Source organism: Pithys albifrons, chromosome 15 (assembly GCF_047495875.1).
Source record: "Pithys albifrons albifrons isolate INPA30051 chromosome 15, PitAlb_v1, whole genome shotgun sequence".
Taxonomy (NCBI): Eukaryota; Metazoa; Chordata; class Aves; order Passeriformes; family Thamnophilidae; genus Pithys; species Pithys albifrons.
In genome coordinates this window covers 7,922,735-8,064,888 of record NC_092472.1, presented here as the reverse complement: position 1 = coordinate 8,064,888, position 142,154 = coordinate 7,922,735, and the positions used below count along the sequence as shown (strand labels likewise).

Below are 142,154 nucleotides of genomic sequence, written 5' to 3'. Positions count from 1 at the left end.
GCTCCGTGAATAATTACCCCTATTTGACTTTATCATAAGCCTTTGGCCACACACACATGCTCTGAGGAGATAGAGATCTGTTAATTAATGCTTGTTATTGCTGCCTCAGGCCGTGTTAATTTTGCCTAATCTCCAGCAGTTGGTTTCCCAGTGAAATTATCTCTATGGAATACTCATACCCCCACACCCAGGGCCTCCCAGAGACACCCAAGCACCAGATAGATTTTTTGCTGTTACCTAAGGGTCACTAAGAGTGAGTTTGGGCCTTTTTAGGGCAGGATCCTTCATTTTCCCACAGCCCCACTGCCCAGTACATGCAGGCTCTGTGCCAGTCACACATCCACGGTTTGGCTTGTTGGGTTCCATCCCAGCCTTTCCTTCCTTGTCTCTGCTCCCCTCATGCAGTGATGAGGCACAGCAACATATGGGATCACATGTTCCCCCTTTACAATCTCATCCTGTCATCCAGCTGCCCAGTCCTGAGCCAGGTTCTCACCCATGGCTGCAGCTCATCACCCCAGTCATCCCCCACCTCGTCACACACAGCCCACAGCGCTGGGTCAGTTCTCCAGGCCAGGTCCTGGCTGCCACCCAAGTTCTGTGCATCCCCTGGCACTTGAGTGGGTGACACACAAAAAGTGAAGAGCCCCTTGAAGACAGTGACAGTCATGACCACCTGTTAAATCTGCTGAGGAGGGATTGAATCCTAAGGCTTGGCCATGAAAAGCATCTTTAGAAGTTCATGGATATTTTCAGGGAAAAAATGTGAATATTAATACTAAGCAATGAGATAAACAGCCATGCTACATTTAAAAGATGCTCTATTTATTCTAAGGATTTTTTAATTATAAAATCAATGAAGTGTTAATGATTTTAAGCATTACTTCAGCTCACTGGGAGTTCCAAAACAACTTTTTTTAGTCTATGGCATAAATTCATAAGCTGCTCAGTTTGACCAATTTGTCAAGACAATTTCCATTAGTAAACATGAATATTTAATGAAAGGGAAAACTGGCATGAATAACTTCACTTAAGCGACTAATGACTTACTGGAAAACAAGTAGGATACATTAATATGCCACTTCTTTAGGTACTTGCAGAGCACAACCTCCCAAGTATTCAGTAAACTCCTTATTTTACCTTGTCTTTGTTTATCCATGTATCTTTATTTGTCTATGTGTCTGCCATTGGAGATAAATGTCAGCAAATCTGCTCAAAAGTAAACACCACTTTTGATTTAAACCAGCCACTGCTGCTTGTTTCTATGTGGCTTTCACAAAAGGACATGAAAGTCCTTTCAGCCCCTTCATTGCTAAATTAGTCAGTTTGTTTGTCTGTTTAAAGGCAGCTACAAAGACCTGATCACCTCATAGCATTTTATTAGTGCACATGAAGGAGAGAAAACCAGTGCAAGGCTCTGAAAACCAACTCATGATCCAGGAGTTGTTCTAAAAGATCTTAAACTACAGCAGGCTACCAGGAGCAGCTGGCAGACACCAGGCTCTGCTCTCCAGCCATTCTTTGGTGTGACATTCCCCTATGGGAACAACATCAAATCAGTCTAAGTATACCTCAGGACACTTTAGAAAAAAATACCAGCAGAATCAACAATGCTGGGACTGAAGCAGGAATAGCAAAGACCCCCTTGTTCAAGGAGACAAGCAGGGAATGGTGTCAGACTTGCTGCATGTGTTGCTGGTTACTGTCAGCCATGAGCTCAACTGAGACATCACCGATGATTTTCTGCCTTTCCCACTTACTCTTTCTGCTGTTACTGGACCCCAGGTGGCCCATACGTCTGTGCCCTGACCTCCTAACGCTGCGGCACATCCCGCTCTCCTGCAGTCTGCAGACTCCCAGTCCACATTTCTAAGCAGGGGAGGTTTGCTCTCACCCTAAGTGTCAGAGCCGGTACCAAAGCTTCTGGCTCTGCGTGACTCTGCCTCTCCTCAGGAAGCTCTGTGGGTTTGGTTTCAGGCGTTTTGGTCTCAGATTTGCCGTGCAGGCAGCGTGTGCCCTGAGCACACCAAGCCCATCCATATGCATGGCATCTATAAAAAGTTGTATTTCCAATGAACACAATTACATCCATTTGAGAAGAAAGTCAGAATTCCTCTGGCAGCAGCTCTTTTCCCAACTGACCTCCATCCACCACAAATCTCTTTTGACAAGCGCTCACAAATCCTAAAGTTAAAAGCTGTTTCCTTTAGTCACTATCCCTGTAAAATACACTGACTCTCATAATTACATGCTCAGTTTTTTTCCAAAGGCTCTACCCATGCATGTAGGCAATAACTCAAGCTCAGAGGCAAGGGACCATGTAATAGAGCAAGAGCAGTGCAGCCGGGTGGAAAACAAGCCACCCCAGTGCCCACGGGGCCGGGGGACTCTGGTGGGACCAGGCACCAGCACCCCAGGGACACCTCCCACATACACCAGCTGAGCTTTGCTGCTGAGGAGCTGTTTGCTGTCACTGGTGCTGCAGACCCACAGCTCTGAGACTGCCAGCCAGCACGGTCACACACAGCTCGTGTCCTCATGGGGACTGCTGACCAGACTGAGGACCCAGGAACCCAAAATCCTGCCAGCTGCATCTGTGATATGCAGTACAAAGCATCTCCCTCCTGTAGATGTGGCTCCAGAGGCAGAAGGGCACTGCTGATGCTCCCCAAGGGTCAGAGACACCCAGGACTCAGCACAGCTTTATGCTGGTGCACACTGAGCTAAGGCAGCACTTCATGGAGGAGACTGTGCCCAGTGGTGGCCATTTGAGATTAAATATTGGCATAAAGGCTCACAAAATGAAGGGATTCCCAGTCCCACACCTGATTTCACTGGGCTCTTCCACAGTGCTCTCAGCAGCAAAATCAGTTAGGACCGGGAGCAGCCAGTGGAGCAAGAGCCCCAGAGTGCCTATAGTACACCAGAAAAATCATCAAAACACAACATTGTCTCGATTCTCCTTTCAAAATACAGAAAGAGAAAAACCATCCCCGATAACACCTCCTTCATAGAAAGATGATTACAAAAAAGACAGAAAAAAGGGAAAAAATAAAAAGGAAAAAGTGCATCCTCAGCAAACTAAGCCTGCATCCTGCATCCCAGTTCTGACTTTGCAGTAAAGTATCTTCCCTGTAGTATACCACAAAGAATTCATATAGTCAGGTCACTGATTTCATAATAGGATGTTGTTCTAGTTTAAAAAAAAACCCAAAAAGCAACCTGATAGGGACAATACACTTCAGTCAGGAGTGGTGTATAGAGGCAGCACAAAGAGCAGTGAGTGGAGTGAAAGCAGGGCTTGGGGCAGCATCCAGGAGCAAGCAGAACAACAGAGCAGCTTATGTGACTTGAAAACTATATTTATAGTTCCTGAAAACACAAAATGGGGGAAGAGAGCACATGGGACCACATAACCCTGAGCTGAGATGAGCCTCTTCCACAGTGAGGGATGGAGACAACCGGAGCTGCTACTTCCAATTTTATTTTTTTCTTTCCTCCCTAAGAAAATGCTCATTCTCTTGGGAACCAGGCAGGGAAAGACTTTAGGCTGGAGACCTGATAAATTGTCCTGGTTTTCTGCAAGACCTTGACAGCCTCACTCAGTGCTGGTGTAAGTTGGCACACGTGGCTGGACACCAATGAATCTGTGTGCCCAGAGCCAGCACTGCCTGTGCTGTGGCTCCTGCAGGACTCATTTGCAGCCATGATATTACAACATGTCTTTCCTGGCCCTGCTCCCTGCAAAAGCCCCAGGGACAACTGAGCTGGTGGAAAGGCAGCAGCTGCTGTCAGAGCATCAGCAGTTTGGATGCAGTTGCCTCCCTGCACCTCCCCAGCGAGCCCTTCGTATCAATCCGATTTGCAGTCAGTTTCTGCAGAATGAGTTCAGATTCCCCAGGCTTCAGAATGCAGAGTGAGCAACTGAGCTAATTCACTAAACCACCCAGTGACCCCTTCAGTCTCTGCAGGAACCACAACCTATGGCAGTGAGGACTGAGCAGACCTTGCTCTGCTTATTAACATTGATTATAAAGAGGTACCTTACCTACAGACTCAGACTGATAAGCAATTGCAGGGTGCTCAGCAGCTACTGTGAAACCAAGGAGTCTGAAAACAGAATTAAAGGAAATAAGGATGCAGATGGTGAAGGACTAAAGAGCCTTGGGAAGAGGAGAAAGAAAGAGAAAAGATCAGCAGGATACAGACCAGATTTACAGTTTCAGAATTCCATACCTAACTCTGCCCAAAATTTTTTCCATTATTTATCCAACTCTATCATCATGCCTTCCTCCAAGTCCATTCCCCTAAAATCAACAGGAATAGCTACATCCTTCAACTTTTTAAAGAGTTCCCTGCACTTCTCTGAGTCACAGCCAAAATTCTGTCTGGAGCAGTTATTTTGGGTATGACTTTATCACCAGGGAATGAAGAAATTAAAAAATAACTTTTCTGGTCAAAGAGTTTATTGTCACATTTCTTACATTTCATTCTGAATTTCATTTTTTCAGTACATTCCTTTTCTGGAGCAAACATTAACAGAGATGATATAAGCAGTGTGCTTGGATAGCAGCTTTCCAGTACAGAGACTTTATTTGGAAGTGTATAAAACCCTAAGAACTAATAAAATATTCTTGACTCCCAAGGCAAAGCATGTGCAAGATAAGAAGGGTCAACCCCTGAATGGATCATAAACACACACACCACACGTCAAGTTTCTCCAAATTCCCTCCCCCCACCATATTTCAATGCAAAATAAGATAAAATACAAAAATAGCTTTGGGCATACTTGAAAGTTTAATCTCAGAGTGGAAGAGCTGGGAGTGCTGCTCGGATCAGCAGCACTTGCTCCTCCACAGCCAGTGGTGCCTTATCATGGTGTTGAGATCCACCATCCCAAGGATGGAGAAGGGGGGGGACAGGGACAAGCCTCGTGGGGTGCAAAGCAAGACTAGAAAAACTGTATCACCAGAAAACAGATGCTGGAAATCCTAATGCCACTTCATCACAGCAACAAGCAGATCCAACCCCAAAGCAGTGTGGGGAGGATGTGCATTCGGACCCCAGGATAGGCGAGAAAATATACTGGAATTCATTGCACATAAAGAAATTGAATTCATTGCCCATATATATATGATAAATGGTATTCATTGCACACATATATGCACACAAACACTTCAATTTAATGTGCACAAGTAAAGCTTTCCTTTCCATTAATTTGCACGATAAACATATTCACTAATTATATGCTGTGCTTACACTAATCACCTGCCTGAAGCCATCAGATTTTATGTAGGGTTCCTGTCAGATCTCATAAAGCAAATAGGGCTGGATCAGATGCTTGGATGAAAATCTCCCTACGCTACACCCTGGTGCTAAAATCATGTACTCGGCTGCAATTCTTCCTTCTAAATGGGCAGAAAAGTAGCTAATTCTCAGCTGAGTCTGCCTCCCACCCTGCCTGCTTGCTGGCTTCACAGATCCCACAATCAGCCTACTGGGGTTTTCCTCCTTTGCCTGTGAGACAGTTTTGCTGTCTACCAAAATTGTAGTTCCCTGCTGGGTTCATCCTTCCTACCTGCATTCCTGTCCCAAGGTGCTTTCTCATTCAGGAACAGCCATGACCCAGGAGCAGATGCACAACTCTGTGCCTTTTATGTACATTGGAGAGAATTACTACAAAATTCTCCCCTGTGAGGGTGATGAGGCCCTGGCACAGGCTGCCCAGAGAAGCTGTGGCTGCCCCATCCCTGGAAGTGTCCAAGGCCAGGTTAGGCAGGGCTGGTAGCAACCTGATCTATTAGAAGGTATCCATGCCCAAGGCAACGGGGCATAACAAGTTTGAATTTCCCTTCCAACCCAAACCATTCTGGGATTCCATAATTCAAGAAGATGATGAGGAATTCAGCCTATTGAGGAGTTTCTATTCAATTGTAGACAGAACAGAGAATGGAAACCAAAAGAAAGAGATAAAAGGCAACCACCAAACTTGACAAAATTTATAGTCTCCATCCCACTACTTGATTTTAGCACACTCAGAGGAGACCTGTGGTACCTTGAACTTCCACACCAAGGGCAGCACTGCATGACCAGCCCCACATTCACCCATACACCAGCAGGGAACATGGAGACAGGCTCTTGGAGTCCAAACACCCTCCTCCCACTGCCATTCTCCCCAGATGCCCTGAAGCAATCATTTATTTCAAGATGATTAACTTCCTGCCACAGCAGCAGCCCCACACAATCCTGAATGCTCTCCACAAATGTTCCTTTATTAATGAAATTAAGCATCAGAGACACAGGCTGTCAGGATGAATTGATACTGTGAGCTCTTCTTTAGCCTGAGCAATCACGTGCAAACCCAGAACGAGGTTTGTAAGGGGGTCACTAAAGAGCTTGGCTACTTTTCAGTTCCCAGGCTCTGCTCCAATGAGGTCAAAACTAGTATCCCATTAAAGTAATTGGAAGTGTTGAACCATTTCATGATGAATTCATTTCATACTTAAATATATATAAAACAACCAGACTGGAATGACCGCTAGACATACATCAATTAAAAAAAAAAGGGGGGGGGGGGGGAGAGAGGGGAAGAAAAAAAAACAAAACGAGGCAAAATTACTCTGAAAACATATGGAATAAAATTGTTTTTCTTATTGACTATTACCTACAGTGATGGCTAAAGCAGCCTCACACACCTCAAAATTTAACATGGAACAGTCTTGGAAAGGATTGCAGACACAGCAATTACAGGTTCAGTTTCACTGGTCTGGAAATGTTTGGTTTCCTCTGACCCATCCAACCTTATCTGTGCCCTGCTGTTCCCTCTCCTTAAGAAAGGAAGAAAAAATACTGTATTTTTAAAACTTTGTTTCTAAAACTTTCTCTCCTGATTAAAACAGTTTCTTTCTGAGCACCTTTTACTTTGGGGAGAGGAATAACATTCGTATTTCATTTCTCATGAAAAATAGATCAAAGTAGAGAAGCAAAATACATGTCTTTTAGAGTTTTTAAAAGGGGCTTTAACAAATGGACTGTAAAACTCCACAGCTGGCTGCAGAATCAGCATCTTGGGGTGGAATTTAGTTTTCAATGCTGCCCACCTGTGATGATCAGCTCAGCAGTAGCCAAAGTAGTTATCTTGGATTTCATTGCAATTCATTTGTCACTGGACCACAGAGGAAAACAGGCACTCATATCCAGGCAATAAATTCATGTTCTCAGTTCATTATGAATCCCTCTGTCTAATCCAAACCACTCAGCTCAAAATCTACCTGACATAAACACTTTGTGGCCTATCGTTACTGTTCTTTCCTGGACAAGGAAGATTTCTTGTACTTTCAATATTTTAGAAAGCAGCATACATGGATTTTTACAAACGTGGTACTTCCACGGAGCTGCTGTCATGCAGCTCCATTAACAGCCATGGAGAGAAGGTGGACTGCTGGAGCTGGGGCAAAAGGAATGACAGGGACATGTTTCAGCTGAGCCATATGGAAGGGAGGTGTGCACACAGGACCACACTATTCCCTGAGGACACTGTCACCTAAAGTCTCCTGCTTATGGAAAAGGAGACACACAGCTCTGGTGGGGAGGAACAGCCAGTGCCACTCCAAAGACAGCACCACTGTCCTCCTCCACTCTGGAGAGGGTCCTCTCCCTCTGAAGCCATGCAGGGAACCTCAGCCCTGACCCAAGGGGAACTGCAGCAGGGTGGGGAAACACCTGGGGACAGGGACTGACACTCCCTTATCCCACCCGGGGAGTGTCCAGAATGGAAGAATCTGGGACCCAGCAGCAGTAGGCTGCTAGTGCTTCCTATACTCAAACTCTTAAAATCCAGCCTGAACAGTAAAAGGCAGTGCTTAAAAATGGTTTAACAGACATAGAGAACAGATTTGACAGGACAAAGATCCTCAAAGTCATGCAAATGTCACTCTCTCTGGTGTAAAACCTGACAGGAAAACACAGTGTCAGTATAAACCTCTAGTATAACCTGGCACAGCTCAGGTAGAACTGAAATCCCATCCCTGCCCAGGCAGTGGCTGTGTTTGCTCTCTGAAGGTGACATTCACAAGTTGTGAATGACCAGCAAAACAGAGGCTGAGTGCACAGAGCCATTTTAGTGACTTCTGCAGCCCCTACTCTGCTCCCAAACAAAAAAAAAATCACAAACAAACCACAGGCACAGGTTGGCACGGTGGCTCCAGAGGATCACCTGTTCACTGGTGCCCTGAGAGTTTCCCCTGTGGGGAGTGAGTGCACCCAGGACACAGAGAGCCGGGGCACCAGTGCCAGGATTTAGTCTTCCTTCCCCAAACCTGCAATGGCTGGACTTCTACCAAAAACTCTGCTTTTGGAGGACTTTCAAAGAGCGTTAATTTCAATTTTTCCCATTGAATGTGGCATTCTCTCCTCCCCTTCTCAAAAGCAAGACATTAATTGAAGCAGGATTGATTTCCCATCCATACATCAGCTCCTGTTTGATCTGGAAGCTTAATAAACTCTTTCTGGCACACAATGAAATATTGCCAGTTAAATTCAGATGAGAGTTTGCAAGCAGTGTCTTTCTTAATCACAGTCAAAATGCTTACATAGGAGAGTACTGGAGTCAGCATGTGATTCCAGTGTTAGTGGAGCGTCCATGGAATTGAAGCAGAAGAGGCTGTCGGGATTGTGAGTTTGTCAGCCCACTCATCCATCAGTGTTCTCATACCAGAGTGGAAACACTGTCACTACATGGAGTTCCCGAGAAAGGTGATGTTCTGCATCCAGCCAGCTGCCTCTCATGATGAGGCACCTTTTTTCATCTGAGATTCCCTGGTTTTCCCTGTTTCCATCAAGGACCAGTAGCAGCAGATCGCAGAGGCCAGTGCTGAAGTGCTGCACTCCCTCACCACAGGCTCCCATGTTACTTCTGCCACTACCCAAAACCCTGATGGTTGATCAGTGCAGTTAATCATTATGGATTTGTTACAAAATAAAAAAGAATTCAAGGTTTGTACCTCATTATAATGCTCAGATTTTCCTCATCTGTGTTGTAACCAGAAGGCAACTAATGGAGAAAGAAATCCCCACCAGGGAAGTGCCAGAAACACAACACACTATGTGTGTGCTGTTGCCAAAGAGAGGCTAAGAAATAGAAAATTCCAATACAAGTTATATTTATAATTCATTTTCAGTGGAGAAAAAATAATAAATCTCTAACCTATAGTTGAGCTCTAAATGTTTTTTGAAAGCAAGCACAAAAGAAACAGGAGCTGAAGCTTGATTTTTAGTTTGAAAATACTTGAGGGAACAATTTTCCTACTGCAGCTTCAGGTGCGTTGTTTTGCCATTAGTCCAGGAACTTTTTTTTTTTAACACTTGTGATTGTTCAGCAAATTACAGTGTTTGCAGTTGCCATCTGAGGCACCGGTTGTGCTGATTCTGGTTCACTGAACACAGAATTCCTTTCATACCTCTCAGAGACCTGATCTGGAGCTGCTGAACAGCATGAGGGAAAGGCTCTCAGCACACCACCAGATTCCCAAACCTCCCAGCTCTGAGGCCCACAGAACCCCTATAAAGAGATGCTGTTCCCATAGTAAGTCATGACAGTCAGCCAAAACACCAGGAGGTGAATGGGGGGTTCAGGCCCCTGAGTGAACGGTAATGCTCAGTTTGTTCTCCTGGGCAAGTTCCCACATGGTGATGTGTCTCCATTCAAGCAGCCTCATTTGTCTTTATCAATGTACCAGTTCCCTTATTTATGAGTCCCTTCCCTCTTCCACATTAAAGACAGGCTCTGGAGCCTTTCCTACTTATCATCAGGGAAGTTTTTGAAGCTTCACAGAGGATATGTAAGATGAATATTATGATCTCACCTTTTTATACTTGCTGAATATTTAAAGGGTTTTAGCTCCCTTAAAATAAATCCTTTCCAAGTGGAAGGACAGAGGGCTACTGTTTCCATAACAACCACTCCTCAGAAAACCTTCTTTTGGTAAATACAGCAGAATTAACTGCATAGTTTTAATATTTAATCATATTCTGTTAGACATGTATGAAAAAAGGTAAACTTTAGTTCACCTTACCTCTCTCCCACCTGCCTCATTGAACAAAATCCAGCTCCTTTAAGAGAGTAACAGAGGAGCCCCTGCGAGCTCATTCATTGCGCTGCTGAGCAGTTGATGGGCACCCCTGGAAATGAAATAAGATTGAAAATTGCTGATGCATCTTCCATCACCGCAATTTCCACAAGGTTAGAACAAGTCACATTGGATAAAATCTTGGGAGTGCCAAGGCAATAGTCTGGGTAATAAACAGGAAAAGGCATCCTCTGTTCTGTATTAGGTAAGGAGAAACTTCAATGAGGATCCTAACAGAAATCCTAAAATCAAAATGTGATTTTCCTGATTAGTATATGGAGGAGAGAGGCAACTCAAGAAGTCTCCCACCCTGTACAACCAGTCCAACAGGTGAGAAAAACATGCCCTATCCCTGGAAGTGTTCAAGGCCAAGTTGGACAGGGCTTGGAGCAACCTGGTCTAGTGGAAGGTGTCCCTGACCATGGGAGGGGGTGGAAAGAGATGATCTCTAAGGTCCCTTCCAGCCCAAATCATCCTGGGATTCTACGATCAGTAGGATGTTCCTCTGTCTTTGTACATACACTCCCACACACAGTGCACTGAACAGCTCACTGACAGAAATGTCAACTTATCAGAAAATCATTCCCTACAGATCAGCCATGGTGACCAACGCCCAGTGCCCATGTGCATCCACACGCACTGAGACCCACAGAGAGCTCTGCTTCCCCATCCAGAAATGGAACAACATCTGACCAGCTTATCAGATCAGAACAGCTCAAATCTCCAATTAAATTCCCATGTATGAATGAACTATGAAATTGGAATTCACAGGTTGGAAGTTTACACAAAAAACTCAGTAAACAGTTTCTGCCAACTCCAGTTGGGAAAAAAAATCCACTTAAAATGGATGTGAAGCTGCTTTTTTTCCATGCTTTAAACTATCTAACATAGCCCTTGCCCATTTCTGCCCAGTTTTAATAAGAGCAGCTCAGCGGACACTGCAGTATATGAAGCAGGTAGGTTATATTTACCATATGCAAATACATTTATTCAGGCTTTTAATAAAATTCACTGCAATCCTATTGTGACTGTTTTTCTACTACAAAAAAGCTTTGGGTTTAGCCTCAGAAGAGATAAAAAGCATCTCCCTCCTTGCCAACTTGAGTACTGCATAGTGACCCAAGAATAAAGAATATTATAATTCATCTATTTTTTAACTTCTCAGAATAATAAACTTGAAGATCTGACTTGCAACCTCAACTAAAAAGCTTCTTTGAAGCTCTTGATAAAGTAAATATTCTATAAAGGCAATGGCAATGGCTCAGTACCACTTACACAACATAAGACACAGTTCAGGTTGTGCCACAACATCGCTGAACATTATCCCAACACTCCACTCAAGTGTGGGCTGTGTGTTGTAACCTACACCCATAACCCTTTCTGCAGCATTATGGCAGGAAAAGGGAGCAGAGAACAGAAACTGAGGCACCAACACCCACAGGAAGGCACATACTAAAGCAATTGTACTCTCTGAAGAGCTGTAGAAATATTGTTCTGGAAAACATTGATCAACCATAAAACAGGATCAAAGGATATGCCTATTGTGTGGAAAGCAGCCAAAAGGAAGAATAAAATGCACTGCAAGAGCAGGTTCCTTCATGCTCTGTTTGGAGCACATCACTGATGTCTGACTGTGTCCTAGGACAGGACCAGTGTGTCTTAGGATGTCCTGTAAGACCCCAGTGGGAGGATCTGCCCTTCCCTAACAGTACTGTGTGGAACAGCTCACATGGCTGAAGGAATGTTTTCATTGAGGGAAATATTGCCAGGAGGTCTTTCCTGCATATCAACAGGTTTCCATACTGCTTGGAGGGCAGCTCTGCCATGGGCAAGCAGCAAAGTGCACAGGCAGGATTTTGGCACCCAGGACACAGGCCCCTGGGCATCACCAGCTGCATCCCCTGAGAGGCATCTCAGCAGCTAATTAAGCCATCAACTTCCCAGCATTTGAATGAGCTCATGCATCTCCATATGCTATTTAGACAGATCATTACTATCACTAATTCAGGGCCAAAAAGCTGAAATTAAGATCTATCCATCCCTCTGGAAACACCTAAGCAATCTGGTTCCCTTGAAAACATGGGCAGGTTGTCCCAAGGCCATCAAGCTTCAGGAACTTCCTATGCCCCCTGAGTAGCAAATGTCCCACTGGCCACCTCCTACCATGCCCATCCCTTGCCCTTTCCTGCTTCCCATGGGAGAAGTGCTCAGCACCAGGCAGGGAGCAGACATTTGACCCTGTGTAGGTCTGCCCATGGCAGTGGACAGCAGTCCCACTCCTGTGGTGGCACCTGGATCTGCTGGACATCAGGCAGCTGAATGTGATGCTGCCAGGTGGGTGTCCTACACTCCAAGTGTTGGCCCATATTAAGACTTTGGGAATCTGATTAAATGTACAGACACAGAAAATTAATACTGCTTTAATGCCACAATGTAAAGTCACTTGCATTGTTTGCTTTTTAAAAAATGTGTTCTTTCCCAATCCTTATTTGGCCTATTTCCAGAGACTTCTGTCATAAAATTCATTGCAAATAATTTGACAATTTTCTGTATGCCACAGTCTTTAAAAGAGATGCAATGTCTTTGGTTTAGAAAATCATTAAATGCTATTGGGCACAACTGCAGGCTAATGAAAACAGAGACCAGTTGCCTATCAATAACTTCCAGTTATATTAAATGTAAACAGGAAAATGCTTAAACTAAGCTCAAAATCATTATTACATTAGTGTGGCATAGAAAGCATAAAACAATACAGATGCCATCATGCTTCACTGAGCAGTTGAGGTCATGCTAATGGCAACAGTTCCTTTCATAGCAATCATGGAATACTTGAAACAGAACGATCTGGTGAGAAGAGAAATTGTACCTTATGGATGTGGGAAACTGCATGCTCCGTCTGTTTTTTCCCTTTTTCTCCTTTATGTGAGGATTTTTCAGACTTCTGTTCACTTGACTGACAAGTCCAGCTTCACTTTAAGTTTCTTATTAGTCACAAACCTCCTTGGGGAGGCCTGAAATCCTTCCGTAATGACCAGTGTGTGTGCACCCGAAAGCAGGGATGGGCTTGCCTTAAGAAAGGCTCAGGGCTAAAATGAGCTCAAGTAGTACATGACTCTGAAATCCTCCTCTGCTTTACAAGCACAGACTTAAAAGAGTTCAGCAAGTTCAGACTTAACACTCTCACTGCTCACAACAGGCATGTTCACCACAATCACCTCCTTGGAACATAAGTGAGTATTGCACATAAACCCCACCAAAATAGGGCATTTATCCTGGTGTCTAGACTTGTGCTCTCAGCTAATTTGGCTGGCTAAGGCATAAATGTAACAGTAAGTGACAGTTGTTCCGTGACATATGTTTTAAATATGTTCAGGATGTAATTTCCAGATCTCCTTTTCCAAACAAATGAAGAGAACACAAGGCAGCAAGGTTGGAAGACTTGATGCAATGGCAAATACAGCCATTCTCTGAGAACTGCAAGATGCCTCTCATGAAAATGTCCAAATACAGGGTTGTTTTTCAGAAAATAGCCCCTATCATTTGTCTTTTATTTTCTGTTTTTCATTATAACTATTCATTTGACTGAAAACAGAGAACAGACTTGAGCCTTGGGATTCAGAATCAAGAAATCAACGTACTGTGATTATTTAACACATATTTAAGTGCATGTGAGAGCCAAATGAAGACATACAGTGCAAAAAGATGCAGAAACTGGGCCAGGTTAGATCTAACCTGGAAGGTTGGTACCCAAGAGGTGAAGATGGATTTTCATTTTGTTTTCTGAGCAATCCATTGCTACTATTTCAGAAAATATGAAGGAGTAAAGATCTCTCTAGACAGTGAGTGTGGAAAGCAAAATGATGCCACAAGCAAAGATACGGTTTCAGATAAGGAACCAGCACAAGATGAAGATTTCATAAAAAAAAATTATCAGTGACTCATCAAATGTGAACAAAGCCAAGGCTCTACAGCCCTTGCCCTTGGTGTAAGAGGGGGAGTTTGCTCTAGTTGACACATGCAGCGATTCCCTCACTGGATCTTAACCTGCACAAACTCAGATTTATGAGTTCTGTTTAATAGGAAGATTGTTTACCTGCATTGCACACAAAAGAATAAAAGCTGTCTAGAGTGGAACAGGAAGATGACAGGTAGTTCAGGGATTTCCAGATTTGCCACATAGTGTTGGGAAGAGAAGACAAATGAAGCAGTGACAGGTGTGTGCCATGGGGACAAAGGGTTCCTGTCAGTCTGACACCTGAGAAACATGGAGGAGTTGGGAATGATGCAGAATAGACAACAGAGGGGGTGGGGGAAAGTAGGGGCAAGAATGTAAGAAGCTATTTTAATTTTGCTATCTCTCATGTAGATCAATTTAAGGTCTGAGATAGAGTAAGAAGATACCACCAAATACAGAGCTAGCACCAAAGGAACTCACTCTCTATACTTTAACAGGCCGTAAGAATTGGTTTTCTCCACAATTAATTGCTTTGTGCTGTGCTCATTTTTATGACCCTTTTGGGAGTAAAAATGTTGAGAAGAATGAAGGTGTCTTTGACCTTCATCTTCTTAGAAGGATGGAGATGGCCCAGCTGCCTATTTCCTAATTTCCATGGCTTTGCACTGCTCATTTGGGAAACATGAAAAATATGGTTGAGTCAATTCCTCTGAGTTATTCTGGAGGAGTCAGGCTCTTGGTAAGATGGAAGGTGATTGAAATTCTATGGCTCTACTTTTTAAGTTATTGAAAACAGAAAACTGCCAGCTGCATGGGACTGAAAACAGCACAGTCTTTTTGCAGAATACATCAAAGCCCAGTAGTTTCCTGCTGTTATTTATTGTGCTTTTTTAACCCTTCATATTACCACAGGAGACAGTTCCCCAGTCAGAGCTCCCATGAGCACACAGTCACAAAGCCATCCCACAGAGCCACCCCACCCCTCTCACCTCACCCATGTTACTTCACCTTGGTGTTCCTCAAAATCAAAACTACAGGGAGGAAACTATGAAAGTTTGGGGCATTCCAGCCCTGCAGATGTTACCACAATTGCCAGGCTGCCTTGGCAACCCAACACAAGAAAGCAAGATGCCACTGTTGGAAATAACTCCAGTTCCATCTATCCCACTGTTTTTCATAGCTGACAGGCAGGAGACAGACTCATTGCTGTCTCCCTTCAAGCTCAGCAGTTCGTCAGCTCCCAGCAAGCTGCTCAAGTAGCCATGCAGCTGGAAAACCAGAGGGATGTTTTCAGATACAAGAACTCTCCAACCCTCTTAAATACTACTGCCAATTATGACTACCACCAAAAGCTCTGCAGAGATTTTATATACCCCAAACTTCAGCAAACATCAGGTAGAATTGGTGGAAGATGACCTGGTGCTGATAAATTCCAACCTCTCCCAGTTTTACAATTAAATGTTGTCAAGGCAAATAACCCACAACCAAGTTTCATTCCTTTCCCTGTATTTAAAGAAAACCAACTGCCCTGTCCATGTTGCCAGTGAGCAGATAAAGCCATTAAAGATGAACCAACATAAGAAAGCTCATTGACCAAAAGACACAGCTTGGCCAATTGGCTCTTGGAATTCAGACAAGCTTTTAAACATACTTTGCTCTGAAGTAATCCTCCCAAAAAACTCATGGTAGACAACTACTGCAAACAGCTTTTTGATATCGTCCTGTTATGTCATGCACACATTCCATCTGGAGCTCCCTGGAATCCCATGTGGGCTCTTGCTTCTGGTTCAAATAAACCTGAATCTGATCTTGAAAACTGCAGGCAGAAGCAAAACATAACATGACCAGTGACAGCTGAAATTAAATAAATACTACAGAAGCAGCAGACAGACATGCATCATGGAGAGGAAGGAAAGGTCTTCTCTGAGCATGGGATGGAAGCTGTAGCACTCCCCAAGTGAAGTCAGCTATTGACTGTACACATTTGCAATTACAAGTACCAGTGATGTTACAGTGGTGGAAGTAAAAAAACCCTATTTACTCAATTGTTGGGCTGCCCAAACCTCATTCAAACAAACACAAGCTGAGGTTAAAGCACCAGGAACCAAGCTTAGGCAGTCTGGATATTTAAAATTCCTGGATTGGGGTAAGCACGTGTTTGAACGTGATTTTCAGAGCTGAGTCTGCTGTGATTCATTAGCCATAACCACGAAGAGACAACAACGTGAAAATAACCTATTAGTGGTGCTTTTCTGAGAGGTGGAGGTGCTGCATTCTGTAAGTCAGCAGTTCTCAGAGACTGTAGGATCCTGTTTACTACCGCTCTGCTCTGAGCTCCCGCCTCACTGCTCTGACTCATAAATAATCATTTAGCCTTGGGAACAGCAACTTTGGCTGCAGCAGGATGGATTTATGGAGAAAGCAACCAGGCACCCATCACTGTGTGAGCATTGGCATGAGCTCAGCACTGTGAGAAGGCACTGGGGTCCCTGGAAAAGCAGTAGGACAGCGTCTCACATCCCCTGGGGTGCAGCATCCCAGCCTCCTGCAGCATTCCCAACCACCCAGTGCCCAAGCATAAGGAAACACTCACCCACCCACCCAGCTGCCTGAGGGAAAACATTCCCAGAGAGTTTACACCAAGCCTCTTTTGCACTGGAAAGTGGTACTGTATTAAGACCACGTTTAACTAACCCATTGACAACATGTCATTAAATGCTGTCAGAAGTGTCAAAACAGACATCCCATAGTTTTCAATTTCCATGTTTGTTGTTATTTTTAATGCAACAGATTCGGCACAGAAAACATTTGGATTGATCTTAGATGTTCAAAATTTCATTTAAATTCAGCACTTAAATTTCATGCAAAAATAGCAGGTTTCTGACCCTGTTTGAGACCCTTTTTGAGAGTATATGTGAGCTAGGAGTACCCAGAATCAGAACTCTCAGTAAAACCCTTTCTTGCTCAGTGCCTCCTGCTCTCCCCACAAATCCCTGCCCTGTGGAGAACTCAGCCTGCCCTTAGCCTGCCAACAGACCCTCTTAGTGTAGCTGAGATCTGAAGGCAGGGATTATTCCCCACATTTAAAACCAACCAGGACCTGCACAGTTAGATTTTGAACAACCATAAAGCCAAGAATTATAAAAAAAACCCCAAACACAGATCTACATACAGCCACCAGCTCTCCCAGTCCTGCACTCTGAGCTATGCAGGTAAGAGTGCTTTGGTCACAGAGAAGCCATGCAGGTTTACATCAAGCTTATTCTGTAAACAAGATTAACGGCTTCTTTAGCTGTAGCTCAGCATTTAAAAAAAAAAAAAATCCAAGTTTTACTTGGAGAACAATTTCCAGAACTGCGCTCTTCCAGCCCGCCTTAAATTAAAGGGTTTTTTTTAACAAGAGCCTGCTTGCACGATTAAAAGACTATTTGAAATATAAACCTACCTTCCTTCCACAGCACAAAAGTTGGGCAAAAAGAAATGATATTCTATTCTTTCCCAGTAATTGCACAAGGGCTCAATATTAACCTGGTCAATGAAATTCAATCAGCTGAAAAGCACAGGTAACACTGAGCAGACCAGGCTGTTCCTTCTTGGGAACGTTTTCCTGAAAGTGAAACAAAGGTGCATTTATCCTGTGTACATTCCTGGCTTACTAAAGCCCTCTCCAGAATTACAAGATAATGGAATTGTGAACTGTCTCTTCTGAAATAACCCCAGCTCACTGTCCTGCCTCACACAGGTGCCCTGGCAGGGTCAGCTGTGAGTACCCGGCATTAACAAGGAGTTTTATGGAAGGAAGATGGAAAAAGGATAACAGAAGAATTGCTGTTGAATTTATTATCCTCTCAGCCCTCAATTACAGTGATATTGAAAAGCAGAACAATCAACCAATCAATCATAGAATTATTCAGGTTGTAAAAGCCCTCTAAGACCATCAAGCTCAACCATTCCCTCAGTGCTGCCAAGGCCACCACTGAACCACATTCTCAGGTGCCACATCCACATGTCTATTAAAAGCCAGCCTGGTACCAAAAGGTACCAACACAGTGACAGCCCCTACTGCAGGGGCCAAACCAAATTGTTGGGATCCCATGGCTGAGGAACGCAGTGCAAAGTTGCTGGTTTTCCTGGGGCCTCAGTTTATCTTTCATTGCTCACATGTAGAGAGCAGAAGAGACACCCAGCCCTGCAAATCCTGTGCCCTGCATGGAGACACATTCAGATGTTCTACGTGAAGGTGGAGGCCAAAGGATGGAGGGAATGGGGGGAGAACCCAAAGACATCAAAATGAAGCTCATTAACACAGGGCACACAGCAATAGGGTTAGAGATTTGAGAAACTATTCCTTTTATAGTGAAAAAGAAGGAAAAGCCATAGGTTTTGCTTTGCAGAACCTCTGGTTTGTGGGATCTGTGTGGCTCAAGGACACTCCAGGCTTCTCCCTCTTGCAGAATAAAGCCTGAAAACACATGCCAGACATGACTCAAACAGGGTTCAAGGAGGTGAGATTTGCGACCTGGGAGCAGGCAATGTCAGCAGAGCATCTTCTCCACAGCAGGAGTCTCCCAGAGAGGAGCAGGGCTTGGAGGCACCTTCAGGACATCACAGACCATGCTGCCTTAATCACATACCAGGGGCACTGCTGTGCCTGCACTGGTGCTGTCTGAATTTATTCTCATGAGAAAACTCAGTGACAAACAGCTTATCAGGAAAAGTGCACATTTTATTTTTTTTAACTGAAGGAAAGAATACACTTGCTAAGGGAATGGCTGCATTTCCCTTCTCATGGGCAGCACAAACCACCACTGATGTGTGACCTGTTTCTGGGAGCCCACAAAGGGATAGATCTATGCACCCAGGGTGCAGGGAGGTTTGCTGTTGTTCCCAGGCTGTGGGGCAGGGCAAGGATAAGCCATTTCATCCTGGTTTGCTTTTAAGGTGCAATTCACCACCAATTTAACAGCTCAGAGATCAGCTCTCAGAAGGATAATTATAGCTATGGGTTCCATGTTTATGGGTTTGCCAGCTGGTGTCAAACATCATCCTGGGAGGCAGCAGATGCAAAGCTGGGCTTAGCCTTTCTCAAATCCTCACTTTGTTCACCTTTAGTTTATCTACAGCTCCAGCAAAACTAAAATCCTGGACAACGCAGCAGAAGTGGTATTTTGGTGAGACCTGAAAGAGGCATTTCTAAACCACCCAGGGAGCCAGCACTAGGAGTGTCACAGACCTGTGCTGCTCCTGTACTGGGTTTCTCAAGTGAAAAAAGGATGCACAAGTGGCCACCATTGCCACCAAACCAGCCCCAGCCACATCCCTGACATACTGGGAGATGACCAGCTGGTACATGGAGCATTTCTCCCACAGAAGTGGAGCAGCAGAGTCCTTATGTCAGACCCAGCTGCACATGCTCTCTGCCTGAGCTGCCTCCCAGCCAGGACACACCTGCAGGCACAGAGAGCCCAAGCTGAGGCCATCGCAGCTCCCCACACACCCACCTGGGAGCACTGGCAGCTCCCATGCCCTGGCCATCGCTGTCTTATCCAGGCCCAGGATCTGAGAATGGCACAGACTGAGGAGCTGCACATGGTGCTGGCAAGGTGGGGAGAGCATCAAGCCTCATGTAAATACTTCATGGATTTTTTCTTCCCTCCAGATGGTGCAATTCAGAAAAATTGTTTTTAAATGATGCCCTGCAGAAACAGCGAGCAGCACAGCTAATCATGGGCATATTTCAGGTGAGCACTGACCTCCTTCCCTCCCCAGTCAGCTGAGGCATCCACAGCCCTGCAAGCACTTTGTACAAATCACCTGAAGCCTGTGAACTTGAGCAGACGGTCTCTAATTGGAACTGCAGCCCTGCAACCTCCTCCCACTGCTCGTTTATGTTTCCAGCAGGACTCAAAGATGGCTACAAAAAACAACTCTGATTCATTGCCATGTTCAGTAAAATTCGTTTCCTTCCTTCCAAAGCCAAATAACCACATGCACTCAGGAAAAATTAATGTGACTGATGAGCCCAACTTATTTCAGCTTTAAAGCAGTCACAGAGAGTGCAGCAGCCAACAAGGAAAACCAAGCTTGCAGGCAATGGCCAGCTCAAGAGGGATGGATGGATGCAGGGACAGACACCCAGTGCAGAGCAGAGCCTGTAAGGCTCAGCCACAGCATCCCCACACCTCAAGGGTCACTGGCACTGAGGTGCCTATCAGTGACTTCAATGAGCCGTTACGTAAAAGTTTGCATTTTATTACCAGGAGATGGTTTAAAACCAGGAGTTGGAAAACCTGGGCAGGCTCCATGGAGCCAAGGCTGCTCTGAGCTCCCCAGGGGACACCAAGCTCCAGCTGCAAACTCACTCCCCACTGTTCACTGTTCCCGTATGGACAGGCAGGAACTGACAGGCCAGCCTTGGAAAAATTAAGACTTAACTTTTTGGCAATTTTCCCAGTACTTTAAAAAAAAAACCCTGTAAAATAGGTCACTGCACAATATAGAACACTGGAGGAAACAAATTTACACTGTGGGTGAAAATGGGCTCAGGGTCATCTTAAAACTTGAAGTCCAGCTGTGGGCTGCTGGTGTGACCAAAATGCCCTCCCTGCTCTTAGAGTATCCCACCACCACAGCACCAAATGGCTTTAAGGCCCCTTGAAGATAACTTCATCCTCACACCATTCCTTCCCCTTCTCCAGGATGGGGATGGAGCACAGCCCTTCCACTCTCAGGTCTGTGACCACCATACTCACAATCCCTAGCAATGACAAGGAAACCTGCTCATCCCCTTCCCCATGGAAAGGCCGAGAGCAGAGGCTTCTTACCTGTGCTGGTGATGGCTGCCTGGAACCCCCAAGTTAGGAGCCTCCTGGCAGGGCAGGACCAGGCCCAGCCAGGAGCAGAGGGCACCTGTTCCCTTTCACAGGATTGCCACTCCCTATGCAGAGGATTAAATAAAGATGGTGAGCAAGCACAGGGAGTTACTGATGGCTCTGGCAGAGGCACCTGGGAGCATCAGCCCAAGCACACTCACCTGCCCAGCACCAAGAATTTCCCTTGGGTTTGTACCAGGAGGGAACAGCACAAAAGCCTCCCCTCTTTCACCTCACTTCTGGACATGACAGTAGGTAACCCCTAAACCAGCACATTCTGTGGTAAACAGCTGCTGTTTTCTGCACCTTCTTCAACTACACAAACACATCCAAGTCCTCTGTAAATGAGGTTCCTTACCAATCCTTTGATTTTCTGTGCATAAATATTTGCAGAAGCTCTTTATCTTCTTCCTCAGAGCTGTATCTCTCTCCCCAAATGCCCAGCCAGCCTGTTTTTTCACCATTAGAAAATGCTGTAGGCTTAAAAGTAATACCCGACAAGGTGTAACCAGGGGAGAACCATTGCTGGCACAGGATGCACCTGGCAGTGCCTCATCCCAGGCCCTCCATGCTTTGCCTGTCAGGGAAGAGAATGTTTCACCTGATAATTCCTCCCATATGCCTGGGAATCTGTTTTTCATTTTGTCATGGATCACAACCGGCACCATCCCTCCAGCTGCCCAGGCTGTCTGGAATCCACCAGTGCACCCAGACCCACTATGAAGTATCCCTGCCTCCAAAGCAGGGGAATGGAGTTGTCTTTTCTGTTCTCTTCAATTTTTGAAGCAAACAGTTCATTCTGCTGCTCTGCCAGTCACCCTGGGCTGTCTGGTCCATCTCCCAGTGACCTGGGAAGGGCTGTGAAGGTGGCAGCAGGTTGCTGCAGCCCAGGGCATTCATCAGCACAGCACGTCACACCTCACCCGGACGGACACGGATCACCCTCTGCTTGAGGTTAAAAGCTTTTCCATTAGCAGCTTCATTGGATGCATTTTTGTAAAAAGATAAAGCACCATGAGAAAATAAAGCCTTGTCATTTTCCTCTGCAAATAATTCAGAGCTGTAATGAGAAGAAATCAATCAAGGCAGTGCACTTGGGTTGCAAGGTCTTTCCCATAGTGTCAATGGAAAACACGTATAAATCCCTGGCACTTTCACAGCCTCAGCATCATCTGCACAAGGCCAAAGGGACCCAAGCAGCACCTCTGCTGGTGCTTAAAATAAATAAGAACCAAAAGAAAAAGAAGAGAAAAATAGGTGTGAAGGAATTCTACAGAGAAATTGGAGGATGTGCCACCAAAACAGAAAGTTTGTGCTCAGAGAGAGAGCCCGTCCATACACAGCAAGCACAGAGCCCCCACTGCCCGGCACAGCTCTGGGCACCAAGGACCTGGGAAGAGACTGGGAATGAGGGCTGATTCCAGGGCTGAGAAAGCCCTTGTGGGGACAGAACCCTGCGAGCATGAGGGCAGCTTGGCTATCGAGTAGGGGGCAAGGGACTGCCATGACCATGTGCTCTTCAGCCCTTGAGCTCGTGAGTAGCTGCTTCTTAACTAAGGAACTGCTGCCCCAGGGAGGAAGAGAAGAAGGGGGCAGGAATGCTGCACAGACTCCTGGCCCTCCAAAGCTGACAGCCCAGCACGTTCCTTCGTGCCTCCCCCCCAGCCCCCACTGTGCACTGAAAGTCACCCCACATTCCTGGAAATCCAGCTGTGTCTTCGGGTCCATAAGCCCTTTCTCAAACCTCTGTCTGTAGCAGCAGCACAGGGACAGACCTCCAGGTGAGGACGGCAACACCTGCCTCCCAGGGTACCTGGCTGAGGCAGCAAGCACGGGGCTGACCCTCAGTGGGAAACTGCCTCTGCCTTTGAAGAAGAAAGCATTTGCTTCCTGCACAAAGCAAAGCCAGCTCCTGACATTTGGAACAATTTCTATTTCACACGAATGGTGTCTGGCAGTTAAAAAAAACCAAAAAAAACCAGTGAAATGTACTGTGTGTTGCCCCAAAGCCAGGGTGGGTGACCTGAGATAGCAGCAATGTCCCTTCAAATGTCACAAATGTTCTCACCACTTTCTGTTTACAAGGCAACAGCAAATGTGGGAGTTTTCCAGTGCTCAGCTCTGAAACTATCCTGCCTCCTGATGGCAACTCCCTTCTCCCAGCCCTGTCTAATGATCATGGGAGCAAATGAAATTATTTTCCCTTTGGAAGAATGGAATCTTGGCTATTCTTTATTTCCTTTGAAAATACAATGTGACTATTTTCAGAAGGCAAACACTGTCATAGCATGATAGAATGGTTGGAAGGGATCTTAAAGACTGTCTAGTTCCAACCCCAATACTGTCCACCCTGCATTCAGCACCTTTGAAACCTGAGTTCTAAAGAGTGCAGAAGATCCCTGCTGGGCTGCCAGGCCCCTTTGGTTCTTCAGTCAGTACAAACAAGAGCTCAATGTCATCAGATGGATTTAGAATATCCTGGCTTAATTGGCCTCTTGCCTGTGACCACTTCTTGCCCACAGTGTCAGCTGGTTCAGGCTCTGGGCCAAACCAGGTTCCAGTTGGGTGTTCAGGTAAGCAGCTTATTCACTGGGAATAAAAACAAAACAAAGCTTCAGTCACATTCAGCAAAAATATTTGACTGTGTAAACAACCACGAGGCAAAAGAAATAGCAAATGCTCTTCAAAGTTTCTTTTAAAAACCCAGGAGGGTGACTGCAGGCACCTGCCTGCAGGGTGTCCTGGGCTGAGGGGAGATGCCAGTTTGGAGTCAGACCCTCCTGTGCTCCCCAGCCAGGGGCCAAATACCCCAGGCTCCCTGTCCCAAGGGCCAGTACTCCTGACTGCAAAAGGAACTGGAACCACAGCATTCCCCAAGGTCCCAGCATCACTTCAAATCCAGCAACTGATAAATATATATTCCAAATTCTGCCACTCCTACTGCAATTGTTTGTCCCATTAGTAAGACAGACAGGAAACAATTTACAAAACAACAAATAAATACAGCAAAAAATCACACAGAGCTGAAAGCTGGGACAAAGGAGTTTAAATTATGGGTTTAGATCACTGCACAGCTACCCTGAACTGAATTAATTGGTGTCCTCAGAGTTGTCAGCTGTTGCCAGGGTGGGAACGAGCAGCAGGGCTGGGGAGGGCAAACTTCCAGCTATGCTTTACTGGGAACAGCATAACTGCAGTATGGACCAAGCCAGCTTCAGCCCTGGGAAAACATTATTATGTCCCACCCCAACACAGACACATCGACTGCTCGTCCCACACTGGTTCCTCTCTCCTACTCTGGATTTACTCCCTGCTTCTCTCCTACTCAGTCCCACATGTGAACCAGCCATGCTTCTCACAGGGTGATTTTGTGTCACACTTTTGCTTTTGCACCTTCTGTTTGCCTCTGATCCCATTTCCCAGAGCTCCCCCTCCATGTCTCACCCCATCCTGGAGCTCCACCAAAGCAGCTTGTTAAATTCTGACATTGGCTTTGTTGCAGTTAAATATCTACAGCAGAAACCTGTTCCTGGGAAAACTATTTTCCTCAGAGCCAACTGTTCTGTTTCCTGCTCCAGTAACACATGTGCCATTTGCCACAGTTCTGGGCAAGAAGAGCTGCACATGTCGCAGTAAGGAGGTTTTTTCCAGCTTTTGTGCCGATTCCCTCATATTTAAGACATCTGTGTGGATCCACAGTAAAAAGAGGAGGGAGGAAGACCAACAGCTGCTGAAGAAGGCAAGTCTGAGGGCAAAGGCAGCACAGGATCCAGAGAGTTCTGGTCTGCTTATTTTCTGTGCCTGAAAATGTTTGCCTTTACTTGGTGTGTCACTATGCAGCAGGAAGGAATGCATGGATGCACAGAATAAAAACCAAAGGCAAGTTATACCTGAAAGAAGTTAGGTGGGTGAAGTTAACTGCTCACTGGGATCTTTGGCATGTTGCATATGGTGACACCACATACAGTCCTCAGGGAACACATCCATCACACCTCTGTGTCCCCATCATTCCTCCTGCCCAGCCACCAGGAGCTCCTCAGCCCTCTGAGTCATGGACTGCTCCCAAGGGAAACAGGGACAACCTGAAGCAGTGGGATGGCTTCAGCTCCAGCACAGCTAGAAGACTTTCCCCAGAGCAGTACCTGGAGGAGCAGGTTGGAGCTGCTCTCCCACAGGGCTGTGGCTGTGAGCTAAGGCAGTTCCATCACCCTGCCCACACTTCGGGGCCTCACACTGAATGCCACACTTGCAGGAGAAACCTCCACCTCCTGTTCCTGGCACTGAGCAGGATGCAAATGGGCAACTCAGGCTAGATTTGACTGAACTTGGATTATTCATAAACTTCTATTTTGAGGCTGGGGGAGGACACAAATGCTTCCTACCCTTAATTCCAAAACCCAGAGTGATGTGAGACTAAAAATGCCAGTCCTAAAATTGTACATAGCAGTTCAAATACAAGCAATTTGATAATTTCCTCAGGCACACAAAGCAACAACCCAATAAAAATAAATATGCTAATGACTGTGTTTAGTCTTGGCCATTACATTTCATAAATATTTACTGCTCAGTATTCAGAGTCCAAATTCGCAAGGAGCGGCTACCAACCAAAACAAGAGAGATGAAGGAAAGTGTTTTGTTCTGCTGTGCCAATACAAAATAGACTCATTTCCTACAGACCCTGTCAGGCTCCATGGGTGAGTGTTCCCCATGGAGGGAGAGCATAGCCAGGGAAGTGAGGGTCTGGGATGCACAACCCTGAGGGACTGGTACCTGGCCACAGCCCATGGCTGGGCTGTACAGCACCACTCCCACACCTGTACAGCAGCATGTTCCTTTCCCTTCAGAACAGGAGAGCCGATACCATTCAACACTAAATAAGCAGCACCAGGTGTAGCACAAGGAAGAGTCCCCAGAGAGTTTACATCACATCTGAGAAAACAAAACAAAACACAACCACACAGAAAAGCACAAATCTTATCATTGTGTTTTAAAGTATTGGGTTCAAATCTCCCCAACAAGCAAACATGAACATCAAAAGAGCTGTTTGTACAGTGTGGGATCACCCCAGTTCAGTGCAGGTGACAAAGATTGTTTGTGTTGATCTGAAGGTTAAAAGAAAAGTGTGAAATAAAACTATCCCAATCCTGTGTGAGGAATTGAAGGCGCAGAAGCACACAAGACACTTTACTTGCACCTGATCCCTTCCCTTCCAGATTTCTTCTATTCAGCAGTACTAAGAGAGAAATACCTTCTGAAAGATTTCAAATATATGGAAAACTTGTACCAAGGCAAGTATTTACAGCTGAAAATAATCATGCTGGCGGGCAGGGTGCAATAACCAAATATTCCCAGCACAGTGACGCGGACTGGAGCAGGGAGGGACTGGAGCAGGGAGGGACTGGAGCAGGGAGGGACTGGAGCAGGGAGGGACTGGAGCAGGGAGGGACTGGAGCAGTAACACTCATCTGCAGCAGCTCTGGAGAAGTAAACCACTCCCTATGGAACGGAACAGCACATGGGGTGTGCTTGCACCTCCCTCGATGAGACACAAAGCAACCGGGTGACTTGGCAAGGGCTTGAGTCCTCATGGCAACCAGGGCTATTTTGGTTCTGCTGCTCTGTGTTCCCTTACCCAGTTCTCAGTCTCTAGGGATTACAGCACCAATGCACAGGAAGGTGCTGTTCTCCATCCTGCCCTTGTTCCTCCATGATTTTCAACATCAACACTCCCTTAATCAGTATGATCCCTTCATCTTTTGTAAAAGATATCCAGTCTGAGGTCTTATCTTCTTCCAGCTGGGTATATTAAACTCTCTTTTCTCAATAAAACAGTACCAGTGAAGTTCAGCCACAGAATTCTGAAGGCAATGAAGACATACAGAACCAAGGAAACTCAAGGCAAACACATTTTCTCCTGCAAAAGCAGAGAAAATAGGTTTTACAGGTTTATTAGAAGGCAATCAATAGCCATTTACTCTTGTTCTGGAGCTAATTTAGGAGTTGACCAAATCTTCCCTCCACAGATAACCCCTGAAGATACTACTTTTCAATGAAAATCCTTAAACACAACCACTATCTTATTTTAACCTCATGTATGTTCTTTGGAAGCCATTGGGTATGCAAGAACAAACATTCCCAGGAACACCCCTGGGATTTCATCTGTAATGAGGGAAAGAAATATTGAAATGAAGTGAAAATGCCATCAAGGGACCACAAGGGAGACTTTTTCTTCTCCAGGACTGATTTGTGGAGGAAGGAGGAACTACCAACAAATGAATTGTTAATTATGGCAAAACATAGGTTGAATCTGAGGGTTTTGTTTGCTGGAGGGTGGGACACAGGGCTCAGTCTTTGTCCTGCATTCTGCTCACGTCAGGCTGCAGAGACCCCCACAGCCAGACACTTCTCTGTGCTGAAAGCAATTTGAATTTTATGTTCAGTACAAAGCAAGAGAGAAGCAGCTTCCTACTTGGTGAAAAGTAAAAAGTACTCACTTTAGATTAAAAATTCCACACCATCCATCCCTCTCCCCCTTTTCAGCTCTGTCTGTGTGCTGAAACTGTGATTTGCCAACCCTACCCCTAATGTTTGTTTGGATCTTGTGGGCTGGAGCAAAGTTGGAGCTCAGCTGAAACCTGTGTGGGGCCAAGGCCGACCTTCATGTGCTCTGTGTTTGTCAAGATAAAAGAAAAGGGTTTTACTTGCTGTGAAAGGAGGTAAAAAAAGACAACTTAGCAAAGCAAATTCTTTTTCACATCTCTAAAAAAGCAGACAAGATATTTTATATGTATGAAAACCAGTTCCTTCTCCATGCCTGTACTCTGCAGAAGGCAAGAAGCAGTACCTCAATCAATCAGTCTAAACTGGACATGCCCCCATATACGGGAGGAAGCACTAATTGACATCAGTGAATCCTCAGAGGTTTGCCAAGGGAGTTACTTATGGAATCAATCATGTTCGTGGTGTGACAACAGCTTTCTCCTGTATTTCTCCTCACAGCACTGCAGACTTTCAGGCAAAATGATGTTGAGGATGAAAAGGGGAGCAAGAGGACTCCATTAAATGAATAAAATAGGAAAGGGCAAGTAAAGTCATTACCCGGTATCTTTTCAGCAAGGAATGACTAAATCAAAGCCTAATCAATATATTTCTTTCAACTAAAGTTCAAACACTTAAATCTCAGCCCCAGGAGACCAGGCTTAAAGGAGCTAAATTTACACTGCTCAGAGGGCAATGATGCACTTGCAATGCAGAGCAAACATCCCCTGCCCATTAAACTCTGCACCTCCACAGCTGCATCTAAAAGCTTCCCTGATGGACAAGCCATGGAACAGTTTTATTATGGTCGAGGCACTCATCTCCTGCAAGAGCCATCCTGCCATGCATGTCCACACACAGCCCTTGCCACTGTGACACCCCACAGCAACAGAGCCCAGCACATCCCCAGTGCAGGAATGGCTGTGGAGGACCACTACAGTGAAGGCCACTTTGTCACTGAAGCCCCCAAGGACACATTGTCCCAGCAGCAAGGTGGCAGGATCATGAGGGAACCTGAAATGGCAGCCTCAGCAACTTCCATCACCACAGTCTTCTCTGGGCAGCCTATTGTACCTGGAATATCTGCCAGGAGCCAGAGCCGGTGGCAAGAACAGAGAGCACGTACCACATCTGTAATGCATCCCACACCCTCCCCAAACCCTATGGATTTTCAATAAGGTGTTAAGGGCTGCACAGGACAAGCACCCACAGACGGTGTGACCGCGACGAAGGCAACGCATGTGCAATGCGCCCTCATCACCACATCCAGCACAACAGCAGGGCTGTGTTAGTCAGGCCACCAGAATGCTTTATGCTGCCTCTGAAAAGAGCACCTAATACCTTTCCTTCTTCTTGTAACCATGACAGAGCACTGTTGCATTCAATATTTGTTATTTGAACTCGGTGTTTAACAAACACCACATCCTGCAGTCAATTGCCACCTCTTGATGTATTGAAGTCAAGCAAAAGGAAACTAAGTGAAAGTGGCAGAAATGTTGCAGCACTTAAGAGGGAAGGGATAAACCATCAATCAACATAGCCAAAGTTTCTTCCTACAAAATACTTCTGTATTGTGTGGCCTTACCTTGGCTCATAACTGCCCTCATAACTTGTCACTGTCCTGCTCTGATAGGGAGCTCATTACTTGGGCACATACAAGCTAATTCAGCCATTTTTTAATCAAGTTTTAAAACCTCCCCCACACAACACTGAGTTTCAGGGCCACCACTTCTCCTTCTGGTCTGGAAGCTTCAGCCAGACTTTGCCTGCAGACCCCAGAGCCTCCTTTTCCCTCTCAGAAGGAAGCTGGGCTCTTACTAGTAAATTCAGACTGGTCTGTGCTGGTAGCTGGGATCTACTGGCATATTCTCTCAGAGTTGTGAATTATTCAGGAGAAAAGCTGTATTGGCAATAACGTGGGTGCACATCATTCATTAATACCTTTTCTGAACAGGTAATAAAGAAATAATCACAAATGCTGTAATGTCCACTCAAATGCACTATGACTTCTACAAACAAAAGCAAGGCAGCAGAACTTTCTCTCACATATTTGTGTTCAGAGTTGGAATAAAGTAAGAGAAATGCAACAAATATGATGAGTCATGAAATAGCCCCGGCATCATGTTAGGCTATAAAAAAACCCCACCCTAATCACAGAAAAGGTTTATATCTCAGATTCAAAAACAATTATTAAAAAAATCAGTGCTTTTGGTGTCCTGAAAGAGTTTTATGGAACATAACTTTTCCCTCTTATTCTATAAAATGAATATATTTATACTGGACTGTGAATACCTGAGCATTATCGTAGCCATTCACAAGATTTCATATTCATACAGTATTTTCTCCTGCTAATCCCCTACTCCTGCAGCTGATCCCCTACTCCATTTTCTGGCCCCTCACACTGCTGCCTCCCACTGATCCCTGACTCCCTTATCTCCTCCGAGCTCTCCAAACAGATGGATGCAGAAATACAATGCTGTTAAAATCAAGGACATAAAGCAGGAATCAGAGTTCTTCTCTGGAAGCAGCATCCTTACATATTCCAACCAGTTACAGCAGCTGCAAGAAAAGTAGTGCCTGTTGGTCAGAGCAGTGGGAAGGAGCCAGGTCACGGGGTGGGAAAGAAGAAGTAAATGGAACCCTGGGGAACATTGTCATTCATGCAATGTGTATTTTAAAGCTTTAAATATTATCACTGTACTGCCATTGAATACACTTGGCTAAAATGTGCCTCAAAACCACAGCTGAGCCAGGGAAGGATCCCTGCAGGACAGCCTGGAAGGAATGGAATGCCCAGATCCATCTGCTGCCTGGGGGAGACAGGTGCTGTGGAGGTGAGAAGCTGCACAGTTATACCAGACCTGTGCTTGTGTTTTCCTGTTTCACAGATCTGCAGACACAACCAAAATCCCTGAGGGATTTCTGCAGCCCCGTAGAGACCCTGTGAGTTGGTCTGTTTTATCCACCAGTGTGTTTTATCAGCCAGCTCTGTGCTGTCACACCCAGCTTGACGCATGTCACCGCTCCTGGTCACTGCTCACATCAGCACAGCTGCTACTGCTCCTTTTTTCCTTTTAAAGCCACAACACAAAGATATTGTGGCTAAAAAGAGCAAGCAAATGCATAACCAGCCGTGCTGTTTGAAACACATTTCCATCTACAGCTCAGGACACACAATCCAACATAAATTTCAAAACCACCAAGGAGAGGTTGGGGCTGTTGGGCTCCGTGCCAGCTGAGAGGATCATCCACAGGGACCACAGGAGCTGGCAGAATGCTGCTACAGCCACTCAAAAACCAAATCAAACCAAACTTCAACAGAATTAACTTATTTCCCATGAATAGTTGAAGAGTGGCACAAGGCATGACCTGAAATGTGAGCATCTGTTTCCATCTGAAAAACAAATTTCTGCAGTAGGTAACTGAAAAATTAGAAGTCATGGTAAATATCAGTTCATTAAAGTCTCACGGTACATAAGACTCATGAGCTTGGCCACAAACACTCCATGTTTTCAGGCACATGCAGATGCTTTCGTTTATCTGAAGCAACAGACAAACTGGAATGGTGAGGAAAAGGGACAAAACGTCCTTCTTAGTTTCTCTTTAAAAAGGTTTAATTAAATATTTCTTCCTTCTCCTTCTTGCTCCTTTTTCAGCAGGTGTAAATCTTAAACATTCTGCACAGCATGATCTGAACTCCAAAACCTCTTCAAGGCACAAACTTTCAGAGAACAAGACTTCTACAGAACCCCATTTCCTAGTGAGCACTCCAGGAGATGTGGCTGTTAGACTTGGTTTGTCAACATGACATGACTCCCTGAAATGAACGGCCTTGGAACACCAGCTCCCTCGGGATGCTCTGCTGGAGAGCTTTTATCCTTATTCATAATCCTTACTGAGACAGAACTACTGAAGTGCCAGAACTGCTGGAGGGGGATTGACTGGGGCTGCTGTAAATACATCCGGCTGCAAAAACCATCTAATGTTACTGGAGAAAGATGCATGACATGATATAAATTCCTGGGGCCTACTTTTGACTATTTCAGTGCAAAGGTGCTACAGAAGCACAAATTGTTATTACAGTATTAGCTGGTACAATGAGGCATTAGGAAGAAGAACTGCCTCAATGCCTGGGGGAAATCAGGAATGAGAATGAATTACAGAAACTGATCCAGTCATACATGCCCTGTTCTAAAATGTATTTGAAATAAAATGATTACCATAATAAAAGTAAATCCATTTCTGTTCTGCTTATTCTCTGTAGACAAAAGAAAAGGTCAAACATTTTTTTCACCAATTAAAAGATGTAAAGAATCAGGACTTAAAATATCAATTTAATTTTGAGCCCAGATGATCTGATGATTTGAAAAAAATTAGAATCCAATTCAGGGAAGAAATTCAAGCAGTAAATGACTACTTTCCTCAAATCTTGCTTTAAAAATGATTGAGCAAGAGCTTCCAACAGAGAATGGAGCAAACCTGCTCCATAACTGATGTCCTGCCTGCCTACCTGTGTGAACTCTGTCCTAAGAAAAAGGAACAGAGCAGAACATTTTTCTGTCTACTAAGTAAACACTGAGAAAGCTTTACCTTAGAAAGTTGGTGTTTGATCCCCAAGTAGGGGATTCATCTCTTCCTTTCATATGTTTTGCATGACAACCCTAAAGGCAAATGTAATGAGACAGAGGAGCATCTGTGTAACGAGGGGTCTGCAACACCCCCAGCACTGCTACAGAGAAGCCGTGGAGGCAGCGAGGAAAGAACCCCATTCTGTTCCCAGCACAGAGGAACCTCTCAGCACCGGTGCCCTGGGCAGCCACGGCCATGGATTATCCCTGTCTGTGCCATTGGGTGAGAACACAAACATGTGGAGTTCAAGGGACAGCAGAAGGTGAGCAGCTTCCCTCACCCCCGAGGGATGGCAGCACTAAGCACCCACTGCTGCACCCACCTAAGGTTTATTTATCCAGTTTGCAGTGTCACCATTGCAGGGGACACAAGAGGGAGGTTCAAGGAATATACTGAACACAGATTGATCTCCATGGCAGGCAGCTGGCAGTGCCGCATCGTTACAACACAGGCACAGGGAGAAGTCTATTAATGAGCTCCAACTACTAAATTATTGACTAGTTAAGTACTGCAAATTTGGTCTAATTGTTTTCATGATGGGAGTTTAATTAAAGTGTCTTTTGTATAAAAAGTCTAGCAATATCCTTTTTCAGATAGTGTCAGGGAGAGTTTCCAAAGCCTGCCTGGCTTTCAAAACCAAATTAAAAGTTACATCCAATGCAAAGCACTTCAAAAGAGGGAGCTTTTGTACAAGAGAGTACTTTAATTCCCAGCTCCAGCTGACAAGCCCTGCTCCTGAACCACGTGCACCTCTCCCCACAGGGAGAAAACTCACCCTGCACCCACTGCACCATTGAGACTTCAGCTCCCTCAGGCTATGGGAAATGAGGGAAAGGCTGGGCAATAATGGGAATCTAATGGCAACAGAGGGATCCAAAACAGTAAAGCAAAGAAACATTCCCAGGGAAGAGGAGGAAAACAGTCAAAACAAAACACTGGGGAACAGCAAATGACACCAAACATTGGAGCCACACAGATTTTCTCCACTGTGGAAAGACAGGTATCACCTGCCCAGACACAGAAATTTGCCAGTTCACAACTTCAGTATAAATCCAGGCATTTACAGGGGAGCTTGGCCACAGACTTTCCCTTCAGCTTGGCACCACAGACCCTGCTCAAGTGAGCTCATACTTCTAAGTAACACATGCCTTTAGGGCAAGTGCAGGTGAATTCCTCCAGAAATTGTCCCTAACTTGAACACAGACACATGCAAGTGGAAGGGACCAGTTGACAAGACACAGGCTGCTGCCTCTTTGAGTTTCAAGCAGTGAAGACCAGAAGACCCAGTGCTCTCTCAAGCTGCATCCTAGGGCAGTGCTGGAGTACAGCGGGGCAGTGGCAAGAGTTCAGCTAAGATGATAACACAGAAGCTTTCCAGCCTCCCAATATACAGATGTGCCTCATCATGCCTTTTTCCATGGTTCATAATTTATTTAAGGTAATGAGTGTTTGCTACTAGATCTTTTCAGACATTTATATGCTCTGCTTGGAAACAACCCCAAGAATTCACTTTATAAGAATATGGAGCAGTTGGCAGCACCAAGCCCACATTTATTTGGGGAAAAATAATCACCTGGCACTAAGAAGAAGAACTATGCTGTGGTTACATTGCCAGCTTGGGACTAAGCAAGTGTCACTTCAATTGCTCCAGTTCCATCAGGGACACCAGGAAGGTTGTAGTCTCCCTCTCCTGGCTTGCACTTCTCTAGCTCAAAATTGTAAAGGATGTAACTGTCAATCTCAAACTGGATAAGCTTATCCATGCCTATGTATGAGGGTCTGCTCAATGTCTAAGCCACAAGTCCCTGCAGGGACTGGATTTGTGGTTTTATCTTTTTCAGCATGTTGGTCTACAAAGTATGTGGGCTGAAGCCAGCACAGTTATAACTTCACCTGACAGGGCTGAAATTCTCTGGATTCCCAGCTCAGGTTACATCACTTTCACAATATTGGTCTCTCTTTAGAGGCACAATGTACAATTTTCCCATGAATTGCACCACTTGGGTCTCCTCGTTGCATGTTTCCTTGTTTCTCTGTGGTTCAATCATACAAGCATGTGCTACTGATATTACACCTTTTGCTTAATTCCGTCATCTATTCACAAACAAATGCCACTGTACATCACTACATACAGAAACTTCATGCCTGTTTTTCCAGCCAGTCAGTGTTCGGTCCAATTACCTCCACAGACTCCTGAGCAGGTGACAGTGGTGTGCTGTGCACACCTGGCTGTCCTTGATCTGACCTGGGCAGGACAGCAGGGCTGAGGCCCCTGGGCTCTTATGGCTCCACAGCTGGTGATGAGCTCCAGTGTCCAGAGAACCTCTGGAGGCACCAGGGCCCCAGCAGGTGTTGGAACCAGGTGAAAGTGAACTTGCTGATCCTGCAGTCACACTTCAGCAGCATTTGCCCTCCCAGCTGCTCCAGTGTGCAGAGGTTACACCTAGCTGGGCAACTCCCCTGCACAAACTGGAGGCAGATAAGCTGCACATCAAGGATGGTGACTTACCTTAACTGAAAAGCCTTGAAAACAGGGCATAAGCAAGTGACCAGTTACAGTGGTTAGAGTCTCTGCACCTACAGGACCAACATCCACAAATGAAATGGAGCTCTGGAAGAGCCAATAAGGACAGAGGGGCCAAGTAAACTTTTGGAAAAAAAACCAGTTTAAAAAGCTGGAGGAGAGTGTCCTCCAACAGCAGCATCCCAGCATGGGAATTTCAAAAACGCCTGAGGCACAAGGGTTTTAATTTCATCTGAAGTAGCTGGTTTTTTTCTTAAACATCTGCAGAGCTTTCTGAAGTCACGTGGACCTTACTGGACAATCCTGCCATGCTTCTCAGGGAACAGCACCAGGCAAAGGCAACGACGAATTACAAGAGACACCAGGACAGAGTAAGAATTAATGGGGTTGACATCAGCTGGAAATAAATCTTTTTTTAAAGACAGTCACATGCATCACATACCTGCAGATTTCAATGCTACAGGAACTAGAAATTCTGGTCCGATACTGCCATAAACATGCATCCAGATGTTTCTAGGTTCCACTCTGCTCAAGTGTACATTTCTCCCAGACAAAGCCCCACAGCAGCTCCTGCCTTCAGGGCACAGCAGGCAACCACCAGGGAAAGGAAATTGTTTGGGAAGGAGCATTCCATGCCAAGGGCTGGCAAGCAGGAGAGAGCTGATAATTTTTAAACTTCTGTCCAAGCATCTGTTGGTAGATGCGAGAGCAAAGCAAAGGCTCTGCCTCACCTGCTGTGCAGGCCAGCAGGCAGCCTGCTCTGACTGCAGAGCAGCACAGAAAATTAATTTCCAGCAATTATTTGTGCTCCGGCCAAAGAGCCCAACCTCGTGTGTGAACAAGCCAGAGGAAAGCTACAGGACACCTGCAGCTGCTGCTTCAAATGCGTTCAAGGGCCAAAGAAATTATTATTCAGATCCCTCTCACTCCAAACATTCAAAAGGCAACAGAAAGCCCATTTTCAGGGCTCTGGGCCTGCAGCAGCAACCCTGAGTGGGCACAGGGGCTTTGCTGCCCAGTACCCCCCAGGCTGGGTTCTCCCAGCTCTCTCCCAATTCTCCCAGTCTTCCTTGCTCACAGACACATAATGTGTCCACATCACACAGTGAGTTTTCAGAGCCATATTTCTTTTCTGTATGCCCAGCCAAGATTCCTCTTCCAAGTAGATGTCAGGCATGGGAAATGGAAGAATTACAGTGGGGGGGCCGGAATAAAGGGCAGAATCTGTTCTCAGTATTTGGAAAACATTACTGGCCTCAGAGGAGAGGACTGAGGATTTCAGAAGGCATGTCATCCAGGTGAGCCAAAACAAGAGCACTTGGCTTCCTCAGCCACTACCAAAGGCCATGCCAACACTCGAAAGTTTAGGGAGCCACTTGGACCCCAGCCAGACCTTCCAGACCCCTGCAGGTCACCTCACCTGCAGCACTTCATGCCTTCTGTCCTGCTGCTGACAGTCAGTTTAGGACAACGAAGGATAGGAGGATACAATTCCAAGCAACTACATGCAAGGCAGCCCAACCTGCCACTAGGCCAGGCAGCACGGGAAAGGCTAGGAACTTCTCTTGAACAGTAAACTCTTCTAATTTGGAAAAAAAAAAGCCATTAGGAAATGTGATCCTTTCAAACAAGACAAACCATTAAGGTTTTACAACTTGACTAAATTACCTTCCTTAAAATTTCAGGAATTACTTTCTGGCATGTTGAAATTCTCCAGTCAATAACCCCAATACACAAACCTGATGAGATAAGAGAATCAGAAGGGAAGAGTCACAGCAGCATATATTACCACTTTTTAAGTAAAAACAAAGAATTGGTAGACTTCACAGTACAGCAAATGTGCAAACAGAAATACTAGCAAATTACAGAGCATTTGGGAGGGATTTTTGATTCTTTTTTCTTTTTGAAGTATAACCCACTACTACTGCTGCTTTGCCAGAGAGCTGTAACAAGGTTGTCATGGGCCCTCTGTGCTCTGCCTCAGGAGGGTACCTGCATCCAGCACTGGAATCCAACCCACCCTCACACAGCACATGGTATGAACATTTCACTGGCATTTACAGTGGTGCCCCTGGGTCCCAAAGCACTGCAGCAGTGTCAGTGCCAGGCTGTATGGGGGGGGACACAGGATTCTTCCCACAACTTGGGCAGGGTCTGGCAGGACTCCCTGGAGAACACTCCTCCTGGCAGCACTAGGCAGACAGTGATTGGGGTGAGAGAAAAACTCAGGGAACTGAGCAACCAGCCCAACATACAGACTGAGCTTTAGTTTAATCCTGTGCCCACCCCAATTGCTATTCTCAGGCTCCTTCTTTGGGCGGACACACTGTGCACAAGATTTGCAGAGCAGCCCTGTCTCATCACATGCTTATTTTTGTATTGAGCTGGACCCAGTGACAAGGACAAAACTATCTATTAGGAAACAAATTACAGTTATTTAGTATCTACAAAAAGACGACTGTCTTTTAGAATCACTTTGTCTTTTAATATTTAATGACCCAGATCAAGAACAGAACGCTCCCGGAGGAGCAGCCAGCTGGCAGACAGCCCAGGGGAATGACTTCTCTGGGATCAGGGAGCACCTTCTCGAACAGCTGCATTTGGTGGGATCTGGGAAATAAACTTCATAGGTTTTGGTTTCAGAACTGGAACACACACATGACATGGATAACATGAAGCATCTCCACGAGCACAGAGTTGGACAGCATTCTCAGGAAGGGCAATTTTCTCTCACCTGGAGAGATTGGCAGCAGCAGCACTGACACAGAATTCCCGATCTCAGGACACCCTCATTAACAGCTTGCACAGAAACAGCTCAAACCTGGCATTAAACCTGAGCTGCATGCCAAAAGGCATCTCTAAATGCATGACAAGGAATTTAGAGACTAAAACATAGGGATTAAAGCATTTGGGACAAAAAATGTAATGCCTGCAAGTTATTTCATCCCAAATGAGTATTTATTAATTCCTCTGCAAAGTCCTATGCCACTTGTTCCCCACGAGGTGCAACAAGTGTTAATATATCCTCTACATTTATAGGCTGCTGTAGGGTACCATCCTGTGTAAGAAATTCATGCACAAAACAGGACTCCTGAGGATGAACAATCTGTTTTGTAGATTACAGAACTCTGACCAGGAATGAGAAACTGAAGGCTACAAGGACCTCACTCTCCATTGTAAAAAGCAATCAACACTCACCTGAATAATGAACTCTATATTGTAAAGCAAGAGGTAATTTACTGATCTCAAGTAGTGTTCAAACATTACTGTGACCTCCATGCTAATACAAATGCCAGGCTGAAGAAATACTGCCCATCAGTCTGACACAAGACAAAACATGAAGCTCAAGGAAAGGTGAGGAAATTGTATTTTAAGGCTTATTCAGTTATGTAATGCAATTACATGGTGAAATTATAGGTGCTCAAAAATTCTGATATATCAAAATTCTGATGTAAAAGAAATCTTGAGTTCTAAGCTAAAAAGGTAGACAACTCCAGAACAGGCTGTTCAATAATCCAGCTCTACTATTTCTTCTTACTGCAGAATACAAGTTGATTGAAAAAGCACAAGATTTTCAAGTCCTGTTCTATACTGAAATTGAAGGCTTCTCCACGACATGCTGCTTTGAAATGGCAGTAGTGGCATAATTACATTATCGATGTAACTTGCACTCTCCGAGGCCCAATCATGTGAAACAAAGAGCCATTTACATAAATCTTTCACTAAATAGCAGGCTCTATTACCCTAGTATTTAAACAGAAATAGACTAAATTTCCTACACAGCACTGTGAAAGAAATAACATTACAAGTCTACAAGTAGATGTAATGGCTGGAAGAGTCGACCAACCCCAAGAACTGAGTATCCGGTCAGGCACAGCTGCCCCGCACAAGGTCCGGTTCCCCCGGGAATCCAGCTCTAAGAGCAGCAGAGAGCAAAGCCCCACAGCCCTGCAGTGACTGTCCCAGCCCCGGGGACAGCAGTTCCATGAAGGTGACACAGGGCTCCAGCCCGGCTGCGTGCCCTCTTGCCTCGAGCACAGAACCAGCTGCCCTGTGCCACCTCTGCCCTGCGTCCTTCCAGCACCCACACACGACACCGGCTCCAGCGTCCTCATCCCCAGCACCTTCTGCGGGGCCACGGGACAGAGCCAGGACTGTCCCCATCTGGAACCACCCGAAGAGAGGGCGCTGCGACTGTGCTGCTGCCCCGACATCACATCTGAACATCGCTGCTCCCGCTGGTAGAATACAGCTGCCCCCGGTCACACAGGGCAGTCCTGGCCAGGAGCGAGGGGTCGGGGTGGCGGGACGGGATGGACCACCTGCTCCCGCCGCATGTCCCGGGAGCTCCGGAGGCACAGCCACTGTCCACATGGCCTGTGCCACCTACACTGTGAGGGCGCGGGTAGCGACCGGGGCAGCGGGACGGGCAAGCCGGTGAGCCTAAGCCTCAGAATCGCCGGGGCAGGGCAGGCACTCCCGGTACCCCCAGCATCCCCAGTACTCGCGGTGCCGGTAGCCCCAGCATCCCCAGTACTCGCGGTGCCGGTAGCCCCAGCATCCCCAGTACTCGCGGTGTCCCCGCACCGCCACCTCACCGGCCGGGCAGCGCCGCCATCTCGTGGCCGTCCCGCAGCACCGCGCCCGGGAGGACTCTGGACTGAGGTCAGGTACCACCGCGCTGAGAGACCCCCGGGCTAGAGGAACGCCTAGGCTGAGGCACCCTCGGGTTCGCGAGATCACGGCCCCGGACCCCCTCCTGCCTTCTCCCCGACGGCTCACCCGCATCCCTCTCCCTCAGATGCGCCCGTGGCCACGCTGCCCCGCACAACATCCGTCAGAGTACCAAACCCTGGGAAAGAGGGACAGGTAACCCTACAAACCATGCACATTTCTCCTAAAAACCTCAATCAGCTCCCGTAGTAAATTTCAATGAGCTCCTGTAGTAATTTCTTTCCAGACTGTATTTCAGGGACTTTCTTCCCCCGTCACACTGAATGGACCCAAACAAATCCCAAAGCTGACTGCCTATATCCCATCCATAGCCCCGAATTGTTTTTCCCACCCTGCTTCTGGCCACAAATGTTCCTGAAGGTTTCCAAGCCGTTTTCACAGGTGCAGAGCTGCGGGCACAGCACCAGCACACACAAGTTTGGGAGCACCAGCCCTCTGCCCCTAACCCCTCAGCATTCCAGCTGTTCTGGGCTCACCCCTTGCATTGCCCTGACCAGAACTGACCCTTCTCCCCTTGCAAAAACCCAGCTAATAAAAACACACCAAGAATTCCTGCACTCCCACTTGGCTTCCTGCAAACACATTGATTGTTTTCTACAAACAACAACAAGCAGAATTGATCACATTGGTCATTATTCTGAATCCAGGGAATTAAGACCCCACATACCTTTGCTGACTGGAAGGTGTGCAATCATTTATAGAAGCAGCAGTTCCCAGACACAGTAGCATTTCTCAGAAATTGCTGGAAAGGAATCTCAGTCCACTCAGGTGGCAAAGAGTTCCACAGCAGAGAGAAATCACTGCAGCTCACAGAGGACAATTTGTGTAAAACCAAAACTTTTCAAAGCAAAGAAGGGCCGGGTTTACACACAAGATCAAATGGAGTCCACGTAAATCAAGACAACAGCCTCAAAGACTTGCAAAAAATAATAATGTTTAAATTCATAAATATTCTTGTTCTTTCTTTTTTAACCACAGGGAAATGAGGCAGTGATACTGCAAATTCAGCTAAAGCTTTTCAGATTCCTCCACTTGGTTACTACTTTGGAAGGATGGTGGCTGTGAATGAATATAAATTAAAAACCAACTGCGCAGATTAGTCACTGTGATAAAGTTCGACAAAACCCTCTCATATACAGACACTTCAAATACAGGTCAATTCATTACACTTGAACTGAATCTCTGATTCCCAGTTCACAGGCTCAGTTTAAAACAACCCCTTATGCTCAGCTGAAGGCCACTCCAGAAAACCCCACAGTGGCATTTTCCAGTGTCTAAGGGACCTCTGTGCTCCACCCTCATGGATCACAAGTTGCAACTGATACAAAATGCCACAGTTAAGGCCACACGTGGATTTCCACAGGCCAAGAGATGTCTTGGCATAAACATGCCCTTGAAGAACCCTGGCAGCTTTGGCTCTGGTCTCCTCTGAGAGCTCGTCTAATCACACCTTCCCACCCTGTTTTGCAGCATAACAACATTCCGAGGTTCCACCTGCAAAGTCACAACAGACAGAACCAGAGCAGGAGCCCTGAAGTCAACTTTAACTAAGGCATTTATGAGTAACTACGGCAAATATCTCTTCAATCCTATCACATTCTGTGTTAAAACCGTTCAATGCACTTTGCTGCCACGTACAAACAAGTATTGTTTTAACCTTCCTATTGTTCCCTCACATTATCACTGTGAGCCTCCAACTGCCCTTCCTGAGTCACATGGACCAGTACCACAGGAAACAATTCCATTTGCATTTCTGCTCTGGTACACATCCTTCACAACGAAAAGCACCAACCCTGCTGTTCCTGTCACCTCGAACTGCCAAACCCTCAAGAAAAACCAGCTGCCTTCTCTCTTCCAAGTTTGCTGCGAGTTTTCCCTCGAGTATTTGGGAGCACATCCGCTGTTTCGCCATGGTGTGGCGGCCAACTACACGGTTGGAGAATTCTGCTGCCTGAGCTTGCCAGACACAGCTCAAGAGTTCTGTAGCAGAGAGAGAGAAGAAATGGTTGCTTTTTTGCTCTTGTTTTTTCTTTAAAAACATTAAATGCATCTTTTCACATTCCTGTTCTAAGGCAAAACAAGAACAGTGGTAGAAGATTGACAGAAAAAAGAGAAATAGATTCCAGACTAAGCATCTTTGCCAGTAATAAGTGTTCAAAGTTCCAGTGCTTGTGAGGATATTTGGATTTTATCTTGGTAAAAGATTTTCACATACAGGACATTCTGGTATTTGCTACAGGGCATGACACCACTGCAGGGATTCCTTCCATTACTGAGTCTTCAAAAACTAGGGAAAAAATAGGTGGTCAAACCAAAACCTCAGCACCATATCTTTTAGAGATTCCTGTATCTCATCCGTTATTCCCTCATGAGATAGGCACTTCAGCTGACCTAAGGTCACGTGCAGAATCCTGGTGACTTCAGCAAGACCAGTGTCGTCTTTATGAGCTTTCAGCAAACAGGAAAAACTTGTTCTTTCTTGGCAGAAGTGCAACACATCATCTACCACTCCTATCTGACCCATAAACCAATCCAGTTTTCAAGGATCTGACAATTTTTGATAAAAGGTTATATAGCAGGAGGTGTTCTCTGTCTCCCAGTGCCCAGGACAGCAGCAGCAAGGCTGTACCTGGCAGCAAGGTTGCCTAGCACAGGTCTTTGTGGCACCACCCAGGCTGCCGGCAAGGGCAGAGGGCTCTGCCCACAAGAGCTGGGCCACAGCCCCAAGCAGATTTGAGCTGGTGACAGAACCAGGCTGGAGCAGGGCAGTGCTGGCTGTGAGGGCAGCTTGGCCCAGCTCATGTCCTATGCCACCCACCCAGCCCAGCCTCTGGGAGCCTCTATACCAGAAATAAAAGCAATAACATGTGACTAGTGTCCCATTTCCTCAACAGCCCACTCACCACAATGCTGCAAGAACATTCAAACTTCTTTGTCACATGAAATAAGAGCATTTATTGTGTAAATCAAGTCAGTGCATTACCTAAAGTAAAAGGAGTACCCCGGAAGGGGGGAAAGCAAATCCCCCTCCCCAACCCCTGCAGCTCAGACAATGTTGCTCCCAAGTCCAGTCCCACCACACAGGTCCACACTTCCTGAGACACTGGGACCTGCAGGGCTTGGACTGGACAAGGGCAGAGTTCAGCTCCTGGCTGCAGACAGAGCAGCCCTAGTGACATGTTGGGATGATGGGAACAGCTGACACAGCCAGGAGGAGTGACAGAGGTTGAGAAACATCATAATTACCACAGAACAATAAATATTGATTTTAGAAATGTGTATTTGCATCTAGTTTTATTGTAAACATTATCAGGCAACAAGTTCACTTGCTCCTTTTTTTCCTCTCTTAAGCCAGCAAACTCTCCAACAAGCCCAACAAACTGTGATCAAACAATCAGAGTTGAGGAAAGATATCTGCATGACAGCAATTTCTAATTTGCCCTCAGTGATACCCCAAGGACCACATTTTTTCATATTGCAGATCCTGATATGATGAATGAAGCCAATCAAGTATCTCCTGTAGATTAATGCACTTTTTTGAAAAATAAACCCTCAGTATCTACCACCATTTCAGCACAAGGCACGTGGGGAGTCTAAGAGCTAAAACAGCATTATTTCGAATCGGTTCAGTATTGCAGAGAAATCTTGTAACCTACCACTGGAAAACAGAACTTGGCCATAAATTACCTTGCCTGGGCTTGCAGTCTCAGCATGAAGCACATATGAGCAGCCTACAACTCATCAGGGTCTCAGAGGTAATATGGGAGTTACAGCTGCACAGACATTACTCCTGAATATACAATGTAATAAGTTAATGCTTTGAGGAAAAAAAATTACCCTTTTTCCTTTTGCCTCAGCCTCTCACAGCCCTCTTGCTCTGTACACCAGTGGCAGCCTGCAAAGTATCCCCATCCTTGCTTCACCTCACTAATTAGAGTTTACCTCCTGCAGATTACAACATGGGATTAATATTAAGCAAGAGACTGCTCACCCTCAGTCTGGTCCTGAGAAGTGCTGCGCAGCATACAGGGGAGTTCAGCCCTTCCTCACAAGGAGACTAAAAACTTAATACCTTCTATTTATAGTATTACATTCATGCCTATTTTTTGTAGCTCCAGGTTTGGGAAGGGTTTTGAATTTCCTCCCATAAATCAGACTCCAAAGGAATCACTGTGTTGCTAAAACCAATGTAAGATCAGCAAAGCCTCAGGAAATGCCTGTGACCCTGCAGAGCAGAGTTAACAGACAGAGTTAACAGCAAAGACAGCATCACTTTCAGTGTGCAGCAAGTTAAAACCCAGGGGAGGCACTGCTTGTACAAACAGCATGGGCACTTGTACTGTTACCAACTGCACTGGCACCAATTACATACCTGTACCAGTACTTATGGCTGCACCTACCCCTGCTGCATTTATTGATGGAGAACTTGAAGGTCAGACCTGGCTGTGCCAGGGACCAAGTACCCCGGGAAGGGATAGTGCCAGCACATGGACTGTTTCAGCTCAGTTCCAGGTGCAGAGACATTTACACAGATGCTTAACCTCCAAACGCTGACCATTTCCTCTGGGTTGGGGATACATTCACCCTGCAGACACTGGGGTCAGGCCGATTCCAAGGCTGGACAGGTACACAGGGAAGACTGGAGGAACGATCAGGAGCACAGGTGCAGTTTCATACCATGAGATACGCATAACGTGCCTTTCCCATAATTTCAAACCTTGCCATAGTGAGGCTGTCGAAAGGTTAAATAATTCCAGGTTTTCCACAAACCCTGGTGATGGTGCTGGCAGCCCAGTCAGGCAGCACAGATCTGGCAGGGCTGCAGCCCACTCTCGTTGCACGCCGGACACCGCAGAGCCCGGTAGGACTCTCTAAATCTGTTTGCCAGCATTGAGAACTTGCTTCCGTGGCACAGTGAGCAGGGAGCAGAGCCTGAGCCTTTACACTGTGAACAACCATGTTCAGCATCATCCTCCTGAAGGAGACAGAGCAGGGAAAAAAAATCTGTTAATGGGTGTGAGACACCAAAGTCAGGAACACACTTGAAAGAGGGAATTCTGTCTTCTGGACACCTTGCTTCAAGTTGTTTCTTGTGTCTGCACCTCTGTCCTGTGGTGCCAGATGGCCTCTTTCAAATCCCACCTTGAAATTCCTGGGGGAAGAAGGACCTTGGTGACCTGTGCTCAGCAGAGGCTGGACTCGGCTCTGTGAAAGTGTATCTGCCCCTCATAACATTAAGTGTTGTGGGATCAAATTATGGTCAGACTAATTGGGATTCTGCTCAACAAAGATTCCACCATGAGAGAGTAAGTGGAAGGCACAATCTTATTTCAGACAATATTAAAATTTTAGCCTACAGCAATCTCAGCCACAGAGCAGTTGTGTTTAGCCTTGTGAGAGAAACTCTGGCCTGCCCTTATCCCACTGGAAGAGGTGACACAGGATGGACCCCAGCCAAGCTACATAAACATCAGTCACCTCCAGGGGAAGAATCCAGTGGGAGACATGAGCATCTGGAACCAGCACAACTGTCCCCAGAGCACAGACTGCAGCACAGCATTGGTTGTCACCTCCTGAGGGCAATGAGGAACAAAGTGATGATTTTAATCCAAATTTATCTAGAAGCCAGATACAGAGATAGATGGGGCTTGGGTGGGAAAACTCTGTGGTTTAACCAAGGCTGAGACAACCAATTGTCTTAGGCATAAAAAGCACTTTCCATTTTCTCTTACCAGCACATATTGGTTGCAGGTGACATTTTTTTCCACATCTTTTTTATGTCCACCACCAAATATTTCTTTCCTCTCATGACACATGAAGGTACAGTCATTTATTCCCTCAGTTTGGATGATTCTTCTCATAAGCTCTTTCTGGTCCATTGGTGCACGGATGATTTTCAGGTTATTAGTGTAGATGATGATCTTGCCAAAATCTACAACTGGTGAAGCCTGAAGAAGAAACTTATCAGTGTCTCACCAGTATAAATTCACTCTGCTAAACACTGATGATCCCTGGGCCTCTAGAAAAACATTCCCTTCTCCCATCCAGCTCCTCCACCAATCCCAGAACACCCAGCAGAGCCATGAACGGACAGTCCTAATGGGTGAATTTGCATTCTTTTCTAGTTATTTTAAAGCTAAACCTAGCACAGTCAAATATTTTCCCGAGAGCAACATTTTGCTGACCTGGTCCCTCCTTCCCCCTCTCTGAGTGTCATATGGAGTTACCAGGGCCTATTGTTTTACACACTCTTCATATTTCACTTCTGTTTAAGTATCCCTGTTAAGAAGTGATGCAAAAGGAGATGTTCTCCTGAAAAATGCCCTGCCAGAGTCACATGAGTTGACACAAGGTGACTGGTGCTCTCCTGGCAATGTGGCACCAGGTTCTCTGTGGGGAGAAACATGAGGGGGAGGTAGGTGAGCACAAGTCCTCACCAGCTGCAGAAGGTAAGAGCCTCATGTTACACAGACATGGTATCTCCAAACACCAAGTGCATGTTGATACAACACAAACTGGTACTGGACAGCATGGTTACTCAAGGTATCTGTGGCTGGAGAGTCTGGGGAAGGGAGAGGAGCATTACCCAAAAATGCAGGACAAATTAACAGGGTGGATAAGATCACAATACTGCTCTGTCTTTGGGCAGGAGAGATTCATCACGGTTTGATGTTTTCAGGTAAACTAGATGTCCAGTGTATCAACTAAACACAGGTCAAATATCAGTCATCTAGGTTTCCCACATGCAGCTTTGATGAGTACAAAGAATTAACAGACTTTTAATGTGTTCAAATCCAGGCCATAAAATGTGTTTACGTGTATCAAATATGTACTGCCTCTCTATTAAGACTAAAGAGACATTTCTCTATCAGCGGCATTAATTACATGTTAACAAAATAGCCAGTGAAACTAAGCTGGGACTGTCCAAGTAGCTAAAAGGGAATTCTGACTGCTGGAGGATGAGGATGCCTGGCTTGCAGGCTCTTGGTGCCCTGACACTGGCTTTCCTGGCAGCTGAAGTCATGCAACTTTAATGTTTTAAATATACCTAATATCCAGCTTACATTTGACTGCTCTAGATACAGTAAGATTCCTATTCACAGATATCAATATTTATGGAAATGTTATATCTTATTCTACCCAATGGATAGATACAGATCAGCACCAGGAGAAGCCAGAGAACACATGGCGCACAGCTGGCAGGTGCTGTTCCCTGCTGACAGCACTACTGCAGATCCTGCCACACATGGAATATGTGGCATACAAAATTCCTGGGATAAAGTCTGGGAATTTACAAACACACTTTTCAAGTCCTGGACTGACAAAACTGAGTTTTACGTGGATGAGGTTCCAGGACGAGACTCCTGTCACCGCATTACTCTAAACATGATTTAGCCTGAGGCTGGTTCCCAAAGAGGGCACAGCCCTGGGCATCACTTACCCTGCAGTGGCTGGCACCGAGCTGGCAGTCGCTGAGCAGGGGCAAGGTCGCCGTGAGACTGTGTTTCTGATCCTCTCTGAGGATGCTGATCCGCTGGGCAGTCAGTGCTGTGGGCCAGTAGAGCCTGTTCTCCAATGCTTCCCCAGCCGCACAGAAATGGTCCTCTGGCTCAAAGCTGGGGCGCAGGAACCTCCGCGAGTGCTCTTTGGCTGGGGGCTCCAGCTCCTGTCCATCTTCATAGACTTGTTTTAACACTCGACCACTGTAAGCTGAGGATATTTTGAACCTCACCTTGCGCGGCCGTCCCTCGTGCCACTGGCTGAGTTTCTTCTGGGGCTCATCCATTATTGGGATTTCAAGCTGCAGGTCCTGGAGATCAACTCCAAAAGCTATGGATCCAAAAGAAAATGCTCCCAGCTTTCCACCACCACATGATGTATAATTCAAGATTTCTAGTAGTTCCTCTCATCTTACAGCATAACTGACACCACCATATTAAATATTGATAGAAATTCACAAAGAGAAAATATCACTGATAGGGAAGTCAAAGGCAGGTTGGTGAGTGGAGGCCAGGATGGACACCACAGGATGAAAGGAGTTAACCTAGAAGAAGAGGATTAAATAGGAAACTCTGCCCATGTTCTGAAACCATGGAAATGTTTCTGCCATGTGCTGTGATAAGAACTGCCCCAAATACAACATCCCAGCAGCTTTTCACAATTTTCTGACAAGGTGAGAAGTTAAAAAGACAAGTTCACAGAAAAAGCAATCCAGTCTCACAAATTGAAAATGTGAATAATTCCTCTTCCATTCTTGCACTGAAACCCTCAGAGTACAAAGCTCCATTTCATTTTAATCCACTGTGTTCCTCTACAGGTTTGTGAGATCTAATTAAGATTTTCTCTCTTTTTAGCTTTCAATCCCTGTTTGTAATTCTTGCTGCCTTTTAGGGCCTTTTTGACCATTCTGGGTTTTCTTTTTGTTTTAGAAGACAGTCACCTGTTGAGAACTCACTGCTTACCTGCAGGTCCTTGCCTAGCTTGAGGAGCACAGGAGGTGCAGCTACCTCAGTTCAGTCCTGCCCTTTCCTAGGAGGCAAGGTGGGGTTTGCCGAGGTGCTGAGCAAAAGGGGATGAGACCCCTGCACTGGGCAGGTTCCTGCTCCACACAGCAACAGCTTTGCAGGTTACCCCCAACTGAGAGACTTCAGTTCCCCAACACTCCCAGACCTCCATCCCCCAGCAGTGAGCTATGGCCCAGGCATCTTCCCATGACAGGCTCCTCTGTCCTTTTGAGAGGAAAAATAAAGAGTATGAGTGGTACAAAATCATCTATGGAATACCTGCTGTCTGGGCTTTAGACATCTCCCAATACCTACTTATATCAAGTACACACAACAGGAATTAAAATCTTTTTTTTTTTCAATTCCAAGGTTTCAGTAAATTTCCATCACTACATGCAGCCTCATTGAGTGAGACTTCACCTCAGCAGGAGGTAGGCAGAGAGCTTCATTCATCTTCTTTCAGTTCAAACGCAGCACTTTTAAAGCTTAAGACTCTCAATAGGTTAATTCATTACATTTATTCAGAGTTTGTTGATGAAATTCTAGGAGGATAGTTTAGAAAATGCCTGCTAATAATCCACCACACAGACTTTCCACTAACCAGTCTCCACAAGCAGTTTCTGTCTTGACAGACTCTGCTCTTGTGGGTCCCTTGGGCCACTGGAAGCCTAACCATAAGGACATGTAAAATATGCATCTTGCACCAAAAGAACATGCCTGAGCACGCCTGGGTAAACACACAGCCCCGGAGACGCCCTTGGCATCTCCAAAACCGTATTGTAATGCTGATGCCAGGCTCCCATCCTATCTCACACAGGAGGATCTCACTTCATATGAAAACCTTGATTTGCATGAATCACACTCTGTTCTTGCTGCATTCACTTGGGAAGCTTGATCCACCCCTTTCCCTGTGAGCCCTGATGAATCAGGCCTTGGAAGTGCTGCTTTTCAAAGGGTCCCCAGTGGCCGTAATCTGACATAAATCACATATGAGAGATACCTTAATTGGAGTTCATTTTCTTTTGATTAAGAGAACAATCAGACAGGAAAGGAAGTTCAAAGCACAGCAACGAGAGAACAGAGTATGAGCACCACTGCAAGCAGAGCAAAGCAACTCCTGGCCATACAGTTACTTACAGGTGCTGTCATAGCACAATCCACCTGGCCCCATAACTGTCTCACTGGAACACACTGTTCCTGCAGGACAGTCAGCTGTGCACAAACACCCTGTAGCTCCTGTGCAGGGCTGTGGTTGAGAGAAATTCAGCCTTCTGTCCAAGAGTCCTGCAGCCACACACTCTCCATGTCCCCCCAGGGCTGGGACACAGAGGCTGCAGTTCAGGCTGTTTGTTCCTCACTCCCACAGCTACACCCTTCGATTATGTGTCTGCAAAGATGAATCTTGCAAAGAAAAGGTTCCCAAACAGACTTTCTGCATTTCTTAGCTGTTCTGGACAACTCAGGCCAATCTTTCCACATTAAATATCCCAAACAGGGATTCTTCTAGTAGGATGCTTCATGAGGCTGTCCCTAAAGCGGATTCCATCCCTCTCCAATCCTGTGCAATGCAGCATGTCAGGGGCATTGTGATGCTGGCAGTGGTGGGTATAGGACTGGGGGGGGGGGGTGTGGAGGAGCCCCCAGTGCAGCTCTGCAGCTCCAGGGGCCACGGGGGTATTGTTCCCTGCAGCTCCCACAAGGCTTACTAAAAATGAAAGAATAATAATTTTGCATTCAATAGTGAAATCATTAAGTTTCACAATCTAGATCATCATGGCACTATATTTGACTTCACACTCTGTTCCACTGCATTTTAATGACATCTGTCTTTCAAGCGTGGGGCCTCTCCTTACCCTCTTCCCCACAGCAGGAAGAGGAAGGATCGGGGAAGCCAGAGGCTCCACAGAACAAAGAACCAACCCTTACCCTGAGGAGCACAACACACTGGGTTAGATCTACTGAAGCAAAGCAGAGCCAAAAGAAGAGCCACAGTGAGCTGGACTTGGGGCTTTGAAGGCATGTTTCCACCTGCATGTTTTGCAGGAAAATGTTTTGTTGTGTTGTGCTTCCTTAGAGCAAGCACTGCAGCCCTCCTTCCCGTGGGAGCACAGGGAGGCAGCCAGCAGAATGGGCACAAGCACTGGGGTTTCAGCTGCAGCAATGCACAAAAACCCCAGTCCCTGCCCCACTGCTCACATCAGCCCAAGCACATGCAGCATCCTAAAGCAAAGTGCCAGAACACTGAGGATGTTTCCCAATATGGCATGTGGCAATCAGAAAAAGTAAGGCTTGGGAGGGCTTTTGCAGGCAGCACAGCCACCACTCCCTCTGCCTGGCAACCTGTGCCTGGATTTCATCATTCCTTGTGCCAGGAGATACTGGCATCTGCAGCTAGAAGTGAGCCTTAAAAAACAGAAGTATTCTGCAAATTACTGCTCTGGAGTTTCCTATTCAGCAGCATTAAGACAGTCTCAGCTAAGACTGTTTTGTACTGGGGCCTTACAAACCCATCCACATGAGCCATGAGCTTTCAACTGTGTCTCATTTATCTCTGCCAGCAGCTCATAACATCTGTAATCTTCTACCTGATATTAAACATCACATCATCTTTTAAATGAACAATTTAAAGAGTCTGAAGAATTTTCTAAATACGAGATGCCCCAGCCAGACTGGGGTCCATGTAGATTGCTTAGTGCTGGTTGTGTAATGTTCAGGGTTTGGTTTAGGATAACCAGGGTGGGAGCAACTTCAGGAGGTACCCAATCCAGCCACACACTCATTGCAGCCTGGTCAATGTTCCTGCTCCTACGAGATGCATAGCACTGGACTTGTTTAATATCATTAACAGAAAATGGGCACAAAAGAGCAACACATGTGAACTGTAACAGGTGGCACCAACACAAGCAGCCAGGCACTCATTACCCGAACACCACCATTTCCAAATCATGGAAAATACTGCAGGATTGGCTCAGGTGTAGGCTCTGATGTTCAGATTTGGAGTCACTAAGCCATGTTTCCAGCTGGAGCATGGAATCAACCTGACCTGTACAAAACATTGCTGGAGTCCCTGGCCATCTTCATCCTCTGCCAGAGACTTGCATAGAAATCCTTGAAGTACTAAGCAGGCAGCTTGTTCCTGCTGTGAAACACAGGGACAGGCACAGGTCTCGCAGAAAATACAAGGAGCTGAAGCTGGGGTTTCCCTCCCTCCCAGTGAGAGCACACCCCTGGCTCCCACAGCCAAGGAACCTATTTGGCTCCTGTGCAGGGTCAGTAGGTACAACCCAGCACCCCCACTCCCCTCTGGGCTTGGGGTGCTCAGTGCTGTCCCTGTCCCCCAGAGCTGTCCTCTCACTCACTAGGAACACGTGCATCCTTTGGGAATCAGCTGCTGATTGCTCACCATCAGCCCTCACCACAGGCATTCCCAAGCATCTCTCCTCCTGTATCCAAACCCCTCTAAGAGGGCTGAAGCCTATCGTCAGTACGTCCCACACAGGCTGAGGGACTGAGACACAGCAGGAATGAAGCCATGGGTGCTGTGGAGAGAACCAGAAACCTCGTGCATACAGCAGCTAAAGCCAGACTAATTGCATATGGATTTAGCTCACGGTTGGATTCTCTGATGTCTGTTACAAGGCATTTGGACAACATCAAACATCTCAGAGAGTCCTGAGCACCTAACTGGATCTGAACTAAGGCATGATGTCGTGCTGCATCATCTCCCTTCATGAAGGGGCTAACAGGGTTTCCTTCTTTTGTGCTCAGCCTCCTGTTTTCATAATCACAGAATATTTAAAATTCTGGCTGTTTTTACACTCCACTGAGCTGGATTCACAAGTTATGAGGGTGCACAGACACAGAGCTACACGTACACACCTCCACACACACAATGAGTTCACAGGGCTCCATTTTTCTATGAATCCAAGCTAAGAAGGTTCCCTTCTACCAGCACAAGGCAGGGCCCGCCACACATTCCTGGAGGCTGAAGTCAGTGGGAGTGGAAGACGCCCAGCACCTCCAGGAGAGCAGGCAGGCTCCCTGATGAAAGCCAGTTTATTCTGTACCCACCTTAGCCCTGGAGACTCTTACCTGGGCAGGTAAGAGTCCTAAGTAAGCATAAAAATCCTGAAGTCACAAAGAATCAAACAAAAAAAAAGAAAAAAAAAAAAGAAAAGCAGGGAAAAGCTTCAAAGAGGGAAATTCCCAGTGGTTGGGTTCTACCTATGGAGACAGATCTCCCTGGGTTCCTCCTGAGAGCAGCAGCACAGCCTAGGACCAGAGCCCTTAAGAACACACATGCAGAGGGCAGGGAACAGCCCGGGCACTGGCCATGGCCTGGGGGCACTGGCCATGGCCTGGGGGCACTGGCCATGGCCTGGGGGCACTGGCCATGGCCTGGGGGCACTGGCCATGGCCTGGGGGCACTGGCCATGGCCTGGGGGCACTGGCCATGGCCTGGGGGCACTGGCCATGGCCTGGGGGCACTGGCCATGGCCTGGGGGCACTGGCCATGGCCTGGGGGCACTGGCCATGGCCTGGGGGCACTGGCCATGGCCTGGGGGCACTGGCCATGGCCTGGGGGCACTGGCCATGGCCTGGGGGCACTGGCCATGGCCTGGGGGCACTGGCCATGGCCTGGGGGCACTGGCCATGGCCTGGGGGCACTGGCCAGCCAGCCCCCCAGGACCACATGAGGCTACAGAGGGGAAAGGGGCCAGGGCAGGGAAACAGCTCTTTGCTGGATAAAGCCACCTCACATCATAGCTAAGCAATGAGGAATATTGGACTGCCCATGGCTCAGGTACAACTCCCAGAACTATAGACGTGGAAATTGGTCTGCCAGCCCAGTGTAACTCCACCACGCAGACTCCAGCCCCACAGTGCTCTTGAGCAGCCCGGTCATCCTTCCTAGACTTCCTCTCACTTGGAGCACTGCTCTGCAAGCAGAAGCTGTGGGAGAAATCAACTCAAACTGAGCTTCCAGGTCACAACACAACCAGAACAAGATGCAGAAAAGAGCTAACCTGGTAAATTCCTCACAGCAGCCACTTATCTCAAGCACTCTGTCCAATTCTTACTACTCCATACTGCTTCTCTTACACCACACTATTCCCTCCTGAAGGTAGAGCCTTTGGAGCAGCAGGATTATAACCTGCACCTGGCTGCAGCATTCATTGGTGGCCAGAAGCACCTGGGAGCAATAAGATGATGAAGCATTGCAAGCAGTGGGGTCATTTGCACCTGTGTTTAATTAGATAACTGCAGGTTGATGTTTTCTGTGGTCAGACCTGCACAGAGAGCAGTTTTCAAGGGCCTGTAAGGTGGTGCTCAGGTCCATGCTACTAGAAAACCCTGATTTCTTGTTGCCTGCAGATTCAGCGTTTATTGGGCAGATCTTAGAGAAGGAGGATGTGGTGCTTGGTGTTCTGTAGTTCTGCTCTGCAATGTAGGGGAAAAAGGGATGAATGTACCCGAAATCCCAGGGTTGGTGCCAGGCATCCAGGCACTGTTGGCTCGGAGGACCAGGGGCTCACAGGCAGCTTCAGCTCCCAAAGAGGGGGGCACTTGAGCAGAGGGTGTCCAGTGCCCTTCCCTACCCAGCAGGAAGTTCCAGACCCAGGCTGTGCAGCTCAGGGGTGTTTGGAGCCTATTTTGAGTCTGGCTCACAGTCTCAAAGGCCTGGTGTCAGCTTTAATCACCCCCATTCCATTCCACTGCAGACCTGAGTGCAGAGACCAGATGGCAGCAGGAGGAGGAGGAGGAAGAAGAGAAGGAGGAGGTCCAGGTGACCTTCCCAGTCACAGGGAGGACATGTCCATCCACTCACTGTTGCTCAGCCTGGCTCCACCGCCAACTACTCCTAATGACTCTTCAACAAACACACAACAATCTGTCTTCAGGAAAATCAGTGAATAAATTTAATTTAAAAATACTTTTCTATTTCTGTACAGGCACTGCTCTGCTCCAGCTACTTCAGAATCAGCTAAGCCTTCCCAGTACCCAACAGCCAGATTGCACAAGGCTGTAATGGCAAAACATAGCACTTAACCCTCCATGAGCTTAATAAATAGCTCCCTAACCCCTCTTCTTAATGGACATGCAGATGGCTTTTATCTGTTAGATAATGTACATGTATCTCATGAAGGGGAAAAAAGTAAAAGAAAGCCTTAAACACCCAGCTGTCAGTGGGTTTGTCCCTCTGTGTGCCCCTGGGGGGCTGTGGGACAAGTTTTGGGAGAAGGGAGGGGGTGGCCACTGGCTGCCGCCTGGCAGAGGGGACCAGGCATAGGTTTGTCAGAGAGAAAATTTTAGGGAGGCTTTTGCTCTGCCGGCTGCGGGTCCCCATATTCTGCACATCCCTGCAGAGTCACGCTGGCCTAATTATGTCTTCAAGCAAATGCAAAGTACTTACTGAATGTGCCGGATTCTGCCCATTGGCACCAGCCGCGTGTACAGACCCCACCACAGCAGCTGCTCGCTGTGGCTGATGGACACTCCCACAGGACCAATGACCCTGTGCCAGGCGAACACTCCCCTCCTGGCCCTTGGGGTCCAGAGGCACAGGCAGGTTCTGCCATTCACCCCCTTCAGCAGCAGCACTGGGCGTCATGTTTGTAGGTGGATGGGAGGACAGGCTGCCAGCTCAGATCTGTAATCTGTAACAGCTTCTAAGAGGCACCCCCTCTCCATGCCCTCCAGGAGCTAAAAACAGCCTGAAAGGTCCCTCTTCCCTTGAGAAGGAGGCATGTGGCATCCACTTGCACAGTGTAGAGTGGCAGAGGCTTTTTATACCCCCTGGAAGTGCTACCATACCCTGCCCTGTCATGGCACACATGGTCCCTGCTGTGGCAGCACTGCAGCAATCATTGAACCTTTGGTGCCCAGGGTGGGGCACAGGGGCCCTGATGTCCATAGGGTCAGATACCAGGCATTGGGTTGGCTGGTGGGATGAAGGTTGGGGCAAGGGGGATGGTCTGGGGTACATGAGACAAGGGATAATGGAGAGAAGCTCCATTCAGTTGTTCATGCTCTTCCTCACAACTATTTCTAGTGGAGAGCCCAGAGGGACCCAGAGGCAAGAGCCACCCCGTCATTGCTGCCAAAGGGACTTCTTGGGAGTGCATCACTAGACCAGCAGGATGTTAGTCCTGCTGGAGAGCCCTCTGGCACAGCCAGCATGCAGGGAGTCAGCCCAAGGACATGGCATCCTGAGGGTAATACAATCCCACTGGAGTCCCACCCTGGAAAGAGTGGAGGCATGTTTGGAGAAGAGTTTGGAGTGAGGAAATGGGAGAGAGACTGGGGCTCTCACAGGCACTTGTGGGACAACCTGAAGAAAACAAACCTCATGCTTCTTGCAATGGCACATCTCACCAAACCTCAAGAGTTGGCAGCAAGAAACACTGCCATGGACCCTCCATGCTCTCAGCAGTGACAGGGTGCATGGATGACCCCAACCTTTTCTTCCAAGGAGTTATGGACAAGTTCCCATGTCCAGGCATGCTCAGCCTGTCCCCAGCACTGACATTGTTCAGATGGACAGGAACACACCCTGGACAGCACAGCTCCTGTGAGATGATGGGGACAAAGTGTGTTCACTTTGGGATCCATAGGAGTTTCTGAGTCAACACTGGAGCTGGTGGAAGCCAAAAAAGGCAGCTCCTGGGGGAGACATATGCAGCCACTTGGCATGGAAGCAAAGACAGGCACATACATAGTTTCTCAGTTTCCAGCTTCATGATAGACCTCTTTGATTAAACAACCCTTACAATACATATTTCAGCAGTTCCATCCTTTGAGTACCAGGCATCCCTTCCCTGGGAAGCTGCAGAGGGCTCCTGCAGAGCAGCAGGGCCAGGCCAGTAGCCGGCCATGCCCAGGCAGGAGCCCTGCCTGCAGCCCGAGAGCAGCGTCCTCCAGACCAGGCATCCCGCTGCATCCAGCCCTGAGTTAATTACAGCATTGGCATCAAACAGAGACTGTTGAAATGAAAGGGAAGGATGAGCAGCTTTCTAACTCTGCCTTCATTTTTTAACCCAAATTACAAGACGCGTTGGAAGGGAGAGGCAGTGGCAGATAATAAAGTTCAATGGGATGGTCTGAGTGTGAAGTGGAGAACCAGGAAAGCCTCACATACTGATCCCAAATTGGATACTGATATGCTGCGTGGCCTCATCTCCTGGTTTGCTCCATGTAAAGTGTTGGGGGATGCTTAGCCTGAGGGGCGTTCCACAGATGAATTAGCTTTTGGGAAGCGCTTTGAAGATTCAACATAGTATATAAACGTAAGTGTTAGTAGAGGCAGCTTTTGTATTGCAGCAGAACCAGAGACTGCAGCCCAGATTGGAGTCTCACTTGGATGTTGCGGCAACTCTGGGTTGTAAAAGTGCCTGTTCCTGCCTGGGAGATCCACAGCCCATGCCCCAGGCAGGCAGAGAGGGGCCAAAATCACTGTGAGACTCAGGGGAGCTTGCCCAGAGCATATCCCTGATGGCATTCCCAAGAGATGGAGAGCACAGGGGGCTTTCTGCAGCCACTCATATAACAGAAAACCCCCGGGAGCCCCAGACCCCTGATTCCCTGGACCCCTTGAGTGTGCTCAGCACTGCAGGATCCCCAGGCCTGGGCCCTCCCGCCTGCACGGTGGCTGGATGCTCTGAATGTGGCTGGTGATTTCACTGGGAACGGTGTACTGCACTGTGCAGGCATGTTCTCCTGGCAGAGCCTCAGTCCCACTCCTTGCTGTGAGAGTGCAGCTAATGCAGACTGGCCCTTAAAGTTCAGGAAAACTGAAGGAGCTCTCAACAAACAGATCTGGTCGGAGATAAGCTGGCGCACAGAGAACCAGCCACTCGCTTCCTTTCCAGCACCTGCCCAATGCAGGATACTTCATAATTCTGTTTCCTCTCTAATCAGACGAAAATACAACCTGAGCGCTAATCACAGAGCACAAATAGAGAAGAATATGTAAAAAAGAAAAACAACCTTCAAAACCTTTGTTTTCAATAACGTTTATGTCATGCATTACATTTACAACCTCCTTCGGAGGAGCTGATGTTGTTTCCAGCATCATTCATTAAATAGTGTGCATCCAGCACACATCACCATATGACAGACTACAAAGAAGCACCAAAGCAAAAGGAAACTTGAGATGAAACAGAGTGAGGTCATTGGTTCCTGGCATATCCTGAAGCTGTTTGTCAACAGTTTAATTTACCCAAATGGCCACAATATTAAAGAAAGAAAAGCTTTGTTTTGACAAAATCATGATCTAGGGGGAAGAACTTCCGGAAATACATATTAACCCTTTCCACACTGAAGTTCTGAAGGATTCTGAGAGGAGGGCAGGAATGGCTGCTGCCTGGTGGCTTTATATGAGAGATCTTCAGATTTAGTCTTCTCTAGTATTCATAGTATTTGTAGGCTGTAAACACTTCTGAGACACGGCAGGGTTTGTAAGGAAAAGTCTTACACCTTTGCTGCTTCTCCTGCTCTCCTTAGGCAATCCATTGGTATGTGCAAGCTGGCAGTCCAGAGACAGGAATGCAGCTGATAAAGGGAATGCAAATCACAGATACCACAAGATGGTCCCTGGTCTCCCATGGCACAGCCAGTGCCTCGCTGGGGCAGGAAGGTGTCCCTCAGACCCCACGTGGCTGTTGCGGGGCTCAGCTCTCACTGCAGCACAAGGACACCCTTCCTGCAGGAAGTGGTGGCAGGTGCTGGACGTGCTCAGCACCCAGTTGTGGCCCCTTCACCTCTGCACAGAGTCCATCACGGACTCACCTGGGATTGGGAACACCAGGAGCTGCTGGAGCCCAGGCGATGGCACCAAAAGTTGCCTAGCCCTGGTAACCAACACAGTGTCCGGTTCCCCCTTTGTCCCATAGAGTGGTTGCTGTTGAGATGAGCATTTGTAGGAAAGAGTGACCGGAGCAGTCACTCGCTGTTTGGAGCACCAGGTGCAGGAAGCTGTGACTGGGTCGGGTCTGGCATATGCTGCGCCCCCCTGCAGGACTGCACCAGCTCGTGGTGCGAGGGCTCCCTTCAGCCCCTCGGTGGGCACAGGACATCCCATCCCGTCTGTGCTGTGTGGCCACACAGTCGCTGCAAGCCCAGGCTTGAACCCCACCACGGTGAGTGCCCCGACCTCAGCCAGCGAAGCCGGGGAGCAGAACAGGTTGGGTGACTTCAGGCTGTGGGAGGAATAATCATCTTGGGTTGATTCAGGAGCTGAGGCAGCCAAACCGGGTGAGGATGAGACCGCAGAGTGCCCCGCGGCCCTGCCAGGTACCCCCGGAGAGTGGCTGTGCCTGAAGGACTTTTTATAGAACTGCTGTCAAAATGGGCAGGGAGCGGAGCTAAATTGGGACTATCTGAGAATTGAGGCGGCATGTAGGTGTGCGAGGGATGTGCGCAGCAAGTGCTGGCGAGCAGCCTGAGCTGAGCATAAACAGGTCCGGTCTGATGTTTATCGGAGACTCTCATCTCCTGAGCTGGTGAATTTTTTTACCGCCGTGTCAGTTCTGATGCGCAGAGCAGGAGCTCTGCAGCCAGCCTTTCGCACAGCGTCAGGCAGAGCGTGCCTGGCCTGCTGCAGCTCCCCATCCCAGCTCCGGCATCTTCTGCCTGCTGAGCACAACCTGGGGCTCCTGCCCCTGGCACCACCTCGGACCCGTCCCCTCGCGCCAACTGAGTCACAAGTGACTCATTTCAAACTGGGATGTGAGCGCAGTGTGAGAGTTTGCAGATTGGTTGGTGAGGCACAGCTCTGCCATGTAGGTGGCTGCGTTACACACTCCAGCAGTGGAGCTCTGCTCCGTGCTCCCTCCTCCCTCACCCTCCAAGCAGGATAGCTGCTGGAGCCCAGGATCTGGTTCTTGCAGACGCAGGAAGGCGCCTCAGCCAGCTCCAGTGAACGTGGGGTGTGGATGGCTCCGGCTGCACTGCTGAGGGAGCTCTGCACTGAAGATGGATGACTTGGCTCTCCTTGACCTGTTGGAGTGTCCTGTGTGCTTTGAAAAGCTCGATGCCACGGCGAAGGTGCTGCCATGCCAGCACACCTTCTGCAAGCCCTGTCTGCAGAGGATCCTGAAATCCCAGAAGGAGCTCCGGTGCCCTGAGTGCAGGACCCTCGTCCTGTGCAGCATCGAGCAGCTGCCCTCCAACCTGCTCCTCGTCCGTCTCCTGGATGGAGTCAGGTGTGGACAAAACGTCACCAGGTTTGGCTCGATCCAGAGGTCAGGGGTCCTGTCCTCCCCCGCCTCCATCAGGAGAATCCCCAGGGGGCTGCAGCTTCATCAACACCGGCTGGCGACAAATCCCAGGATCCACATGGAGGGGGTAAGGAAGGTTCATTTTCTTTACTCTGTCTGTGAGCATGGAAAGGTTCCTGCTGTGTGCCCAGAACCAGGAACCTTCTCTATTAGCAGCACTGTGGAGTGCTTGAAGTGAAAGCAAGTGTTTTGTTTGCAAATCTGGCTGCTGTTTCCCTGTGATATTTGACTGGTTCAAGTTCATTGCAACAGGAATTGAATTGACTCCCAGGATGAGACAAAGCCAGCCTACCTTTCTCCTTACAAAAACTTCCCAGCATCTGTTTTTCCCCACAGTTTTCATGTGCTTCCTGGCTTTTGAGGGCATTTCACATGCTTTGACTTTCAGGCAATGCACTGCTTTTGACTGATATCAATTAAGTCAGTAATTGCAAAGCTGTAACTGTTAGGGGTGGAGAAGGTATTTCACGTGGCTGCACCTCAGTTTTCCCTGCACTGGAAAGGCAGGACCATGCCTGATGATGCTGCTGTTCCTGCCAAAGTACTTTGAGGTTCACTAGTTAAAAATACTAAATTTGACTCACTCACTCACTGACTGTACCTAGGGATGAATTACTAGGTTAATTTTAAAATTCCAGTTTTTTTCTGTCATTTTCTTTAACAGTACAAAAGCTTTTCTTGAATAATGAGGACATGATATTAGACCTGTTAAAGGAGCTTGGCTCAGATGGAATTTGGGGTAGGGACTTACAGCTTCACCTTTCCTGCATTATACTCCTGGACTTGATTTCCCCACCTAAACTATTCTTCTGTACAATGTCTCTACAAAACCTTCTCATGGCACTTAAAATCTTGGCTGAAAGGGCTGTTGAATCCCAGAGCATTGGTCAGGACCACGGTGTTGTAAATGTCAGGGCAGGGACAGGACAGGTACCCTCCCCTGCATCCTGTGCTTGTGCTGTGGGGGGCCCTGTGGGCACAAGCTGGCACATGTATCCTGGAAAATCTCTGTGGCATCAGTAAAGGTCTTGTATGGATCACACACCAAAACCAGATATCCCTCCAGAGCTCCTCTCTCAGGTGTTCTCACTGCAGCCTGTGGCAGTGCAGCCATGAGCCACAGGCTCTGGGTCGCTCTCCTGGAAGCTCTGCCTGGCCACAGCACAGCCACGGGCAGGGGCAGGTGGGCAACATGGCTCAGCCCAGAGTGTTCTCCTGCTGCAGCACTGGGAGGTGAGTGGGAGCCAGGTGGGAGAGCAGAGTTGGTCCTTGGGCTGCCCAAGGCCTGGGGAGAGCCCCCACCGTGGGGACCCTGCTCAGTCCACAGGGATCCTTCTCCATCTGTGGGAACCCCACAGGCCCACAGGGACCCTGCTGTGACTGTGGGGACCCTATTCTGCCCACAGGGCTGCAGCAGCAGGGATACCCTTGCTGGGAGCCATCAGCTCTCCAGGAAAGCTGCAGGAGCTGCTGGTGCCATTCATGCAAGGTACAAACCATCCAACAGCGATAGGTTTCGGTCACTGTCACCCCTGGCTGGCATTACAGCTCACAAGGAGGTTATAGTTTTTCTAACTGGACTCACCTGGGTAAGAAAGCACAAACAAGCTCATCCGATTTTTTTTTCCTCTCACTCATTTCACAATTTTTGTACTGGTTCTCAGGAAAGTGGGAACTTGCTGCTGATATATAATGGCAACATCCATCAATCTGCAGCTCCCAAAAGTTTTCAAGACCAGTTTTAGGATCAAACTCCTGGGAAATCAGCAGTGAGTGATGGGGTAGCAGTGGCTGCAGCCAGCTCCCTGGCACTGGGACAGCCCTCTGAGCTCCTGTGCATCTCTGGAAAGGAACATAAAACACATTACATTGAAAGGCTCTTAGACTTAATTAGTTACTTAATTATAAAACACTTTGTAATCCTCGGCTGCAAGGTGAAGAATGAAACATATTAGTCACATTTTGGTTTTGGTGGTTTTAAATACTTGCCGTTATTTGGGTGCTCCAGTGGGATGTTAGTGGATTTGGAGCCTCACCTGAGCTGGCACCTGGTGACAGCAGGGACACATTTGGAAGTGCCTGTGAAGTGCAGACAGACAGTAATGAGGATGACTTGCCATCACCCTACACCATGGAATGTTGCGTTCCAGGGTATTCACCTGAAGGAATCTGGGTAAGCAGAAGCCTCCAGATGGTGTGAACCTCACAGTAGATGCTTTTTGTCAGGAATCACAGTGAGAGCAGCTACTGTGCAGTCCTGCTTATTCCACCACAGTACTCCCACAGGTACTTGGAATTGCAGTGTCCATGTTCTGCTGCAGCAGAAGGTCATGGGCTCCCAAGAACAGACTGCCCCAATCTGCAAGAGCTCTTAATTACACCTAATGCTGTCCAACACCTTGTGCTGCAAAGCAAATACAATTGACATGCCCCACACTGCACTGCAGCCAGAGCTGCCATCCAACATGGGATATGGGCTGGGGTTGGTTTTTACCAAGGCTTTTCTATAAATAAAATTCCTTTACTCCCTGGAGCTGAGAAAATCACAAGTTTGATGGAAGTTTCTCTCTCAGCAGAGATGTTTCCTTGCCAGCTCTTTGCTCTTCATCCCCATAAGCATCCATGAAGGCGAAAAGTAAAATAAATCACTTGTCACCTAGCAAGTCAAGAGCTCATCTTATTCTGAGCAGGAAGAGTGAGCAGGCCCCCGTGGAGTTGCTAGATTAGCACAAATACAGTACTCTGTTTTCAGTCGGGAATTTCCCAGAGCCAGTTGTTAAAAAAACAGGGAATTTTCTAATTACAGCCCATCCCAAGCTATTTATTAGCTGGCATTTAAATCCCTTTTAAATCCACTTCCTACGAGCTGCCATGGGGTGGGCACGTGCTGGGTTTGGGCACGTGGATCCATCCATGCGTATACACAGCCTGGCTGTACCAAGTCCTGCACAGCCACCATGGAGCAGCTGCTCGGGCAGTGTGCCCCTGAGAGCCTGGCACTGAGCCCCTGGAACTGCCCAAGCCCTCAGCCTGAGCCCCTGGCACTGCCCCGAGCCCCCAGCACCACCCCACAGCTGCTCCCAGCACCTCGGGCCAGGCCGTCAGATCTTCAACATCAATGCAGAGAGGGCAAGACTTTTGGATTTTCAGGATCCACATATTAAATTGTCTGGAATTTAAGAATAAAAGGGTTTGCTGGGAGGTGTATGCATAAATAAGCCCTGCTGAAGCCTTTGAACTCTTAGGAACCACCCCTGGCATGTGCCAGGTGTGGTTACAGCTTGTGCTGAAGCTCCTCCTCACCTGGCTGCAGCCCCGGTGTGAACTGAGCACAGGTCTGCCAGCAGCAAGAGAACAGACCATGAGTGCTGAGGTGTGCAGGAACCTCCTGCACCTCTCTGTTGGGATGGATGACCCAAATGCACCCTGCACACGGTGAAACTCCATCCAGGCCACTAAACAGCTACTTGGGTGCTGAAGTTTGTCATGCAACAAACATGGGACAGTGAGCTAGAGAAGAAAAATTCTGAGTATGACAGCTTGCCTTGGGAAAACACAGACCACGCAGATTTAACTGTGATTTGGGCTATTTTATCTTTTCATGAACTGAGTGCTTAACACCCCCCTCCAGCATTTCATGGGAGATAGACAGATAACACCTCTATTGGGATAAAAATACTCTGCACTCCAACGTCCCACCTTCACACGGACGTCTATAGATAGTACCTGCGTCTTGGTATTTTCTTCTCCTCCAGAATCATCTCCAACTCCTTTCTGGATTTGACAGACAGGACTTGGATTGCTGGAGCTTCTTGAAGTCTTGTTCAAAGCAACCTCCATGTTTGCACCCACCAGAGGCAAACGCATTTCCTGGCCCACTCACTGAGCCAACCCCCCTTCTCACCCTCACAAAACTCCCTGCAGTTCCTGTGCAGTCACAGCAATTATCTCAAAATATGTCATATCCCCTTGAGCCGGACAACCACTGCAGGGACCTCATGAACTCAGGGATGCAGTCCAGGCCCTGGCTCTGCCTGAGGTGGTAGTGCCGGCTCCTTTCCCACCAGAGACATGGAGCATCTTCTTGCCCCACAGCTACTGGCAGTAGTGGGTGTATGCCACAGTGCCCCTCAGCTGGACACAGAGACACTTCATTTGGCTACAAAATTCTGTGTGGCCTTATGGGTTTTCTGGAGAAAGGGCTTGTCCCAACTCTCCTCCACTATCGTGTCCCTTCAGGGTTTGTCTCAAGGTAATAGAACAAGGAGCTGTTTCCACAGTGCTTGTGCCAGACACTGGCATGTGTTTTTTGTCCCTTTGCATGTAGTTTTAGCACCTTTTTCTGCTTCAAAGACAGTGGGGTCATCTCAGCATAGACTGATGGATAACACACACCTCAAAAGCTGTGTGCAACAGACCAGGCATGGGGCACTGCTCGGTGGTACTAGAGGTGGTGGAAAGCCAAAGGACCTCCATGGCCAACAGCAGGAGCCAGTTTCCCTGGTTTTACAAAATTAGGTACCAAGCTGCAAACACATAAAAGTGTTTTAATTTGTTTCCAAGGCAATGAGTCAGGCTCAGATGGCGAGTCAGGAATAGCACAGCAGGGTTCCTCTGCGAGCTCACCTGCGCAGTGCCGTGGTCAACCAGGAGCCTCAAAGTCTGAGTCCTCTTCTCACAGCTTCCCTGCTGGTCACTGGCTGCTGTCCCTCAGTCCATGGAGTTGGTCACTGGCCTGAGTTTGTCATTTTCCTTCTGGAGGGAAGGAAAAGTAGGAGGCATATTCCCATGCAACTCTGCAGTGTGCCAGGGCTGGAGGTAGCAGGTGTCCTGAGAGAGGTGAGGGCCCTCCCCACTGCCAGCACTGTCTTGGCTTGCAGAGTTCCTGGGACCAGTGCCCATGGGCAGAGTTGACTGCGCCGCCGAGGGCTGGCAGCTCTGACTGAGAAGCCACATCAGCACTCCTTTTCCGAGCACAGGGATGGCACTGAACCAGCAGGGAGATGGCTCGGCAGCAGCAGGAGGAGGAGGTAGCAGGATGCAGGTTTCCTCCCTACACAGTAAACAGCCACTTCAGAGAATGGTGGTGCTGAGGCAGAGCATCATGACTGGGCACGCCGAGGGCTGACACAGTTTGTTTTCTGTGCAGCTTAAACCCATGACACACAACTTAACCACTGCCTGGGACTGCTGACGACAGCAGAGACATATCTGATACAGTAGCAGTGAGGGAAGAGGCGTGAAAGGGTTTCGTGCAGACACTGCAGCTTGAATACACTGGGCCCCAATCCCCAGCATCCCCTTGCTGTGCCCTGCTGGTGCCGCCTCATTCTTCTCACAGATCCATCCCTGCTCTCCCTGTGGCTCTGCTGGCACCCAGGAGCAAAACTCTGCTCAGGTCCAGCTCCTGGCGTGTGTGTACCTGGACATTCCTCCTGCCCACCTGAATCTCTCCAGTATTTCACACTGGCAAAGTGAAACCTGATCCAGCTCCTGGGGAGCTGTGGGAATGCCACCAACACATGGTCAGGTGTTCTCCTTGAGGCTGGGTGCCAGTGGTGGTGCCTCAGCATCCCTCAGCCTCTCCATGAGAGAGGCTGCTCTGTGTTTTCTTTAATAATTTTCCTAATTTTTCATGTCACCTTTGCGTTACAAAGGCAGCACTACAATAGGCCACACTGAGAAGTGATGTGAACCTCGATGTGGTGGCACCACAGGGCTGTGAGTTAGCAAAGCAGGTAAGTGCTGCCAGTCCCTTTGCCATCGCCTCCCACAGCTGGAGCAGCACAAACCCAGCTAAATCCATACAATTCACATCTCCGTCATCACCCCGTGATGGCCAGTCAGCTCAGGGGCAGCTGTTAGCCATGGCCAGTGCTGCCCTTGTGTTCCAGCAGGACCAGGAGGAAATTGGGCAGATCTGGTGAGCTCCAGGGCTGACGTGAGCAGAGGGGACTGGCTTTGTTCTCTCTAACGCATACAGTCTGCATGTGCTTGGAAGATGGGAACAAACCTCCTCAGGGAAGAAATAATGCAGAAACCACCCAACTGTCTGAATCCTCAGAATATAATTATATGAAGAGATTGAAATGACAAGTTCACTTTTGAAGGTTTTGTTCTCTGTGACAAGGCTGAAGTTATCTCCTCTGCCGAAATGCAGAAAAACAGAATTGTAATAGCAATTAATTTACATTCAAATAGCTCTTTTTATCCACCTGGATCCTGCAGAGCCCTGAACTGTGCTAGCTGAGCACACAGAGCAGGCGATGGGGCTCATTCATGCCATGGAGATGCGGGCAGCCAGTGGTGGGATGCTGGAGGTGGCTCTCAAGAATCAGAATGGATGGAGGTGTTATTGATCATCTCTATGAAGAGCCAGTGTGTCTGTTTCCTTTGGCATCAGTGTGTGAATAATACCCATCTCTACATGCTCGGTCTGTAAGTCACAGCTCATCAGGAGTGTGGCCTAGGTTGTGCCCTCAGATCTGTCCTGGAGTCACTGGCTGCCTCCGGGTGAGATATTCATGATGCCCGGTGCTGTCAGGTCTCCTGCGGGAGGCCCTTGGGAAGAAAAAGGGAACAAGGATGGCCTCCCTGCATGTGGGGCAACTCCCACGAAACCCAGATCAGGATCAGTCCCTGGGGACTTACTGCGGAGACATTTGAAAGGGTTGGAGCACAGCACGGAGCTGCTCCAGGGCATTCACTGCAGAGGGTTAGGAAAATCAGAGCTGGGAAAGCACCGAGGTGCAGGTCGAAGCCTGTCTGAGGCCATTCCTGATCCATCTGCCAGCAGCATCCCCAGCCCCACAGGTCTGCCCCCACCACTGGAGTCAGCAGGGCACCCACCAAGGTTTGGGGGGCCGGGTCTAACTCTGCATCAGCAGGGACAGTAAATCAGAGGAAGCACCCCTGGACCTCCACAGCAATGAGCTGTCCCAAAGATTCACATGTCCCTCATCCCACAGGTCCATCCACACAGTCAGGGACACAGGTGAAGTCAGAGCATCTGGGACACAGGAGGATCCCATTCAATGTCTCCAGCTGTATTTCACCAAGCTATGCTTGGAAGTGGATGCACGACTGAATGGATCCCAGTGCAGGGATATTCATGGCCTCAGTTTCACACTCCCTTGGGGTATCCAGGCTGTGGCTCAGTCTCCTCTGGCAAAGCCAGTGTCACCATGGGGCCATGCTGCTCCTCGGGGTGGTTTTAAAGAGAGTTGCCTGGTACAAGGTTTACAGGTATTCCCAGCTTCCATCAGCAGCCCCTCCTTTTCCCTGCACCCCTGGCTCTGCTTCTGGTGACTCTCTCCCCAGCCAGCCTTACATGCTGCCTCTTCTGTTTGTCAGTTCCCATGCTCTGAGTAGGGGGTCTTACATGAATCCCCTCCTGCCAATCACAAGGAGTTATAACCAGCTCTTTTCAGATAATTACAGAGTGCATTTCTCCGCTAGGAAGAGATGCCCTGAATTGCTTCCTTACACACATGTACATACTTTTAATCTGCTGCTTTGTTTTGTATGAGGAACACTCAGGCATTGGATGGCTGCCCTGGCACAGCATGATGCCAAATGCCAAAAATAGAGAAAAAAAAATAAAACCTCTTCTCCCTTATCAGTCTCAAATCCACTGAGAATGGGAGCAAGGCATTGAGGTGCATCTCCTATGATCCTCCCTGTTGGTGGAGTGACCAAGGAGAAAAAAGCATCTCACTCAGAGTTGGTGCTGCTGCAAGGTGGGGTTCTGTTTCCACACCTGGTGTTACCTGCTGCACTCTGGGGCTCTCTCAGGGCCTGCAGGCAGCCCCGTGGCAAGGGATACCTAGGGCTCAGACTGTAGTACCTCCTGGGCCTGGCAGGAGGAAGGTCCTGTCTCACTCTGGTGTGATGGAGGACAAAAAAGAGGGGAAAATCAGAAAAAATGAGGCAGCATTGGAAAAGAGTTACAACTGCCCAGAAAATAGGTTTCTTATCTGTAGTTTCTCTCTCTCTGCTACTGGGCAGCAAACGTCTATGCCAATTTTCTAAAACCTTTAGCTGAGTTTTTCACAGAGCTGCTCCCAGTGTTTTCCCAGTGGGATGTTCAGACAGATGCCAAGCCCACATTAGGAACCAGTGTGTGTGATATTTGGCGTAATATTTTGCTACCACTACCATCCCACTAATATGAAATGCTGCCTTGGACTAACAAAAAGCAACTGGACATGCTAACTGGAGAAAATTCCACAAAACAAAGCAGGCCCCTCCTCCCCCTGCACCCAGGACCATGTCCTGGCACACGGAAGCCTCTCCCTCTTCCCTCAGCCCAGAGCAAGCCACCTCCAGGCACTCCTTGTCTTTATCATGGGGTTAATTAGCACCCCAGTTTCTGCCTTTGCAATTAACCTACTTTGAATACAGTGAAACAGATGCCTTGCAGAGGATCTGGGACACCCAGGAGTGGACAGAAACCAGCCCAAGCTGAGACAGGGATCAGATCAGATCAGATCAGATCAGATCCGCGGGCGCAGGAGAGCAATGGGCTGTGGGATCGGACGCTCACTGTGAGGGTTCTGCTGCCCAACCCCAGCCCTGTGGCAGCCACGGGGAGGGTCTGGTGTTCTTGTTTGTCTTTCCTACGTCCCATGAACTTGTTAAAAACCAGTGACCTTGTTGCACATCTTTCTGAAATCTTCAGCTTGCAGCTTTATTTTGTGATGGGGCTGTACAGTAAAAACCACGTTAGTTGCTCCCTGTGGGTAGATAAAGGCTTGGTTTATATCCTAAATAAAGTTGGGATATTTTTGGCTTAGTATCTGAACAGCCAAACCAAATTTTAAAAAAAGAATTAGAATAGGTAAAATGACAGACTTTGGAAAAAGCTGACTTGGGCTGGGAGATGTGAAATGGCACAGAAGTGGGAGGAAAGGGTTAAAGAGGAGACAAAGAACTGAAGGCTGTGAGTGTGGTTAGAAGAAGAAAGAGCTCATCTATCCAATCATCCATCCATCCAAGTGGAGTGGTGTTAGCCAGCCACAGGCCACAAACACACCTGTCCCACCTGGTTTTCAGTTATTTATCCCAGTCTGTCCTCCTGTCTCATCTCTTTGCTTGCTGAAGAAAGAATATTCCAGACTCTCAGCACCCCATTCCTTACTCCCTGTTCCCACTTAGCACCAAGCATGCATTTCATTTCAGAGTTTCTCTTAGTTTTAATATATTTCCATAACTCGTTCTTTCTGCCTTTAATGTTTCCCTGTATTCTGCTGTTCCCTCACATCCTGGACGTTGATGTTGTTCCTTCCCAAGCCCCGTTCTCACATTGTGCAGGAGTCCTATTTGTTTTCTGGTCACTCCTGAGACCCCTGTGGAACAACAGCAAGTCTGTCCCTGAGTTTTTCTGAAGGAGAACTGCTCACCTGTGTCCTCTATCACCACAGTGTGTTTTCTCACAGAAAAGCACATACATCCAGACATGTGTTTGCAGGGAATCTCTGTGACCCTGACATGGACAGTCCTTGTTTTCTGTAGGAGCTCAGATCTGATGGACAACAATGCTGGCCTGAGCCTCAATTTCCCCATTTTCTTTTTCCCCAGCAATGTGCTCAGTGTCACTGAGCCCAGTGCATGTGTTTACTATGAGCACAATTTAACAGGCAGAATGACTTAATTAGAACAAAACATTAACCTAATTGCTTCCCCTTCCAAAGACTTTGAAGTAAAAGCAGTACATGGAATTTTTCTCTTCTTGGTTCTTTTTTCCGGAGAAGCATCAGTGTTTGGGGATGCTGGAAGATGTCTTCTTCACAAAACCTAACCAATTTCCATGGGGAATTCAATCTTTTCAACACTTTAGGAAACTAACATTGAATTTCTCACTTCAAGCCTTCTTGATCTCCCAAAAGTGACTGTGGGTCAGACAGCTCTGCAGAAGTCCTGCCTGATCTTTGGGCACTGACACAGGTGGATTTTGAGAAGTCCTCCATAAAAGGCAGGAAAAGACGGAAAGTACACCAGTACAGAAGTGCCATCTCCCATGAGATTGATGGGATGGGGTGACTATGGCTTGGAGAAACTGCAGGGCAGGATGCTACTCACAAGGTACTTGGCAGCCTCTAAAGAAAGGAGGACAATCCAGACCTGCAGAGACCAGAAAAAAGCAGCTGAAAAGCCTCTTGTCCTGTCCAGGCACTGGCAATTCTGCTTAAAGTTGGTCAAGGCTCTAGAGCTGGGAACAGTCTTGGCTTCCCCTTTTCTCAGCACGGAGCTCACACATCTGTGCCACCAGCTCAGAGGCCAGAAATGGAGCTCAGTATTTGGGTTATCCCCTTAAAACTGAGGGCTGGGCTGTGCCTGGGAGCCATCGCTGCAGGGATGATGGGAGTGCCATGCAGAGTGTTCTGGTACAGACAAGGCTCAGCAGAGCGGATGCTTTAATAGAACTTTGTTATTTCATTTTGATTAGAGTCAAGATAGTAACATCTCATCCTCTGGTTTTGGTGTATCTCTTCTTTCTCACATTACACTACAGCAACCATAACATTAACCCATCCCTTCCAGTAACACAGGTAAAGGCTGAAATAAACCCACGGTCACATCTCTTAAAAGGTGAGAGAACCATGGGAGAGCAGAACCTGCACTCGCCTTGCTCTGCTGTGTTCTCCTGGCAGGTGACAGCCACCAGGTCAGTTGGATAATGGCTGCGATCTCCAGCCCTTCTGAAATAGAAACACCTGAGTCATTAAAACCAACATTGTATAGGAGGAGACCTTATAGCAGGCAGTAAGATCCCATGGGAAGACTAGTTTAAGGCCTTAACTGTTTCTTAATATTCTTAAACAAGTCCAGCCTGCTTTTCATCTTGATACAAACTTAGCATAAGTATTTGGGAGCTTGTCTTCATTAGTAAAACCCATCAAGACAGGATGTGGGTAGTTAATCCCAATAAATGCATGCTTAAGCCTTAGACCTATACTTTTTTCCCCAGTAATTATGAATGCTTTTAGGGAATTCTGTCTATGTCAGATGAATTGCAGGGACTGTTTCTTTCCCCCCAGGTGCCACGAGCCAGGGCCCTGTACACCTACCGTGGGCACAACCCCGGGGAGCTGCGGTTCAACAAGGGGGACATCATCATGCTGCTCCGGCAGCTGGACGAGAACTGGTACCTGGGAGAGGTCAATGGGATCAGCGGTGTTTTCCCAGCCAGCTCCGTGCAAGTCATCAAGCACCTGCCACTGCCCCCACCCCTTGGCAGAGCCCTCTACAGCCTTGACCTGCGGAGTCGGGACAAGGCGGAAAACAAGGACAGCCTAAACTTCCATAAGGTAACACCTGCAGCACCAGGACACGGCACTGGAGGCTGTTTGCTTGCCTGGACTGCACAGTGCTCTGCCATTCCCCAGATCTTCTGGAGCTACTTTGGGGTATCAGGAAGGTTCCCAGGCCCCCTCAGACACTGCTTCCAGCAGTTAAACACCCCCAATGCCCCACAGGCACACGGGGGGTGCACCCAGGTGAGGGGCATGCAGAGAGGGATGCAGGTGCCCCTCTGCCTCAGCCAGGGCCAGCTCAAAATGTTGCAGGTGGCATTCCCAGCGTTCCCAGTGCTGCAGCTCTGGAGACCTTCCAGCCACCCTCTCCCTGACAGAATTTTGTTAGCACTGGTCTAGACATTAATTGTGTTGTGCAGTTTAGCTTGAGATGTGGGGTGTATATGGCACTGGCACCAATTCCTAGAAATAAAATTAATACTTGTAATGCCCATAATTACAGCAAGCTCTGCTTTGTGGCTGTTCTATAGGAGGACATGAGCAAAACATCTTATTTGAAACTCTAATAGATTTTGTAAAGTGTCTTTTCATTTAATGAAATCATTTTAGCTTCAGTAATGACTTATTTAAGTCTGGCATTAACAGACACAAGTTAGTTAGGGACTCATAGACCCACCAAGGAATTCGAAATTAATCCTGGAGAAGGCAAATGTAGGGCTACTGTGGGAGACATGAGGCTTCTCCTGGCTCTGACACACAGTTTGTGCCCCATTTTATCACATCTCTTGGTGTTTAGAGAGGCAGAAAAATGTTTGCAGTTGAAGCTAAAGTTTGATCACACAGAGAACTTACAAGATAGCCATGGCATACATGTATGTACTCACACACTGTGGACTTTAAACTTTGCTTTGGAGAGGGAAAATGTGAGAACAATCCCTGCAGTAAAATGACAAAGCCTGGGAGCCACTTGCACCTCTCCTGCCACAGTCTCCCTGTCCATCCCTAGCGTCAGGCACGTTCCCTCCCACAAGTGGGTGAGAATCTTCAAGTTTTGCAATATGTTAATGTCAGCAGTAAATCATGATTAATTCCTCTGGCACCCATCATGGTGAAAAACACTGTCACCACATGCCCTTTGCTATTAACACCCTGATCAGCAGTTTCCAAGAAATAGTGTGCGAACGCTGCCCATATGCAAACTCAGGGCCTGCCTCTCCCTCATTAACCCTGATGTTTAACAAGCCAGGATTTTTTCAATGGAAGCAGCATCAAGCCATGAATGTTCAGGCTGCCAGAGATGGTATTGGGTGAGTCTAATGCTGTGGGGAAAGTCACCATCAGTGAGGACCTCTTCAAGCCCATGCCCTGCCATCAGCTGCAGGACCTGGGTGTCCTGCTGCAAGATGCACCCACGTGTACCAGCACAGAGAGGGAAGGGGAGATCCCAAACATCCCTTCTAATTCAAAGTTAGAGTTATTAAGCACTGTGACAGAGCCAGTCATCCTTCCCTGCACCTCTGCCAGCCAAAGCCTTGGAGAAGGAACGTGTCACAAGGAGCACTCAGCCTCAGTAACTCCTTGTCTCAGCAACAAGTTTTTCAAACCTATTTGATTTTGCTGTCACCTTTGCACCAGGAGTTTTACACCCAAGATTTGTCACTGACAACAGATGAGGAAAATGACTGAGCCCCAAGGTTTTAAAGATCACCTGTAACATCACCTGAACTCTGCCTGCAGCTGTGCTGCCAACCTGAGAAAGGGAAGCAGAGCAGTCAGGGGCTGTCCGAGATGTAACTTCTGAAATCACACCACGTCTCCCTTTGTCTCCCCCAGCCAAACACCACCGCCCGGCAGCTCCTGCAGACCTCCAAAAGCCACTGGTCCCCTCAGTTTAAAAGCGCATCCCTGCGAACGGCGTCTCCCAAGGCAAAGGGCGCGGATTCGGCGCCTTTCCCCAAGGTGCCCGACTGCAGGCGGAAGAGCTTGCGGCAGTTCTCCATCACCACAGCCCTCAACACCCTCAACCGGATGGTCCACGCGCCCACCGAGCGCCCTGCACTGGAGATCAGCTCCCCTGTGCTCATCAGCTCCAGCAACCCCACTGTGGCCACCCAGAGCAGCGAGAAAGCCGAGTTCCCCTACAGCACCCCTGTCCAGGTAAGGGAGCAGTGATGCCAGTCTGCAGCCTAAACCTGGGACTATCCTGAGAAATGCTCACCTGGGAACTCAGACATAAACATAGATCAACCTTTTGGAATATATCCACTCTTTATTTTAGGAGGCAGAAGAGTCTCATTCCTTCTTCCCACTCTGACTAAAGATCTCAGTCCAGAATCTTCACAGATCATCTGAAATGGGAGAAAGGGGGGGGTTGTTTAGATTTATATGACATTTTTGTTATTCAGGGTTGTTCCAACATTTCATAAAGCGATCACCCAGCCCTGGCAGTTCATGTCTGGGCAATAACACCCAGCAGCCACCTAGTACTGAGCACCAGCCTGCAAAGAGCCAGGATGTGAGATCTTGAGTATGGAGGAGAAATGAGGCCTTACAGAGTTCCATAATTCAATTGACAGAGTATCATGTCTCACACCCCCAGTGGGATCTTACTCAAAATGTTTGAACTACTGCCAACAACAAAAGCCAGAGACAGAACATGTTATGGTTTGGCCTTAGAAGGGTTGGGATTTCCTTGCTTCCAAGCAGCAGTGTTGCTCCCAGAGGTTTGCAGGTGGATCTGTACTCTTCCTGAGGCTGCACGGGATGCAGCTTTTCCTTTCCATCTCTGGGTTTGGGCTGCAGTGACTGAGCTGCAAGGCTGAGATTCTTTTGCAAGACCAGGTAGGCAATGCAAGGATACCTGAGAGGCCGAGGGAACAGGAGGGCTGCACCCAAGCACAGCCAGCAACAGCACACAGGTGGGAAAGCAAAACAGGAGAGGCTGTGCAGAGCTCCCCCAGCACCACCTGCCTGCCTTGGAGCAGTGAGTCTCATTTCAGCCCATAAAAGGGAATAACCGGCACTGCCCTGGCCCTTCTCCTCCAGCTCTTCCTTCCCCTTGGCGGTGCCAAGCTGGGCTCAGATGGAGCCAGAACCAGTTTGCAGGGCTGTGGCCACCGTGTCTGTGCATGTGCCTGTTGTGCAAGAGGCTGTGGGGTGAGGGCAGTGGGGCGCTGCCGCCCACGCCCACCCGCTCGACCACGGGAATCTCTTCCCAGTCACAACTGAGCTTATTCCCTGGGACCAGCAGTCCTTGGGGCAGGGAACATCTGTCTGAGAGCTGCTGCTCCCCTTTGCCACTCCATGAATGGAGCTGATAAACCCCACAACTGCCCTCCAGTATATTTGGCTTTTCTGTGTACTTATGATGTGGAACTTGCACGACCCAACATCCAGGATCACTGAGAGTTCCAACACCCCCGTGATGGGATGGAGAAGGCCTCCCTCCCACAAGGCGCTGCATGGATACTCTCAGCAGGGACTTGCCTGTGTCAGCAGAGCTGGAAATCATGTTGGTGACACACTACAATGGGATATGGAGTAAGAGAGATTCCAGGAGAGGCAGGGAATTAAACCCTTTGTACTTACAAGGGCTTGCAAGGTACTCACAGGAGATCACCAAAAGCAAATGCCAAAACCAGTTATACATGGTTGGAAAATGTTTCATTCAATCTTTTTTCCTTTCTGTTGCAAATGCAAAGGCAGCTTTGAGGAGGCTAAAGGACAGCTGCTCCGAGGCAGAGGCAAACACACAGATGAAAAACTTGGAGCTTTTCAGCCAGGAGGGGATGCTTAACACAGTTTCATCAGGAAAACCAGCAAAAGGCTGTCATTTATCTTCAATGCAGCAAAAACAAACTCCAAATCCCAACATTTCAAACATTTTGATTATGCTAATTATTAAAGTAGAATTATAGTTTCAAATCAATGTTATGAGCATCTGGTCTGACCATGCCTGGACTAGAAAATGAGGAATGCAGAGACAGTTTGAAGCTGACCTGCCACTCCAGGTCCAAGACAGAAGCTGGAATTGCTGGGGTGTTTTAATTAACTTAATTTACTGTAGAGCACCAGAGTTGGTGAGTCACTTTTCTTTTTCCCTAGGTCCTTGCCAAGCCAGTGCTTCAGCACCGCGTTACAGACTTGACCACTAGAAATTAGATTTGAAATGAACATGAGATTAAAGCCCCAGTTTGCATCATTAAAGATCCTGTGGTCATTGCTGGAGAGCACAACTGGCGGCCACAGCCCAGCCCAGCAACGTTCCGCTGCCCTGAGCTTCCCGGGATGCTGCTGCCACTGTCCTGCCTTGCTGGGAGCTCTGTTCCCCCTGACAGCAGCCATGGTCCTGCCACCACGCAGCACAGCCCAGCCGTGGCACAGCATGGCACAGCCACAGCACAGTCATGCCACCACCATGGCTGTCACCTTCTAGTGTGCGCAGCACTGGATTCCAAACAGAAATGAGCTGTTGCCAGCAGCAGTTCACCCCAGGGCACATTTTGTGCTGCAGAAGGAACAGCTCAGCAGAAGAGCATCCCAAGGATGCCAGACTGCCCACTGACATCCTCCCTCCATGCTGCTGATCCACGCTGTTCAAAGAGGCTGGAGCAGCACTGAGTGCTCCCTCACTGCCCCCACCCCAAGGGGTGCTGTGCTGCCAGCACCAGTGACAACCAGAAGAGCAAAGGCAGAAGCCAAAGGGACGAGTTGGAGTGTGTCTGGTTGGCACAGACCCATGGGTTCAGTAGCTGGGACCCTCTTAGGCTCCCTGCAGAGCCCAGTGAGCACAAGGAACACAAAATCAAGCTCAGAAGAAGAATGGGAACAGCCCACAAGCAGGTTCTGGGTTGGGGGTTCTGGAAGGAAACTCAGCAGGACATGGGGCAGAGGATGCCCAATCGCCTACTCGTTACCTCAGAGACCCCCTCAGAGTGGGGATGTCACCTAAGCTTCAGGGCAAGGTGGGACAGGGCTGGGGAACAGCCCAGCACACTCGCTGGCACAACAGGGACAAGGAGTCATCCTCTCATCCTTGGCAGGCGACAGCAGGTCTGGCACAGCATGTGCAAGGCACAGTTACAGCAGCAGCAGAAACAGGGCAGCAGTTCCTCCTGGAAAACCAAAGACCCCTATGAGAGCACAGGGGGTACATTATGGTGGCTGCTACCACTCCACAGGTGCAAAGTGACAGTGGGGAAAGGCCCACCCCAACCACACACAACCCTGAGCAAGGGGTCTCTGCCCATGCAGCCAACCACTGCTCCCTGCCTGCCCCACACTCAGGCCCATGGGGCTCCTGGGACACCACAGACGTGGTAAATGGCTTTAGTCATAGCCATTAAAGATCACTGGGACAAGGACTGTATTATTTAGGGTTCAGGCAATGCCAATAACTTCCAGCTGAAGCCAAATAAGTGAAACAGCAGTGATCACACTAGTCCTCACCTGGCAGACGCGATGGCCTCCTCCTGGTTTAAAGCCTGGGCTTGAAATGCCATTTTCCCAAACTCCTCTTAGTTCCTGAAGCAGCACAAGAGACCATGAATGATCAAAGGCACTCATCTTGCTCAGAGCCATGTGAAGAGGGATAAGAGAACACTAAATGAGAGGAGAGCATCTCCCCACTGAAGTGAGAACTCACTTCTGTGGAATTAGCAGCAGACACAGGTTTAGGCCTCAGATGTGACTCCTGGAATTCACAGCTGTTGGGTTAAGATTACCCTGTTCCATCACTGCTCCCAGACCCTCCCCACACCCCAGCTTTTCTGTCCCCAAAAGCTCTGTTCTTAAAGGATGGGGTGAGCACCATCAATCCAACCAAGCCATGGCTTAGGAAGTGTCTTCATATGGAAGGACCATGATTTGAGCAGCTGAGGATTCTGAAGGGGCTCAGCCTAGGAAAAAGGAGGCTCAAGGGAGTCCTTTTTGCTCTCTATAACTGAAAGAAGGCTGTAGCCAGGTGGGGATTGGGCTCTTTTCCCAGGCAAATAATGACAGGACAAGAGGAAAGGGCCTCGAGCTGTCCCCAGGGAGGTTCAGGTAGGACATTAGGAGGAATTTCTTCAGTGAAAGGGTTGTCCGGCATTGGAACAGGCTTGCCCACAGAGGTAGTGGATTCACCATCCGTGGAAGTGTTCAAGAACTGACTGGATGTGGCACTCTGTCCTCTGGTCTGGTTGACAAGGTGGCAATCAGTCACAGGTTGGACTCAATGATCTTGGAGGTCTTTTCTAACCTCAGAGATTCTGGGTCTTCCTCTAACTGCCTGGTGGATTTTTAAGTCAAATGCTACAAACTTCCATTTCTTGAAACATCTTTGATGTTTTACTTGAAGGTTGGGTGAAGCTAGTCAAATATTTTTAGCTGTTCCTCCAGTAGGTTAAAAGAAGCCAATAAGCACATTAATACCTTGTTTCTTTGTTTTCTTTCTACCACAGGTCAGCACCTCTTACTACCCTGCACCAGGACCACTGGGACCCTCAGCAGCCATCGTCACTCTCCCCCATCTGCAGCACCACGGGCCAGCTTACCTGTACGTGAGGAAAATTAAATACTTCTGGGGGAAGGGGAGGGTGTAGTTTCCTGTACCTTCTCCCTGACCTTGCTCCTGTCATCTGAGAGGTGCAGGCACACCAGAGCACTGCTCAGATCCAAATGCAGATCCACATAGGAATGTACCTGGCTGGTTTTAGTAGAAGGTAGCAGAAACTTGGTATCACAGCTGGCTTGTTCTATTCCCAACAGGTGAACCATCCCTACCCCTTATTGCCTCACTGCAGTACTTGTGGATAAACAGTTCTGCCTGTTTGTGAACAATACATTTTAAATTTTTTTCAAGTGTAAAGAAACTAATCACTCCTCAAGTGCCTCTTGTTATTTATTTTAAAACATTCATGGCCACTGGAGTTTTGAACAATCCGATTTCCGAAAACTTTCCCAGAGTTAAAATTTGCAGATAACACGCTGTGATAATTTGTTTTCCTCGAGATAAGATTCACCAGCCTGGCACTGTAGTAATGCACCTAAAATAACAAGAGCATCACAGCACACTGTTTACATAGCACTCAGCACCCCCAGTGCCAAGCCAGGCTGTGGGAACACTGGTGCCCACGAGCATCACCCACAGCTGGGCATGTACACACATCATCATAGGTCAGCCAAGACTCCTGCACACACTTAATGCCAAGGACAGGAGAACTCCTAAGATCTTAAAATAATTTGCAGAACGAGGAAGGTATTAGAGTGTCCCACCAGCTGCCTGGTTTGTACAGCTCATTTTTCAAGCCTGCAGTATCAGACAAGCACCTGCAGGTCCTCCCTTTGAGGTGACTCCTGTATAGCAATGCATGGCTGCAGAACAAGAACACCTTAACCCACTTGGCCTGTGCCAGTCCCCGAGGGAGCAGCATCTTATACAGACTGGCCCTGTAGGTCAAACCTTCAGGTGCTTGTGCTGAATAACAGGCAGAGAGTAACCTTTCTAAAAGTTCTGGGATACTCCCTGACTGTCCAGACAACTAGTCTGTTGTTTCTATTTTGTAAATAACACCCTATAATTGCTGTATTGGGCTGCAATTCATTGATACTTGGGAGCAGATCACATTCCCCTTGAAAAAAAACCAACAGTGCATTAAAGCGTGTTACACTGGAGACAAAATAAAGTTCTTAAAAGAACAAATAGGAGAGAGTTTTGAAATATACACCATTTTCTTTTACTGCTGTTACACAAGGGTCAGTAAGACCCCGGAGTTCCAGGATGCTCCAGCCACCTGCATGGGGCCTCCTCTCACACCCTGTCTGCCTCCCCTCACACCCTGTCTCCCCAGGTGCGTGGCTCTTCACTCCTATGCAGCTCATGGACCAGACGAGCTGGAGCTGCAGAAGGGAGAAGGGGTCCGTGTCTTTGGGAAGGACCAAGATGGCTGGTCGCGGGGCATGTCCCTTGTCACGGGCAGAGTCGGCATCTTCCCCAGCAACTACGTCGCTCCCCTCTTGAGGTCTGGTTTTCTTTACACAAAACAGAAACACTTGGAAAGGGAAGGGGGTAACATGTAGTATCTGTGGTCTTCTTGTTCCCACAGAGAAACCACAGCAAGGGACCCCCACAGTTCTGACAAGGGCTGGGGTCCCTCACCAGCTGGGATGGCACCTGGCAGCTCTCACCCTTCTTTTCCTATTCCAACAGGAAGTCTAGTCTCTCTGACTCAAAGATGCCTTCCCTGTACACTTCATGGACACTGTCGACCTCCTCGCTCTCCTCCCAAGGGAGCATCTCTGAAAATGGCCCGAGGCAAAGCAGAGCCCTGAAGCCGGTGCTGCTGCCCATCCCTATCCCCTCTCCAGGGAGGAACACGATGGGACCAACACCACTGCGGCGCAGCCGTGGCAGTACCAGGAAGAGTAAGTGCTCGGGGGGCTCTGGGAGGGAGAAGATGAACACATTCCCCCCAGACGACACAAGCTGCTGAGGTTCATGATCCCACACCCCTTCTTGTCCCCAGCTCTGGCTGTTTGGGAATTCCAGGGAGTTTGCCTCATGACGGCAAAACTCTTTGCAAAGGTTTATGCAGAGCTCAGTGGTTATATTCTTTCCAGGGAGAATGCAAGCCTTACACATCCTTTTGAAATACATTCTCAGGAGTATTTGGGGAACCAGGTGGTATATTCCCAGCACTGGCAGCAGAGCTGCTGCTGGAGACAGGCAGTGGCCTGGCAAGGGCCACTGTCAGTGGTTTTAGACTCGAAATTGGTCAAATTGCTGCCTGACAGTCCCTGTGCCTAAGCGGAGTTGGGGGGATGGAGGACGCACATGGCGATCCGAGGGAGCTACTGCCCCACAGCATCTTGTGAATGGGCCTATTAGTGCAGGGTTGTAACCACTGCTCACTCTGCCCCTCTGCTCTCTCCGTACCATTTTGGATTCCTGCTGACTGACCTTTCCATCGGTCCTTGCTTCCCAGCTGGATCCCTGCAGAGGCCGGGGCAGTCAGGGACCCCTGTGCAGATCACGGGCTCGCTCAGGCGTCTTCCCACGGGTGCGGGACGACCTCAGCAGTTCCAGATTTACCCGCACGTGAGCTCCCCGTCACACAGCACCCCTCCCGGAGCCGGCACAGACGAGGCAACGAGGCCAAACTTCTCCCACGAGGCTTCACCAGCGCTTGTGGTCAGGGGAGGGGAGAGTCGAAGCCCCTCCGTGTGCAGCTCGGTGATCCTGGATGCCAAAGACCCTCCAGTGAAGAGCGAGGCAGTTCCAAAGCCACCAGCGTCAGCCCCGCCGTCCATCCTGGTGAAACCAGACACCTCCCGCAATGGCGCCGAGAAGGTATGGCCAGGGCTCCCCGCTGCTCCAGACGGTCCCCCACTCCCCTTGGAACCAGCTGAGCCATTTGGAATGGAAATTTCTTTCCCCTCTGGCAGCCAGAGAGAAATTTCATAAAAGTAAGATCATTCTGCAAATTGCCCTAGTGACAGCTTCCTCTTTCCTTGACACCCAAAGAGGTGCCCAAAATACTCCACAAACCCAGCCGGGCTCAGAGCTCCCAGGCAGCTCAGCATCAGCTGAGAGAACGCTCAGATCTCTGAGGTCAGGGCAGGCTGTCCACCCTCCTGGTGCTGTGCTGCCTCCTGCTCTTCCCCTCCTGCTAACTCGGTTGATGGCTCTCTGGACCGACTCTCCTTGGTCTGCAGTAGCCACCAGCACTGCTATGCTGGTCCCTGGCGCTTCCTTCCACGTGCCATCGGCTGCACAGCACCCTGAGCTTCTCTGCGGGCACCCAGTGCCCCAGGAAGGGAGGATCCAGCCGCCCCCTTGGCACATCCCACGGTTTCTGCAGGGCTGGGCACGGCAGGGGGGGCGGTCGGGGGGCTGCGGTTCCCACCTGACCCTGGTCCCCTTCTCGCTGCAGCAAGTGAAGACGGTGCGGTTCCAGAACCACAGCCCTCCGCCGCCCAAGCGGCACAGCCTGCAGCCCTCGCCGTGCCTCCAGCGAGCCAGGACGGAGCCCGAGGTGCTGCTGCCCGAAGCCGGCCTGGGCCCCGAGCTCCTGGTGCTCTACTCGCCCCGGCTCGGCTCCAGCCCCCTGTACCCGCGCCGGGCACTGCACCCCAAGGCGCTGTCGCTGGACCTCTCAGGACAGCTGACCTTCCCCGTCAAGAAGAGCTACAGCAGCATCTCTGCAAACTGACCGGGTAACCCCTGCCTGCCTTCCTCCCCACACCTGCTCCTCTCCCTCCTGCGCAGGCCCCCGGACCCCGCACAGCCTCCACTGCTCCCCACCTGGCCGAGGGGGCGGCACCCTCAGGACCTGCGACTCTGAGACTTGCAGAGAGCTGTGGGACCCCCGAGGGAGCCCCCAGCCCCAGGGCTGCCCCAGCACAGGGAGATGTGACACGAGGACTGACGTTTCCCGGGGCTGCTGCCCGCACGGCACTGCAGGATCGGTGGGAGGGGAGGGAAACATGCGGGTATCACAAAGAGTTACACTAGGTTTGAGCTTCTCAGGTCTGCAGGAAGCACACAGAGATCGAACACTGGGTCATTACCTGCCTGTCTCAGGATAAAGAAACCATAAATCAGAGTCGATCAGCTCCTGGCTGACGGTTCACGCTGCCTTTGGCGGGGCGGGGGTGGGAGGGGGCATCACTCAGATTTTTTGTTAGATTAGTTGCTTGCTTTTCTCTTTTGTTTTAGCCCAGGAATTTTAACATAGAACAATGTAAAAGGTGATTTGGACAGGAAAGAGCTGAGGGGAAGGGCCGTGCCATTACTGCAATCATCCAGACTCTGCAGTCAGGGCACTGAATCTTGCTTCCCCTCATTGCTTGGTTTCTTCTGATCACCTGTCGGCTACCTCCTGCCCATGAGCTTCCTCCAGCCCCTTCCCACTGCCCACTCACTCAGGTGTGGCTGTTGTAAATATCTTATTTGGGATTCATGGGTTTCAGTCTACACTCAGATGCATGAAAAATTGTCTGTGTAACAGCAGAATTCAGGATTCAGCGTGCCACGGCAGCACCAGCTTCAGTTTTCAGCTGACCCCATTCCATGCATCCTCCTGTGAATCCCAGGAAAGCCGGCAGAGCCAGAGAGTGGTGCTGGCTCACAGCTGTGTCTGCTCTCTAGAAAACCTCTGCACAACAGATTTTGTTTTTCATGGGTTTTTTTCATTGCTGCTTTATCCACCAGCAGTTCCCACCCCAGTTGCAGGCACTGGTCACCAGCTCTCCTGACAGCAGAAGCTGTGCTGTCTCCAAAACTGTCATAAAATCCCATCCTCAGTTACCTGCCTACAAACCCAGGGAAGGAACTCCACTGGTCAATGGAAATTCTCCAAGGCCCTGGCACAGCCTCAGAGAAGGATTTTTTTCTCCTGGAAGTAAGCAAAGGGAATGGATAAAATCATTCAATAGGCTGCAGCCTCTGGACCTTCACTCTTCCAGACTTTCTCTGTGCAGCTGGAAGCTGTGGGGATTTTCAGTGGAACAACAACCAGCAAGGCACAGAGCAGTTCTCACCTTGTACTCTCTGTCAGTATTTCAGCTCCTGCAGAAACACCCTGACAAGCTGAAAACATGCCGTGCGCCCCAGGTATAAAAGGTGGCACCAGTCCAGCCACAAACAGGAAGGTGAGCACAGCTCAGTGATGCCACCTCAGAGACAGCTCCACACCTCAGGGGAGGCAAGCTGGTTCTTTGCTGAGGACTCCTCTCATCCCTTTAAAGCTGAACGAGAAAGCAGCTGGTTCTATTACCAAGACACATCCATGTATCCCAAGCACACTCAGAATAAACAGAATTCCACTCCGTATTGGTGCTTTGGTGAAAGAGCAGGCAGCTATTTCGGGATGGATGTCTGTGTTTCATGCACAGGATATTTCAGAGCTATGATGCTATGGTGATAAGTGCCCTAAATTTATTCAAAATATGTAGGGAGAGAGAACTGAAAACAAGACATACTTTAAAGCAACAGCCCTAATAAGCCTCTTGTCCCCACAGACAGCCCTGCCCACAGGTTTCATGCTGCAGCCCACCGAGCAGAACTGCCACGTTCTCACCTCCTCTCCAACATCACCAGAAGGGAGCTCCTCGGCTGTGTCACTTCACCAAGGAATATCCCATGACAGGGGGACAAGAACTCAGACCTTTTTCTTTCAAAAGCTCAGGCTAAAGCAGAACCTGGTGAGCTAACCCAGAGCTAATCCAGAGCTCCATCCTGATCCCCGGGTGAGGCAATGCCCTACAACTGGTCCTTACCCAAAAGGAGAAACCAGTCACACTGGGGAAGGCATCAACTGTCAGGGAGCAATTCTCCAAGTGCTCCAGACCAAAAACATCTGTTCTGGAAGAATCACCCCAGATCCCTCACCTCTGCAAGCAGAATCGTCACACTGACTTCCACACACATCAGCAAACTTCACATTTTTGGTTTCAGCTCTGGGCTGCAACCTGAAGTACCCTGTATGTTCCCTGAGGGTCTACTCCAAAACCTGGGCCCTCAGGCTGCTGTCATCCAATTTTTTTTTTTATGGTGTAGCGATGGAAAGGGAGGCATCACATGCTGGCAGGAGGGTGGCAGCTTCCCATGGAGGTGGGCGAGCTCTTCAAGGATTTCTCTTCTTTTTATACATATTTAGCTTCCCTCCTGTCTTCCCACCCTCCAGATTCTCTTCAGCCTGTTTCCCCAGTGAAGAGAGGTCAGACATCAGCATTGGGACCCTGTTTTGTCTTTCCCATATTGGCCAGGAAGGCCCTTTTTCCCCCTGGAATGTCATTTCTCTGCACTCCCAGCAGGAGAGAGACCAGTCCAAGGTCTGGTCCTGCTGACCCTCCAGCCTACTCTGCTACCACAGGCCTTTGTGTGGAGCACAGAGCACCAAGGAAACAGCACTAGAGAGGCAAAAATTATTTCTTTTATTAAAATACACTATTCTCTGCTGACCCAGACAGGCTGAGCTGGGCTCCAAACACCCTGAGCACCACGTCCATCAGCACAGCTCAGGAACAGAGCTCTGGGAAATGCATAAAGCAGCACACAGAGGCAGAGGGACCATTAATAAGCCTCTCCAAGTTCTTCAATTGCCCTTATTTTCCATCGTCCCTTATGATTAGTTAACAAATTGGAGCCTGAATCAGATCATTCCTCAGCTGCTCTAATTGGCTGCCCAGCCTGGCAGAACCCTGGGACACAACCTGTCCCCAAGCTTGGGCTGCAGTCCTGCTTCCTGACAAATCATGAGCAGAGGCAGCAGAGGTAAGAAAACAACATTCACAGATTCTCTTCACACCTTCCATACAGAGGGGCCCTCCCTGCCCTGGGCACAAACAGAGGAGCCCCCATTCCAGTCCATCCCGAGGCTGGAGCATTGGGCCCGGAGGGGACTTGCCCTCCACCTGCCACAAGGATGATGTTCAGTCTCAGGAGGGAAACCTGCAAGGAATTCTGCAGTGCCATTCCGATGGTGACTGGCTGCAGCACTGCTGCACACTGCTCTCCTGGGAACCTGAGAGCCACAGCCAGGCTGGGGTCTGTAGGGAGCCCCTGGGATCAGTCCCTGCTCAGTGATAACAAGGATCTAATGGCCCCTTGGCTGGAAAACAGGAGCCGTTCAGCATTCAGCTGCTCACATATCTTCCAGTTGCTGAGCCTCTGACAGCCATTCCCAAGGGGCTTTCCTAGAAGTTCAAGGGCTGCGCCTTTTGCACGGAAGACAATTCTTCTGTTATTTTCTTAACATTCCAAGAACTTGTGGCTTTAGAAATTGAACATCCCCATCCCGGCAAGGCGTTTGCTCCTCTCACTCCCCCAGTACCCATACTCTGCCCTCGGTAAAGGTCAATTTCCTAAAAGGAACACCAAAAACGCCCTGTCAGGGCTTGTGACTTCCCACTTCTCACTCATGCTGTATACCAGGTGTTTCAATGAACACTTCTTTCCAGGAGTTTAATTTCCTGACTTCACCCTATTTAATTTTTCACAAGCCACCAAAGCAGAACAAGAACTGCTGAAACACCAAGCCCCTAAATTCAGAAATCCCAGGAAATTAGCTAGAGAAAAAATATCTGGGAAGGGGCAGGCTTTGCTGACTCACCCCTGGCTCCTCTGGCCGTGGCCAGCCCATGGCAGTAGCAGGGGCCCATCACCCCCTCCTTACTCTGGGAATGAGGAATTCAAACACTGGCCCTAAAATGTTTAAGTTGGAAACAGCAGAGCAGCCTGGGACTCCGTCAATTCACATTTATCATTTTTAAGAGGTTACTCATTGCTCAACAGTTATTGCAGTTCTTTTGTGCAACAATGTGTTTGAAGTGCAATCACAGCTTGAGACTTCAGGGTTTTTGTCAGAAGCCTCAGTATCTGCCCAGTTTAAAAAGTAATGTTTCCTAATATTCATGATACCAGTATTTAGAATCCCTAAACTGTCCATGAAGTGATGGGGGCTTACTAGTGAGGTCCATGGGAGCTCTACAGCCTGATCCCTTGTGGAAAGTGGTGATGGATCAGAAACTGCAATGTCAGGTTGGTGAGGACTGTATGGGTAATGAAAGGAGAAAAAAGATCTCTTTACACCAAAGCTCCAGCCAAAATAGGTAGTAAAGGCAGAACGGGTCAACAAAAGGAGCTTCCCTCATCCTCTGCATGACCAAGCAGGAAATTTCATTGTCTTCTTTCTGCACCGAGGTCAGGGAACTCTCCAATGAAATATTACAGCCAGGTCACTATCAGTGAGAAAACAGAAATTACTGTTTTTACATGTATATCTTAGAAATAGAAGGATATATAACCTTTGCTTAGTTGGTGATGGGTAGAAGGAATAAATACATTTAGTTTATTGTTCAGAGGCACTTGTACAAATTCAGGGATGCTGAATACTTTTTCCATGAAGTGAAGCTCATTTTTTAAAAAGATTTTTTCAACTTAAGGTACTATTTGGGAGAAAAGTCAATAAACAAGAAGATGTTAGTTTCTTGTTTTGGATTAATCCTCAAGCTATTTATTTTGTATTTCTGTAACAAAAAGCAAAGGTTTAAAGATATTTTAAGTTTTCAGAAGTTTATTCATCTAAGTTTATAGCACTAATGTTTAGCTCTGTAGCCTGTAGATAATTAATTGGGCCCTAATGGTTTACAGCCCCTCATGCACTGGAAGCCTTGGCAGCTGCCGTGAGTGGCAATGTGAGGGCACTGGGGGGGGAGAATTGGGGAAGGGCACCAAGGGGGTACTGGGAGAAACAGGGAGGGGAACTGGGGAAAACAGGGGCCTTGGGAAAGCTTTGGGCACCTGCCATGTGAGGCTCACCAGTCCATGGGGGCTGCTGTGGCACCATTAAAATTTTTTGCATGAAAAAAAGTCCCCAGGAATGTTTATTTTCACTTTCATATTTCAGGTTTCACATGCTTGGGAACAGAGGGAAGGGGAGGGGGGTTACCTGATTCAGAGCCCAGGAATGCAGGCTCTGCTCTCCCACTCAGTGCCAGGTTCTGGCACAAGTTCCTGATGATACTTTTGAGGCTCTTTACCCCCAGCAAGAACCTACAAGTAAACAGGACGATCATATTTAGCATTTCATGACTCATTCTTTTCAAAGTGCTTTGAAACCTCCAGCCAAGAGGAGAGCACAGCACTTCACTCCGTTGTACAAGTGAGTCCATGGGGCAGAGACAGCCAGAGTGGGACTCTGGATGTTGCTTCCAGTCCCAGCCCTGTGGCCCCTTCCATGCTGTCAGCACCTCAGCTGCAGAATGAGTGGGTCACTGCTGCCCCTCCCAACAGCACATAATAAGTCTGCATGAAATTTCCAGCTCACAAGTCACTTCTGGAGTTGCAATTCAGGCTCATGCTCTCAAAGCCACTGCTGGGTCAGGGAACTGCTGCATATGAGATCTGGGCATTGTATCCAGGTTTAACTGACTGGAGCTACTGGGAGCTGTATCCAGGTTTAACTTCCCAAAGGGGAGGAGCAGCAGCAGAAACAGGAACTGTTGCAGAATACTCCTTTATTTTTAAAAACCAGACCTGTCAGGTGGTGAGGGAGAAGGCAGGGAGGGATGAAAGGAACCATGGTTCAAGCTCTCTCACTGGCAAGTTTGTACCAGGACAGCCTCAGTGTGTGGCAGCTCCTGCCAGCCAGGTCAGCCCCTGGCTCTCAGGCCACTTGCCCAGCAGCACATGGCCAGCAGCTGGAAGCACTGCCCTGAGTCACTGAGGGTCCCTGGGAGCAGCAAGGAGGGCTCACACACAGCACAACCAAAGATCAGCTTCTGTTTCCCATCCTGCACGTCCCACCCAGATCACTCCAATGCCAGAGTGAGCTCATGGACCTGATCCAGTGAAGGACCCTGTGCTGGGACAGCTCAGCCCAGCCTCTAACCCAGCCAGTGCTGCTCAGGATGTGTCCTCCTGTGCTCACCCAGGCAGCACAACAAACCTCCAGCCATCCCACCAGCACCCCAGTGCTCAGCCCTGTGAGAAAAAAAGTTCAGATCTGCCTTGGAAGTAACTCATGGCCTCAACACAAATCAGCTGATTTTCTCTTCCCCATACCTTACAAAAGACACAAAACAAAACTGGAGGAAAGTAATATGACCCCTGCCCAAAGTTAACACTTTGCTTTTCTTTATACCTGTTCCCTTTCAAGGATTTGCTTGTTCCTACTTCAAAGGGCATTTTTCCAGGTGGGAGGTTTTGGTTGGGGACTGGGGGTGTCCCTCGCCCTGGGCTCCTGAGGCCCAGCAGCCCAGAGCACTGACCCTGGGACAGGATGGGGAAAAAGGAGAGGATGAGGATGAGGATGCCCCCAGGCCCATCACAGTAAACAGATGGAGCCAAAACCCAGCTCCGCCACAGCACCAAGGTTTGCCATTGCCACTCAGTCCAGGAGTCAATTGGGGATCCCTGGAAGCACGAACAAAGGTTAACAAAGACCATTCCAAAGCCATCTCCCCCCAGCCAGTAGCCCATGTGCAGCTCCAGTTCACGGGTGATGATTCTGCTGCTCCCCACTTCAGTGGAAAACAACTCCCCAAGGTCATACAATCCCTGTGACTCAGTAAGGCTCTTCTGAGGAGACACTGCTGCTGCTTTAAACAAAATACAGGTTATGGATGCTCCACTGGTGCCAGAGCCAATAATTCTCTCTTCTGCCTGCAGGGATTAATAAACTGCTCTGAACTGAATTCCTGAGCAAGGAATTCCTATCCAAGGCTCTCTGCAGAGAGACATTTTAGAGGGTGATATGCAACAGTGAGCATTCCTCTCTCACCAGCTGTATGGCTTCTACATAGATTTATCTTTTTATATACCAGGCTATTTACAATGTTAAGCAAGGATGGGATGGGGCTCCTCACTCTGCTCTGTACTCGAGACCAGGAAGGAAAAGAAGACCTGTCCTCAGGTGTTACCCCAGAGAGAATAAACAGCAACAGGAATAAACAGTAATAGGACCTTAGACATTCATCCTGCCAGCAGGACTTTCAGCCTGGCACAGATGACGTCACCACACTCCGTGCTCTGTGTCACACCAGTTCCCACCTGCCAGAATCACCCCCCTCAACCGTCCTGCCCACCCCCACCCCAGGCAGCAGCAGGCTCTCCAGTTTTAAGGCCTTCAGTGGAATGTGGCTTGGACACAGCCGAATCCAGCTGAGAAGCAGCACAGCTCCCCTGATGAAGGAATGGAATTTCAAAAAGGCATTTGTTTCTGAACACCCTGCCCAAAGCTGAAAAGGAAGAATCTCCACATTAACATTCAGGGTAACTGTTTCCTTTCAAGAGAAGCCAAAGGGCCAGAGGAAAAAAATTTTTATTAAATCCCTGTTTAAAAGAGCAGGGGGAACTCACTTGTGAACTCAGGTTGGTTGGGGTGGGCTTTTTTTTTAATAGAACAAATTCTCCCCTTTATTACAGATGATTCAAAGTCCCTCCATGAACCTTCTCACTGCCAGGTATGTGCCAGTTCAGTGAACCAGGTAAACAATTGTGTCCCCAATGTCCCTTGTGAGTCCATTCTCGGTGATGCGGACGTGCCTCTGGGCCAGGTCGATGTGGAAGATGGCTTGTTCCAGGATAGGAGTTTTCCCTGCTTCCTCTTTGCCAAGGACTGGTACACGGCGGGGCCCAAGCACGGGATCATCAAACCTCATCAGCTTCACTTTAGAGAGATCTGCACAGAGAGAGCAGCTGGTCAGGCCATGGGAGCTGCACCCAGGCCACAGCACTGACTGAGTTAGCCACAGCAACACTTAAGCCTTGGGACTACCATACCTGCTCCATGGAAATATATTCTCTTGGGAATAACAGTCGTGTTAAGGTTTACATCAATACAATGATGTCTCTCAGTGCTTACACAGCAAATTACCAGCAGAAATGGGGATAAACCACACAGAAACAGCAGCTCCAAATACCACACTACAAGCACTGAATTTGCCTTCTCTTGCTCAGAACAGCTCTGAGTAACTAAACAGCTATTTCTTATTTTCTGAGGAATGAGTTACAGAGACTGGGAGAAAGGTGAGAGTAATAGTCAATACAGTTCCTTATTAAAATGCACATTAATAACAGACTACCAAAGCAGACCAAGAAAAATCCATAGGAAGCCTGGGATCCTTCAGCCAAGCCTTCCTGCAAGTATAGTCTTTCTGTCCTGTGCCCAGCAGCACACTGACACCTTCTGGGAAGAAAGGGAGGCAGTGACCGTTACATCTCCCTTTTTTGTTTTCAGTCATTCCCAAATCTCCACCAAGCAGGAGCTGGCAGACACACACATCCCCACTGCACAAAGCATGTCCCCACATCCTCTGTCATGTCCTGTATGCACATCATGAGTGCACAGCTCTTTGTTCTACAGACAAGCTGCTGAAAGACATGGAAAGGAAAAACTCCTCTGCTTTCACAAACTTAAGGATGAGGTCCAGATTTCCCTGTACATCCAGCTCACAGTATCTCAGCTTGGTTTGATTCTCAATTCCTGCATCCTTCACCAAAACCACAGCTCTGATCCTACTGCATTATTGCAGCAGCACAACCTTCAGCAGTTCTCATTTCCACTTCTCTCCTGGAGGTGTTGATCTCACCAGGTGGGACAGCTGTACACCTGTGCTAGTGGTTACCTTTGATTCCTCTGTCCATCTTCATTAGGCGCCTGATCACGGTCTCCCTGTTGTCTCCTTGCCTGATGTCTATTTTTGTGGAGAAGTGGCCATTGGAGGGCTGAGGGTTCACCAGGAACACAGATATGCCAGGCTGTGAGAGACAACACAGACCTTAAAGGAGAACCTGTGCTTGTGATCCCTCAGGGGAAACATGAAACTAAACCAAATAAACATCCGCTGTTCCCAAATCTTCTGGGGGATAAACTGCCTTTAGAACTTGCTTGGCAGTGCAGGATACCAGCACTGCCCCAACTGTGAAATACAGCCCAAAGTATAACAAGGGTTTAGGACACATTTAGGGAAATTAATGACATTTTTACTGTTAAAAGAGCTAGAAATACTCATTCATGATGAACAATCCTGTCTGATGGACATTTTTAAGTGCCATATTTGCTTTTGTCTGGGTGTTTTTAAAGTTTTAAATTAAGTTTCTAAGACTTCCATTATCTGAATTTCTCATTTTACCTCAGTTCTGAATACAGAAAATGGTTTTCCAGGACAGCAGTCTTCTTTGATTTTATCTTCTGCTTCAGAAGCAAACTTCACTTCAATGTGATCCAGCTGTAAAACAGAAAAAATGGTGGAGGAGGGAATAAGCAGGACTTTAATGGCTTTGGAGGGAACAGCAGGAGTTACAGCCCCATCAAACAACTGTTTGTGTGGGAAAGTAAACCTGCACTGACATAAGGCAACAACAGTACACCTAAAACGATAAAATCTTGTTTAGAAGCGATCTCTTAGTGTCACCTGCTCCCTCGAAGACCCTGCTAGTCAGTCTCTGAGGGCAGGGATCCTCAGAGACCACCCCAGCCTCTCTGGATGGTGTTCCAAGGATACACTGTTGTCCCCACAATGTACCCCCAGCCTCACAAGCCTCACCCAACTCCTGATCACTGTCCCTTATCTGACTGGCAGCCCACCACCCCAACAGAGGTTGACTCAGTCACCTTTAACTGTCTAAGCAGCACCAGCTGGCTCCAAAATCTTTCCCTCAGCCAGTCTCCACAAGCCCACCACCTTCAGGTCATGCTCTCCAGGCTCCCCCAGCCTCCCACATGGTTCTGTGCTCAGCAGCCTGTCCCAAAGCCTTTGTTAACTGCAGGAGGGTGAGAGGGGCACAGCACTGACACACAACCCAATTCCAACTCAGCAGAGCTGAGGGGTGGCTTCCTGACTTGCCCAGTCCTGTCCTATACAGGTAACTCCCTCCAATGTAGGTCAGCACCCAGTGTGGCTCACTAGCAGGGACAGCACAGCCACGCCAAGCTCCCATTAACCCTGAAAACCTCCCAGTGACCCTCAAGTCCCTGCAGCAGAGCTGATGGCCAGACTGACAGAAACAACAACTCCTGCTCAAATTGTCCCATGTGAAAAATCCCCTGTTGAACAGCTCCACTGATCCACTCCTCCCTCTCCCATGTAAGTGGGTTTTGCAAATCTACAGATAGTTAAAATAAAAGTTGTTGCTCACTCTTGACTTTGCTCTGACATGGGACAACTCCAGTAAAGTCACTTGTTTCATACTGTACAGATTACATCAAGCTCTGCAATATGTGAAAGAGGTTCTTCACCCAGAGTGTGGCTGGATGCTGGAACAGGCTCCCCAAGGAAGTGGGCACCGCACTAAGCCTGACAGAGCTCAGAAAGCTTTTGGACAATACTCCTGGGCACACATTTGTGTAGTACACACCTACCCCTGTGTCTCGTGCCTAGATTGAGCAGATTTATACATGTGCATTTGACAAATGGAAACAAAGTTGCCAAAAAAATGTTACTTGAGCAACATACAGCCAGAAGTTAATGCAAGCAGGCTTAGAGCCTTGGGGAAGGCTGGTCCTCCAGCTATCCCAATAAATGATGAGTAGTGGGTGCCAAGTCTGTACCAACCTCCAGGGAATTTGTCAAATAGACAATATTCTCCATGAGCACTGCACGCTCGTCAAACTCCAGTTCCAGATCAAGAACACGCGAACCATTCTTCTCCAGGTTTTCCTGTCAGGGGAAAAAAAAAGGTATTAAAAAAACCTCTAAACGCAGCAAGTAAAATGGTGCTTCAAAAGGCAAACTATCCACATTAGTCATGAAAAGAACAGGCTTGTAAATCCAAGAGCTCTCTGCTGGCACAACACTAACGTTGGAGCAATAATTTTCTTGTAAAAGGGTTTCTTCTACAGGGAGTTGGTGACACTGATGGGAGGAGTAAGAGCAATTAGAACACATTTTTAATATAGAATTGAAAATGTGTTTGACATTCACAGTTATTTATAATCCCTACTTAATGTGCAGGTTGAGAATTCACAAAATCAGTCAGCATTTCAGTGGCATTTCACAGCAGGAAACTCAGGCTTATGACCCAGTTTAAAATAAAGGACGAGCCCACAACACCTGGACATGCTCACAGCAGCCATACAACAAGTTCTCTGCAGGGAAATAACAACCACTTTGTATGTTAACTTAAAAGTAACTTAATTAGTCCAGAAAGCCAGCAGCAACACTCACAAGAGACAGTGTATTAAAGGCAATATAAAAACCACACTTTTTTTTTTTTAACTAAAACAGAACTTCCTCTTCAGAGTTCAATCTGTCCCTGCCTGGCTCTCACATGCTGAGCCAGCTGTCTCCTTTGAAGCTCTGCTTTGTCAGCCTCAGCATGGTTCTGGTTTCCTGGTTTCCTCATCAGCTTAGTGTGAAAGATTCCCTTTTAACACGGAACTGTTTCCCTTTGTAAATCACAGAGGTTCTCCTACGTTTTAGCCCTCCTCAGATGAGTGGAAAGCAAAAGCAAAGTGCTCCTTGTATCCTGGAACTGCTGAATAACTCTTTCAAACAAAAACACTGATCTGGGGAGTCTGAGTTCAGATGTTTCCATGTCTCTACGTGAAATTGCTTACGCTATTTGAAAGGGAAAGGATGGATTTGGGGTAAACCTCAGCACACCACCCCCTTCCCTGTGTGCTCCAGGATCACTCACTGCTGCCAGACTAAGGACACCAAACACCAGGAGAGTTTCAGCTCTAACTCATGGAACTGAAAGCTTGTCTGACCCTTCTCAGGTGGCTCAGCAGATCTAACACATCCCTACAGCTCTTACAAACTTGAGACGGGAAGCTCCAGAGCTGCTCTGTGCTCTCTGTTCCTCTGAAGGCTTCCAAGCTCCCATGAAAAGGGATAATCAGAATAACCTCAGAGAGAGGGCAAAGAGCACCTCCATTTAGAAAACATGACAAAGCTTTTAAATAGAAGGCACATTATTAGGTGCATTTCAAAAATCAAGCTAGAGCTTAAGGACAAACTAATTTTTTTATACTCATTAAATTTTTTCTGTTACTAATCCCTCTCAACTTCTACGGATCTTGAGAAGTCATCAGAAAGGTTTTAAATCCTGCTTTGCAATGCCCCTTTTAATTTTGTGAATTCTTTGCTTCTTGGCCCTAGTTGCTACATTGAATTTTTATCTGCAAAAGCAAGCACAAAAAAGTTCCTTTAAAAAACTGGAAGCAATATTTTCATATCCTTGCATGACTCAGGGAAAATATTGTAATATCAGAACATTAAGTGATAAATGTAAGAATTATACACAAAATCAGTAACTCCATTCAAGGCTCAAAACAGTCTCTTTTTATTTCCCTTTAAAGTAGCGCATTCAATTCATTATGGCCTTGTTCTTAACTTCTAACTTTTATGTCTCCAAAGCAACACTTGATTCTCATTTCAACATGAAAAACTGGAGAAGCCAAATATGATACATTTCTAATGTAGAGGAATCCAGGTGTGTTTGAAGCATGTGGAAAACACACAAGGCATGAAGCCTCAACCAGACCCCGAGCTCACTTGGGCTGATTCACGTAGAGACATTTTTATTATCTATTTCTTCCAGAGATGTTTATAAACAAACACATGAAGATGTCAAATAACCAAAGGGCAGGAGGGAGACACTTCATTCACAAAAGCTTTTCCTGTACCAGAACTGTCCCTCTGAAACTCACCTTAACCATGGCAACAAAAGGCATCACCTTCTTCATATACTTCTTCAGCTCTGGCAAGGTATTCAGCTCACTGGCAATTACTTTATTATCTGGCAGTTGACCTCCACTGACCTAAACACAGATGAACAACCATTGAAGAGAGAACAAGTACCATTAAAAAACTTGCCCTTTAATGTCATATACCCTCCCTGCTTTCCTATAAATGCCAGCAAGGTTTGTAAGCATCACTGATTCCACAGACAGTAATTTTCTCATCCCTTTAAAACATCAGCCCTAACAGCATTTAACACTAATACAGAAAAAAAAGCCTATACAACACCCAAAGGTGAATACACCCAGAACAAATTCCACATGAGGTATATTGGTTTATCTCCATGCCACAAGATGGAATAGTCAGGACTCCCTAATCTATCAGCTACAACCCCAGTTTGTTCACACAGAGGATGGTTCATCAGGATCCCCAAAGCCATTCTCAGCAGCTTCCACATGTCAGAAGCACAGATCCTTCTGCTTTCAGAAAAAGTTATTTCTTCTTGTGACTGACTTCCATTTCAAACTATTCCTTGTAACACTGCTGAGTGGTACACACCTATTCAAGGATCAGAACAATGCTTCTAAGCCCACTTGCAGAGTAAGGCAGCATTAGTCTGTCAGTCAACCATATTTCCTCAGAAATATGCTTGGGGAAAACATTCTAGAAGATAATCACTTACAGATGAAAGAAATAACAGAGCATGGGCATATTTTTACTCAGATTGTCAAAACCAATGAAGTCCAACGATCAAATCAATTACAGTCCTTGGGACATTTTCATTAAGCATTCACTGGATAGTTGCACAAGCATAAAAAAATTTTATCTATTGAAACGATTTGATAACAAGTCACAGCTTATAAATTTTTTACAGATAGAAAAAGAGACCCAAAAATAGCAGGCAAGCAGCTCAAGAGAACAGGAAGGGACAGGCACCTGGAAGTGCTTGCGCAGGACGGACAGGGTGGTGTGCTGCCAGGGAGGGTAGTTCTTTGCCACATAGATGGTACAGTGAGAAGGCTTCTGGGTAGGCTCTTTAGTACTTTTCTGAAAAAATAATAAAAATTAGGAAGGAGTCCTTAGGCAATACAGAATTATCAAGCACACACTTAAACAGAAAACCTTCACCTTTCCTTTCACAGGTGCCATGTAGCTCTTGAGGCGGAGCCGAAGATCATGAGCTGCTTCCATCAAGTACTGAGAGGAGCGAATCAGCACCTCATCCACGAGCCCTGCTGTTGGCCACGAGGCCCTCATGATGGAGTCAGGCTTTGGAGAGAGATAAAAATGACATGCACTGAGGTGAACGTGCATTATCTGGGGGTTTTCCAACCATTACAGCTTGATCAGAAAACAGAGTCTGGGCAGTTTGGACCTCAGTGAGCACCATTCTGTAACTAGGTTGTAAAGGAGTGAGCAAACAGCCAAGAAACATTTCTTTGCAAGTGTGTTCAGGACAATACATAGAGTCACAAAGGCTACAGAACTCCATCTACTAGCACAAGGTGCTTAAAAAAAACTGAACAATTTTTATGCATGAGAATATTGCATTGTTTGGCTTAATTTTAGATCACCTCTTTGTGAGCAGAAACCCAAGGTGACTGATATTAAAGCTGCGCATATCATGACAGCAGCAAACCCTGTGGTCACTGCCCCAGGGAAAAGGAGCTCTTTGGATTCTGACACATTTCTTCTATATGCCCATAACACCTCTAAGCCTCACTGAGTGTTACTGAAATCCAGCAAAAGCTTAAACCTGAGTCAATGGCAGAACTGAAACACCAGTACCTTGCCCAGCAGGGACCAGATGTGCTCACACAGGTGAGGGCAGATGGGAGCCAGCAGCAGAGTCTGCACCTCAATGAACTGGAACACCAGCTCCCTGTGCATCCCCTCGATTGCCAGCTCCCGGTACTTGTCCTTCGCTGCCTGAAACACACCAAAACAGCCATGAGCCCTCAACTGCCAGGGAGAAACACTCACACACTTCTGGGCTCTAATATGCCTTCACAATGCAAGCAGCTTGTAATAATCCATTATTGAGTTTTAAGAACTGTACTTTCCTGACACACCAGAGTGTGAATCTGCCAGTAGGCCATTGCATTTTTGCATTAATGCAGTACTTTAAAAAGGGGTTTATTGGCACAAACATGAAAGACAAAAAAAGCCACAGCTGTGTATCAGGTGTTGTCATCCCAAATAGCTTACATACAGATACTAATACAGACTAAGAAAAAGGCAATGAATATGATCTATCATTACACATAATTCAGCCTATTCAACCCCGCTCCTGAGTATCTCAAAGCAGCCACATGAAGGAGTGCCTGTAATTCATTAAGTGGAGCAGCACGGCTCTGCAGACACTCTGGAGACATGGTTTATGGAGGGTATCAAAAAGCATTCTGCTTCCAAACAATTTTGTTGATGAAATATCTGGATTTCTTATGAAGAGTTCCTTATTGCAAACGAATTAAAGAAAAGCAACATTTTTTAATAAGGTCTTTTTTTAAGCAGTTTTTTTTCTCATATTAGAATATCAGGACTATTTGTAGCATCACATTTGTCTTCTTCTGGACATGTGTAAACTGACACAAGCAGACCCCTACAATTCCAGATTTATTCCATTGAAGAACTTGTTTCTTGGCACAATGCTGATTCCCATTCAGATGTATAATTAAGGATCAGAGACAGCAGCAGGATCAAAAGAAATCCACAAAGTAACAAATACCAGGTGTCAGTTTCTTACACCTCAGAAGAGCTCTCCTACCTGAAACTCAAAGAAGCCAGTTTTCAGAGCTTCCTTAAACATCATTTTCTCATAATTTTGTTCAGTCTTCATTATACCTGCATTCATCTCACTGGGGAGGGAAGAGAAGTGACAACATCAATACTGCATAATCTGCCCCACATAATGACAACATTGTGTAAAACACTGTCTCTGTCACCAGTGCAGTCCAACCCCATCACCTACTCTGGAATGTGCTCTGTTTTATGGAATTAATTAATATGTAGGAAAAAAGTAACTACAGGATTGCTCCTTGCAAGCTAAAAAATGGCCCAAACTGTATTATTAGCCTTTGTACCCATACCTGGCAAAGACTCTGTCATTGAAGGTGTTGGCAGGGCCGCTCCTCAGGCTGTCTCTGTTTGCAATCATTTCCTTCACCCACTCCACCCACGTGTAGAGACGAAGAATACCAGCATCTGCCATGGCTTCCACGAAGTTAGCATCTTCAACAGTGTCTCCAGCATCAGCCAAGGCCAAACGCATGCCTGAAGGAAACAGGATCGGCTACCGTGGCTGGATGATAACAGTGCCATTACCTGGCAGATATCCATGGAGCCCTGAGCCTCCTGCACCTGTAACAGCTCACTTCAGTCAGAGTTAATACATGCAAAGCAAAGTCACAAACTGCCTGTCCAGCCAGAGATGTCTCAAAGGAGGCACTTAATCTGGGAGAGGCACACTGGCACCTTGGGAAGGGACCAGGCAGACCAGGAGACCAGTACATCCACTGCCCAAAATACAGGAGTGTGGAAGGAGGAACATGAGCCCTCATGTATACACAGTGCACAAACATGTACACATATTCTGCTCACCAACAAGTGTGTGTCTTGTGTCCTGATCTCTTAAGTGAACGTAGAAGAATGAAACAAGCCCCCCCCAGAGGGCTCAACCCCAGGAGCAGCTCCTGGCTGAACCAGGTGTTGTGCTAACATACATCCTAATCTTCCAAACAGAGTTCAGCTTTTTACAAGAACAGGTGGGAAGTGGCAGATTTATTGCCATTCAATACTCCAATAAACTCCTCTGAGAGAAAAACACTCATTTTAGTCATTTTGGCATAATTGACAATCAGATGCAGGTCAGAACACACTCACCATCTGCAGAAAACTTGTCAACAGCTTGAGTGAGGGTGAGGAAGTTGCCTGTCGACTTAGACATCTGAAATAAAGAGAAGAGTGTTTGTTTTTTCACACATCCCTTGTGTTGGTGGATAAACAAGACAGACCCAACAAGAGTTTGGGGAAAGCATTTTCTCAGGAATCACAGCAAAAAGCACTTGGTAAATCTGAACGAAGTCTCACAGCAAAAGGAGATTGAACTCTGCAAGCACTCAGCACGAAAACATAATCCCAGAAATTCCCTAAATTAAACTTAACTACTATAAAATTTGCGTTTTCAGCTCACCCTGCATTGATTTTTCAAGAACGAGTCTGTTAGGAGTTTTGGTTGGGTTTTTTCCCTCTTATCAGACACTCTCCAAGGCCTATTCCTGGATTCAGGCACTGTTAGGTCAACTCGGAGTCAAAACTTGCACACATTAGCACATTATTGGCACAAACATTTTCCTCCCACTGCACCTATTTTAATGCTTTACAAAGCTAAACTTTAGTGAAATAAATAAAACAGCATTCTATACTACTCTAAAACTTAAACTCTTTACTGTACTAGCAAGGCTACACAAGAGCTGACTTAAGAGAAGTGCTCCACAGAAACAGAGGAATTCTCATTCCTCCAATGAATGAAACATTGAAGGGCACCAACTAAGAAATTTCACTATTTCACCTCTTAAATTCCAAGAAGAACTTTGCAGTCTGGCTGGCAAATGCCTATTTTGACAACACAAAAGCTATGTCACACATGAAACCTCACTGTACCTTTTCAGAGTTGAGGAGCAGATGCCCATTAGCTCTCACAGCTACTGGCCATTTTTCTCTGTTTGAAGACAAGATACAAAGCATTTGGTCAGGTAAATATGTTTCCTCTTTTTAAAAGAACAAACATTTTATGTTTCAGTTTGGGATGAACAACTTAAGTGGAATCTTCAAAAAGATACCTAAGGGGTGTCTTAAAAACACTAAGGAGTGTCTTTGAAGATGAAACAAACTACAGTATAAGGCCTAGGAATTATCATTGCTGAAAGGCAAAGCAGGGAGCAGTGCACCTGCAATTACAATTCATTTATCTCACCTCCCTCTATTCAGATACATTTAATTTAAAGGTCAGTGACTGGCATTGCTCAAGAGTACAAGATGGCACTGGGTCCACATATCTCTATGCACAGAGGAAGCAGGTACCAAATATCCCACAATCATTTTTACTATACATCAGAAACCTATCTTTTCTATATACAGCTTTAAACAGAGTTCAAGGGAAAGCAAACAATATCTTCATCCTAAAAGTACTATGTGATGGGCAAAGATTCTCAACCTGTTCTGCACAGTCAATGGGAATACATACACACACACACACACACACAAATATACACGTACACACACACATAAATATATATACACAGGCTGTTTTAACCATCCTTGAGAAGGAATTAATAAGATTTAATAATAAATTCAGGTAAATTCCAGTGCAGGAATACAATTCAACACTGGAAAATCCATAGGAGATACTGCAGAAAGAACAGGGGCGATAATGGTAAAACCCCTTCCAGTTAAATAACTTTTACTACAAACAATTGTATCAAAGGTGTAATATGAAAGAATATATTTTCAACCCAATTCTGAATGTTGTACAATTCAAAGTCCATTAGCAAATATAGTGGAACTATAAACTCTACAGCTTTGCCTCCTGCATCAGGTCCCAGCTTACCTTTGCTCTGGCCACATGGCCACGTGATTATAGAGGTAGTACGACAGGTGATTTGGAACAAGATCTTTGCCAGAAACTCTGAGATCCACAGGATACCAAAATTCAAATTCCTCCTTTAGCTTATCCAACTTTTCTTTTGGAATCTCAGTTTTAGGCAACGGAGCTCCCTTGAAGAAGATGTAATCCCAAACTTCTTTACTCATCTGATGTGCCCTGCACAGAATCAGCCCCACATTGAGATGCCAGTAGAAGCTCTTTTCACACTCCACAGCATTTTGTACAAGGCAGCTTAAACCTGTTGATCCATTCTCACAATACACTCAAGATCAGCAAATACAGACAGAGCGTGCCCATGCCCTTTGCCTGAGATTAGATGAGTAAATCCAACATCGGAAACAAACTCAGAACTGCTCAAGTCATGCCCTGCTTAAACTACCCTTTGAGACTTCCCAATAAAGCACAAAGACTCCCATAAAGTGATTAATAATTTAAGCATAATCTCTAGTGTCCTGGAAACCCAGTCATTTCTTTTCCAAATGTCACCCCAAACCCCAGCACCATCTTAACTGAACACTGAGAGCCCATCACTGTTATGCATCACAGAGCCATTCCCTCTGCCTGCCACCGAAATCAAAGACCAGGAGGACAGGAGAGAACTGCTGTACAATTTCAAGGTCACCTCCTGCACAGAAAACATTAGTGATCTTTTCTCACTTTGAATGGAACAAACATTCAAAATGAACACTTACTACAAGACATATCAGGCTAATTACTAGAGGCAGGATCCACAATTTTGAATGAGAGCACTGATGAGATGTAAATTAGACCCACAGCTCTGCAGCCACTGGGCTGCATTAACACAATATCCTGTTTCTACAGAGAAACTTTTACTCCTGCCTCCTCAGAACTTCAGTGGAGTGCACCAGATACTGCCTGCAAGCATTCCAAATTAAATACTTTCAAACTGAAGTTTGCTATGCGTTAAGACCTGCTAAGGAGCTTTGGCCTGTTCTGTGCTGAGAAAAATTTGGACCCCACTTACCTCCAGTACATATTAAAAAACCACCTCAGATGAAGGTCCATATTACCAGTCTAGAATAAGTCTTACAGGCACTGGTTCATGGTTTGGTTCTGGAACTTCTTGTTCTAGACTGTAAATTCCTGTCCTGTGACTGAGCTTCTGTTTGGTGCCAAATTTGCTGTAGCAGAAGGTGACTAACATGATGGGCCATAAAACCACTTTTCCTTCACCCCACAGAGTGAGTCCCAGTAAAAAGCATTTGCCAAGGCTGTAAGATGTTATCTACTCACATAGGAGTGCACTCTAAATGTACATGCTTAATTACATCAGATCTGTAATTCAGGGCTCGAGATGCTCACTTCAAAGCCTGTTTCCAGACACGACCAGCTCATGGGTAGCCTCTCTGTAATTAGAGAGGTTTGAGTCCAAATGACAGCCTTGCCCAGTCTCTCAGAGCTATTTCTGTTTGTAAAAATCAGAATCTTTGGAAATGGTCTTCAGATTAGTTACAGCATTGAGTAAAAAAAGCTTCCATTCCAATGTGTAAACTACTCCACAAAACACTTCATAAACCACATAAAATTAGAGCAGAACACTAGGCACTATCAGAAGGGATTTTTTTTTCAATTCCAGACTGAGCTGTACTGTCTCACCTCTCCAATCCCTATCACTTAAGTTCACAACCACTTCAACCAAAAGGTCACAGAGCAGCCTAGGAGGTATTTTGGTACCAATGCCTCCCTCCCTCTTGCTCTGAAAGCTTCCATGTACAAGTTGTGGACAAAGGGATGGTTCAAGCTTCTAAGAGAGCTACCAACATTCAATATAGTGACAAAAACTAAGTGCTAAATCCTACTCCCTCTGTATACTGCAGCCTACAACGTGTTATGGTGCAAAGCAGTCTCTCTCAGAAAGCAGAGACACCTTAGCAGCAAAGCAGAGAGACCTCAGAAGCCACTAAAGCCGATCACTCAAACACCTGGCAAGGACCCTTTCAAGGCCAAGTCAAACAAGTATTGAAAAGCGTGATTTGTTCTGCATACAGTTCTGCTGTCAGAGGCATTTCTCCTCTCTCTCACACTGCCCACCACACTCCTGTCTCTTTCCCTATTTCCCTTCTGCAGACCTGTTGTAACTTTGTTCACAGCAGGTGAACAAAGTGATGCTTTTTAAACACAAAAGACTGGGTCTCCTTGGCAAGCCTTTGTGCAGAGCAATTCAGGAGATAAGTACACCCAATTAAAAAGAGAACTGAAAGGTTCACTCTCCCTACCTGATGCCCAGAGGAGATTCTCCTTGGCCTCTCAGGTTCCCTCCCTGTAACAGGTGAGCCACTGTGTAATAGGCCATGTAGATGGTGGAGTCAGAGAGAGACTCTATCAGCCACTGCTCATCCCAAGGCAAGCGGGTCCCTGGAGGGGGAAGGCAGATGTCAGGTATCGTCAGCACCATCCCTACCAACAGGCACCACTCTCAAGCACACAAAAGCCATTTATGACTTTCAGAGGAACATACATATACACACATATATACACTGGTACTCACACTTAATGCTTTTAAAAATAATGGGGTTAAAAATTAAATTATGCCTTTGAAAATCTTACTCAAGAGCAAACACTTGCTAGTTTTGAACCAGTTTCCTGACACGGCTCAGCTCACATTTGCTGTGGGTTATAGTGCACTTTTAACAGCTGCCCTATGTCAGACTACAGAAGATGAAGGGTAGCCAGAATTTAAGAACACCCAAGAAATGCTATTAGTTTCCTCTTCTGAGGTCCCCTCCAATCAACAGCCCAGATAAAAAGCTACTGTGATGCTGCACAGACTCCCTGTAGTAATGCAAAAATAAAGTTAGCCCTGGCCATATCCGTTTCCAACAAAGCACACCTTCTCTGGGATATTGGGCCAAGATGCAAGTTGGATAATGCTGTTCCACACTTCCCTATACCATTGGAGATGCCAGACAGCACTTAAGCGTTCCAAATGAAATAAGGAGGAGTACCATCCTCATGAAGCACCAAGTGAAAAAGTAGTGTTTTGCCTACCTAAGCCATATGTCCTGGAGCATGCATGTTCTTGTAGCCAGCCTAAAGTAGCTTCAAAATTTCTCCTAGTCTCTTCACAGAACCTGTAAGAAAGAAGTTCTTACTGCTCTCACACTCTCAGACTCCACCAGCAGCAGCAGTCACTCCCCTTTACAATTGTGTTCATAACTCACGTCTCCAGATGTTTCAAGCATTCTGAGGCCTGTTTCTTCCAGTTCACTTCACCATAATCTAAATACCTACAGTTGGGAAAAGTTTATTGTAATAAAGCTATCCAGAAATAGGATACAATTGGAGTGAACTTGTAACTACAGCTTTAGTTCACTTACCACTGATCACAAAGGGCCACGACACACTCATCAGCAGATCTCGACATAACTTGTTTCTCAGGTTCCATATAAATCATGGCTTCATCCTAAGAGTTGAAAGGGCAGTGAGGACTGAAATTTTAGCAGTCTTGAAAATCCTGACAACTTACTAAAAAGCATGCCCTGCATTCTAATTTGGTTTATAGCATTTACTGCACGGCTCTCATCACTGCCCAGGCTCCTGCCTCAGTATTCCCTTGGGTAAAACGAGGCAAGGCTTGACTGTGTGTTTCTCTGAGGCACCAGCTCACAGCATTTTCTACACAATGTCTCCATGCATGAGGAAAAGGAGAACAGAAGCACAAAATATTTCTTACTGACTACGCTTCACTGATTGTAAACACCTCCTAGGAAACCGTGGGGGACAGAGGGAGGGTGGAATGGGAAGGGAAATCGAATGCTGAGCTTCAAATCTACCTGCACACACCATGTGTGCTCATGCAGGGTGAAGGGTTACATTATAATCTGTACATAACAATGATGCAACAATAAGGGAATAATGACTAAAGGACCGAAGCCTCTCCCACTCCCAGCCCTCATCAGGAAAGTCTCCTTAAGAGATGCTACTATTGCTGTTCAGTTACTGCTCTCCCTTCTCTGAAGAATGAGCCCAGCAATGGGGCATTTGCACATCATACATCTCCTTTACTGTCTTGAGACTGACAGTTCAGATCCCACACTTTCAGTGCCCTCCTAAGCATATTAAAGAATAAATCAGACCACCAAAACATGTCCTAGGCAAGGTGATGGGATAACGCAGGGACTAAGTGGACTAATTAAGCTACTCATCCCATTCAATGGAAGAACACCAGGTCCCTGTCTCAGCAGTGTTCTGTGCTCTGCAGAGACCCAAAGTACCCTGAGGGCTGCAGAATCACACTGGGAGTTTTCCAGTCACTGTGAAAAGGACAAAATGGACAATTTAGCAGTAGCTGTGTGCACACTGTCACATACCTTATCCACCATCAGCTTCTGAATGCGTTTCTTCACATCTTGAACTTTTTGTCCTTTGAAATCATCCACCAACATCACCTTTAAGAGTCACAAGAGAAGAATTTTTTTTCCCCAATCAATACTTGTAACAAAATGGGTCAGCTTCCCAGAAGGTGACCACTTGCTAGATAATCAGATCATAAATCTCACACATTCCTCTGTTCTCTTTCTCCAGTTCTGCATCACTCCTCCAACTGCAAAACCTGGGTAGGAGGAGTCTAAATAAAAACTGCTCGTCTCCCTCTTTCTTGCAGTCTCTTTGTTATACTTTATCCACGTTTTTTCTCCTAATCAAACTCAGCAAGAAACCACTTACCAAAATCTTTTATTACTTACTCCCTCATAGAATCCTTTCAGGTACACTCTCTCCTTGGCCTCCGCAAGCTTCTCTCTGTCGTTTTGGCTTTGGATTTTGAGCTCATCACAGACAAATGGAGCACAAAGGCTGCCATAGCCTGGGATTTCAATGATGGGCACCTGAGAATTAACAAAGGGCTGTCAAACCCCTCCTGCATCATGTTGTTCACTCTGAAAATTTGTAGCAACTAACACAAACCAAGTTATACAAGTCTTTCAAATGATTGGTGCAGTTCCACTCAACCAAGAGTTCCTGGTGGTCCCCAAGGTGACTCCTGAGCCGTCCAGTTTCATCTCCTGACATGACACCAGTACCAAGCTGACCCAGTACTGAAGCTGGTATGTTGAACCAAGGGTACTGAAGAACACTGGGATGGCTTTACCTGTAACCTGCATTTTCTAAGGAAAACTGACTCAGCCCTGAGGCTGCACTAACAGGAAGAGACTTCAGCTCTTTCCATAGAACAGATATGCTCAAAATCTGACCATTAAGGCTCTAAGTTGTTTGTTTTTTTAATTAACCAGCAGGTTATAACAGTGTATTCCATTTTCCAAAACAGTAACAGAATAGCAAATCTGGGTTGCAATCTCTAAAGAACAAATATTGTAACTACGGGAAAACAAGAAAAATTTACTCTAAGCTTTTCAGCTCCTTCAGCTGAGGAGAACTTCAAATAGAGGCAGGCAAATCTCCTGGTTCATTTCTCATCAGTGAACACAAAGTCCTGTGTGGTGCAGATACTCACATCTGGGTGCACTTACCGGCTCAAATGGCAGGACCATTTCATCTCTGATGCCATACTTCACCCTCAAAGCCTTGAAAAATGGAAGAAAAAAGAAAGCAATACAGATAGAAGAAAAATATTCTATTTGTTATAAAGCAAACAAAGTCACTTCCCTGGCTTCTCACCATTTCTCACATTTGAGTTCAATCCCCATCTCATTTCCAGGTGATTCTTTGCCATAACTGCCTACATTTTCAAGAGGGGAAAAGCTATTATTGCTCTACCCTGAAAATGAGTGGAAAAAAATTTAATAGTCAGGGATAGCTGTTCAGACACTGATGTACTCCTGCAGTTGTAACAGCAACAGCTACTTTGACTCTCATTTGAAATTCAGACAGAATCTTAATCTCATCTCTGGAAGTCATTTCCACAATAGGAATTCATTTCTGTCTCACTAGTACTCTTCTCTACCTTAACATGCAGCACAAGCTACATGATTTTCACTGAAAACTCAGACTTTGAGAAAAAAATCTGTACCAGTCCAGCTGGTTTAAACTTCATTTAATTTTTAACCACTTTGATTTCAAGTTAGAGATGGCAAAATTCTAATTGAAGTGAGTTTCATTTTACCCACTGGATATCCACTTTTGACCCTCTTCACTATGGAAACAGAAACAATTTAGTTAGAAAACTAACCTGTTTTTTTTTCAAGTCTCTCAGGGCTGCAAAGTCATCTGGAGAGTCAGAGGGAACACTTGTCACCACTCCGGTTCCTTGGCAAAGGAAAGGATAAACGGATGAAAGGATTAATCCACAGATTCTGAATGGCCAGTGCCCATCCAACAAGCCCTGCTATAGAATTACCTTTATCCTCCTTGATGGTGAGCATGGGCAGGGCATAGATAACCTTGTAGGTGGTGAACGGTGCTGAAAGCGCAGCACCAAGAATCTCCTGAGCAGGACAAAGGAACAGCATCACAGTAAATCAGAGGGTTTCAGCCTATCTGAGTAAGCTCTCCTGGCTGGTATTCTTCAAATTTTCTGATATTCCTTACACATTACAAACAAATAAATTAAATATATTATACATATATAGTTAGACAAGGAAGAAGTACGCATGAAAACCTGTGGTACCACTAGAGACAGTATATAGGCTATTTACTGGTAGAAAAGTCAGATACCAACAAAGAAACCTAATCTACGGCATACAGAGTCTGGAAAAGGAACAGGAATCAGGAGGACAGTTTGTTTCCAAATATCTGAAGCACATCAGCATCAAGGCAGGGATTACTTAGGAAGCCAGTGTCAAAAGATAAATTAAATGAAGAAGGAAAAGTGTATTGTCAAGACATTGATGCACTGGCAGGAGGCAGTCTAGATGTGGCAGCTTTCTTCTACCTCACTCATTTGCTTGAATTCACATCATGTCTACTAATAAAGGAAAAAAATCTGAAGTATTTTCTACTGCATTCTTCAAAGCAGGATCAAGAAATATGGTGACAAGTTGCAGTAAGTGGAGATCAAGGGATGCAAACGGCTGAAGGTGCTTTGTATCAGGAGGAACAAATGCCACTAACTACACTTGCTCAAAGCAGACAAGCTAATGACAGTAAATCTCAAAACCACTGACATCCAACTGCTCAGCTAAGAAGGCTTTGTTCAAAGATGTACTGGAAATGTCAGCATCCACAAAAGCCTTTTCCACATAACCCTTTATAGCTATTACTTTTTCCCTCCCTTTCCATTCACTCTTCCTAGCAATCAGAAAAACAATAGTTAAAATCATCCCTTCACCAAACCATGCTGAGGCAATAGAAATGCATTTGTCCTCAGGAAAGTGCACTAGGCTACCCTCTCAGCAGCAGCAGTGGCTTAGTTACCAAGGAAGTTGCCTGCTGCTTGGATTTTTAGTTACTAAACACTCCAAAACTTCCGTAATAGCTCCTTTTTTTCTTCATAATTAGACCTCCACCATCACCTTCCTTAAATGTTAACCTCAGAGGACCAGCTAAGCCTAACCAGCACTCTGCAGGACACTCACCTCTCCCATCAGCTCCTTGACCACAGGCACAACCCCGTTATCCTTGGTGAAGCCCTGGTAGGACATGTTCCTGGCAGCACGTTGGGTGCAGATGAAGATGTCCCCGTTCCTGGTCTCAAAGCCGATGTACTTCATGTCTGGGCGAAGCCAGCAGTTGGTCTGGCCAAACATGGTCTCTGGCCTGAGCGTGGCAGCCACCAGGAAGATGTTTTTTCCCCTCAGGCCACTAGGGGAAAAAATATTTGGTAAGTTACCAAAACAAAAACATTCTGCATGATACAAAACAGATTTTTAAGCTAATATCAACTCTAAAGAAATGTTTCCTAAAGGAGAAAGTGGGTCGTTAATTCTTTGTGAGTTTTCCATTTTCTTTGCTTTTTTTTTAACTCCAATTTAAGTTCTATATAGACAAAGGGAATAGAGCAGCTCAAAACACAGACCAAGTCTTCAAAGTGATGGAAATAACCAGGTACAATTAAATTCTGCATTACACACAACAGACTCTCTAATTCAATGGTCAGTTCTGGTCAGGAGACAGTCTATCTGCCATTAAAAAGTCAAAACCTACCTCAATTTTGCAGGGTAAGGATCCAACACCTTCATTTTTATCAGTGTGTATTCTTGAGGCCCAACACCCTAAAATTCCCACAAACAATGCAACAATCAACAAAAGACATTGACTCAAGCAGGAAACAAAATAAATCCTGTTCTGTAGGAACCTAATCCAAACACTATTTAAGGCCTCAAAGTAAATCCTATTTCCATCCATATGAATGGCTGTTCACTAACGTGCAGACTACAGAGAGGTTATACTGTATTCCTACACCCAAAAACTTGTCACAAACACTGTCTCAGCAATATCTACGTTAATAACAACTTCTTTTGTTTCAACATGATGGAGTGATGCTGCTGTCACAGATTGCCAAAGGATGACAGAAACCAGCTATGATGGAAAATTATATCCATTATATTAAAACTATCCATAGTCTCAGACCAATCTGCTCAAGAGAGTTCTCTGGATTTTCACTAGCACTGACAACTGAGACCTGGTGACTCTGCACATACAAACTACTTTTTGCTCCAAGATACAATTTCTTTTCTATTCAATATTTAAGATCATAAGCAATGCATGAAAAGAACAAGTAAAAACATTACCTCTCCTGTTTGCCTGTCATGATCCATGCAAGGCTGTCCATCCTTAGGAGAATAAATTGTGTACCTAGAAAAGGGTATATTTATGTTTAGAAGGGAGTGCAATAATGTGTAGGGCAAGAGGGAAAAAATAAAGCTCTCTGGAAAAGAGCTCAGCTTTTGCAAGAGCTGTTAGTATTGGCCCTTTTTTTACTTTGAGTTGGTGTCCATGGGAAAACTAAACCAGGAACTCAGTCTCACACCCTTTGCTGGCATGACAGCTATACCTCACGTCAAGCACAACATGGGCAGTGAAATGATTCTGGTTTCAACAGAGTTAAAAACACCCAATAGAGACATGTCACAGGCTCTGTCTTTGGTATGGCAGAGCTTGGCCACACTCCCACTAAACCCAGACCTGAGAGGAAGCCTTACCGTTTGCCAAACTTAATCTTATTCCTTTCCTTTAATGTAAGGAATTGCCACCGTACAAAGGAATCGTAATAGGGATTGACATTTGTAGTAATGAAGGAACGCCTCCAGTCCACCTGGAAGTGGGCAAGAGGTTCCAGTAAGTAAACACAATCAAGAAATTAAAGGCATCTCATACTAGCAAAATTACTATTTTAAAAATAAAAAGAATTTTCTCTCCAAAAAGACAATGCCAGTACATATTCCACAAAGGCTGTATGCTTAAATACATGTCTGTGCCTGGTCTCTCAGAGCTGAGATATCAAAGGCTCAAGGCCCCTTCACTGGAATTTTAGAGCTTTTGTAGTAGTAACCAATCACTCAAGCTGATTTCAGCACTGCCTTGTTTCATCATCTCTACCTGTCTTCAACTTGAAAAATCTGTTGTCAGCAGGGCAAATACCTTTATTTAACATCACATCATTTTTCTTCCTGAAACTACTGTCAATACTGACCATAGACCAGTTATCTCACAGGGGAACCAGAAGTCATAATTCCTTTATTCAATAAATTTCAAGTTGTGACCACTGCACAGGGTATAAGCTCTATATAAGAAAGCGCTTAATTATCACCCAACACCACTAAAAAGTTAAATGAGTAATTTCATAAATACCAGAAACGTTTCTAGAATAATGTTAATATTAGGCAGAAAATCCCCAAGGAGAAGCAGCACATTCACAAACAGCAACAATACAGGCATATGGCTGCCTGTGTAATTGAGGTTTGGATTTCCCAGTCTCACCTTCAAACCCATGCTCTTCAGATCCTGGACAGCAAGGGGAGGGAAATAATCCAGCCAGTGCTCAGCTTCAGAAAAACTGACCACCTCTTCATCAGATAGACCCAAAGACTTCATGATTCCCCACTGGTATTTGGAGGAGCCACTCTTGGCAGCGGCCTTGCTCTAGAAGAACATGGGATTAGGAAGAAGTGCATGGTCTTGTACTCATGACAGCACTTTCCTCAGTTAACGTTAGTTACTGATTCCAAATATACAAGTTAATGCAAATATTCTCATATCCTCTCTCTAGCTGTGAAGATAAATTAGTACAGTTTCCATTTGACACTCTTTCCTACCTTGTATTCACTGTACACTCCCCAACCCCCTCTTCCCACCTGTTCCATGCCCATGTCTGACACACCTGCAGCAGCTGTGCCACAGCAACCTGGCAAGTTCACAGGGTCCTGCTCAAACCCACAGGTGTTTGCACCACGACACACACAACATCTCTAAACTTTTCCTACAGTTGATTCTTTGCCTTGCTTTTTGATACTCCCAAATCCTAAATCTCATTTAAATTTCTGGTAAGTTAAAATAGTTTAGATGATTTTCCTGAGCCTATCTAGCCAGAATTGGCTAGATACCAATACAAGAGAATAATCTGAAGAGTAGGTATACACATCCCCTACCTCTGAGGAAGCAGGGTAATTTCCTATAACCTTTTTGTGAATGCTTTGGGAAGGGATTAAGAAAAAGAGAAAAAAAATAAGAGTATTGCTCTGGTTGATCTGTTTTTTCCCCAAGAAACTATTTTGCAGTGCACCAGCTCTTCAGTAAAGGCTCATGCATTACTGTGGTATCTCTGGAACCATGCAGCTGATGCCTTTTTTCAAATCTACCTTAAACATACCCTAATACCTTGGAAAAAACAATGAAAATCTTTATATCACAGGTTTCTGTGAGCCCAAAGGAGGAAAAGCCTGCAATGCACACTCGGAAGCTTTGAGAGAGCAGCACTCAGTCCAGGAAGGCTTGTTTAAATTTTACCTTTTTGCCTTTTGCTTTGTCTTTGATGATAATTTCTTCTTCTTTTTTACCAGAATTTTCTTCCTCTTCCTCCTCCTCATCAGGAAATTCTGGTGGGCAGCCATACAACTCCATTTCTCTTTTCAGCTTATCTGCACAAGCCTGAACAGAGTTATTGGGAGAGTGTTAGCACTTCTCTAGGCACTGGCTGCAATCACAGGACTGGGTTTTACTGATAACACTTTGCATTTCACTACAATGCTTTAAACTTTTTCTGGACCTTGTGTTAACTTCCAGAACATCTACCAAGGCAGAAACAGGATTACTGTGAGGATTTTCTTGCAAAGGAAAACATATACCAGGTAAACTTTAGTTTTACAGAATTTTATGTTCTAAGAAGTGATGATACACATTTCAAGCACAACACGTTTACTACAAATTCAGGTTCCAAATCACAATGTCTTGATGAATCTTTAAATAAACCAAGGTGATGCTGGGGATGGACAGTAAGCAAGGCTCCAAGCAGCCTTAGGGATAAAATCCCATCAGAAAAGACACAGAGCAACTGCAAAGCTCTCACCTTGATGGGCATCCCTGTGCAGTGCAGCCCGAAGGGAAACAGGCAACTCTTCCCCTTCAGCCTCTGGTATCCAACTGCAAACTACAGACAGGAAAAAAGGAACAGCTGAAACGGGAATGGCACAGGGCTGAGACACCACCTTCTCCAACCCAGGTGTGATCCCTTCTCTAACACACAGCTAGGACAGACAGCTGAGTGCAGGCACAGAGCCGGGGAGGGATTCATGACAGGAAGGTAAAGCTGCAGTTTGGTACTGTCTGGGCTGCACAGGCAGAGGCTTGCCCAGCTTCCAGGCTGGTTCTGACCAGAGAAGAATGGGTGCAGAGATGGATGTTGTGGAATCCTGCCCACTAGTGCCCAAAGCCTGCTCCCATAACAGGCACAAACAAAAGAGACAGTCAGATCTCTTGTGAAGTTGAGCTATTAGCAGCACCTCCTAAAAATCTCAACTGAAGAATGAACAGAGGAAACACCTGCAGCCTCAACTCCTCAAATTCAAAAAGTCAAGAATTGCATTTCCCTTCAGTCAGCAATACACCCACAGAAAATATGGGAAAAGGGAAAGTGTAAGAAGTCATTACTGAAGCTATAAAGGCATTAACAAGGCATTCTGTTGGCTTAAAACTAAACTACAAAATGAGCATTTGTTCTGGAGCAGTATTTAAAGTATCAGCAAAGGAGAATTTTTACCTCACATTTAGATAAGGAGAAAGTGTGTCCCAGGTGCAGGCGGCCATTCATGTAGGGGTAAGGGAAGGTAACAAAGTACTTTCCCTTGCTAAGAAGTCAAAGAATTAAAACATGTAATTAGCTTTTAAAGTGACCATCAGGCAATTCTTGAGTAAAACAGGTAACTGGAATGTTCAGCTACTATCAGCCCACAGTGACATTAAAATAACATTTTCCCTGCCAGTAACACAAGTCTTTGATTTTACAGAGCTGACACACTAACAGGCTTTATCATCTTAACAAAAGTCCTAAACACAAAGGAAAAATAAACCACCTAGGGCTGACATCACAAAGAAACATTGAAATAGATACAACATTGTTGTAGTTTGGGATTATTATGTAAATTCTCTCCCCTGCCACTTAACTGCCCAGGCCAGCGGTTAACAAAAGAAGCAGTTAACTGTTGATCGCTGGGGTGGGGGCAGGTTTGTCTCTTTCGGTTTTTTTTTGTATATTCTCCGGAGTCTTGGCTCGGCGGAACGGGGGAGTGGGGGCTCGAAGGAGGCAGGCTGCCCTGCTGGTTACTGCTGGGGTTTTTTCCTGGCTGTCTTGCCGCTGCCCACCTCGGACTACTTTTCGTGCCGTGCTGCTGTTGCTACCTGCCTTGGATTTGCTGCTGGTTGCCCGTACCTTTCTGCTTCTTGGACGGGGAGCACAGGGGGAAGAGACTGAGTCCATCTGAAAGCTCACTGCTCGTCTGTCTCGCTGGAGAGGGATTGAAACTCACTCTGCAGCCAGCCGGGCTGTGACAAGGACACTTAAGTATAACCTTTTCTCCCGGAGAAAAAACCTGCTGGGTTTTGTTGTTGTTTTGTTTCTTTTGGGTTTTTTTTCCCTCTCTTGTGGTGTTGGGGAAGTGGGTTGCACTAGTCTGTTTACATATATATATATAGCAGTTATCCTTCTTGTATTAAAATTCCTTTTCTTAAATTTGATAAAGAGTGGTGTGATTATCGTGGAGGAGGCCCCTCCCCTGCTTGTGGGTAAAACATTTTGGGTTTTTTTTTCCCTCAAACCAAGACAAACATGTTCCCACAGGTAACAAATTCTAATCCTGCTTCTGTAAATTAATTACTGCAGAGGCTTAAAGTAATTTATTTAATCTCCCACTAAGTTCAGATGTAATGGCACACTGTAAGTAACCACTCCTTTCACAGGGATATATTGTTGCAGGGTATTTCAAAGATGTATTTATTGTTGTAACCTGACTTTTCAAAGCAACTTTGACAATGTTTGCATCTTTAGGGCACTGGGAATTTCTACATCTACCTTTGCACTTCACACCTTGTCTCTTCACACACTCCCACTGATCTATAAACATGCAGGAATAAAGGCCAAGTCATTTGTTTGCTTGCAAAGTTTACAATTTAAGAACCTACCACCTGTTTCACCACTTCAGTTATTATCTTGGTTGAGTTTGACTTTCCCACACAGCAAATATTAACCTTGTACTGCCAAGATCACTGCTTTTCCAGAGACCTTCCTACAGGACTCATGTTCTTCCCTCAGGCAGCCCCTCCCCACTGTGGAGAGCACTGAGAACTGCAGCAGTGGCCACGTGGAACACAAAGCCCAAAGCGGCGACACCTGCCCACTCATTCAAAGTCAATTTCAGACTACAACCAACAGACAGCAACAGACAGCAACAGACAGCAACTCAGCAGTATCTCACCACAGGAGCAGGAATCCATTATCAAAGCCAAACATTAACCAAATCCAGCAGAGATGGAAGGCAGAATAGTCTAGAAAACACCAAAACTAGCCAGGTGGTAAGACACCACTGCAAAATAGTTCATGTGAAAAAGGAAATCACAGCCCCTCATCTGAGGAACACTAATGGTCATACATCTGGTTCTTCCACTTCTACACAAAGTACAAGAGGTTGGCCTGAGTAGGACCTAAGATTTTGTCTAACACTTGTTATCTCAGTAAAGCCAAAGACACTCCCTCCATCAGCATGAAACCTCACAAGAGTGAGGGCTCAACCATCACACTGAGCAACCTCCTCCATGTCACCAAAGACAACCTGGTTTTAAAGCCACAGAGGGCACTGACACTGCCAAGGAATGAAAACACTTCTCTCGCCCCTGCTGGAACTTGGCCACACACGTACTCAGCTACTTTATGTCATCAGCTACAGAAATGCCAACAATGTGAGTGAGTTCCTCCAGCTGAGCCAAGAACACTGCCCACTCCAAAAGGGCCACTTTTCCACCTGAAATTTTGAATGAAAAGACATTTCAAGAGGTTAAAGATAAAACTTGTAAATAAAGAACACAACGATACCTCCTTTGGTCCCTCCTGTCTGCAGCATTGATCTCAAACACGTGCTCACGGTCCCACTTCTGCTGGATCTCTCTTTCAATCTTCTTCAGGAAATCCACTTTCGCTGTCCCTTTACGTTCCTGTTCAACACAGAGGGGAAGGGAGGAAAAGTCTGGCTGGAGAAGCTCAAAACCACAGAACTGTGATAGCACAGAGCACTCCTGAACTGCTGTGGGCTGCTCTGGCTCCGGGCCCTGCAGCACCACCCCCAGCAGAGCAGCAGGGAAGGTTCTGGACAAACGTCTGTCCTGGAGCCCACCCTTCAAAACAGGTCCCCAAACCCGTGAGAAAAGGGTTAACAACCTTCCTCCAAGGCAAAGGAGGGACAGTAGCCAAGTAACACACACACTGATCATCTTGCCAATAACCAGCAAACTCAGAGGGGTCTGAGCTGGAGAGGCAGGGGTAGGTATAAATCATGCAATTGAAAAAACCCATGGAATTCTGTTTTATTTCAGACTCTCCATAAATCCGATTTGATGATTCTTCCTCTTGATATACTTAAAGGTGGGAACAGCATTCCCTATGCCAGAAGGAGTGTCTGGTAATAACTCTAGTTGTAGTTCACAGTCTGAGCTCTTCAGATAAAACATTCCAAGTGATTTTAATTAAATCGGTGTCAAACAGCCCTTCTCCTTATTCTTTTATAATGCAACATATGGCAACTATTAAAGGACCTTATTCCTTTGGCACATAGCATATAAGAACTGTTACGGGTCACACGCACGACAGATCCTACACTCATAAAGCTCGAGAATTTGGCTCATTTCCCTCCAAACCAGAACACTCCTAAGACCTTTACATAAAGGGGCGGTGACCGCCGGGCAGAGGGCCCACAGAGGCCTGAACGAAGCTTCTGCCTGGCGGCCGCGGGCCCCGAGGAACAACCTCGGTGCGGGTGCGGGCCCCGGAGGAGCCAGAGTCGGTGCGGGGCCGGGGCCGGGGCCGTGCCCGTCACTCACTCACCGCCATGTTGCCGCGCCTGCCGGGAGCCGCGCGGGCCGTACCAACAGCGGCACGGAGAAGGGGGGGAACCAGGGCCGTACCACGGCAGCGGGCGGGGGTAATGCGGGCCTTGTATAGCGCGATAGGCGGCGGACTACAGGGAAAGGAGGAAGGGAGGGAAGGAGGGCGGGCAGGAGAGCGAGACGGTCACGGCGGTCACCTGTCCCGCGTGGAGGTGGGAAGAGCAACCGAACACGCCTGTCCCAGGGGCGGTCCCGCCGAGGCCTCTGTCCCTTTAAGAGCGCCCCCCCAAAGATGTCGTGCGGGTTCATTGCTCGCTCCACCGAACATGCTGGTTCTCTCTGACCCTCGGGTCGGGCGCTGCGCCGCTGTCATTGGCTGGCGGCGCGAAGCGGAGGCTTCTGATTGGCTCTCTGTGCGCGGTCCCGCCCCGGCCGTGCCCAGCAGGCTGCGCTGCGGGCGGTGCCGGGCAGGCCGCGGCCATGGCGGCGGTGTCGCTGTGAGCGGGCGGGCGCGGGGCCACCATGATCATCGAGAGCGTGGACGCGCTCAAGTCCTGGCTGGCCAAGCTGCTGGAGCCCATGTGAGTGCAGGAGGACGGGCGGGGTGGACTGGGCGGGCAGCGGTTCCCTCGATCGGGCCCGGCCGAGGCGCTGCGGCCCAGCCCCGCCTGCCCCCGGCCCGGGCCCGGCGCGCCCGGAGTGCAGGACAGCCCCGCACAGCCCGGCCTCGGAGACATGCCGGGGGCCTTTTGTCCCACAACCGACAGCGGCACTGGGAAAGGGAGGGGAGCCCCAGGGGTAACGGAGGGAGATGGAGTTGCTCGGCTTGGAGGAAAGGAGGGTCAGAGGGGACCTTCTCATTCTCTACAACTCCCTGATAGGAGGGGGGAGCCAGTGAGGAGTCGGGCTCTGCTCCCAGGGGACAAGGGAGAGGAGAAGAGGGAACCACCTCAAGCTGTACCAGGGGAGGCTCAGGTTAGACATCGGGAGGAAATTTTGACATAAATGGTTGTCAGGCATTGGAAGGGGCTGCGCAGGGAGGTGGGGGGCCTCCATCCCCGGAGGTGTTCAGGGATCGACTGGATGTGGCACTCAGTGCTCTGGTCCGTTTGACAAAGTGATGATCGGTTACTGGTTGGTTTCTGCGATCTCTGAGGCCTTTTCCAATCTCACTGGCTCTGTGTGCTTTGGCTGGGGGCTCTGTGTGTTCCCCACCCCACCTGCCGCCCTGGCCTGCATTGTGGTAGCCCAGTTCCACCTGTGTGACGTCGGAGTAGAGCCCAGGGCCAGGGGGAGCCAACAAAACCAGGAATAATTTTGAAATTGCAGAAACTCAGGATTTGCATTCTGCTGCTGCTTACAGTGGGAGTGGGATAGGGATGGAGTCAGCATGGACCCAGGTTGGTTCATGCATTTTATGGGTTCTGGTGAAGCATCCTGGCTGTAGCGCAGTGGTGGATTTGAGCTGGTCCCGAGCTCTGCTGTGCCCAGACAATACCAGGTGCTGGTCCTGAGCTCTGCTGAGCCTGAACAGCACCAGGTGCTGGTCCTGAGCTTTGCTGAGCCTGCACGGCACCAGGTGCTGGTGGTACAGGCACAGTGAGGGGTCTCATGAGCACGGGGGTCTCCTGGGGAAAGCTGCCCATCAGTGTCTGGCAGCCTTAGGGCTCCCACGAAGTACAACTGAGACCTGTATGAAGTATTTTAAACAGGCCTTAGGACTGCTCAGTTGCCATCATTAAGTATCGTGCCTGTGGAAGTTCTTCACGATTTTCCTTTTCCCATGTCAAGATCATGGGTCTCTCTGGTCTGTGGTCAAACCCTGCTGAAAGTCTCTAGACTGGAACATGATTCCTGCAGTTGCAGTTTCCCTGCCAGCTCCAGTCGGCCTCCAGCATTCCTTGGGCTTTTGAGCTGCACTGTGGGAATGTGAGTTGGAGGCTCTCACAGGAAAGAATTGAGGGATTGGGCTGGTGGGATCTGACAGTCAGGGACTCTGTAGTGACAGTAGAGTGACTGGTCACCTGGAGGAGCACTCACACACTGTGCTCTTGTACTGCATAATGGGATGGGATGGCTGAGAGGGACTAAGGTATGGAGAAGGGAAAGGGAATGGCTGTGAAGTGCTGGATTGTCTCCTTTATTTGAAACTGAAGGTTTGTAATCATTGCATGAGGGCCCCAGTACCTCACACACTTCAAATGCATCACATATAGGTTATTTCTGTGTGTGTAAAATCTGTCAATTTGTGGTTTCTTTGTTGTTAATTGTTCCATTTACTCTGGGTTTCAGTGGAGGTTGGATGTTGTTGCAGAAGTAGAGCTGCTTGATTGCTGCTCATTGAGGATTTTTCTTTCTGTCACCAGTTGCCCTCTGTGTAGCTTTTTGCCCTTTGCTTGTTTTCTGAATTTTTTCTCACTCTAGATTATTTTGAGACCCATATACTTTATACTTTTTCCTTCTATTTCCCTAGTAAACGTTTATACAATCCCCTCTGTAAGTGTTAATTTTAAAAAATAAATTTTTAAATCATTTCAGTGTTTTACATTCTTGCCCCCACCTGATAGGTGGCATCTGCATTCTCTAAGAGGCAAAATGAGATATCATTGATCATGTTCCAGTTCATACCTGGAGTGTGTTTCCAACAGCTGAATAATGGAATCTAAAGCAATATCCCATGTAAAGATTAGTGGTGGGGTATCCCTGCACAAAATTGTTATCTTTGGCCTTTGTGGAGCCAGACAAGGGAGAGGGAGTGTGGGGAGAGAACACAAGTCAGTAACTGCTCCCCTTTGGGGGCTTTACCTGCATTACAGGGTTACTGTAAAATTTGACATGGGAATATCCATGGGGAAGAACCCCCAGTACTTCAGGTACAGCCACTAGAGCTGTGCAGAACTTGCCTTCTCTGTGTGTTGAAAATATCCTCTGTGACATTTTCTGAATTGCTTTATAACAATGCCTTAATCTTTAAACCCAATTTAACCCCTCACAGTCCTTGGGCAATGCCTTCCCTGGTTCGTGCTCTACTATACCCACAGAGCCCTTCAAGGTGTGGTTGCTGGGCCAGGAGGGGGCTCAGCAGTGGCAGCTGCCCATGAGTGGGTCTGATTGTCCAAAAGAAAGGTGGTTTTCCCACAGCAAAGCTCAGGAAGATTAGAGGAGTGGGACCATTGTCAGGTGTGGCTGTGGGAGTCAAAAGGCAACTAAAATATTTGGCTTTGGTTTGAAAAAGCCCTTTGCTGGCCCTGTGGTCCCAGTGCTGCTGTGCTGGTGCTGGGTGTGAGCCCAGCACCTCGAGGGCATTGCAGGACCTCAGAGGGAGCTCCTTGAGCAGGGACTGTCCCCATGGGTCGGTGTCCTGCAGCAGCCAAGCTGTTCTCCCTCTCCCCAGCTGTGACGCAGACCCCTCAGCCTTGGCCAACTATGTTGTGGCGTTAGTCAAGAAAGACAAGCCTGAGAAGGAGCTGAAAGCTTTCTGTGCTGACCAGCTGGATGTCTTCCTGCAGAAAGGTACAGTGCTCTCTGGGGGGAGGACAGAGGGTTGCTGCACCACTGTTGCCTCCAAAATGTTTCTTGGTATCTATGAATGTTTCTTACAGAGTGTGAAGGGATAAAGATCATGTGATTAAAAATATAATAATTTTAAGATGAAGTTGTGTAACTTGGACTTTTCACAGTGGGTGAAAGGAAATGCTGTAAAATAAAAGCAGTTTAGTTTGATAAAGTATCAGTCATGCTCCTGAAAGCTTCTCTGACAGTTGTTTGGTAACCTTTGGAAACATGGTCCTTGTTGATCTTTCAGGCTCCTGGGGACCTTTGCATGGCAGTTTGGTTCATACCCAAGGTTTTAAACATCTGAAATTCTGACACTCACTGGGGAATTTATTGTGCATTTTTCATGATACTGAACTGCTACTGTGAATTATTTACTCTCATAAAAATTTCCCTGAAGAGGTTCCTGAGTGTAGCTGATGGAAATAGCTGTGGACTTGTTCCTTGATCACAAGCTCTGATCATGCTCACCCCTTAGAACAGGAGAAATTTCTGTTGCTGTCTTTGATACACCTGACTAAATTCTTTTTCTAATGAACAGCCTCGAATCCCACAAGTGTAATTCCAGCTCCTTCAATGGAGCTAAAGCTCATTAATCTGAGGTGCTGCTGCCATGAGAACCCCACCTGGCTGTTTTCAGGGTCTTCTCTGTAGCTAAATGTAACCATGTCCTTAAATCCACATGTAACAGTATTTTCTTGTGTTCTGTATCCTCAGAAACTTCAGGGTTTGTAGATAAACTTTTTGAAAGTTTGTACACCAAGAGTTACCTTCCTTCTGCTGAGCCCACGAAGGCAGAGGCAAAACCTGCAGGGCAGGAGAAAGAAGTCAAGGAGGAGGTAATGTTATTTGCTCTGCCTGCCTTTACTTTTCAAATTAGTTGTCATATATTTGTGAGGCCAAACGTGAAAGAAAAATGCCCTCATTGTGACTAATGATCTGTGTGTGTCTGAAGAGAAATGGACGGTGACAACTGAGACAAGAACATTTTAAGTCCCTTTGCAAAGCCTACCTGTGATTGAGAGGAGTGGCACTCAGAAAGCCTGTTCACATGGCCCTGGCAATACCAGCTGATGATTGTTTGGGAGGGTTTAGGAGGGGGAAGCAACAAAACCATTTCCAATTTTGTATATTCTGTGAGGAATAGAAATGATTTAGAATGTTTTCTGTGATGCTTAAAATCAATGAAAATATATTGGCCTCCATAATGGAATAATTACTTTGGAAGTGAGGTAGAGCTTAATTGCAAATAGTTCTCTTGTCTACCGTGATTTTAAGGTCTATTGGCAGAATTGAAAGCAATCAAGTTTTTGAGAGAAGGTGACAAATAATTGCAGACATCCATCAGGTCAACCCAAACAAACACAGATCCTTATTTACCAGAAGGTGATTCATCAGATAATTGAAGTTAAAGTTGCCTTTTTCTCCTGTTTCTGGTACAAATTTTTACATTGAAGACGTGACACAAAATTATGACAGTTATGCTTCAAAGTAGCTTTGCTTATGGAAGTTCATAATTTGCCACTATACAAGACTTTCACTGTAACAGCTTTCCCATCAGTTCTCAAAGTAATGTCATAGTTTACAGAAAGTCCTTTTGAACTCCTTTCAGCTCACTTAACCAGTGCTCTGATGGGGGCATGAGGAGAGGTTTGGGTGGTGGAGGGGAATGGCAATAAGCAAAAGAAGATATCTAGGACAGCTTTATGGGACAACTTTAGAGGATCAAGACATTAATTAGTTATTTTGACATCAGCAAGGCCATCTGCAGATCATCAAGATCTATCATGTAGCTCAGTGTGTGGTGTGATTGCTGCAAATGGAAGCCACAAAATAAACCACACACAGAATCACAGCAGACCCAGGGCTGGAGGGGACCCAAGTGTGATTCACCTTGTGCTGGGAGCAGAGCTGCAGGTCAGGCTCTCCAGAACCCTGTCAAGCCAAGTCTTGACTATTTCTACCAGTTCTCGCCAGATAATCCTGTTATGTAGGAAGCCTTCCTTTTTATTTTACCTGGGGGAAAAAATCTTTTAAATTATTGCATATTGACTTTTGCCACCAAAATTTACAGTAACTTGTAAGCAGAGTGAGATGCCAGAAGAAGTGCAGAGTGGTTTGCAGTGGTGGTACAGCTAACAGACTTCTGAACCTGCTTTGGTGGAGGCCAGCAAGAAATGTGACCAGTTCCACTGTGTGAACAGGTTTTTGCCTTAAAGCAGTTATTCAAAATGTCAGTTCATGACTTCGCTACCTGGAGAGGTGACTCCTGAGTTGAGTTCCAAGGTTCAGGAAATACCTTACCTACAGAACTGCTTATGCTAAATAAAGCAATGGAGTAGAGAGAGATCTTGTCTTTTCTGAATCCTGTTTAGAAACAAAACATCAAAGTGGTATTATTTGGGGGCATCTCTGCAGAAAAACCTAGAAGTTTTGTGACAAAAACCCCTTTAGTGCTTGATTACTTGTAAGTGCTTCGGTGTTCTGGGAAAGTAATACTTTAATATTGCTTTATATGGGATGGTGTCTGTAACTTGAAGTACATTTTGGTGTCATGTTCTTCATTAAGAAAAGTGATACTCATCTCTGTTTGGTAGTTGTGTGTTAAACAGAATTTTCAAGAGTCAGTTGAAGAAGAGCGGGAGAGCAGGAAGAAAAAGTATTCCAGTCCCCAGAGGAGCCGTGGAGATTCCAGTGAGCAAAGGTTAGCTGTGAGCTGCAATATTAAGATATTCTTTTATATTTTCTGTCAATCTTTAACTTTTTTTTAGCTTGTAGGTAGTGATTTTTATGAAAACTAGTGATTTGGCTCCCTCCTTTTCTGTGGTAAGTTGTCTGTATGCTGATCATATGTGTGAGAACCCTTCACAAGAAGTTGGTCTCTTCCAAAAAGTAATTGTATTCTTCAAATGACAATTCCTAGAGATGCCATCAGTTCCATTGTTTCCCATGTTATATATATGAAAAGCATTGTCAGGAAGTCTGTAGGGCTGGGGACAGTTGTTCACACAGTGTCAACATCACTTTTAAGCCTGTCCTGATTTGAGCATTGTACCTGTCTCACCTTGCCCATTCCTAGTCCTGCCCTTACTGCTTTCCACAGACCAGTGATTCAGCTTTGAGATTCTGTATTTCTCTGTAACTCAGGAAATTCTAACTGGGAATGTTTCGCTGCCCAAACGGATGGGAAGGATGAGCAGTTTCTTACCTTCTTGAAAGTTTGTTTTTTAATTTCGTTTCTCTGTTCACGAACATTGTCTGCATCTGTCTTTTGCAGAACCAGAGAGAAAAAGCGGGATGATGGGAAATGGAGGGACTATGACAGGTACTACGACAGGAGCGACTTGTACAGGGAGAAGTCCAGCTGGCGCCGGGGCAGGAGTAAAAGCCGGAGCAAAAGCCGAGGGCTAAGTCGGAGTCGCAGCCGCAGCAGGGGCCGGAGCAAAGACCGGGATGGCAGCAGGAGTGGTGAGTAGTTGGGATGCTGCTGCCGGAGAACATCCCACGGCAGTGGCAGGTGTGACTCCTATGTCCTGTATGGTTTAGCAGGTGGGAGATACCCTTGGGTAGTTGGAGCAAATTTTGAGAGCTTTGTGTTCTTGAAGTTATTAATTAACATGCTGTTCTTCAGAGTAGAACAATTAAGGGGGTTGTTTTCATCTTTACTAATCCCTTAATTTATCCACAGGTGTATACCCATGGATATCAGTAGATCATATTTTTCTGCTGTGTGTTCTGACAAAGCTGTTGATTTTTTCTTTTTTTCCCTGTAAAGATCAAGCTTTTTGCAAAGCAGTGTTCCCTCTCTTTCACTTTGTTATTGTGTATTTTGAGAGAAGGTTTCTTTTAAGTTGCAGGTGGTTACTATATGATCATTGTTCTTTTAGGGCTAGGTCAGGTCTGTTGGAAAAGTAAAGGGCACAGATTACAGCAGATTTCAACGCACCTTGAGACCTCGTTAGTTAAGGGCAGAGGTATGTTTGTTGTTTCAGGCTTTTGTCCTTCTCTTTCTCCTTTAAAAGAGAATTGTGATCCTGAATGGAATAAGTAGATGAATGAATGTGCACTTTGCAAAGAAAATGTTGATATTTCTGAAGTTAAACCCCTGTTTGCATTATATTTATTTCTTACTCCATTGGTAAGTGTGAGCTCCTTCAAGAACAGTTTAACTTGCTGAATATTTCAGGAAATGTGTATTATCTCTTGCTCGGGGCTCTGATGTACAAAACAAAGCATGAAGACTTTACCCAACTTTTTTTTTAAACAGAGCACCGAGAGAGAGAGAGATCAAAATACAAGAGTGAAAAGAATGATGTTGAAAGCTCATATAATCCGGTGTCCGCATCTTCCAGTAAATCCTCTGAACAGTATTCCTCCACGCAAGCTATTCCCAGTTCTGTAACTGTAGTTGCACCTGCACACCACCTTGAAAACACCACAGAGAGCTGGTCAAATTTCTTCAACAATCACAGCAATCCCAGTTCATTTGGCAGAAACCCTCCTCCTAAAAGAAGATGTCAAGATTACGATGGTAACTGCTCGTTAGTTTTCCATTTCATGGCTTGTTTCAATGTTTCTGTGGCTTGTTTTAGGTATTCACTAAATGTGGGCTGCAAGTCACACTGCAGTGGCATGTGGTATGTACCTTGTATGTGAGAGATGCAGAGGTGACCTGTATTGTATTGGGGAAATGTCTAGTCTTACTGAAGCAGTTTGCTTATGCTGTGACAGTTGCTGGATAAGAACATATGGAGTTTGTTCACAGTTCTGTATGTGCAAGACAAATACCTCAACCACTGGCAGTCCTGGTACAGATTTCAGTGTGTGTGTGTTTAATATAAACGAGTACTTCTGACTGACTTTTATGATGGATGCATGTAAGCTCGTGCTCGTATGCTGTTTAAGAAAGATTGTTCTAACTGGAACTATTTTGAAACCTTATCTGATAATCTAATGTTGGATCAGTGACTGCATGTTTTCTATATTAAGAAATTACAGCAAAATCTGAAATGTTACAATTTGCTGTGAACTACTGGTTTGTGTTTTTTCCTCACAAGCTGCGAAACGTCCTGTTTTGCAGAGCGAGGATATTGTGTCCTTGGTGATCTCTGCCAGTTTGACCACGGGAATGATCCTTTGGTCGTGGATGAGGTTTCCTTGCCGAGTATGATCCCATTTCCGCCGCCGCCGCCGGGGCTGCCGCCGCCTCCGGGGTTGCTGCTGCCGCCGCTGCCGGGCCCGGTGCGGGGGCTGAGGCTGCCGGTGCCCCCGGCCCACCCGCAGCCGCCGCCGCCCGTCGTGCTGCCCGTCCCACGTGAGTCACCGCGCCCGCACGGCTCTGCCTGGCACAGTTTAGTAACGAGTTGCAGTTTCTTTGTCAGTTGCCTGCTGTTCAAAACAGTGCCAGAAGAATTCCGAAAATTCAGCTTGTAAACCGTGATGTCACTCAGACTCCAAGCTGAACTAAATAGAGCAGGGGAGTGGAGTGGGGGGGATCTTTCAGCTTGTCTTGTAAGCCTGGTAGTGTTTGGGTTGGTCACTGACACTTAACTAGGGTTTTGTTTAATGCAAAAAAATGTTGAGATTCAATCTCGTAAAAGTCCTAATAAAGCTCCAGTGTTGATGCTGCATTATCTGACACTAGAAACTAATTCATCATTGACACATCTAAGATCTGTTTTAGCTCAGCAGTGATCTGAGTTGCTCAGCCTTTTGTGTTATCTTACTGCATTTTACGAATTCTATGAAGAAATAGCATATTAAGGACATGGTTACTCTGTTTCAGTGCTGTCTATTCCAGGGACAAAATACATGCTGTGATGATTGTGTCCAATAGCAGCAGCTTTGGGATGAGAAATAATTTGATACAGGATTAACCCTAACCTTTACATGAGCCCTTTAGCAGGTGGAACTGACTTGCTGTGAGGGAACTGACAGTGCTCAAGATGGGCCATGTAGTGTCACTCAGGGTCCTTTTTGGATATATGCCCAGTAAGAATATCTGTGTGGTACATGAGGTAACCAAAGCACAACCAGCTAGAGAGATTCCTTGTCTGGGAATGCCTCTTGCCCTGCAGTTCTAGTTTCAGATCTGCAGTCTAAATGCTGCTGATCTGATCTCTTGATCTGATCAAGTCATGGCTCCCCATGGCAAACCTGAGGGAGGAACCGCTGTAGTTAATGCAGCTCTTGCACTAACAAACCTCTGGGGAAGAAAAGACACTGTTTTCTTTTCCCTTAGAGCACAGTCTTGTCTGGGAAGGAGAAAGTATTTTGGAAGCAGAGTGACTTACCTGAACAAACTTCTCAATTTACTCTTACTGTAGTAGGAGCAAACACATTTACAACCCTGACCTTGCTCAAAGCAAGGCATAAACAAAAGGCATTGAATTGTTTGCACATTTTTTTCTATAAGCTGTCATTGTGTGATCTGTTCTGTGGTGTCATTGTAGGACCACCTTTAACACAGTCCAGCTTGATAAATAGCCGTGACCAGCGGGGGACAAGCGCAGTGCCCAGTCTGGCACCCGTGGGAGCAAGGCTGCCTCCTCCTCTGGCCCAGAACCTGCTCTATACAGTATCAGAACGTAAGCAAATGACTCTTGGTCTAAATCTGTTTGACATAAAAATTTTAGAATTTCTCTACTGATGTGTGATTAGAGGTTATCATCTGTCTTCCTCCAGTATGTACAAATTTAAAAAGAAGTCTGATATCTCTCCCTGTGTCAGCCCATCACCCTTCTGGTGAAGAGTGGCAGCAGTGCTCTGTCACAGTTTGAGGAAAGAGCACTGTGGGGAGCTTCTTTTGGGTTGCATTTGCTCACAGCAATTAGCTTGTTGCATATAAAAGGGATCCCTTCACCTTCAAGCTGTTCAGTAGGACATGAGTAGGCACAAGATGGATCTGCAAACCTGTAATTGCTATTTAAGTTGAGTTTTATTCCTCTTCAGTTTAGACTACTACAGATGAGAGATTTTTTTTTCCCAGCTGTGTATCACAATAGACTATGCAGTCCTCATACACATCAGTACTTTCTTTCTATCATTTTTTCCAGAATCAACTTGGTTCTAGTTTTCTAACTTAGTGGATGATTTTCACTGGACGTGTCCATCTTCCTTAACAGAGCTCAGAGTTTTAAAAAGTAAGGTTTTATGAAGGAAATAGCAAAATACCTGGAGAGACATAGATTGTTCAATTTAAACACAAAAAAGCTTATTTATTTAATAATGAAAGGATTAATGGCATTTCCATATTCTATGTGAGCAAAGTAAGATAATAATGTCAGTGTTTTGTAATATTCTCATCTGGTTTTTTTAACATAAATATTCTGAATTTTATTCAAAGGAAAGCTCTAGTTCATTCATGATCCATGTCATCTTCTTTGACTTCCATGCTTTTTAGAACTTCAGTCACTCAGATTTCTTGTTTGATAATCTGTTCAGTTAGCCCCAAGCTCTGCCAGGTGTTTAGGTGTCACCATCTGATTCTTTCAGCTCCAGAACTTCTGATGACTGATTGTCACAGGTTGCAGGATATCACAGTAACTCTGTTCTCCAGAACCACTGTGGAGATTCTCATGTCCTGTTCTTGGACTGCTGTGGAAATAACTGCTGGTTGTCCTCTTACAGTCAACCATATGCCAAATCAGGGATGAGGAGCTTGTGGTTCAGCTCTTCAGGGTTAGTGAAAGTTCTTGGCAGAGCCTGAACACATCAGTGTGGATATTCTGGGGCATCTGTTTTAAGTTGTAGCGTTGTCTTTGTTGCTGTGGAATAAGGATCTGAGATTTAGAGAATTTCACATCTGTCAGATCCCCTTGTACAGGCATTCATCCTGTTCCAGGATGTACTGTGTTTCTGTGGAGGCTCTTCACAGACTTCATTCATTCTAGTTCTTGTCCAGCTTTTCTATTTTGTTGGAAAAATGCATCGTCCTCGATTTGGACCTTGGACAGGAGGAACAATAGGAGTCAATTTCTGTCATCTTGTGTTCTCATGGTGACCCCTTCTAATGAAAGTGATCATTCATATCTTACCTGGGATAGGCAGCAGATCTCACTCTTACATAAACTAAGATCATTCATTAGGTAAGTATTGGTCCCATTGCCTCATTGCTCACCTTTCTTTGATTGAAATTGTTTAAGTATGTTCTTCCCCCAAAATCCTTTTCTGAAGTGCACTAGGCTGTTGGGCAGCAAAGACAAGAAGTCTCTTTGCATTTTAGGCCCTGAATATAAATGCCCAAACCAAACCTCACATTGGTCCCCTTGTAACACTGCCAGATGTTGTGCAGATTGTCACACAGATACCTCAGGCCTTTCCAGGCAGTGAATCAGCAGTAACTCAGTGTTGTGACTTGTGTGCTTTGGACAAACAGTACCAGACTAAAAACCAAAAGAGAATGTGCCCAGATAGGCTGGGTCTGAAGTCCAGGTGAGGGTTTGAAATGGCTGCAAATGTTGGCTGTACCTTCTCTCTTCTCGCATCTGAAAGAACTTCTGACTCTTGGACATCCATGCATTTCCTTAAAAGGAAAATTAACCCTGAGTCTTAAACTCATTTGAAAAATCCTGTCGTTTCTCTCCTTTTTTTGTAGATACATATGAGCCAGATGGCTATAACCCTGAAGCTCCTAGTATTACCAGTGCTGGTAGATCTCAGTATCGGCAGTTCTTTACGAGAGCACAAATGCAACGTCCAAATCTAATTGGCCTAACATCTGGGGAGATGGATACAAATCCTCGAGGTAGGAAGGGTTTCTGGTCATTGCTGTTGCTATTTTTGTCCAAGACCGTCAACAATTTTCCCTGTTTTCAGGCTGAAAGCACTAGTTTATCTCACTGCTCTAGTGTTTCAGAGCAATTTTTGGACATTTCTACCTTTTTTAAGGTGCTGATATGACCATATTATAGTCAAAGCAGCCCTTTTGATTAAAAATAACCACTTGCTTGGGAATGTTACAAGGGTTTTTTTGGTTGGTTGGGTTTTTATTCCTCCTTAGCTTCTGAAGACACTTTCCACATGCCTGGAGCTCCTAGAAAGAAAAATGGTGCCAAAGATTACTTTAGTGGCACAGTCTGCAGACTGCTTTTAATTAGCCAAGGGCACAGAGATGATGATCCACAATCCTTGCCTGGGCTGTTGGGGTGTTAGTGAAGGGAGAACTATCGTGGCATGTTTTGGTGCTTGATGGTCTGACTCTATCAGCCAGGTGTTCTCTCTGAATGAACATTGCAATTGCATTCCAATTCTCCCAGACCATGGGAATCCCAGTCTGCACTTAGATAGTTCCTGACCCCTACCTAGATGGATGAGGGTGTAGTTAGTCTCTTAGTAGTGACATGTACAGAATATCTTTTAGGGAAGAGAACAAGTCAAGGCTCTTTAAAGAAAGTTTAGTTCTGGTAGCAAAACTTTCCTTTTGTGTCCTGTTTTTCCCATTCTGATCTTAAAAGCAAAGATGTTAAATTCTAATATTTGCTGTTACACTTCAGTGTTTCTTATTCAGTAGATAAGACTTTTTTTCAGTATTTCCTTCCAGTGACTCATCCTGTAAAGAATATGGTTAAATATTATTGCAGAAGTTGCTGTCTGTATATTAATGTCTGTCAGAGAGGCAGAGTTGGGGCTTTATTGCTGCCCCTCAGGCTCTCTGAGAGCCCATCCAAGGGGTAAGACAGGAATGAGTGCTTGGTGGTGGGGCTTCACACCACTTTATTGTCCTTGTCACGGGTGTGAAAGGTTTCTCTCAAATCATCCTCCAAAATGAGATTAAAGCCTGGAAATGCCTGGTCTGTTCTCACCAGTGTAACCAGCAGAGCTCTGGCTTATGTAAAAGTCATAGAAATTGCTGTTTAACTCAGACTTCTTTTTGGGAGTTGAGTGTTTGGCACACACAGAATACTAATAGCCAGGAAATACTCTTGCAAATGTTGTAAAATAAATTCCTAGCAAATTTTGCGTTGGTAGAAGTGGCTTCAAATTTTAAATCTGATGTCTCAGAGCATGTAATAGTTATGCTTAATTAACAGTTTGTTGCTGAAACCTGGCTGGAGGGCTGGCAAGGTGATACCAGTGGGAGGAAAGGGTTCTTGGTTGCTTTTACCCTGTCAAGTATTCACACAGGGAAAGCTGGTTGTTTATTCAACCCCTGCCCATTGCAGAACTCTAAACTGAAGCCTGGAAACCCAGCAACCCAGCCTTGGTTCTGTGCTTCCTTTTCTGTTTTGTTGTGATTTTGTTTGGGTTTTTTCTCTTTCTTTCCTTTTCCTGCAGAATCTAATTTTTCAGAACCTGAAAGATGAAGTTTTAGCTTTGTTCAAGCTAATATTAACCTTAAAGGTCAAAACCTTGTCCCTCCCAGCTGGACTGTGTTTGCTTCCCTCAGGATGTTTAGTTAGGCTAGAGAATGATCTGGGAATAACTTCAGAAACAAAACTGACCAGTTTGGTGAAGCCTTCCTAAATGTTCATGTGTTTAACCTTGGTCCTGTTTCGCTGTGTAAGGGAAAGCTTTTCCATGTGTGGTGGGATAACACAGGCCTTTTTCCTTCTCTCCAGCTGCCAATATTATCATCCAGACTGAACCTCCCATTCCCATTACAAATAACAGCAGCAATGTCACTAGAGTTGTCCTGGAACCAGACAGCAGGAAAAGACCTCCAAGTAACATGGAATGTCCACCATTGAAGAAACCCTGGCTGGGAAAGTAAGAATGAGCTGCAGTTGTTAGTTGGAATGCACTTGATTGCTATCAGTGCTGTGAACATTGGTGTTCACTATCTGTAATTTGGGCTGGTTGGATCAGAAAATCTGTGTCCACATAATATGGAGACTGAATATTGGATGGTGGAGGGAGCTGGGTTTTTTTAGTGTCTAGAGGGTACTTTTTAGGGGAAAAATGCCATTTAGATGTGTGTTAGCACTTGCTGCCTTACTTAGGGACTTGTGCCCATCTGAACTGCTCCTGTTCTCCCTTTCTCTAGGCAAGCAAATAACAGCCAGAATAAGCCAGGGTTTTTGAAAAAGAATCAGTATACGAATACAAAATTAGAAGTTCGAAAAATTCCACCAGAATTGAACAATATTACACAGCTCAATGAACACTTCAGCAAATTTGGAACTATTGTAAACATTCAGGTAATGACCAAAGTTCAGTTTTATGTCTGTATATGGGTATTTTATTTTCCCTGAAGCCTGCTGGAGTATTGCATGTTTTCCTTGAGAAATTTTAATAGAGGATAACTGGAAGAGGAAGTAATCAAGTTTAAAAAAACCTTTCCTTCGTCTACTGTGTACTATTATCTTAACTCTGTAGCAAAGTATGTTGTCTTCTGCCTTCATGAGGCCTTCCTATGTTTGAAAGGCTGACAAGTTTAACAGTGTTTAAACCAACTCAGGTGTTTGAGCAACTTGTGTATAACTTTTGAAAAGATAATCTGATGGTTTGTCTTGTATGATGGTCTTTACGGTATTTCATAGTCAGGATTTTCACAAAAATGCTACAGGAGAGTCTCTGTCTGCATCAGTTTGTTATCACTTGATATCCTAGAACTGGCTCCAGCTCAGTGGTATCCCTTGCCCTGTAGGAATGGGAAAAGTACTAAAAAAAAGAGTTACGTGATTAAAATAGCATTTAGTTTCTGTTTATTTTTCTAGACTAAAAAGTGGCCTCTTAAGTTCTCAGTTACAGGTCTAAATAAAAGACAGATGCCTGGGAAGCCTCTGTATTTCTTGAGATACTGCGGTGCTTTCTACACCTCTGTAATGAAATAATGCATTTCAAACACGTGCTGTCTGAATCATTGCACAAAAAAGTCCAAGATATGTTTTTAGTGCTGTGATACTAATTTTTAGGAAAAGAGTCTTATTCAAGGCTCTGAGGTTCTGCTGCTTCGAGGGTGTGCTGAGCCTGTGCACTGTGCTCCCCAGGCAGCACTCACTGTTTAGGAGGTTGGAATAAAGAGCCTTCGGGTCAGCACCAGGGTCCCTTCAGCCATACCCCATCTGAATGTGATGCTGCTGGTGCAGAAGGAGTTACTTATTGATTGATTTTACCTTACATAGGCTTTGCTGCAAGTACATGTAATGTTAGCCAAAATCTTTCTTGGCTTTAATTGCATGGAATGTCTCACCTTTGAGTTTGAATTGTTAATATACTGGGTGTCCCACTCATCATTGTAGATTATTTGTATGTGGGTTTGCTACTGATTGAGATGTTTTCTTCCTTGGGAAATAATGCATTTATGAACTTTTGCTTTAGGTTGCTTTCCAGAATGATCCTGAAGCTGCTCTCATTCAGTACTTGAGTAATGACGAGGCGAGGAAGGCGATTTCCAGCACGGAGGCAGTGCTGAGCAATCGGTTTATCCGGGTGCTGTGGCACAGGGAGAGTGAGCAGCAGCCCCCATTGCTGCAGCAGCAGCAAACCCCCCCTCAGCCCCTCCATCACCAGCTGCACCTCCAGCAGCAGGCCCTGGCCACGCCACCCGCCGTGACCGTGCACAGCAGCCTGTCCAAGGTATGTGCCACAGGGGAGGTTAGCAGCATTCCAGAGTGGCTGCTGCTGCAGGAAAGCAAAGTATCTAATCTTCATATTTCAATATTTGTGGATACACAGGTGATGAGCAAACCCCTGGCATCTGGTGCCTATGTCCTTAACAAAGTCCCAGTGAAGCTGCGCCTCGGAGCTGCAGGTGGGAGCCAGTCTGAGCTGAGCCAGCCCGGGGCTGTGGTGGAGGAGTCTCAGGTGTGTTTGAAGACCAGCTGTGGTCATGCTCTCATGTACAGCTTGAGTCTGTCAGCTGGAAAGGACTTGTGAATTGTTCCCACTTGGTTCTGTTCCTTTTCTCTAATGTTCCACACACCCATGGTCAGTCACTTCTTAATTTCATCAGGTGTTCATATGAAACAGGGACAATGACTTTAGGAACAAAGTATCAGTATTTTAAATAGCATAAAATATTTTTGGCAATGCTTCATAGTAAACAAATCTGGCAGCCTGTATGTGAGACTAGCTTTTTGTTGATGAATCTGTTGGCTTTCAGTGGTATTTTTTTTGAGCTCACGCTGTGCTTTAATAGCAGTGCTAGAAGCGTAGAGAGTATTTGTGCCAAGAGTTCAAGCTGATACAGCTTAATTCACACTTGATACTGAAGTGCAACATGTGTTCTGGGCCTTGGAGAAGTCCTTTTAAGAAAGCAAGCATGTCAAGCCTTTTGCTGCTTTATTTGATCAGAAAGTGTGATGTTAGGCTGTGGCTGTGAAGCTGAAACTAAGGCAGATGTAGATCATCACCTTCAGTGGGAATCAGGATGCAGAGGGAGTCTGGCACGGAGAAGGAAAGACAGTGTCTTTTGCAGAAATCCTTTTAGCTGGACTGATATCTTTATCCATGTGTTTTAATTGCCATGGTCCTGCTTCATTGTACAAATCTGGACATTTATGTTGGTATACATCCCTCTGAAGTTCCCTGATGGTATATCACAGTCACTTTAAGCTACTCCATATTTTAGTGTGTGTGTTTTTTGCTATTTCAGATATTTCCTACTTCTACAAGCCACTCAAAAATGGTTTACAGTTCTCCAAATTTAAAGACATCCCTGAAGTCTGGTGCAGGGTCTAAACCTCACGATGTACAAGAAGCCCTTAAGAAAAAACAGGTATTTTACAATATGGGTATTTTACAGTACAAGACTGTTGATGGCTGACTTACAGTGTAGTAAGCAAAGTGCTTTAAATGCACAGCTTCGTGAGCACCTGAAACCTCAGCTACTGCAGTACAGCTTTCTGCATGGGTGTGGGCTTTGTCATCATTATGGGATTGTCTTGTAAACACACATTGGGGCTGATCACAGGTAGAGTGTCCTTCTGGGATGTCTTACTCAACATACTGGGCCATATGGGGTTGTCTGGGTTTGCTGGAGGCATTTCTGTGTTTCTAATCTCTGCAGGTATGAGACACTTGAATGACAAGAGTAGGGTAGTTTCTGAAGGGGGCTTTGCATTGGATGGGCTATAGTTCATATTTGTGCTTTTTGCAGGCAGTGATTTTTGTTGTAGACTTCACTTCCATAGACTGATGAGAACAGTATGATGTGTATGAGTACATATATGATCTCTATCAGTACATGTAATGCTACACTGCTTTTTACTGATGGAAAGAATTTTCTCCTCGTATAGGAGGCAATGAAACTGCAACAAGACATGAGGAAAAAGAAGCAGGAGATGTTAGAAAAGCAAATAGAATGCCAGAAGGTAAGTCTGGAATGTCTCTAGTAAATACATTCTGATTTTTGTAGATACTTGTCTGTTCAGGGCTTGTTTTTCTGGAATTTTATGTTCCTGCACTTTTATTATTGCTTAGATGTTGATATCCAAGCTGGAGAAAAGCAAGAACATGAAACCAGAAGAGAGAGCAGAAATTATGAAAACCTTAAAAGAACTAACAGGAAAAATATCTCAGTTAAAGGATGAATTGAAAACTTCATCTACAACCTCTGCACCATCCAAATTGAAGTCCAAGACAGAGGTATTTACTGTGGAACACAATTACCTGCTTGTCTTTTGTAGCTATTTCTAATAATATGTCTTGAAAATGCAGCAACATTGGATCAAAACACTTGCAAACAGTATTTTAATGTGAGTGGTAACCATGGATGAACAAGCCACGGTTTAAGGAACTCCATGACCTAGTTTTGCTTATAGGTCATTCATGCTTGTTCCTGTTTTAAACTAGAGGATTCTGGGTCCACCAAAAAATAGTGGGGACAACACACACACACACACACTCACAGGGGCAATTAAAACAAACTGAGTTTAGAGGAAAGTATGGCTATCGTGATCTCTCTGTATCATTTACATCAATGTGTTGCTGAAGTAAAATAAAACATTACAAGCATGCCTTACAGTTCTGCCCTTCTTTCCTGTTTTCTCTTCCCACCACTTTTCCCATCAGGCACAGAAGGAACTGTTGGATGCAGAGCTGGATTTCCACAAGAGACTGTCCTCTGGAGAGGACACGACTGAACTGCGGAAGAAGCTCAACCAGTTACAAGTGGAGGTGAGCTGGGTGTGCACTGATACTTTTAATGAATTTCTGGGAAATCAGTGCTTCAGATCCTCTCACAGAGGGCATGGCTGTGTTCTTTCCCCAGGCTGCCCGGTTAGGCATCTTGCCTGTTGGTCGAGGAAAGACAGTGCCAGCCCAAGGAAGAGGCCGGGGCCGGGGTCACGGGGGCAGAGGAAGGGGCATGTTGAACCACATGGTGGTGGATCATCGGCCCAAAGCACTCACCGTTGGAGGCTTCGTTGAAGAGGAAAAAGATGAATTGTTACAGCACTTCTCTGTAAGTGTGAGCTGTAAATTAATACATTTCCTTTCGTCCACAAAATTAAGCTCCACTTAATAGAATAGCAATAAATCTGAGCTTTTGCCCAACAATGCAACTGCTGCAATATTGCTGGGTGATAAAACTGAGAGTCCTTTGGCTCTCACTTTTTTTGTCTAAAAAATCAGATTTTGGTACACTTCAGTACTGCAGTTGTAGCACACGACAATCATGGGTTTGGAGGAGAGTATTGCTGCTGGTCCTAATGAACTTTTCTCTCACAGAAATTTGGAGATATTGAAGACCTTCAAGAAGAAGACTCCCCATTAAGTGTTGTTCTGACTTTTAAGTCTCGCTCAGAAGCTGAGAATGTAAGTAGAATTCTGGATGTGTTTTTTTCACAGACCTAAAATAAGAATTTTTTTCATCACTTATGTCTACATTTGTATTTTAAAATTTTGGAGGCTTTGATCTGCCCAGTTTTATCTGGATAGTGTTTGGTGCTGCTGCAGGTAGTGCCACGGGAGGGGACATGCCACCTGACACAGGGCTTTCACTGATAAAGGCTCCGTGTCCCCATCCCTTCAGAGCTCTGTTCATCTTCTCAGGTTGCCAAGGCAGGAGCAGCATTTGGCAGATTTGGGTGTGAGTGAAGTTGCTCTCTGAGGACTGAAGTGGATGATGTGTGGTTTATATATCTGAGATCTTCAAATGTGCTTCTGCACCACGTGCACTGGGTCTGGCTTGTTGGTGATATTTAAAGTTCTTTACTTGATCCTCTCTCTGAAAATCTGTTCATTTAAACACAACTCAGGCTGCTAACCAGGGATCCCGGTTCAAGGACCGACAGCTCCAGATCTCATGGCACAAACCCAAGGTACCTTCTGTGTCCACAGAAATCGAGGAAGAGGAGTCCAAGGAAGAGGTATGAAATTCTGTTAATGACCTGATCATTCTTCTGCGAATCTAATAGCTCAAAACTCTTAGGATACAGTTTTCTTTGTGCTGAAGAAATTCCACCAAAGTAGTTTTAACAAAGGAGAAACTGAAATGATTTTGAATAGTCAGGTACATTTTGCCCATGTTAAAACAGGGAAAAGGGAGGGAAAAAGAAAAAGATGCCTTGTGGATGGGATGTTCATTTGTCAGTGATGAAAACAAGCCTCAGGTTCTGCGTGTGGTCTGCTGTAGGAGACACTATGTCTGTTCTTCCCTAGAATTTTGACCACCTTAAGCTTTGAAAGGTTTTTCTATTGAGGCACTTAACAGGAACCTTGTTTGGGAGGAGAGTGGGGACTGGTTTATTCCTGCTTCCTCTGAAGCTTTACTCTCTTTCCCTTTCCTGCTCTGAGGTTGCTGTTCTTCCCCTAAAACTGGTGGGGTGTAGTTTGTGTGTTTGTGAGACACAGTAACACCAGATACCAGTACAGCTGAGGTTGTGTGGTGTGGTGTGTCCCAGAGCTCGGTGTGGAACTTGAGTTTAAAGGTTCATTTCTTCTTCCTTTAGGAGACTGAAACCTCGGACTTATTTTTGCACGAAGATGATGACGATGATGATGAAGATGAGGATGAATCTCGTTCTTGGAGAAGATGAAACTTGATGTTGGAAATGTATAATTTTAGGAATATAGTTCAAGCTACATCTTTTAAACATTTATTTAAGGAAGTTGATGAGCCAAAAAAAGCTTTACTTTCTTTTCAAACCACAAGATTTACCATGAGTAGAGTTTGGTATGAGAAGATTGGGACACAGAGCTGTGAGACTGAGCTAGCCAAAGGCCCATGAACTTCTTACAGGATTATCAAGTTCACCAGGGTGGTGATTTTTTTCTATTTAAGAAGGATAAAATGAGAGAGGGGGGGGAAAATTAGTATTTTCTTGTCCTCTTTTTGTGTCACCTGTATTACCTTGTTTTGGGTTTTTTATAATGTGATTGGTTTGTTAGTTTATAATTGAAAAGATATTACAGGTTTTATTTAGCTATATTATGGGGCTAGGGGAAAGACAAACTTTCATTAAATATTATGAAAGAAAAACTGGCCTCATTTGCTCGTTGAAAAAGGGTAGCATTCTGTTTCCTGCAGAGTCTCTTATTGTAGGAATTTTTTGTGGTTCATAAATCATTTATTTCAGTATGTTTGACAACCACACAGTCTCTGTGTTGTGCTGCTTCTTGTGAGAGGAGGTGGAAGAAGCAATTTAACAGAGAATTGTTACAACGTTGTCCAGTTTACTCTGTTTTTCCAAATTCTGCTTCACAGAAAACCGCAGCAGGGACACACTGGAGTGGATTTTCACTCCCTCTTGATTTCCTTCTGTAGTTCTAATGTAAGGTTCAGTGTAAGTCAGACTGTTTACTGCACTTCATTATTTGTGAGTAGGAATGAAGGAGTTCCAGACTCCCTCAAAAGCAGTTAATCTGGCCCCAGCCAGGAGCAGTTCTCCTCCTCTCCCTGTTCCCAGCTCTCTGTTCCAGGCAGAGCCTGCAGTGTTTAGAGCAGGGTGGGTTTCAGCCCGCAGGACTGGAGTGTCCTGCCCCCCAAACCAGGGACACATGTCCCAAGGGTGTTCAGAGCTGGGTCTCCAAGGGGATGCCCTAATGGCCCCAAGGGCAGTTCTTTCAGACAGGCTGAGCTGAACTCCATCCCATTCTTAATTGCCTTATTACTGTACAATTTTACCCCCCAGGAATGGAGTGTGTGCTGATGGTGATGCAGGTACCCAGGTCAGGCACCTCAGCCAGGTGCTGTACCTGGTACAGGCTCTGGGGCTCACAGCTGGGTCACCTGTCAGTACTTCCCTGACTGTCCACTGGTCCTGGCCACTCCTCAGTACAGTTCACGTACCTCTCTACACAAAATAAACACAATGTCAGTGCACAGTGCTCTTTTCTCTTGAGTGATCACCAGTATATTCCCCAGTGATTCCTGACCTAAAGACAAAATCCACCACGCCTTTTACCTGCCTGTGGCTCTGAGCGTGACCGGGGGCAGGTGCTGAGCTTTGGGGTCACCTGACTCCTTGAGCCATGGTGGGGCATCAGACCAGTATAATGTCCTGTTTCCTGTCACTTGAAGGGAATGTCTTCAGTATTGTCTCTTTCCAAACCTCACCTTGTCCTAGGATTAGGGCTGTCCTGCTAATGCTGAGGCTAAATTCCAGGCATGAAGAAATGAGGGGCAGCCCACACCATATACTTAAAAGAATGTCTTGCTCTCCTCCCATCATCTCTAAGAGTTTTAATGTCTGTGGCAATGTGTATCTTGAAAAATCCATTGCAGCAAACATGTTTTGAGTCCTGACAACTTAAAAAATGAGAGGGATCAAAAGGATTTATATATTTTTTTGTACAGAGTTTTTTCTTAAACTGTATAATTTTGTAAATATTTTGCTTTTTTTTGTGTACTAAAACTACCGGCGTATAGATTTCAATAAGAATTGTTGTATTTTTGTATTTGGAAAATGAAAATTACAGTGGATGAATTAAGCTGTAAGCAAAATTGCAGTAGCCTTTGACACACATGGAATTAATTCCTTTTCATATGGTTTTAGCTCTAAAGTGACACCAGAGTGGCACCTGTGTCCAGGGTCATTTTCTGGGGAAGAGGAGGGGAGTGAGGGCCAGAGCTTTATTTAATGGCTTTGAGAGTCTCATACTGTTAATTTTGCCCCCGGTAATCCTGGCAGGCTGGATCAAGTCCCTGCTGTCATCCCAAAGGTAGCCAGTGCCTGCAGGGCAGGTGGTGCCCCCAAGCCTGGCTGTGCCCAGGGGGACAGTGTGGCCGCATCCAGTACCAGGGACTGGAGCAGGAGGAGAGTAGCTGTGTGAAACTGGCCAAAGCTTGTGGATGCCCCTGTATTTCAAGACATGCTGAGCTCTCTTAGAGTGGTTTGGTTTGGATTCCATAGGCAACAGGGTGGTACAGCTGAGTTTATTTCATGGCAAAGCTTTATTGGGAGAGTTACATGTACCTTGGGCAAAACGCAACCCACGGGGTACCTCTCTGCCCCAGGCAGGTGGAATGCCCTGTGCCAGCCTGAGCTGGGGAACAGACTCTGAAAGGGGACAGGATAGGGAAAGCAAGTCACTGTGGGAAGTATTCCCTCCCTTTTCTTGATGAATTAACCTGAGCAAGATAAACAAAACAGCTTCCAGAGCTGAAAAGGTAAATCTGAAACCAGGGACCTGGTAGTAAAAGCACCACTTTAACAAAATCATGTGAAAAGGAACAAAGCTCCTCTTGGTGTATAGTAACCTTGTACTATAGTTTTTACAGATTGTGAACTTGTGTAATAGGATAATAGGAGATATTGTTGAATTTCTAACTGTTTATACATTGAAATTCATATATGTAATGTTTGTTTTATTGATTACAAGCTGAATTTCTAAGATGCATGTTGACATTTTTGCAATAAAGATATACTGTGGAATGGTTCAAGATTTAGAAAAGACAGAATTCTGAAATAAATTGGAAGCAGAACCATTCAAAAAAATTATAACTCTCACAAAAAGAGCATTATCACTTCTTTCAGGGGAAGTGGATGTGTGAAGGGAGATTTATGTGTGTGGAATGTGTGTGCAGGTTTGGTTTATGTCTGAGCTGAAAGATAATTTATTGCATCGTTACCTTTATCCTTGGTCTTTGCTCCTTTTGCCAGTTCCTGTTATTCACTTCTCTTCCCTGTGTTGCCTTCATGAATGTGAAAGTTTGTGATCCAGGTTTTTCCAAATCCTTCCCTACTGCAGCTCCTCCCCCTACCTCCTGTGTGCTGGAGGTGATTTAAAACACAGCCTGGCCCTTCTGTGCTGCTGAAGAGCCATTCCATGACCGACCTGTGGCTCTCGAACGTGTTCTCTGTTCCAGGAGCTGAACTTTAGATAAATTTTCCCCAACTCCCTTCCCTGTCCACAGCTACCAACCAGCCTCATTCTGCAGGAGGCAGCCACATCCTTTAGAATAGATCTTGACAGCAGGAAATGTTTGGCATCCGGTTCAAAGCACTGGCTGTATCCTACATGACCAAAATTCATTTTAATGGGAAAAGGGAATATAAAGAAGATGGAAGCATTCTTCTCCCCAGCCATTCCAAATACTATCTGAGAGTTCCCCAAGCCCAGCAGAATGGCACAGCTCTTAACACAGCCAGGAGTTGGAATCCTGCTTGGGAGCCTGTTGGAAGGAAGCAGATGCCTACAGGAACTATTTGAAGTGACCAGACACAGGAAGGTAAGTTGTTAGTGTACTTGGTAGGACAAGAATATGTTTATTTTATCTGGTCGAGATTGTATGGAAAACAGCACTGACTGTCTGGAGAGGGTTCCCAAAGTGAGAATCTAATTTTAACTTATCTCTGGAAGTGTGGGACCCAGTTCTGTCCTGTGGAGCAGGTTGTGTAACGTGTCTGGGCCCTTACTGACAAGATCATGAACATGAGAGGGGTTGAAAAGGGAAAAGTTTGTCTGATGTTTCTCTGGAGGTTTTTATGTGCTGCCTCTGCTTTATTCCATGACAGATTTACAACCTTGATGATCAAAACCTAAATGGATAAACTAGGGCTGTTTCCGTCTCTCTCCCCAGGATCATTCCACAGACAATTTCCAATGGCTGCTTGGTAATTCTCGGGGAGGCAGATCCATGTGAGATCCTGGGTGTGTGGAGCTGGACAGGGAGAACCATGACAGCAGGGCTGGGAGTAAGGCTTCATGTGGGATGTCCCCAGATGCCACCTTCTCCTGTACTTGGAGTTTCCCCCCTCCTTCCCACAAAACAAAACAAAGTTCTTTTCACTCTTTCTTCATGGTACCTGACCATTTCACTTTTTGTCAGAAACAGCTTTTGGATTTGAATTTCAAAAAAATGTTTTACCTGGTCAATAAACTCCAGCCCTAACCAGACCCTGTAACAGGGGATGTCACCACTCTGTGCCTCCAGCAGGGGTGGAGGTGAGTGACCAGGGCCAGAGGGGAACCCCCTGGCAGGAACAGTGGCATTGGCCCCCAGCAGTGTGGCATTGCCTCCCATCAGCGCAGCAGGGCCCCCCAGCGGTGTGGCAGTGACCCTGTGCCAGCTGTGGGTGGTCAGGGACAGGCTCCCCAGTCGAGGTCACATCTCCCTGCAGAGCCAGACTTAGTGAGGCGCTGTCACAGCTCTCACTGCCGGGAGCTGGGCTGTGGCACTGCCAGGACTGCCACTGCTCCGGAGGGGAAAACACATGTCCTGGGCCTCGGGGAAAAGCCCTGGAGCACCAGGGGGTGGGGAGGATCCCAGGGCCGGGGACGGGACATCAGCATCACCCCCAGCTCAGGGCTTTGATTTCTGTGGTGTCACTCATCCTATTTTTAGGAGCCGAACCCCTTTGTACTTCGTCTTGCTGAGCCCTGGTGGTGTCGCGTGGCACCGCTGGAGCAGCACCGCACTCCGTGACGTGGGAGTTAATTATAGCCCATCCTGCGCCCATAACCTTAAAGCACTTCTGCCAGTGATTTATTTAAACACTGATAAATTATACATTTCTGGCACTTTAGTAATTCATGTGAAAATTATTTGGAGTCAACTCAACATAACATACCTCTGTGTGCTCTCTGGTGGAGAAAGCTCTGTCAGGCAACACTTCCATCCGCTCTTCCTTTTCACTTTTTCACGTGACGTTACCTGTCTGTTGCAGAGGAGCAAGGGGGACTCCTTGAACAAGCTCACACTCAGCTGTGGGGAGTGTTAAGGGAGTTAACCCTGACTTTAAAAAGTCTGAGTTCTCTCTGGCTTTGGGAGCAGCTGGACCTTTCCTCAGTGTCTGTGCTCCCTGGGCCATCCTTGACCAAACCCACCTGTCAATGTCCCTGGATGTGGGAGAAGGATGTGAGGATGCAGAGATGCTCTTCTGACACCACTGGGCAGTGCAGGGCTGGGGCTTCTCCCACTGCTATGCTCTGTTTTCCTTTGGCTGGGCTGGGGACAAACACCCCTCACTGGATTAGACAGAGGGTGAGACTTTGGGGACAGTCTGTGTCAGCATTGTTCTTCTGTTCCCCCAAAGATTGTCCTGACAGAGATGCAGCTGTTTGACTTGTTGATTAGCAAAAACATTAGCAGACCTACTGTTTCAGGGCATGAATAATTAATGTTTGTTCCTCATTAATTTCTTGTGGCACAGAGTCCTTGCATTTAGATGTATTTCTAGAATTAGGAGCAAATGTAACAAAGAAGAGATGCCTGGCAGCTGAGTGCTCTGTTCCACCCCTGGAAAGCATTATCCCATTGCTCCCATCTTCTCCAGCAGGAAGGGACCAGGTTTGTTCTGAACAAGCACCCACGTGTCCTTTGTTGCAATTTTAATTTCAGGGAATGATACAAGAAACAAGGTCTATAATTCATGCACATTACAAGTGAGTACAAGGGACACTGTCCCAAAGGAGAATGTGGCATCCTGTGTTCCTTGGACCTCAAATCAAACCCTTGTTTCCTGAAAAATTAAAAAATAAAATAGATCAGCTTTCCACATACAGCTGCTGGACAAGCCACCAGCACAGCAAAGTTGCAGCACAGCAGATTCAGGTGCTGATGCCAAAGGCTTTTGGTTTTGGCCTGGAATTAACACCCCCAAATACCTGCTCAGTCCCTGGAGCCCCCTGTGGCCAGGGACATGCCCAAGGCTTTGCTACACGAGTGCCCCTCTACAGCCAGCAAAGCTCTGCTTGGATTTTAATTACAGAAGAGGAGAGTGAGCACTTCTCATTTAATCCGAAGCAATGAACAGAACCCAGATGCTTGCTCTTCCCTTCCTTTGGAAGTTCAGCAACTGGCCCAATACACAGTCCCTGCAGAGTTCTTTCTTGCATGGGGTGGCCCTCGCTACTGGACCAGCAGAGGAAGCCCATCCTTGTCGAGATGCCACTGGCAGCTTTGCTCTCTAAAACAGTTTCCATCCCACCCCTACCTGTACTAAAAGCTTAAAAAAGTGACCGAGGTCCTGCCCTGGCCCCTCACTTTAACCCTCCAAGTTCATCTTCAAAGCTCCCTTTAAGGCCCTGCTGAACCTTGTAGTACCACACAAGATGCAGTCAGAAGTCGGTCACATCCTGCTGTTCTCCCTAACCCTGTTGCTCCCAGTCCTGTGGAGGAATGGGCTCTGCAAACCCAAGTGCTCTGGGAGACACTCTGTAGCCTCAGAGACTTCCTCACTGACAGACCCCTTCCCTTGAAATCCTGAGACACCCTGCCACTGGGCAGCTCCTGTAACTTAGCAACTTTTTCCTTTGTTAAGGTGGGTTCTTCAATCTCCTTAATGAATAAGAGAATCGGGCCAGGTAATTGATGCTTGGCCGTTTAGCTGATGAATAATTGACTGTCTGGGTAACTCTAGATATTTCCTCGATCAGATTGTGCAGTGCAACAGTCATATCATCCAGAGTGCAGGCACAGCCCATGCTTTTGGAGTGCTGGAAATGTGCTGGGCAAATGCAGGGTCTGCAGGAATCTTCCAGAGTCAGTGCTTGTCCTCTTCCTCCACATGCATCAGGCACACAAGCTCGAGCAGTGGGCCCATGAAAACCTCATGAGGTTCAGCAAAGCCAAGTG

The 142,154-nt window shown here is 46.5% G+C and overlaps 4 protein-coding genes across 12 annotated transcripts; 2 read left to right on the top strand and 2 right to left on the bottom strand.

Moving 5' to 3' along the window:
* Positions 1 to 44,173: 44,173 nt before the first annotated feature.
* GRXCR2 (glutaredoxin and cysteine rich domain containing 2) lies at positions 44,174 to 47,164 on the bottom strand. The gene is made up of 3 exons (XM_071570525.1): positions 46,820 to 47,164; positions 45,111 to 45,326; positions 44,174 to 44,353 (listed from the first exon to the last, which is right to left on the bottom strand). The coding sequence occupies exons 1-3, from the start codon at positions 47,162 to 47,164 to the stop codon at positions 44,174 to 44,176; spliced, it is 741 nt and encodes a 246-aa protein (XP_071426626.1).
* A 10,956-nt stretch (positions 47,165 to 58,120) lies between these two features.
* Positions 58,121 to 85,257, top strand: SH3RF2 (SH3 domain containing ring finger 2). Of its 3 annotated transcripts, XM_071570253.1 has the most exons (9): positions 58,121 to 59,228; positions 70,201 to 70,470; positions 72,250 to 72,573; positions 76,857 to 76,951; positions 78,246 to 78,416; positions 78,605 to 78,819; positions 79,380 to 79,744; positions 80,328 to 80,610; positions 82,417 to 85,257. In XM_071570253.1, exons 1-8 carry the CDS (start codon positions 58,857 to 58,859, stop codon positions 80,604 to 80,606), a joined length of 2,091 nt encoding a protein of 696 aa, XP_071426354.1. In that variant the 5' UTR covers positions 58,121 to 58,856; the 3' UTR covers positions 80,607 to 80,610; positions 82,417 to 85,257. The 3 variants fall into 3 exon arrangements, with proteins under 3 accessions (XP_071426354.1, XP_071426356.1, XP_071426353.1); XM_071570252.1 differs by having other exon boundaries at positions 58,122 to 59,228; positions 80,328 to 85,257; XM_071570255.1 differs by lacking the exon at positions 72,250 to 72,573 and having other exon boundaries at positions 80,328 to 85,257.
* Positions 85,258 to 88,204: 2,947 nt separating this feature from the next.
* On the bottom strand, positions 88,205 to 114,779 carry LARS1 (leucyl-tRNA synthetase 1). Of its 2 annotated transcripts, none has more exons than XM_071570259.1 (32): positions 114,693 to 114,779; positions 113,688 to 113,806; positions 111,363 to 111,450; positions 110,673 to 110,753; positions 110,114 to 110,254; positions 109,088 to 109,249; positions 108,310 to 108,422; positions 107,899 to 107,962; positions 107,312 to 107,379; positions 106,744 to 106,969; positions 105,567 to 105,654; positions 105,399 to 105,475; positions 104,740 to 104,793; positions 103,957 to 104,097; positions 103,582 to 103,659; positions 102,589 to 102,674; positions 102,433 to 102,498; positions 102,260 to 102,342; positions 101,488 to 101,626; positions 99,194 to 99,406; positions 98,248 to 98,305; positions 97,468 to 97,531; positions 96,675 to 96,858; positions 96,353 to 96,443; positions 95,374 to 95,514; positions 94,714 to 94,854; positions 94,522 to 94,632; positions 93,555 to 93,665; positions 91,456 to 91,560; positions 90,034 to 90,129; positions 89,527 to 89,659; positions 88,205 to 88,580 (listed from the first exon to the last, which is right to left on the bottom strand). In XM_071570259.1, the coding sequence occupies exons 1-32, from the start codon at positions 114,696 to 114,698 to the stop codon at positions 88,375 to 88,377; spliced, it is 3,534 nt and encodes a 1,177-aa protein (XP_071426360.1). In that variant the 5' UTR covers positions 114,699 to 114,779; the 3' UTR covers positions 88,205 to 88,374. The 2 variants fall into 2 exon arrangements, with proteins under 2 accessions (XP_071426360.1, XP_071426359.1); XM_071570258.1 differs by lacking the exon at positions 114,693 to 114,779 and adding an exon at positions 114,404 to 114,464.
* Positions 114,780 to 115,162: 383 nt separating this feature from the next.
* Positions 115,163 to 138,083, top strand: RBM27 (RNA binding motif protein 27). 6 transcript variants are annotated; one of them, XM_071570157.1, is made up of 22 exons: positions 115,163 to 115,275; positions 118,089 to 118,207; positions 118,967 to 119,088; positions 120,862 to 120,953; positions 121,527 to 121,717; positions 122,137 to 122,223; positions 122,517 to 122,780; positions 123,330 to 123,563; positions 124,702 to 124,836; positions 126,846 to 126,995; positions 128,809 to 128,956; positions 129,234 to 129,387; positions 130,511 to 130,768; positions 130,868 to 130,996; positions 131,787 to 131,909; positions 132,430 to 132,504; positions 132,614 to 132,778; positions 133,205 to 133,309; positions 133,404 to 133,595; positions 133,862 to 133,948; positions 134,392 to 134,502; positions 135,085 to 138,083. In XM_071570157.1, the coding sequence occupies exons 1-22, from the start codon at positions 115,217 to 115,219 to the stop codon at positions 135,169 to 135,171; spliced, it is 3,087 nt and encodes a 1,028-aa protein (XP_071426258.1). In that variant the 5' UTR covers positions 115,163 to 115,216; the 3' UTR covers positions 135,172 to 138,083. The 6 variants fall into 6 exon arrangements, with proteins under 6 accessions (XP_071426258.1, XP_071426256.1, XP_071426254.1 ...); XM_071570155.1 differs by having other exon boundaries at positions 120,847 to 120,953; XM_071570153.1 differs by having other exon boundaries at positions 130,511 to 130,996.
* The last annotated feature ends 4,071 nt before the right edge of the window (positions 138,084 to 142,154 follow it).

Excerpts from the sequence above, each read along its gene's own strand:
- GRXCR2 (XM_071570525.1), bottom strand. The coding sequence starts at position 47,164 with ATGGATGAGCCCCAGAAGAAACTCAGCCAGTGGCACGAGGGACGGCCG. Across the intron at positions 45,327-46,819 it reads TCGGTGCCAGCCACTGCAGG|GCTTCACCAGTTGTAGATTT; the intron begins GTAAGTGATGCC and ends TTTCTTCTTCAG. Across the intron at positions 44,354-45,110 it reads CCTGCAACCAATATGTGCTG|GAGGATGATGCTGAACATGG; the intron begins GTAAGAGAAAAT and ends TGTCTCCTTCAG.
- SH3RF2 (XM_071570253.1), top strand. The coding sequence starts at position 58,857 with ATGGATGACTTGGCTCTCCTTGACCTGTTGGAGTGTCCTGTGTGCTTT. Across the intron at positions 76,952-78,245 it reads CACCACGGGCCAGCTTACCT|GTGCGTGGCTCTTCACTCCT; the intron begins GTACGTGAGGAA and ends CTGTCTCCCCAG. Across the intron at positions 79,745-80,327 it reads CCCGCAATGGCGCCGAGAAG|CAAGTGAAGACGGTGCGGTT; the intron begins GTATGGCCAGGG and ends TTCTCGCTGCAG.
- LARS1 (XM_071570258.1), bottom strand. Across the intron at positions 96,444-96,674 it reads AATGACAGAGTCTTTGCCAG|TGAGATGAATGCAGGTATAA; the intron begins GTATGGGTACAA and ends TTCCCTCCCCAG. Across the intron at positions 93,666-94,521 it reads TCCTGCGCAAGCACTTCCAG|GTCAGTGGAGGTCAACTGCC; the intron begins GTGCCTGTCCCT and ends ATCTGTGTTTAG.
- RBM27 (XM_071570152.1), top strand. The coding sequence starts at position 115,217 with ATGATCATCGAGAGCGTGGACGCGCTCAAGTCCTGGCTGGCCAAGCTG. Across the intron at positions 122,224-122,516 it reads CTCGTTAGTTAAGGGCAGAG|AGCACCGAGAGAGAGAGAGA; the intron begins GTATGTTTGTTG and ends TTTTTTAAACAG. Across the intron at positions 133,310-133,403 it reads TCAACCAGTTACAAGTGGAG|GCTGCCCGGTTAGGCATCTT; the intron begins GTGAGCTGGGTG and ends TTCTTTCCCCAG.